This window comes from Megascapheus bottae, chromosome 14 (genome assembly GCF_031878675.1).
Source record: "Megascapheus bottae isolate mThoBot1 chromosome 14, mThoBot2.hap1, whole genome shotgun sequence".
Classification (NCBI taxonomy): Eukaryota; Metazoa; Chordata; class Mammalia; order Rodentia; family Geomyidae; genus Megascapheus; species Megascapheus bottae.
In genome coordinates this window covers 44,821,626-44,965,804 of record NC_143522.1, presented here as the reverse complement: position 1 = coordinate 44,965,804, position 144,179 = coordinate 44,821,626, and positions in this window count along the sequence as shown.

Genomic DNA, 144,179 nt, shown 5'->3' with positions numbered 1-144,179 from the left:
GCCTTCCATAGTGGTTGAACGAGTTTATGCTCCCACCAACAGTGCAGTAGCGATCCCTCCTGGGGGCCACCCACCCTTGCTTGGCTTTTTTTTGCGCAAGGGTGGCACTTTACCACTCAAACCACTGGAGATTAGAGTCTTACAGATTTTCCTTCCTAGAATGGCTTCAAACTACGATCCCCCAATCTCATCATTTTGAGTAGCTAGGATTACAGACATGAGCTATTGGTGCCTGGCTACATAAGTGTAATTCTATAATTCTATTTTTATTACCTACTCCATGGAGTAGGAGGGTGCTGTATTTGAACCTCTTCCCCCCCAAAAAAAAACTTACAGAAAGGCTTGACATGGCTATGAATACACTGGCCAATAAGTATTTGTTGACAAGGAACATGAGGAAGTAGGCAAAATCCACTACAAATCTTACTACCCAAATGTGTCCAGACCTTGCCATATATCCTACGTGCATGTAAGCGGGAGCTGGTAATGGTTACTATAGTGATGCTTTGGTTCTCAAAACAAAGAGGTATTTAAGGGTCTGATTGTGAAAGACTGATGAAAGTGACAAGGTCAGGTTCTAACTCTAATAATCATTACATTCTATGCATTTTGGCAAATCAAATGAGTCATCTAGGAAATGAAAACAATCTCCCCACCAAATGGGGGGGATGTCTATGATACTAATTAAAGGATGCACTATATAATTCCCAGTAAAAGAAGGTACTCAGAAATGGTAACTACTATCATTGTCTAGATGCTAAAGTTATTTAACATATACTATAAGGCAATTTGATATTTGGAAACTGGACTGTTCTTTCCCTCCCCCATCCTAAATCTGACAAATTATCACACCACCTGGACAGTAACACTGATCAGGATGTTTGAGTTCATTCATGCTCTGCAAACTCTCCAAAGGAGATTCTCTGGAGAAGCTGTATCTTCCTCCCTCCCACTGAGAGACACTGGACAATTAACTCATTGATTCATCTGTTTATTTAGCTTCTATTGTATGCCAGGAACTGTCTAGGGTTGAGAATTTGAGCATAAAAAAAAGATAAAAAAAGAAGTTCTTTTTTGTAGAACTTATATTACGAAGGGAGTGGGAGCTAAAGATAAATGAATTTTTCTTGATTATGGTAAGTAAAGAAAAAAATCTCAAGGTGAATGGTGAAGAATGGAGGGGTTGGTTAGTGGTTGAGAAGGGAAAGTTAGAAGCTTGTCTTTGAGATTCTTATCTCAGAGCCAAGAGACAAAATGTGAAAAGACAAGAGTGTTGCAGGCAGAGTATATAGCCAATGCAAACTCTTATTGCAGGAAGGAGGGCCATTGTATCTTGAGCAGGTGAAGAAAAAGGAGGGAGAGTTCCATGAAAGAATAGCAGGAAAGAGCTGCAGGATAGACTCTGCTTAAGTCCCCATGTGAGTCATCTTCCTGTCACCATAACAAAATACACAAAGGATTCAACTAAAAGGAAGGACATTTATCTTGCTCAGCACTTCAGAAGTCCATGCTCTCTTGGCTTCATTGTTTCTGAGCCTGTGGTGAGGCAGAGCATCATGGTGGAAGTATGCGAATAAATTCTGTCATCTGGTGGTGAGAGGGAGGGAGGAGGAGGAAAAGGAGGAGGAGGAGGAGAAGGAGGAGGAGAGGAAGATGAAGAGGAAAAGAAGAGGAACTGGAAGTGGAAGAGAAAGTGGAGGAGGTGGGGACAAAATATATCCTTGGTAGACACAGCCTACTTATTCTAACTCTGGAGTTTCCACAGCTTCCCGATAGCCCATTAAGTTATGAATCTATAAATGAATGAATCCGCTCATGAGATCAGAGCCCACATGATCCAATCATCTCTCAAGGGTCTACCCCTGAACCTTGCTGCACTGGGCACCAAGACTGTACCACCCGAGCATTCGGGAGACACTCACTGACATGTGTGTGAACAGCCTGCTATGGCTGGAATGTCTATTGTAGGCTGATTCTTTTTAGGCACCAAATCAGAACCTTTGTTCAGACAGTTCTGAAAAGGAACATGGAAATTCTGGTGGCAATTTTTCTTTAGAAAACAAAATTTTGCATTTCTCCAGTTTTCCTGGTGGATGTGGGTAAAATGGACCATTGGAAAACTTTTGAGACACCTTATTTTAGGTTGTCTTTAAGGAAATCCTACAGTAACACAAATATAGTATATGTGTTATAATTAATAGTCTTACATTTCTTGTGTCAGTCCTAGGAATTGAATTCAGGTCCTGGGCGCTTTCTCTGAGCTTCTTTTTGCTCAAGTCTAGCACTCTGCCACTTGAGTCACACCACTACTTCCAGCCTTTTCTAAATAGTTTGTTGGAGATAAGTTTCATGGCCTTTCCTGTCACAGCGGGCTTTGAACCGTGATCCTCAAATCTCGGTCTTCTTCTAAGTAGCTAGGATTACAGGCATGAGCTACCAGCATTAGGCTATAGTATTATATTTCTATTAAAGGCCCCAAGATCAACCATTTTGAATCAGTTTGGATATTTTTGAAATAAAAAGGAAGCTGTTATGAGAAGCATGATACTTCCTAGAAGTGGGTCATAAACAGTATGCCTTAGTTTCCTGAAACTTTTTTCAAGTCCCCATGTTGGGTGATTTCATGATACAGAATAGCTCCTTAATTCCATCAGTGATGTCACACACCCCCAGCGTGGGGTCTAACACCACTCATTTGTTTTCCTTTTATTACAAGACCAACAATTTGTTTAGCACAAGCCTTTGGTCATGAAGAACCCAAATGACAGTGTACCTGTAGCCAGCGTAGATAGATTGTGGTTTACAGTTTTCCTGTCCTTGTTTGCAAAGGCTGAATGGTGAGAGAAACATGATCATTTTTAATGTGCTTCCTGAATGATGAAGTTGATTATTAGGATGAGATTTACTTGCTCAGGTAGCTTTCTAGAATGGAAAGATATTGTGTTTGGAAAATATGCTGCAAACTGTTCACGTACAATTTAACACAAATCTCTGTTTCTCTCCTTCTGTCTCTCTGTCTCTCTCTCTCTCCATATATATATAAAACATATAAAGAGGGCCTGGAGTTTGGTAGAGTGCTTGCCTAGCATGCACAAAGACCCAAGTTCGATTCCTCGGTACCACAAACATAGAAAAAAAAGCTGGAAGTGGTGCTGAAGCTCAAGTGGTAGAGCTCTAGCCTTGAGAAAGTCCAAGGACAGTGCTCAGGCCCTGAGCTCAAGCCCAGGACTGGCAAAAAAACCCCCCAAACAAACATATAAAGATATATACATATATATTTCAGAGATTATACTATTTTTGAATTCCACACCATATCTTCTGAAAGGAAAGATGCAGCTATAGGCCAAATAAATCCTGATGGAAACTATTGGATCATTTTGTTTATTCCTGTGTCAAGGGTTTATTGATCCAAGGAGCTCTCCTGTAGTTTCAACAGCCTTTGATCTGCCAGAGAGAAATTGGGTTTGGGATTTTGGCGGAAGGGAGGGGAGGAGGTTGGGGAAGAATTTGGAATGTAATGGTCCTTGTTATCTGTAGTGCCCAGAGACACTCCTGGGGGGGGGGCAGGGCACAGCAGCTGCCAGGGAGGGGGGGCTGAGGGCTGGGCTGTGACATTTTCAGTAGGAGCAGCACTTAGTTAAAGCCGCTGGAGTGATTTCTTACTGCTAATAGATTTGTTTCTTTAGAGGCAGATAAGTAAAGGAAATGATGACTTTTAAGTGAATAGTTCCCCTGTGTGGGGACTGGTTAGTGTCAGCTAGTTCAGTGGCAGGAAATACCAATGGAGCTTTTTTTTTTTTTTGCCCAGTGACAAAAGACTTTGAGGGCTCCCCTGCCCCCCACACTAGCCTTTCCACTCTGGGTCCTTCTAGCCTACAAAACCCAGACACCGGCCCCTCTGCTTGCTGGTGGAGGGCCAAGGCTTGTCTGAAAGCCGTTTAAGTAATTGCTTGTAATTGCACAGGTTTCCCTGACTGGGCTTTTACCTCTCCACCCCCGAAATTAAAAGGGGCCAAAGATATGTGACCTTTTTCTAATGGGATGGGTACTGGAACAAAGGAATTCAAGGAGGAGGCCTCAGGCCTTTATCAGAACTCATCTATGACAGCTGGAGGCCCGGGGGAGAGTTGGGATTGTCCTTTTCCAAGTTGGAAAGGGCGGAGGTGGGGGGGAATTCCTACTGGACAGACCTCAGTGCTGTGTGCTGTGTTTTCAACTTCTCACTTCTTTACCACCTCCCCACCCCACGTTCTGAAAGAACATAAATCTTTTGTCTCTAATTCTGAAAAATGGAGTTCAGTGCTGACAGTTCCCCTGGGTAACTGAGAAAGGTCTCCCGTTCCCCTTCCTTAGCTAATTCACCTAAATCTCCGAGCCCTATGTTTGTCCTGATGCCACCTGTGAGGAGAACTGCAGATAATAGATGCCACACCCAGTGTTTGGCACCAAGAAATCCTGGAAATGGTCATTGTCGCCTGAACAAAATTTCCCAATGCTATTTCACTTATCTCCTTAGTACTTGATTGAGCTGGGGAGAGACACATTCTAGACTCTAAGTCTCATGACCCAAATGAGTTAAACACTATCAAATTTTTAACGTAGATCATTTCACTTGAGTTACTAATTCATCGCATTGTAGATCTGCCCCTATGATGGCACAGTCTGAGAAGCTTTGCTTACAATAAAAAATAATGAATTCCTAGGTTTCATATGACATAGTTGGCCCAGAAAAGAATCTGGGTAAAAATAGTTTTCAAAAGAAATTACAATGTTTGCTGGGCACAGTGGCTCACGCCTGTAAACCTAGCTACTCAGGTGACTGAAATCTGAGCATCGCAGTTCAAAGCCAGCCTGGGCACTAAAGACCATGAGGCTCTTATCTCTGATTAACCATTAAGAAACCCAGAAGTGGCACTGTGGCTCAAAGCATAGGGTGGTACCGTTGAACTGAACAGCTCAGGGACAGTGCCCACGCCCAGAGTTCAAGCCCCATGACCAACAACAACAAAAAAAAAAAAAAGAAAGAAAAGAAAAAGAAATTACAATGTAATCAGTGTTGAGAGCCGCTGATCTTGCTCGATATCTTCCTTCATGGTTAAGAAAACTGAGGCAGAGATTTGCTTACTAATTCCTGTTGTTTCTTAACTGGCAGATCCACTTATCTAGGCATGAGATGTCAAATATATTGAGCATTTATGGTGTTAGACAATGTTTAAGACACTGATGATAGAATTAGGAGAGCATAAAAACCATAATGAGAGCCCTGGCAAGGGTTCATTATACCATACCAACTGCTGGTCTTTTGAAACATGTGGCATGCAGGAATTGAGGCTCCTGGACCCCTGCTCCTCTCTCCCTGGGTTCCCCTCCCCCATGGTGTTGTCTATGATTGTTAATTGAACGTAAACGTCCCAGAATATCCTGCACCTTACGCTCTGCATATCCCCGCTCATTTTCCATGGGGGATCTTGTCTTCAAAATTGCCACACTTAGTGGGACACAGCTCAGGAGCTACAAGCAGATTCTGGAACTTCTGCTGCTGACACTAACAAAATGGAGACCATGTGAAAACTCCATGACCAGCCTGGGCTATTGTGGTTAATGATCTGTCAGTGTTTGCATTCCCTGTTTGGGGGATGTGTAATCCAGTCATAAACATCCTCTTCAGGCTGAGGCTTGGCACTTGTGATCTCAGCCTGAGAGCACACGTGTGTGTTGGTGGTATGCATGTGCTTTTACAAGGAGATGATGGTCGCCTACCCCCCTCCCCAAGAAATAAGTTAGCCATTTTTAAACAGAGTGGTGAGAAACAGGGAGAAAGGCGATGACTGATTGCAGAGGCTTTTTGATGCTGTCACATATTGGAAATTGCTGCGTTACTTTGTGCCCATTCGAAGGGGTTGTAGGTAATGGAGTACTATTCTGGGCCTTAATTCTACAAGGGTGAAATATGGCCTTGGGTAGCTTCTTCAACAGCACCTGATCTAAAACTAATAGTTATAAGGGCTAGAGCCAAAGGGTCAAAACAATAGTCTACAAAAGCAAGTTCCTTTCACCTGACCTCAACATTTTCCTTCATCCATTCTTGCTCTATTATGACCAATAGAGCAGAAGAAACTGGAATAGGGGTTTCTGAAGACTTGCTCCTTCTTTGGGAGGGGAGAGGCGGTGGGGTTCAAGCCCAGGGCCTCACACTTACTAGGCAAGTAGTTTACTTAAGTTGTTTTTTTTTCTTCTGTTATTTTTTTTTTTTTTGCCAGTCCTGGGCTTGAGCACAGGGCCTGAGCACTGTCCTTGGACTTTCTCAAGGCTAGAGCTCTACCACTTGAGCCTCAGCACCACTTCCGGCTTTTTCTATGTATGTGGTACCGAGGAATCGAACCCGGGTCTTCATGCATGCTAGGCAAGCACTTTAACCACTAGGCCAAACTCCCAGCCCCTCTTCTGTTATTTTTAAATCAGGATCTCACTTTTTTTTTGGTCCATAGCCAGCTTCAATCTTGATCCTTTGAGTTAAGCCTCCTGACTAGCTGGGGTTATAGTTTATAACTGGTGTTTGATGGTGGTTACAGTTGTCCTGGTATGTGGTTGGTTGAGGAAACTATTTCCTTTTGTTTAGAGAATACCAGAAAACTTTTGCTAATTTGGATTTCATGAGATTAGGTCATAACACTAATGTTCAAGCACCAGCTGATCAATATGTGTTAGAATCTAGACATTAAGAAACTCCAGAATACTTAAAAAGTTGTAAGGGCAGGTGTGGTGCTACATCCTTTTTAATCCCAATATTTGGGAGGTTGAGATCATACATTTCAGGCTAGCATTACCTACCTATTGAGACCTGTCTCAACTGACTAAAACAAAAATAAGGAAAAAGTTGTAAACCCTAAAGTGCATTAGAAATAAACTTCAACTCATATCATGAGCTGATTCAGCCAATTATTGCTTAAAAATGAAGCATGAGGGGCCAGGAATTTGGCCTAATAGTAAGATTGCTTGCCTAGCCTGCATAAAGACCTGGGTTCAATTCCTTGGTACCACATACCGGAGTTGGTGCTGTGGCTCAAGTGGTAGAGCTGTAGCCTTGAGGAAAAAAAAACCCAAGGACAGTGCTCAGGCCCTGAATTCTAGGCCCAGATTGGCAAAAACAAAAACAAAAACAAAACAAAACAAAACATGACTAACCTTAAGCACAAACACTATCTGCAGAAGAAAAACCAGGCCTACAAAATCAGACTCAGTTTTATCGAAAGATATTGCCCATAAATTAAAGTCACAGCAAGTACCTCTCACATAAGAAGTGTTGAACAAAGACACTGGGAGTTGTCTTCATATTTACATCTTCAAACCATGGTCAAGCCAGGACATAGAAGGTTCTAGATTCATTTTCCCTGTGACTATTCAACAATGGGCTACTGTGGATACCAGTGAGAAATATAGTTTATATAGAATATAAGAATCCATGCATGAATATACACAGTAATGCTAGATTTTGAGACCATCTAGCTCAGGATACAACACCCTCTTACTCTGTCTCAGCCACTGCTCATCTTTGTGCTCCTTAAACATCACCAGCTCATTCTTTCTTTAAGACTTTTATCTGAGTCTTCTCTGTACCTGCCATGTTCTATCCTTATTTCTTTGCATGGCTGGTTCTTTATCCTCATCCTAATCTCAACCCATACGTCATCTCCCTAGAAGAGCCTCCATTTATTTACTTATATATTTGTGCGGATACATAGGCTTGAATTCAAAACCTGGTGCTCTTGCTCAGCTTTTTCTGCTGTGCTGGTGTTCTACTACTTAAATCCTATCTACAGATCAGGTTGTTTTGCTGGTTCTTTACAGATAAGATTCTTACAGATATATCTGCTTATGATGCTTCCAACTGACCTTCTCAGATCTCAGTCTCCTGAGTAGCTAGGAGCCACTGGTGTAGAATAGAGACTCTTCTTGTCCTGTCACTCTATTCAAAGGTCAGCAAATTATGGCCTGTGACCATATCTGAAGGTCTACAGGAAGACAGCCTGGAATACATCATTCTATTACACACTGTCTACAGCTGGCTTCAGAGCTGAATAGAGGTAATAGAGTTTGGCCTACAATACCTAAACTGGTTTCCTTTTTCATCCCTACAGAAAATGTTTGCACAGCTCTGATCCAATCCACTCTACCACTACATTTTAGTTTTTCTAAAGCACTTGCTTTTGAATATAAATTTTCTCATCGACTGTATTTATTTGCTGCATGTCCCCCACTTAGAAAAGTCCAAAAGGCAAAACTTTCTTATTCACTGATGCATAGTACAAGACATAAGGTGGGCCTTCAACGTTTACAAACACCATCCATGAATGAATGAATGAATGAATACAGTTCTGGGCCCAAATGATTGACTCTGAAGCCTGGATGGGCACATCCCACTCATTCATTCGAGAGCTGTTTGCTGAGAGCCTCCTAATGGCAGGCAGTAGGTGTCCTTGCTCACCTGTCATTTACTCCCAGGATGGTTGACCCATGAAGTCTGCTTCAGTGGGCGGAATTAGCTGGGCTTAGCTGACTTCCCAAGCCTTGAGATAGTTGACATTCCCTGTCTGTTTAGTCTCCTGTCCTGTTCTATCCTCCCCCAAATGACAGCATTAGGGTTGTGCTGTGCAGGGCTCTAAATCTCTTGGCGGGATGAGATGACCTATGCGTCCTGCCTCAGGAAGAGGCATTTGTCCCATTTTTGTTCACTCGAGCACAACCTTTGCTCCTGTTTCTGTCCTAGAGATGCATAGCTTCCCTTGTTCCCGTTCATCCCACTCAGCAGCCTCCCACTCACACCTGCAAATCTCGTTCACACAACATTGGCCTGCAAGCTTGAGCGAAGAAGAAGACAGGAGTCTGGAGGCGCACAAACTTCCTCCTCCTCCTCCTTCCTGTCTTTTCTGCAGATGGGTTTGTGGACTGGAGTCTCTGTGCACTTCCCCGGGGCCGAAGCTCATGCTTCTGATAGTGCTGATAGAGTAGGAGGTGTGACAGTCTACTTCATACAGTAAGACAGCCCAGGTCCTGGTGAGGACTGGGTGCTAATTCCCTACCTTGAGTTTACTCAACAACAGCTCCACTGAAAGAGACTGTGAAAGATCTCAGGTTTGGATCCCAAAAGAACATAATGCATCTTTCAAATTCATCTCGTTTGCTTCCGTGCTAGGATGAAGGGCCCATTTTACACTTTAGTCTCCGGTTTGCAATTATTGGGTTCATTCATTCTGGATTCTCCAGTTCAGATCTTTCCTATTATAAAATTTATTATGAACCCTAGATATTGAGTTGGTGAGATTGGTCCTTTCATCTGTAACTTTGAATCAGGCACATTTCACCTCTTCTGCCTTCCGTTGATACTCTCAACCGGTTGTCGAAGTTTCCTTTGGATAGTAAAAAACAGACAGGGGGCCGGGAATTTGGCCTAGTGGTTAAAGTGCTTGCCTAGCATGCATGAAGACCCAAGTTCGATTCCTCGGTACCACGTACATACAAAAAAGCCGGAAGTGGTGCTGAGGCTCAAGTGGTAGAGCTCTAGCTTTGAGAAAGTCCAAGGACAGTGCTCAGGCCCTGAGCTCAAGCCCAGGACTGGCAAACAAACAAACAAACAAACAAACAAAACAGATAGGGTTCAGTCTGGATAAAACTGGCTTCATCTAGAGGCCAGAGACAGCTGTTGGACTGGACTGATGGGGGAAATAAGGTACGAAGAAATGGACTTGTGACCCACTTACTTGATGAAGAATCAGGACTTTTTCTGGTATCTGTCCTCTTTGTTGCTTCTTACTTTAAATAGGGGCCCATTTATGCTTGTTCAGAACCTCCAGAAACATCAGAGTAGAGTTCATATGAAGGGTAATGCCATTTGTGTTGGCCACCTGGCAACCCCAAACCAGAGAAAAGCTCCAGGCCCATGTGGGTATTCATAAACATCATTTAACATTTAATGGAGGAAAGAGACTAGTAAATGTGCTCTTGGTTGGCAAGAGGGTAGGGAATCTGATCCCTTCCTTCTGACATTTAAAACTCTGCTCCCCCCCCCCCCTTCTCTCTTACAAGAACATACACAGCCAGGGAGAATAGTTCAGACACAAACAGTGAAGCAATTCATGAGGACAAACACGATTCCTACTTTGTTCAATGGGCATTCAAAGGATCAACAGAGCACAGAGGGGAAGCCCTCCTGAAGGAAGTCAACAACCAGCACTTGAACAATAGACAGGCCCATAAAACAAGGAAGGTCTCACCCCTCTTTCCCACTCCTCCTCCTCTGGTCTAAAGACTCCCAGAACACTTCAGAGCATGTTAGACACGTGTTACCCGTGGGTCTTGTAAAATCCAGATGTGGATTCACTAAGGGTAGGATCCTTAATTTCTTTCAAGCATCCAGGTATTGGGGATGCCGCTGGTCCACACACCAAGTAGTGAGGCCTTAGAGAACCAGGTCTTGAATCTCCATTGCTGGCTTCCTCATGGCCCAAGGTCTAATTCAATCCATGTGTCAGAGCTCTGCGGCAGGTGGGGGAGGGTGGGAATTGTGCTGCAAGTTGCTTAACCTTCTTTTACCACTTTGTGAGTTCCAGCCACACATCCCCCACAGCTGCCTCGGTTGATACTTTTCCATGCTCTGTCTCCTTCAAGATAGAGTGTCTGAGTCTAGGCTGAGAGTGGGAACTTCTCATTGTCAGGCAAGGCTCTGCCACTCTCTTGGCTGTAAGCACCCTGGACCCACCTCTTCATTCTGCCACAGCATCCTACTACCTTCCTTCCCTCATGCCCTCTGTTTGTTCTCTGTTCATCTCCTGCTTCTACCGCCCTTTCAATTTATTGCCTGGTTTCTTTCCTACATCTTGAGCTCAAATACTTGGAGATGGAATGATTGGTTCAATGAATCCTTGAAGAGAGCACCTCAATTGAGTCTCTTGTGGGCTATTGACCAACCTGTGATCAAATCTGCTGTGTCCAGGACTCCATAAATACAAGGCGTAACCATAGCTCTCTACTCTGACTGGCAAAAGGCAGCTCTCCCTACATGCAGATCCTGTGTCATATACTTTTTGGCAGAAAATAGGATACAAGTAGTTTCCAAAATGAATGAATTATCTAACAGGAAGTCCACCTGGGTGGGTCGCTGTTAGTTGCTTGACAAAAGCTTTTTTTCTTCTCTTTCCTTGTTAAAGAGCCTGGACTTTGTCTCTTGATGAAGCTTATGGAAAGGGGAGAATGTTGTATTCCCTGGAGCCATGAAACTAGATTTTGATGAGTTTCTTCCTGTTCCTTCTACCACGGACTCATTTCTGAAAGGAAATGTGACTCAAGGCTCTCCAATAGGACACAGAAATTTCTAGAGAACGTTTTCTTGCTCTTAAAAAACAATGTATGTTAACAACTTAGCCATCCCACTCCTAGGACTTTACTCCAGGGAAATGAAAACATGTCTACACAAAGACCAGTTTGTGAATGTTTATAGCATCTTTATTCATAATGGTTCAAATTGGAAATGGCCCAAATGTCCATTAACAGGTGCATGAATAAACAAATTATGGTATATCTATACAACAAAATACCACTCAGCAATAAAACAGAATAAACTATTTATATATGCAACAATGTGTATGAATCTCAAATGAAGGGTGCTTAATGAAAGAAGCCAGACACAAACGGCTACCCTGATGTATAATTTCACCTAGAGGACATCCTTGCACAGGCAAAATTTTAGGGACCAAATTTTTCCAGATGCTGACTGACTACAAATGGATATGAGAAAATTTTTTGGCATGATGGGAATATTCTATACCTCTCTTGTTACATGACTGTGTACATTTGCCAAACTCATCAATCTACTGTCTGCAACTTGTCCATATATCTGACTAAAAAAAAAAAAAAAGCCACCTATGAGAGGAGTAGGCCCTTAAACAAATGCCTTCCATGTCTATTATCTGATGCTGCAGTAGCATTTTAGATCCAGGAGAGGGAGCCAACTTGGAAGGTCACACAACACATGGAGGATGGTGGAGTAGATTGAGCTGCTGGAAGACCTGTAATCCACCAATTTCTGACATGTGGGAGATAAGAGTTCTTAATTTGCCAGCCAAGTGAACTAAGCATTCTGGCCAAAGCATTCCATTCTCTGTGACACACGACCTATTTGTAAAGATCTGTCCATCAGAAATAAGACTGTAGACCACAGAGAGGCTTCCAGCATCATCACCCACCTTGTAGCAGTCATCCACACCACTGTAGCGAGTGTATGCTGCAAATGTTTTGGGTCTCTCTAGTGCTTTCAGCTTTTTAATCACTGACGTTCTCCCTTGCACTCTGAAGCATAGACAGAAGAACTGCATGAAGAACATCTTCTCACTCTAAGCCAGCAATGATTGGCTGCTAATGTTCTGGAAGCATGAAGCATTTGGAGTACAAATGGACAAAGCTTCTCAAAGTAGCCTGGAAGCTTGGAATTGCCATTTGGTATTCCCAGTTTGTCTTCTGATAGAGAGAGAGCAGAGGACTATGGAGCCAGAACAGGAACAGGCAGTATAACTGTAGACACACCTTTAGAATCTTGGTTTAAAAAGTAAGCTGTAGGGCAATAGGATGTGTAGTTCACTCGGTGGTACAGGGCTTCACTAGTCAACTAGCACCAGAAAAGCAATAAATGAGCAGTGGCATTCACACAACACTTACCCTATCCAGCACAACAATCTACTCTTCCTTCTCCTGCCTCCAGAGTGGAAGAAGTAAGCACGTGAAAGATTTGCACATGAAAGTGATTTAAGGCTACAGATACAAAGAATGACCAAGATAGGTAGGAAAAGTAGAAAAGGTTACTTACATGCATGTGGCTACAATCCCAGACCCAGCAGTAAATTCTTTTGGGTGGGAAATATTTTCTATCTCACCTCCTCTACCTTTCTCCACTTTAGTTCTTCCCTTTTCTTTTCTCTTTGAAGGTCCACATTGCCCCTGGCTTAGCTCTTGCAATGATGGGTTTGATATAGCTGATCAGAGGCTCTTCTTTTCCAGGCACATCCAGACAGTGCAAACCACCGATCCTGGCTGCGGTGTGGCCAGTTCACAAAGTCATCATGGAGTAGGTTTTGTGGTTTCCATTTTATACATTCCTACAAATGAGACAAGGAAATCCATGTTTACTTACAATGAGAAATCACAAGAGATCTCATATTGGTAATAGCTGACAAATGCCATGACTATTGGAATAATGCAAGAATAGAATCCTTTTATTGATTAGATTGTCACGCTTCTTTAATGCTCCCTTCCTACCGTTCCTCTTCTTTGAATTTTCTATTTCTGATGACTGGGGGAAGTTGTCCATATATGAGTTTCTTGCTCCTTATGTTTCCAACCTGTTGTTCCCTGTCACACACTTGAATCCCATTGTATGGGGCAGAAGGACACATTCAGATCATCATATGGCCTGTCTTGATTCTGGGTCAAACAGTGCTGAGGGTGGAGAAGCACTGTTGGAAGTAGTTCCTACACTGAGATGATAAGAAATAATGCAATACCCATGGAGAGTGTCTGTGGCTCACACACTTACATGCTGTGGAAGGCCTCTCCTAGGGTCTTGGAAGTTTCTGGAGAGGGATCCCCAAGGTTTTAGGAATTTGGGGAAAACCCAGCTCTGATTTAATTAGGTCAAAATTTGTCACACACCACCACCTGCCTGAGAGTGAATGTTTGTCTGAAACACAGGAACTACTGGGATTGCTGGGAGGATAAATAAGAGACTCAATCAGTCCATTCATAATTTAAGCTTGTTTTAAGAACCAAGAAGAACATAGTTTATAACTTCTTTTCCTTTTTTTTCCCTTAAGCCTTCCCACCTTCCCTCTAGCTATAGGTTAGGATAGAGGTTAGATCATATAGTTTCTCATGATCCTGCCAATAGATATATATATATATATATTTTAAAAAGGCCATGCTTACTCTGTTATCATAAATAGATAGCCTAAGCAACTTGGCTTGAAAGGTGCTAAGAACAGTATGAGTGGAGCCAAAGGTCCCTTTTGTGCAAGCAAAACTGAGATCTGAGTTTGCCCCAAACCCATTAGTAATGAGGATGGCAAGATGTTTAATACTGCCCAACAATGCCCAAGGTCATCCATCAGCGGCTGGAGGGGAGTGAGCTGAAACCCATTCCTTCGAATATACTTCGGTCAGTGGCAGAAGGAGGTGAGATGACCTGGGCTTTAGAAGCCTCCCCCCATTATTTCGCTGCACCTCCCTAGCTTCTCGTTCCCACAATCATGTCTGATATTCATCACTTTCTGCAAGTGGAGCTGTAATCTAAAGCCTGCATCACCACCAAGTTAGCAGAACTTCCCTTGGTGCTGCTGCCCAAGGAACCTGGATGAAGTCCAAACTCCAGTTTGAGTAGACTGTCTCCCCACCAGACCACCTTCGTCTTCCTCCTCATCTGCCACGGACCCATCCAGCATGTTTGCAAGTGATTGCACTGTTTTTTTTCCTGCAGGGGCCATGGTCTTTCACTCTTCAGTCCCTTTGCTCACATCATCCCTCTCTCCTAAACCCTTCCCTTGGTCAGCTATCAAGTCTTACCTCAGGTACCAGCTCTTCCAGGGGTCCTGTACCATGGGTGACTCCCTCCCCAAGCTTGTTTTCTTCTAATTGCAGAGCTTGGAACTTGGCTCTGAACTATACTTAAAATACCATGGAAGTGTATTTTGTGTATGTGTGAATTCATTTGTATAAATGTATTTCCTTTATTTTATAGCATGTGTAAACATACAAAACTTGTGTGCACGACTGTGTATGTATAGTGTAGAACATGTGGTTTGCCTATTCCAAAAAAAAAGTAGAGCTTGCTAAATAAATATTTGTTTCCTGAGTAGATTCAGAATATACATGAGTGTCTAACTGAAAATGAACTATTTCTAATGTGTATTCTGCTATGTTGCTTGGGGATAATTACTTCTGCAATAGAAGAAAACACAAAGATGAAATCTGAGATGTGTTCAGAGAGCAAGTAACCTGTTGGCTAAAGTAGAGTATGTATGAACATAGAAAGGGATGGAAGGACCAAGTAATAACTAAATAGTCTAAACACACTGAATAGAAAAGCGGTAATGAAGATTTATAAGGACTTCATTTGAATAGCCATTGGTACATCCATTTGTCTGCATGTGTCTGTTTTCTACCCGAGAAGTGAAGCGATCACCCATGGCTGCTCACCAAGTTAGTTGACAAGTTATAGCTGTGCTCAGGTGGACATACCCTAGTTCTGACTGTTAGAGGCAGTGCATATGGTCGGCCCTAGACATCTTTGTTGAGGTTTCTTGTTTGTCAGCTCTGGCCTTGATGGTCATCACATTAACAGAAGCAGGTTAGAGCCAGGTTTTAGGTTTTGTGGTTCCCCTACCTGACTGCTCCCCACCCTGGATGACAACTTCTCTGTGTTTTAAATTGACTTAATAATCCTTAGGATTCGAACATACTGATGTGTCGGAGAACCTGATGTGTCAGAGAACCTTTTTGCATTCAATCTCTAGGAGAGCGTATCACCATTGTGTCAGGGTAATTTCTCACCCAATACCATTCCATGAATGCAGATGTATGAGTGATTCCATGAAAGAATTCACTGTGGAATTCACAATGCTCTGTCAGGCTTCATTGAATCTTTCCTATTTGTATCTCTCACAGGCAAAGAGTCATGTACATCTGTCTTTACCTTTCCTAACCAGGTAGAGGAGCCTCTTGTAAGACTAAAAGAAGCCCTAAGCAAGTTAGTGAGGTTCAAGGGGACAGGCGAGGACAGAGCCAGCATGGGAGAAAGGCATGGAAGGTAGAAAGTCGCTTCCCAGAAATTGGTGGTGATGGGGAAGGTAAGAGCAGTGTCTAGTGGTGTCAATACAGGGAGGACACAGGGAAAGGTGAAATACAGGAATATGTGTGTAAGTAAGTGTGCTAGGAGGGAGGGGGTGACAGAAAGTGCAGTTAACAACATCTTGGGACATTGGCAATTCTCTGGGTTAGGAGGGAAGTGAGTTTTCACTTGGTACAAACTTAGGAGATCTTGAAAATTCCAAATTCTGTTTTCTATGTGAGTAGACAGTTTATCCTTCTTTGCTGTTCATGATGAGTTCTTTTTTTGTTTTAATGTACCACATTTTTATTTCCTTAATCTTTAAGCAAATAAAACCCACCACAACAAACCAATTCACATCTATCTGTATGGCTAAGTGAAAACATGAACATGTTTAAACAAAGACGGTCAAATTAGAACCCTCATATATTGCTGCAGGGAAAATCGATAGTTGTCATTGTAGAAAATAAGTTGAAAAGTCCATTGGGAGTAAAAAAGCAACTAAACATACAACTACCAGATAGCCCAGGTTCCTGCTCCTAGATACACCCAAGGATCTGAATAATAGGGCCTACACAGATACTTATGTATCAGTTCTGCATCACTATTTATAATAATTGCAAACTAGAAACACCCATGTCCCTATCAACAGAGAAATGTATAAATGAAAGGTAATATACCCAGTGAATTTTTATTCAGCCTCAAAACTTGATAAAATTCATGATGAGTTCTTTAGGCATGTTTTTCCCTCTTCTTCGAAAAATCATAGATACCCTATTCATTGATATGCATTTAAAATAAATACAAAGCTCCACAGTCTCTCTTAAATCAGATCCTTGAAGTCTATATAAATAAGAAAATAAATATCCAAACAATTAAATGAAATTTCCTTCTATTGATGGTCTGTGACCATTCTGAAAAATAACATCTGCCCTCTGCTTGGCTCTGGGGGATTTTATGAGCATTAATGACATGTCTGAAAAGCGTTTCATTTCCTTGGAAACGAGCTTAACAATGTGTTTTTCTCTCCACAACGCTATAACAAGCCAATCATGCTGTGCTACTGATTTATAATAATTGAAACTTCAGTTAGTTAGAAAAAGTTTTCAGCAGTTTGATGGCAGCTTGAAATAAAATCTTTAATATTTTTATCACGCTTACATGTTATAGGCGATAGATAGGTGAATGGCCCTTTCATGACTTTTTAAAAAAGCATTCCATGATATTTATTCTCCCATCATATTTTAACTAGTCTTTACATCAGTTCACAAGGTCATGGACTTGGCCTGTTTTTCATTTCACAAACATCTGGATTTATAGTAAATGATTCATGCAGCCGGTATAGTACTGCCCTCTTTTTGCTCTTTCTTATTATCACTTGTGGAATTCGATTTACCTCCTACTCTGTGAGCTGTTCTTTCACTTGGGACAATTTCCTTAGCTCAGCTATATAGGTCACTAGCTTATGGATTAATCATGATTAATTATTCCACTGTCATAGAAAATGCCATATAGGATGAATTTCTCATTTCTGGGTAGAAAACTTCATGTTATCCTTTCCAAAAGAATACAACAAAGGTCTGAGATGAAAACAACTGCAACTGTAATAACAATGTCCAAAAGCAGGTTTCATACAATGCGGAAACAAATTCAGAATAGGCTTGTTTTTCTTTTCTTCTTGTACCCATCATCATCTGAGAATTTACATGGTTATTCACTTATTTGTCTCTTTCCTTCCTTAACTCATAAACTTCTGCCTGGTACAGAGTGCAAATTAAATGACTAAGGAATTAATGAAGGGAAGCTAGTTAAAATGAAAAGTCTATAATAAGAATCCTCACTTACTGAATGCCCCTCTACTAGGTTGAATATGGTTTTCTTGAGATTCGTGGACTACCAGAACCTCAGGATGTGACCTTATTTAGAAATAGTGTCTTTGCACATCTAATTAGATTAAGATGAGGTCATTTAGGATTAGGGTGGTCTTGAAATCCAATATGGCTGCTGTCTTTGTAAGAGGAGGAGAGGACGTTGTGAGAGAGAGCATGTAATAGAAGGTCACGTGGCAATATAGGCTGCAAGGGATGGAATGCCAGTGTTGTCAGTTGCCACCAGGAGAGAGGAGAAGCATGGCATGGCTATCCTTCTGAACCTCTAGAAGGATGCCAACTCTGCATGCACCTTGACTTTGACATCTGGTCACCAGAAGTGCAAAAGAATCAAGTTGGGTTGCTTTTTTTTTTTTTGCCAGTCCTGGGCTTGAGCTCAGGGCCTGAGCACTGTCCCTGGATTTTCTCAAGGCTAGAGCTCTACCACTTGAGCCTCAGCACCACTTCTAGCTTTTTCTATATATGTGGTACCAAGGAATTGAACCCAGGTCTTCATGCATGCTAGGCAAGCACTTTAACCACTAGGCCAAACTCCCGGCTTAGCCATGTTTCTTGATGAGCACACATATGCATGTATTCATTCCATTGAATATACATGTCTGGGGGTGAAATTGCAAGATCATGGCATACACATATAGCTATTCAGCGAACATGACTACACAATTTGCAGAGCCTTCACAATTTTAGGGAATGGCACCGTTGATCTTGGAATCACAGGTTTTAGAAGGAAGTCTGAGAATCCCATGTGCACAGTCTCTGGATTCTGGCTGACTGGGGTGAAGGTTGCCTACATTCTTACTAAAGAAGCTACCCACTCCCTTTACTGGCCATAATTTGGTAAAAAGAGTCATGGGATAACACCAGTAGGGACACTGGCTTTACACGTAGAAGGTTTCTCTACTCCTGGCCCCAAGCCTGTGATGTAGTAAACAATGATGTGGAAACACTAGAAAGTGCAGGTACCAAATTGAATGAACTCCTAGCAAGATCTGTAGTTTCTGTTTGCCTCTGCTTCCTTCTCTGTAAATTGGTACTCACCCAAGACTTGGCACAAGGGGCATTATATTCATTTTCTAGGGCAGCTGTAGCAAAGTATGACAATCCATGCTCCTGGATTGGAAGAATTAACATCGTGAAAATGGCAATTTTGCCAAGGGCTATCTACAAATTCAGTGCAACACCCATCAATATCCCAATGTCATTCTTTAAAGAAATAGAAGAGGCAATCCAAAATTTCATATGGAATGATAAAAGACCCCATATAGCAAAAACAATTCTTAGCAGAAAGAACAGTGCAGGAAGAATTTCAATACAAAACTTTAGACTCTATTACAGAGCTATAGTGACCAAAACAGCTTGGTACTGGCTCAAGAACAGGCCTGAAGACCAATAGAATAGAACTAAGGACCAGATATGAACCGACAGATCTATGGACACCTAATCTTTGATAAGAGAGCAAAAAAAAAATAGCCTCTTCAATAAGTGGTGCTGGCAGAACTGGTTAAGCACCTGCAGAAAACTAAACTTGGATCCTTCTTTGTCACCCTGCACCAGGATTAACTCCAAGTGGATCAAAGACCTCAAGGTAAAAGCAGATACACTGAAAACTTTACAAGAAGGAATAGGAGATACACTAGGTCTCCTTGGCACAGGTCGAAACTTTCTTAATGAGGACCAAGAAACACAACAAATCAGAGAAAGTCTGGATAAGTGGGACTGCATTAAACTGTAGAGTTTCTGTATGGCAAAAGACATAGCTAGCAAATTAACTAGAAAGCCTACAGAGTGGGAGAAGCTCTTCACTAACCATACAACAGACAAAGGCCTCATATCTAAAATATATCAACAGCTCAAAAAATTGAATCACTCCAATACTAATCTCCAAAGAAACAACCATCCCATTAAAAGATGGACCAAAGACTTAGAGAGTCTTCTCTGAAGAAGAAATAAGAATGGCAAATAGACTCATGAAGAAATGCTCTGGCCATAAAAGAAATGCAAATCAAAACAACTCTAAGATTCCACCTCATCCCAGTTAGAATGGCCAGGATCAAGAAATCTAATAACAACAGATGCTGGAGGGGATGTGGCCAGGAGGGATCACTACTACACTGTTGGTGGAAGTGCAAACTCATTCAACCACTATGGAAACCAGTATAGCAGTTCCTCAAAAGACTAAACATAGAGCTCCCCTATGACCCAGCAATTCCACTACTTGACATTTACCCAGATGTTCAGAGACAAGGACATACTAAATCCACTAGCAAAATGATGTTCATTTCAGCACTATTTACCATAGCAAAGATATGGAACCAACCCAGATGCCCCTCACTAGATGACTGGATCAACAAGATGTGGTATTTGTACACAATGGAATTCTATGCTGCTGTCAGAAAGAATGACATTGCCCCATTTGTTAGGAAATGGAAAGACTTAGAAAAAATCATATTAAGTGAAGTAAGCCAGACTCAAAGGAACATAGGCTCAATGGTTTCCCTCATTTGTCATAATCAGTAGAAACCTTGGACTCTCCTAGCAGAGATTTGCAATAGAGCAAAACCTAGATACATAAGGTCATATAGAATGATGCTAAATGTAAGAACCTCCAGGATATAGAAAAAAAGCCATATAATGAGTGATTGTGGTCCTTAATATACTATGTTGTCATCATTTTTGCTGTCCCTTGGTTATCTCATATTTTTACAGTATTTCACCTTGTTATCTGATATATTTTATATATGCTTAATTGGTTATTTGAAATAGGAGAGGGAAGGGGAAAAACAAGATGAGCAGGGGTGGGGGGAAGGAAATGGGGACCAAGACATGACAAAGGATATCAATGTATGTGAAGTAATGCACCTTCTATCTGGTGAATTTAATGTAACCCTTCTATTAATTACAATAAAAATACATGAAAAATCATTTTTAAACTTGCAGTATGAAAAGGATCACTAAAAACAATTATATTACATTATTTGCTTCCACACTTTTTTATTTTGTTGGAAAAATGTTGATCAAAGATTTTTAAAGAAAATTCTGGATCTTCCCACTATTCCAGACTGAATAGAAATATGAAGACATGATTAATTGATTAAGCATTATTGCTTAAGTAATAACTTGGCTTTGAAATGTACCCTATGAATTCATAAATAGCAGCTGCTTGAGTTGATAAGCTGAAATGTACCATAGACATGGCTAGATGTGCAAGTAAACAATCTGTGTGGATTTCTCAACTTTTGTTTATTCTTTATGATTTCCCAGACAATTAAAAATGAGGGAAAGCATCACTGACAAAAAAGAATCCAGGTAGAAATGAATAAATATTTGATAGTTTCAAACAAGCTCTATTGAGCTAGGTATAACAGTCCACATCACTCAAGAGCTGAGGCAGGAAGACTGAGAGTTCAGGTCAGCCCTGAAGCCCAACCCTGTCTCAAGAAATAAAACTTCCAACCAGGTACTAGTGATTCACACCTGTAATCCTAGTTACTCAGGAGGCTGTGACTTAGAGGATCATAGTTCAAAGCCAGTAGTGCAGAAATATCTGTGAGACTCCATCTACAATGAACCTGAAACTGCCGGACTAAAGGCATGGTTCAAGCAGGAGAGCACCAGCTTTGAGCAAGAAAGCCAAGAGAGGTTATGAGACTCTGCATCAAGCTTCAATACCAGCACAAAACAACAATGAACACACAAGCAAAAAGTGACCACTGCCATCACCAACCAAGAACAAGCAAAAGCTGGCGGCATTACTACAGTTTTAGAAGTGAAGGTTACTTTGGACTTGTCTAGAATCAAGATCATCTTTGGTCATCTTTGTGAAGTTAGAGAAGTTTTACTTTTTGGGTGTTGGCCTAAGGGAAAGGAAAATCCCAACTCCACTAAGATTCCAGCTCATCCCAGTGAGAAAGGTAATCATCAAGAAAATAAACAGCAAGTGCATGTGGGGCAGGGGAGTGGAATGATGAGAATGTACAACCACCACATCAATCAGTATGAGGTTCTCAAAAACACTAGAAGCAGATCTATCTGCATATCTGTTCACTGCAGCTCTGTTCACAATAGCTGAATATACGTTGAATCAGCCATGCTACCCAACAACTAGTGAATGGAGGAAGAAAATATAATAAAGATATCAGGGAATATTAGCTATAAATCAAAATATAGACAACGGAGAGATTAAGATAGATAGGTATTCTGCCTACTGCTCATTTTTACTGTATCAATAGTTCCCTGTGAACTGAGATTCATATCGCATCTCATTCTCTTTGCCTTTTCACTTGTTTCATTACAAAAGAAATGGGATCTACAGGCCTTCAGATAGTCATATATTAAGTAGTCATAGACTAGGATCTAGAATGAACTACACTGGAAACAGTACAGATTAGAAAGTAGAGGGAATGTAGTGAATTTTTCATGCCGTTCCCCTCCCATATTAATTTGGACCATCTTTTCAATCTAAGTAAGAGATCAATACAAGATATCAGCCTATTTTATTGGTATTATTGACTAGTGTACAAAAGTGTAATAATTTCATAAGTAAGGTATGAGCACCATGCTTCTTGCTCCATGCTAGCCCTTTCTTCTTTTCCCTTCCTCCCACACCTACCTTGAACTTACACAGTTCAATTTTTGTATAATGTACATTGAATATAATGACTATATTTACTCAGCCTTCCTCCCTCCATTCCTGTGTGTATCAATTGCCTATTAGCATTTGTCCTCTCTCCAGAACTTTGTGTAGCTCATGGAAATCTATGGAAAATATAAGCATCTGAGAATGTAGTTTAAGCTGACTGCTGACCCTGAAACTATTGTGTGAGGTTTTGTTTTTTTTTTTCCTTTTGTTGGTCATGGAGCTTGAACTCAGATCTGAGTGCTGTCCTTAAGCGTTTGTGTTCAAAGCTAGTGCTTTACCACTTTGAGCCACAGGACTACTTCCAGTTGTCTAAGTGGTTAATTGGAGACAAGAGTCTCAGCCCTACCAGGGCTGGCTTTGAACTGAGATCCTCAGATTTCAGCCTCCCGAGTAGCTAGAATTATAGGAGTGTGAAGTTTTAATGATACTCTAGTCCTCTGCTCTCAAATAGATCACTCAGATGTGCCAAGCATTACATAAAGACAAAGGTGGCTCGTGCCTTTGAAGTACTGTAGCTTCATTGAAGAGGAAAGCAGAGTGCAGAAGTAGTTGGTTAAGCACTGAGTTGACAAGTGCGCTCTCCACATCATCTCCAGTGACCCCCAAGGCCTTCTGTAGAGCTCATGTTCCCCCTCTAGTAGACAAAAGAAGTCAAGTAGTTTATGACTTGAGGTTGGTCTCTGTCTCTGTCTCTGTCTGTCTATGTCTCTCTGTCTCTCTGTCTCTGTCTCTCTGTCTCTCTCTCTGTCTCTCTCTCTGTCTCTCTCTCTGTCTCTGTCTCTCTGTCTCTCTCTCTCTCTCTCTCTCTCTCTCTCTCTCTCTCTCTCTCTCTCTCTTTCTCTCTCTCTCTCTCTCACACACACACATACACACACACACATGCATCAAGTATAACAGAAAAAGAAACCCAGGGAAGGAGAGCAGAGCTAATTTAGGATGAAATGGCATACAAGGATGTCTCCCATATGAGGTGGACTGCAAAAACCATGAGTTTCCTAAAGACCAAAGTAAAACACAAAAGAAAAAAAATTAGTCAGGATGGTTTGTTTTGGTAGTGTTCTCAAGATAAAAATGAATCCATTTAGAAGCAGCACAGCTTTTCTGTAGAGACTTGAAAGTAACACCTCCTCTAAGTCTGAAGTGAGGGCACTGTAGTGTAGAGGATATTATCTTACACTGTGTTCTTTCTGCAGACTTGGGAAGCTGTGCTTGTCCAGCTGTTTCTTACAGTGTCCCTTGATGTATTTCTTTCTTTTTTTTTGCCAGTCCTGTGGCTTGAGCTCAGGGCCTGAGTGTTGTCCTTGGGCTTTCTCAAGGCTAGCACTCTACCACTTGAACCACAGAACCACTTCTGGCTTTTTCTATGTATGTGGAGTGCTGAGGAATCGAACCCTGGTCTTCGTGCATGCTAGGCAAGCACTCTTACCACTAGGCCAAACTCCCAGCCCCCCCTTGATGGATTTCTAAGGCAATCAAGATTGGTATCTTTCAAACCATCTGTTACCATGTTTCTTAACAACATCTAAAGTTTGGTTTATTTGAATCGAGATCTTTGCATTGCATTTGGCGAAGGCCTTTCCCATCTCTTTTAATCTATGCATTTCCACTCTGGCCAGTGAGTTGTTGGAGAAACAAATCATTTGCCTTGGAGAATTTCCCACCTTCAGGACTTTGCTGACTGGATGCTAGGTTTTTGCTGAGTTATAAATAATAATTACTTTATTTCTATGACAAGTTTTATTTAGTTCTTTTTCAAACTTGCATGGTCATTTTGGGGGGGGGGGTTGGATTCTTTCTTCTTCCTTATTCCCAGCTTTGATTTCTTCTTTTTAAAAAAAGTGTGTTGAACACACATATCTTTCATTTAGTACCTAGCGATCCATTGTTTAAAATGTTCATCTTTCTATTGTTTGTTGTTTCTTATGACTCTTGCTTATGGCCACTTGTCCCCTGCTAGGCTCTGTGGTTTTCAACTGTGAGTCCATGAGAATTCACACTTGTTGGACTTGTCTCTGGGCGAGATCTATAAAACTGGGGTTGTGGGCTTGTTTCTCTGGGTTGATTTCCAATTGTGTTTGCCAATTACCTGGGGTGCCATTGATGTGGGTCTAAGCTAAATGGCATTCTCTTTGAGGTTTTCTAGGCCACACAACTAGTATAATTTCCAGCCACAGAAGCCTTTGTGTAGCCAGTTTGGGTTTTTGAAATGTGAGAAAACATATATATGTATTTTTTTTGTGTGGCTGTGTTGTTCTTTAAATGGCCCAGAGCCAAGGTTTTCTTTGTGCTTGCCATTGCTGGAGAGACTCTCTTTTAGTTTCCCATTTTCCTAAGAGAAAAAGCCCTTGTGAATCATGTATGGATGGAATGCCAATGACTTTCTGTTCTGCACCATGACTGGATTAATGCTTCGATCAGACTGTGCCTAGGTTGTTTGTGGGCTATTTCACTATTTCCTATCACATATAAAATAATATTTTAGACATTGTATGTGTGATATGTGTGTGTGTGTGTGTGTGTGTGTGTGTGTGTACATACACACAAATACCTGAAGGATTTCAGGATCACTTGTTTATCATTTTGCCAAAAATGGAAGTCTTGATTCCCCAAGTCTTTAGTCAGATTTATACGTAGTAGGTCTATATAAGGCCTGAACCCAGTAAAACTTTTCTTTTCTTTTTCTTTCTTTCTTTTTTTTTTTTTTTGGTGCAAGTCCTGGGCCTTGAACTCAGGGCCTGGGCACTGTTTCTGAACTTTGTCTTCTTTTTTTCCTCAAGGCTAGCACACTGTCACTTGAACCACAACTCCATTTCTGGCTTTTTGTAGTTTATTGGAGATAAGAGTCTTATGAACTTTCCTTCCTGGGCAGGCTTTAAACCTCCGTCCTTAGATCTCAGTCTCCTGAGTAGTGAGGATTGATTACAAGCCACTGGCCTGAGACTTGGCCGCCTCCCATATAGAAATGCAGCATCTTGTTCTCTTTACCTCTCTCATCTTCTTGAGGAGATGCCTTGGTGTTTCTCAAAGTTGTTGCTATGCTCATCCTCATATTTCCTGCACCAAATATGCTTTCTAGCAATAGTAAATACTCATTAAAATTCTTTGCTAAATTCGGAGATTGTGTCTTTATTATGAGCAATGTAGGATTGTAGTTTAATTGAATGGCAGGTTTCTCAATAATGAAGAATAATGTGTGGCAGATACTGGTGGTTGTAATCTCAGTTACTCAGGAGGCTAAAATCTAGAGGATTGAGGTTTGAAAGTAACCCAGAATGAAAATCTGTGAGACTCCATCCTCATTAAATTAGCATTAGGTGTGCTGAAGGCATGGCTCAAATGTAGAGTACCAGCAAAACAGCTGAGTGAGAACACGAGACCGAGTTCAAGCACGTCTCACACATGCAAGGAAAGATGAATATATAGTTATCCTATAGCATTCTTGTGAGGTATAAACTAGAAATGACTAGTTCAGTGGCACATAGGAGGCATGATTTAAAAATTTTATTCCTGCTTGGTACTTGTGGCTTTCTCTTAACAATCCAGGCTACTAAGGATCAGAGGCTCTCAATTTGAAACCAGTCCAGGCAGACAAATCCAAGAGCCTCTTACGTCCGAGTAATCAGCAAACAGTCAAAAGTGGAGGCCTGGCTCAAATAGTAGAGTGCCAGTCTTTATTTTTTTATTGTCAAGGTAATGTATAGAGTGGCTACAGTTACATTCACCAGGTAGTAGTAGGTGCATTACTTCTCACATAGAGTGCCAGTCTTCTAAGAAAAAGCTAAACAAGAGTTTAAAGCCCTGAATTAAAGCCCTAGTACTGGAACAAAACAAAACAAAACAAAACCCAAATTTGTTCCCAATTTTCATTTTCTGTTGATTTTATTTTCTGTTGATAGCACTAACAAATGAATATATCAGTAATAACAAAATTCTAATTGTATGAATACAATAATATTGACAATTATAATTGCTTTTGTTTACCATTTGTCATACATTGTTCTAAGTGCTTTCATGAACACTTGAAATCATCATAGCCTTATTACAATGGGTCAGGGAATGCACTTATAAGTGGCAGAGCTAACATTTAAATCAAGAATATCTGGCTCTCATAACAACTAGCTCTTGAAATGCCTAACTTACAAAAACAACTTATGTTCTTTGCCCTTCTTTTAAAGAGGAAGAACTTGAGGTTCTGAGAGGTTAGTACATTCCCCCAAGAGCACAGAGCTAGAGAGTGGGTAGAATCAGGGTTTCATTGTATTCTCTTCAGCAGAAAAGCTTTTGTTGTAGGATGTGAACTGTCACAGAAACTTTGCTTGAATGAAAATGGGCTCTCTGTGGGGTACAGTGGGTCACATCTGTACTCCCAGCTACTCTTGGTTGGAGTAGGATGGTAGTTTGAAACCTTCTTTGGAAAAAAGATAACAATATTTCCATCTCAACAACAAAAAGTCTGGGCGTGGTGATGTGTACCTGTTACCCCAGCCATTCCAGAGACTTAGGTAGGATGACAAAGGTCCATACTTGCCTGGACAGGAGCAGTAGACCCTTTCTGGAAAACAGATAAAGCAAAAATGCCTGGAGGTAGAGTACCTTCCTACCATGAAGAAGACCCGAGTGTAAACTCCAGTGCTGTCAGGAAACCAAACCAAACCAACCAACCAACCATGAACCAAACCAAACCACCCCAAATTCCAAATTATTCCTGATATAAAAATAGTACAGAACAGAGAATCCAGAAACAAATCCACACATTTACAGTCCATTTTTTCTCATAAGCATTAAAAAAAAAACCCCAAAATGGTAGGAATGCTCAAGGAAGAAAAGACAATCTCTTTAAAATATTCTTGGGGAAAATTTTACATTCTGCATGCAGAAGAATAGAATTATATTTATATTCACACTATATACAAAGGGGATAATAGACTTAAGTGCAGTACCTGAAATCATACAATTGCTAGAAGAAAACTTAGGGGAAAAGCTCCAGACTATTCCTAGCCAATCAATGACCTTTCACATTTGAACCTAAAAACACAGACCAAAAAAAAAAAAAACCAACCAAACAAACAAACCAAAAAACAAAAAACAAATAAGGTTGCATCAGAAACCATCCACAGAGAGAAGAGACAATGTAACGAGTGGGAGAAACTGTATTGCAAACTGTATTTCAGGTATAGTTGTCTATATCTCAGATGTTTCAATAGTAGAAAACAAAGAACTTGATTTTTAAAATTGGTGAGGGACCTGAAAAGACATTTCTCAAAAGAGAATAGTACCGAAGTTGAGCAGGTGTGTGAAGAGCAGCTCGCCGCTAATTCTCAAGAGAACTGCAAATGGAGCCCACAATGAGAATATCACCTGTTAGAATGGCTGTTGTAGAAAAGATGAGCGGTCAGAAGTGTAGGTGAGAATGTGAGGAAAGGAGAACTCTTGCTCATTGTGGGTGGGAATGTAAACTAGTACAGCTGCCATGGAAACCAGCATGAAGGCTCCTCATATGGCCATACTATGTGGAAATCACTACGAGGAAGATTAAATATCTGCACTCAACTCACTGCAATATTAGGTGTTGGGGGCCGAGTAACGAGCCTTGTCTAATAACTTTCTGCTGAGGCTTGTAGTAGGGATAAAACACGTGGATCTCTTTGTCCTGTCCATCTTGTATATGATAGGCTCCCTCACCCAATATAAGGAGGAGGGATTTGGGGAATAAAGAGAGAGAGAGATCTTCCTGCCTTGATGAAGCTGCGTGGTGTCTCTGTTCCTGCTCCGGGGTAAGAAGGCTGGGTGCGGGAGGACATTGGGCCCCTTCCTCTCGCGGCCTGGCCTGGTCGGGGTGTGTTTTCCCCATCCCCCTACTAGTAGAGAGGGATGGGGGACGAAGGACCCCGACAATTAGGCATAGTAGGAACAATAAGGAAACAACCTAAGTGTCCTCCGATGGAGGAACAGATAAAGAAGATGTGGCACATACAAACAACAAAATACTATACAGCCTTTATCACATGAGACATTCCTGTCATTTACATTAATATGGACCTGAAAGACATGTTAACTGACAATAAGGCAGGTGCAGAGAGACCCCTACCACAACATCTCACTTGTATATGGAGACTAAAAGAAGTGGGGAGTAGAATGGTGATTATCAGGGAGTGTTACCGGGTGGGGGGGAGAGAAATGGGGAGGAATCAGCCAGTAGGACAGCTTTCAGTTCAACCAAAAGGGTAATTTCAAGAAGTTTATCTTACTATGGTTACTAACAATCCATGCCTAGTTAAAATGCTGCATTGGATCACACACACACCTCTTATATCATTAAAAATCTTTAAAACAACCAGATGTCTGTGGCTCAAGCCTGTAGTCCGAGATACTCAAGAGGCTGAGATCTGAAAAATCATGGTTCAAGCCAGTCTGGGCACATAAATTCTTGATTCTTTTTTCCAGTAAATCAGCACAAAGCTGAAAGTAGAGGTATGACTGAAGTGGTAGAGCATCAGCCTTGAGCAAGCAATCTAAGCAAGAAGAGCATAAGGCCCCGAGTTCAAGCCCCGCCCCCCAAGTTCAATACAAAAATAGTTCAGACTACAGGCACTGTATTAAAATGTGTCCCATTTTTTCCTTCTTTCCTTCCTTCCTTCCTTCCTTCCTTCCTTCCTTCCTTCCTTCCTTCCTTCTTTCCTTCCTTCCTTTTTTCCTTCCTCCCTCCCCCTTGTCTCCCTCCTTCTCTTATTAGGAAACAAGAAGTCTATCTTTCACAGAGCAGGAAAATGTGTGGAAAGTGTAAAGTGCAAGTTGACTATTTTGCATTGTCATTTTGGTTTTCAGCAACATCTCTAGCTTTGGATTAGCTTGAAAGTCAAGTCTGGAGGCCCCTGGCAGGAGAATCCTAGGACAGGGGGGTTTCCTGAAGGAGGGAGAGGACCAGGCAAGGAGCTCCACTGAGCCACAGATGGGTTTTCCAGCCACCGTCTGGGACACATTCTGGTGGTTAGTTTCTGACGTTTATGTGAAAAGAGGTACGGCTGGCTTGCTCCTTCTTCTCACTGAGTTTTGCCAGAGGTCGCCCTCACAAAAGTTGAACGAAATGGTGTGTGTAGGAATTTGGAAGCTGGTAAGTTCTTTACTTATTGGAGCTATCATAAAGGCTGGAAAGCCATTCATGAAGTCTGTGGAATTCATTGTCGAGGGAGGTCAGGCAGGCAGGCTCTGTGGCTGTGTTCTCAAAAGGGCTGGATAAACTGGTGAGTTTTGTGACCAATAATATTTGCAGTTCTTTTGTAGATATTTGGGCAGGCAGGAAAGAAGCCACTACTTCCTTGCCTTTTCAGTTCCAACCTCTAAAGCCAAGTTATACCACCATCCTCGTGTATACTTCATGGGTGGAGGTTGGTATAGGGCAGGAAGCCACCACAGAAGAGAAACATCTGGATGTTTTGAGATTGTTCTACTACTCAATAAGAGATCTAACAAGTAGTGAAAAGATGGACAGAAATGGACAGAGAGATGATAGTAAATAGTGTGTATATATATGTGTATATATCTATATCTAGATCTAGATCCATATCTAATATCTATAGTATGTGTATATGAGAGAGAACTGGACATGTTTCTCAAATTTATAAACACTTTCTCTTCCTCTAAGAATCACTTATGCACTATTTGGATATAGGTTACCTTTGAGTTTGCAACTAGTTAATGAGGACGGGCCTGCCATTATCTGTATTTTCTAGTCAGGGGTCGGAGGCTCTCGGGAATCTAAACATTCAAAGCAAGATAGTTCCAAACCTATTGCTTCTAATCAAATTATTTGGCTTCCAAGGGTGTTACTTAACACCCTGGCTTTGTTGTTCTGCATATCGTGTTTTATAGTTAAGTGTGTAAAGATTTACGTTGTTTAAAAAAAGTCAGATCCTGGTGGCTCACACCTGTAATCCTAGCTACTTCTGAGGTCAGAAGATCACAGTTCTAAGCCAACCTGGGGAAGGAAAGACTCTGACACTCTTCAATTAACCATCAAAAAGCCAGCTATGGCGCTGTGGCCTAAGTAGTAAAGTGCTGGTCTTGAATTAAAATGTTCAGGGACAGTACCCAGGTCCTGTGTTTAAACCCCAGGCCTGGCACCATAAAAAAGAAGGAGGAGAAGGGGAAGGGGGAGGGGAGGAGGAAGGGGAAGAGGAAAAGGAGGAGGAGAAAAGGTTATATTAATCTTCTCCAGGAGTAGTACTTGATGAGTCTACTTTTTCCCTCTGCCTCTTAGGCCTGGCACCTGGTGGAATTATACCAGCATTGGCTGAGCTACAAGTCCAACATTTTCCCTGCCCTTCTCTATGTCTGTGATGGGAATTGGTTTTCCTTTGATCAGTGGGAATAGAAAAGTGTCATAATCTTGTCCCCTCAGGGAGCTTGACCTTTAATGACACTCTCAAGGCTGTAATGCTGGGGTATCAGACCTGAGTGCTCTCCTTGTCTCTTCTTCTCTAGCCCTAGGAGGTAGGTTCTGACACCTGTCTGGAAGCTCTTAGAGCAACCGGAAGGGGGTGGAATTGGGGCACCTGCTGAAAAGGGGTTGCTGGCTGGTAAGAGCAGGCAGTGCACGTGCCAGTGTGGTGGCTATGGCCATGGACACCCTCCATTGCAAAGAGTCCTGGGTGCAATATGTCTCAGTGCAGTGAGCCTTGCACCATTACACTATCGCAGTAGCCTTCTCAAGGGAATGAACACCAACCCAAAACAAAACTCAGGGCGCCAAAATGTGGTTGTTTGGAATACCCTGGAAGGGAAGATTAGAAGTGATCCTCTGGTTTCTAGAGAAAACCGTTCCCTGGGGTGGTGTTTGATGGAGGAAGACCCATTTCCCAGAGTGAAGAGGATGGGAAAAAAATGCCCTCAAATAAATCCCCCTCCCCAGAGCTGGGAGTTCACATGCAAGCCCACTTCAAGGGAACGCAGCCCTGAGGATTTCAATGCAACTAATTACATAAATAGCCAGCAAGATCTGTTGTTCCCCCCCCTCAACCACACACCAGACTCAAAGGTCTCTGAGACAATGAAGAGACATGGCCCCTTGCCCTCTTGTCATGCACATTCACGTCACAGCTCTTGGCAGAGGACTTGGGCTACTTTGATGGCCAATGGGCTCCATTTGGTTTCAGAGATTTCCAATTCCTTGCACCTTAAGCAGTCTCTTCAACGAATAAATAGAACTGGGCACCATTCTCCAGCAGGCTGTGATCCTTAATTACCTTCCCTCAGTGGTCTTCCCACTGTGGGGAGCATGGCATTAACATTCCTGGAATTGTATCAGGTTAGCCTTTGTAAAGGAGCTGAATCAGGCTCATTAGGTCAGGCTCATGTGAGGCCCTGACATTAGTTTAATTATGGACATTGTTTACGAATCAGTGTTACAAGAACAGACTAGAGGGCTAATCGGGAGATTAGCACAAACAATACCTTGTTTTGGGTTTATTCTTTTAGCCAGAGAATGTCACAGTTAAACAAACCTGTTTGTATAGCTCTTGTTTTCCATAATAAAATTGGAGGCTACATTTGAGGATGGATACATTTCAACCTTTCTAAGAATCTCTCTCCCTGCAGGTTAACTTTGATTTAGCTTGGTAAAATCCAATGGGAGTAATGGCCAAGTTATTATTGTTTTTTTTGTTTGTTTGTTTGTTTTTTTGCCAGTCCTGGGGCTTGGATTCAGGGCCTGAGCATTGTCCTTGGGCTTTTCTCAAGGCTAGCACTCTAAAACTTGAGCCACAGCACCACTTTTGGCTTTTTCTGTGTACATGGTACTAAGGAATTAAACCCGCTGGTCTTGGTGCATGCTAGGCAAGCACTCTACCCCTAGGCCACACTCTCTGCCCCAGTGGCCAAGTTTTGAAACTACTGGGGTTAGACATTGAAAAGATCTGGGGTACTAGCTAGTTAAGGACATCAAACTTAGGAAACTTTGTCTTGAGCCTTTGTCAGTTCCAGTAAAAACCTCTGCGAAGTCAGTAGTTGTGATTCTTAGGAATGAATTTTCCTGAAATTCGCGGAACTTAAATAAAATTCCCAAGTACGCACACACATAGACAGCTCTTCCCCTCTACTCTTCCCTCCTCTCCTGTCTGTCTCCTTTTCTCTGTCTTTCTTTTTTCCTTGTGTGGTGATCAAAGCCAGGACCTCCTGCATGCCAGGCAAGGTGTCTATCCCTAGCTCCATCCTGTTCCAGCACTGCATTTCCTTTCCTCAATAATAGAAGATTCAGTTGGCTTCCACTTTAGCATTGTAAAGAGCTGTTTTGAGTCACTCCAGAAAAACTGGCTCATTTCAGATAGATTCTGGAACTTTAGGACTTGTTCAGGAATGTTTGCATAAGAATTCTTTCATGACTAGGAGTTTAAAAAATATGTTGTTTGAAAATCTTTTAAACCAGTTGTATTGGGGCTGGGAGTTTGGTCTAGTGGTAGAGTGCTTGCCTAGCATGCACGAAGACTAGGGTTTGATTCCTTGGTACATAGAAAAAAAAGCAGGAAGTGGTGCTAAAGTTCAAGTGGTAGAGCTCTAACCTTGAGAAAGTTCATGGACAGGCTCAAGTCCAGGACTGGTTAAAAAAATAGTTGTATTATTGTTGTTGTTGTTAGGTTCTGGAGATTGAACCCAGGGTTTCTCATAAGCCCTTGAGCTAGGCTCCCAGCCTTTCTGAGTGTTGTGTGTGTGTTTGATGCCCATACTGGGGCTTGAACTCAGGGTCGGGGTATGAGCTTTTTGTTTGTCAAGGCATTTTAAGAAGGGGGAGACTTACAGGATGGTTTTAATTCCTTTATTTTTTATTATCTTTATGTAACTGCACAAAGGGGCTTCAATTCAGTATGTCATTTTGTATGTACAATGCATCTTTCCATTATTCGCCCCAGCTCCCTGCCTCCCCCCATCCATCTATCCCCTCAGTTTTCCTGCTTCTATGTTCACATTTGCACATTGAATATTATGACTATTTTCTAGTCCTCAAACTATCCTCTTCCCAGTAGCCACTATCTCCTTTCATGACCTCACTCCCACATAAAGGAAGTAATTCTGCAGGTATCATGGAACCATCCCACTATCATGTCATCAGCTCTAGTTTTTTTTGTTGTTGTTGTTGTTTTGTTTTTCTGCTATCCCTGGGCACTGTCTTTGAGCTTTTGTGCTCAAGGTTAATACTCTATCACTTGAGCCACAGCTCCACTCCCAGCTTTTTTGGTGGCTAATTGAAGATAAGAGTCTCACAGACTTTTTTGCCCAGACTGGCTTTGAACTACTATCCTCACACCTCAGCCTTCTGAGTCACCAATATCCAACTGTTTAGATCTCCCTCTCCCTCTCCCTCTCCCTCTCCCTCTCTCTCTCTCTCTCTCTCTATCATGGGACTTGAACTCTGGACCTAGACATTGTCCCTGAGCTCTTCAGCTCAAGGCTACCATCATACCCCTTGAGCCACAGGGCCACTTTCAGTTTTCTGGTGATTAATTGGAGATAAGAGTCTCACAGACATTTTAGTGCCCAGCCTGTCGTTCAACCACGATCCTCAGATCTCAGCCTCCTGAGTAGCTAGGATTACAGGCATGAGCCAAAGAGGACTTGCTTTAACTTCACCTTGTCCTAGCTCTCCACCCAGGAGAGGTGTGAAAGGTATAGGTAGAGAGGCTAAAAGGCAGAGGAGTGGGAGTAAGGAGGGGAAGGAGCATTCCCCCTGCCTTTTAGTCCTGGAGGCCTAGCCTTCTATAGAGTCCTCCACAGGCCTTTGCCGAAGGGTCCCATCCCTTACACCTCTACAATGGTTTATCCCATTTATTTAGTTATTTAGTTATTTAGTTAGCCAGTCCTAGGCTTGAGCTCTGGGTCTGAGCACTTGAGCACTGTCCTTGGACTTTCTCAAGGCCAAGCTCTACCACTTGAGCCTCAGCACCACTTCTGGTTTTTTCCTACATATGTGGTACTGAGGAATCGAAGCCGGGTCTCTGTGTATGCTAGGCAAGCACTCCACCATTACGCCAAATTCCCGGCCCCAAGGTTTATCCCATTTTAAATGACAAGTCTCAGCACCTTATTGGAGTCAGCCATTCCTCACGGTGTGGTTGAACTTGCAGGGATAAGTCCCCATTTTAAGACCTACCTAGATTTATTGCAGTCTCTCCTAAGTCTGGCCTGCAGTATGATTTGGCTAGGTTGGTGGCTCCTGTTTGGAGACACATTTGCATTTAGTACCACAAGGAAAAGGCACGTCGTCATTGGCTGAGTGTGTGTTTTTTTAGGAACTTGAAAGGACTTCAGAGCCACTTTAATGGTTCCACAGAGTCATTTCTGGCATTGAGAAGGGTGGAACAAACGGAAAGGCCTGGGACCTACAGTCTTAGAATTCTGACCACCTCCCCTCCTGCTGCCACCCTTGACATTTTTCCTAAAGGAAAAGCTACAGCTTTAAAGAAACCCCAGAAAGGTAGCCTTTCCTTCTGCCAAGAGACTTTTCCAGCATTGGCAGGCCTAATGCTTTCTCACAGCTAGCCCCTGTGGGTGCGCCCTTTACCTGCACTATGGCATTCCTGGCTGCTGGTGCAGGGGACTGTCTGAATCCTTTCATCCATCTGTAAGGACTGTGTGGATTGTAGCCTCTTGGTCTTGGTGGATCTTGTACCCCATGCCTCTTTCCTCTGTCTGCTGTGATCCTATGGTGCTCACAGCTCTTGTTGGACTCTGTCTCAGTGGTCTCATTGCTGCTCAGACATACCTCAAAGTTTTATCTATTTTGTTAGGTTATTTTTTGTTGTTCTTGTTTGTTTGTTTTGCCAGTCTGGGGCTTGAACTTGGGCCTCATGCTATCCTTGAGCTTTTCTATTCAAGGCTAGTGCTTTAGCATGTGAACCACAGCACTTCAGCCTCTTTCGAGTCCTTTTATTTTTTGTCGGTCATAGGGCTTGAACTTTGGGCTTGGGCACTGTCCCTGCGCTCTTCAGCTCAAGGCTTCAGATCACTTGAGCCACAACACCACTTCCAGTTTTCTGGTGGTAAATTGAAGGTAAGAATCTCACAGACTTTCCTGCCCCGCCTGGCTTTGAATGACAATCCTTAGATCTCAGCCACCTGAGTACCTAGAATTACAGATATGAGCCATCAGTGCCCAGCTATTTATTTCACCTTTCTGGACCTAGTTTCTCCAGCCATACAGCGGAGGAGGCAACAATGATAACTTAACAGGGCTGTTGTAACATACTCTCTGTTGTGACACAATCTCCGTAAGCATGCGTGTGGGTAGTTAGTACCCATCAAGTCTATAGTAAATAGTTTCATTTTCATAATCAAGAGGCCAAGAAGGAGTCCTTTTCATGACTCACCGCAAACATTCAGAGCTGTCTCTAGTGGCTGGGTCTTCAGACCTGGCAGTGGGCTGGCAGCCTCTGCAGTCAGCGAGTGCCTTAGACCTAGGATCTGAAGTGCTCTGACCTCCTCAACTATTTGAATAGCTGCTTCCCTCGACATTTCTGGACAAATTAAAAGCAGTGTATACAGAGAACTTTTTGGCCCACATTCAGAAGCCGAGCCAAACTCCAGGTGAAAGGTTAGACATGAAATAGCAAACAGAAGCAAGGCTGACAGGCGCTCACACCTGGCTGCTAGGAATGACTAAACCAGATGCTGGGACTCCGGGAAGCATTTGTATTTGAACAAGGAGACTTATGGGTTTACCATTCCGACTCCGGCAGCCCCTAGAAGACTTTCAAAGTGAGGGAGTGCCCCCTTTGGATTGCTGAAGGCCGGGCACCTGTGCAGGGCGCCACACCCGCAGCTCCCCAGAGGACTTTAATTTATGGAGGGAGGAATTCAGAGCTCAGCTGCGTTCTTATGGCTGGGATCAAAAGGACTTTCCCTCTGACCAGAGATCGCGTCTCAGGAGTCCTCCCCAGACAGAACATTCCCGGGATTGAATTTGACCTTGGCCCACATGGTGGAATAAGACTGGAAGAATGCAGACCAAGCAGGATGCCTTCTCTTGAAAACAACAGTGTCTACATGGCCAAACATAGGATAGTGTTGATATGGGGGCAGGTTACAGTTTACCCATCCTGCCCCCGGGTGACTTGTGTAATGGAGAATGAGATCAATTAGACTTTCTTTGCTATTTGTTGTGGTTGTCGTCCACTGAGTTAAGGATGTGGGATTAGAATTACAGGGGCATTTACCAGTAGTTTGCCATAGTCCTCATCACTGCACATCACCTCCCACACAACATGGCTTGCTTCATTCTTTTATAGTGGCTCACTGAGACTTAGCAGTTGAATTAGTGACTCTGGGACTAGCCCAACCTAAGCCCTGGGATTGCATCCACACTCCAGCTGAAACATTCTTGACAAAAATCCCACGTAGTAGACTAGAATAAATACACAGGCAGGATGCCTCTGTCTCTAGCTCTGAGATGCCTGGAGCCGGAGCAGGAGGGGAGTAATGGGGGGGGGATAAGAGTGGGGTGCCTGCAGGTGGAGTGAAGCCTGACAATTCCAAAGCGGAGAAGTGGGAAAACCTGCCCACAAGGTTGACACAATCAACATACCCCACGGCTTGCTTTTCTGAATGCCCTCAGGGATTGGCTTGCTCACAGAGCAACTTGTCCCTGAAGGGCTCAGCACACTTGTGTTCCTTCCTCAACCCTGAGTGTGAGCCTACCAGACAGGGGTGTGTGTAGGAATGCTACCCTTCCTTCTGCTCCCCAAGGCTGTGCATCGATGTCTGTAATGAGAAAGAAATCCATGCTTAATAGAAGTGGAGAACTGGCTAGTATAGTATGGAAAGAGGGTGTGGGGTGTGTGCGTGCGTGTGTGTGTGTGTGTGTGTGTGTGTGTGTTGCTGAGGATGAAGCCCAGAACCTCCATCACACCACGCAAGCTGTCCTGCTGAGCTCCATCCTAGTCCTGGGTTTTTGCAGGACAGAATCTTGCCATAGAGCCTAGATTGCCTTGTCCTTGAGATCTTCCTGCTTTCTCTTTCTGACGATTGAGATTACAGGTGTGTACCACTATATGCGACTTTGTTATTATTCTTTTTCCTTTTTTATTTCTTATTTTTCATCTTATGTTCTTTCTTTGTTCCCTCTCTTTCTGTCCTCCTTCCCTCCCTCCCTCTCTCCCTCTCTCCCTCTCTCCCTCTCTCCCTCTCTCCCTCTCTCCCTCCCTCCCTCCCTCCCTCCCTCCCTCCCTCCCTCCCTTCCTTCCTTCCTTCCTTCCTTCCTTCCTTCCTTCCTTCCTTCCTTCCTTCCTTCCTTCCTTCCTCTTTCTTTTCTTTTCTTTTTTCCAGTTCTAGGGTCCTCACATTCATTTAGCTTCTTTACTCCCTCTGGTGTTTTACCACCTGAGCTATGCTTCCAACTTGATCCATTCTTGATGGGGCCACAGTTGAGAATTTTGTTAAGAAGTTGAAGAAACAAACTGTACTGTACTTGTATACCTCTGGAGACAATGTGGGTCATATTACAAAGATTATTATTTTCATGTGGTTTGGACATTCTTGTTCTGACACTTGATGCTGTAGTTGGATATGAACCCTGTAGATATTTGGCCAGTGAGAAAGGTCTTCCAGCTTCTTCGCAAGGGATTGAGCATTTGGCAGTTGTGTTGGTATCTTGTCTTTCCTGCTTTCCCCTGTGTGGGGCTAGGAGAGGAGGTCTGTGAGAGGAGAGGATGGGTGAGGAAGTGTATTATGCAGTAAATGGATCCCAGGTCACAGTATGGCATCAAATCCCCCAAGAAAACCAATATTCCAAACACAGAGCATCTCACTTGCAGCTGAGGTCGTTGGAAAATACAGTAATCTGTGTCTCTACATTCACCACTTTGGGGTTTTTTTTTGGATATTTTATATGGAAATATTTTGGTGACAGGACAGAATTAAGAGTTGCACACAGAGATAAAACAATGACAAGACAATCACAAGACCCGGAGTGTCAACAGCAGCAGCTAGTACTCCTCACCCTCGTCCTCCCCATCCGTGCTATCAGCCTACTCCTAATCCTTCTCTAGGACAGCCATGTCCTCACGGGCCTCAGAAAGCTCTCCTTCCTCCATGCTCTCATCCATGCACCAGTGCACTAAAGCATGCTTGCATGCATCAGGTCCCACTTGTGGTCCAGGTGAGCCTAGGCCTCGACCACGGCTGTGGTGTCGCTCAGCATGCACACATCCCTCTGCAACTTGGCCAGGTCTCCACCAGGAACCACACTGGGAAGCTGATAATTGACACCAACCTTGAAACCAGGGAGGCACCAGTCCGCAAACTGGATGGCATGCTTGGTCTTAATGGTGGTGCTTTTTTTCTGTCGGGATAATGTGTAGCAGGGTTACAGTTACAGTTGTCAGGCAGTAGGCGCATTACTTCTCACACATTGATACCCCTTTCCCATTTCCCTCCTCCCACCCCCTCCCAATCATCTAGTTTCCCCACCTTCCCTTTCCTATTTTAAATAAACAAATAAACATATGGACAGTATACCAGGTGACAAAGTCAAATACATTAACAACATGAGATTAACCATTAAGTCAAAAAAAGAGAAGAAAAGTAACATAATACATTAAGAACAACAATCACACAAGATACAGCTCTTGTTTCCATATCCTAGAGATCCTTTCCTTTAGTCTCATCCTATATGACCTTATGTACCTAGGTTTTGAGCTATTGTAATCCTCTGCTAGGAGAGTCCTAAATGTGTACTAATTATTATAAATGAGGGAAACCATGGAGCCTGTGTTCCTTTGGGTCTGGATTACTTCACTTACTATGATTTTTCCAAGTCTTTCTATTTCCTTATGAATGGGGCAATGCCATTCTTGCTGATGGCAGCATAGAATTCCATTGTATATAAGTACCACATCCTCTTGATCCAATCATCTACTGAGGGGCATCTGGGTTGGTTCCATATCTTTGCTATGGTAAATAGTGCTGCAGTAACCCCCTTTGTACAGAAAAAAACAAAACAAAATGATACATAATATATGCAAAAATCAGGTGGCAGTTTTCTGTATATATATGTATAGTAGGGCATTTAAACATATTGTGTATAATTTTTCTTTCTTTTTTTGATGGAACAACTATTTATTTCAGTGAAAGCCTTAGCTCATCTACACTTTATTTGTCAAAGGGTTGCATAACATTGTTTTTTTCCTTAATATATCTCTTATTATAATAAACAGAGGGTTACATTATATTCACCAGATAGAAGGTGAATTACTTCACAAACATTATTACCCCTTCTCATGTTTTTGTCCCCATTTCCCTCCCCCTTCTTCTTTTCTTTTAGACAATATTGGAGTTTGAACTCAGGGTCTCCTGCTTGCTAGGTAGACTTAAGCTACATCTCCAACAAGATAAAAACTTGTGTTTTTTGCTCAGGCCAGCCTCAGCTGTATCCTCCTACTTGTGCTTCTTGTAGAGTTGGGATGTCAGGTACAGGCAATTATACCCTTTCTGTTGCGATGAGGGTCTCACTAACTTTTTGCCTGGGCTGGCCTAGAACTTCTACCTTCCAAGTAGCTGGGATTATAGGTATAGGCGATTATGTCAGGAAAAAACAAATCTAATAAAACAGCTCTTAGTTACAGTTGAGGTAAAAATCACAGGATTAATTCTGTGCTAAGATCCAAATATAGAAAATTAGTCAGGTGCTGGTAACTCACACTTGTAATCCTAGCTACTCAGGAGCTTGAGATCTGAGGTTCGTTGTTTGAAGCCAGCTGGGGCAGAACAGTCGGTGAGACTCTTACCTGCTCAGAAATAGCTGGAACTGGTGCTACAGTTCAAGTGGTAGAGCACTATGTAGAGCAAAGGAATCCCAGGGATGGCATGCAAACCCCATGTTCAAGTCCCAGGACCAGCAAGAAAAGAGAGGAAGCTATATATAAATGTACATTGGGAAGAGTTTTAAGTTCTATATGGGTCAAAATAAGTGAGAATGACCTAGCTTTGAAAAGTCATGGTTTTGGTTAACAAGTGGCTGTTTTGACTTTAGACAACATTCATGTCTCTATTCAAAGTGATTTTTTTTTTTTTTTTTGCCAGTCCTGGGCTTGGGCTCAGGGCTTGAATACTGTCCTTGGACTTTCTCAAGGCTAGCACTCCACCACTTGAGCCTCAGCACCACTTTCGGCTTTTTTTTTTTTTTTTTTGCTATGTATGTGGGGTACCAAGGAATCAAACCCGGGTCTTCGTGCATGCTAGGCAAGCACTCTACCACTAGGCCAAACTCCCGGCCCTCAAAGTGAATTTTGTGGAACATTTTTCTCTCGAGGTGTTTTGCGGGGGGAAACAATTTTAACGGGTTTTATTGTTCTGTTTTCATACCTGTAAAGGAACAGTTTTGACCTGCTTCAGCCTCATTCTTACAGTCAAGATGCTGTGCCTCAGCTCATCTACTTCTAAACTGGAGGCAATCGTGGGAGGTTACAACATATAAACTGTTTTGCAGAGAAGTTTCTAGAGCAAGGATGGCTTGAGGAAACACATTCATCATTTAGAATGGAAGCTTGCAAAGAGTGATTAGGTAAGAACTGCATTTTTAATGGGGGGGTTGGTGATCACAGCTCATAAAATAGTCCAGCAGCTCTGGTCCATCTTCTATAGTTTGTACATGGAAGGATCGGATGCTCTCTGCAGTGCGAATTCTGCATCTGCTATTCCTTCCAACTGTGCTCCCAGGGGCGTGAGTGACTGAAGCAGTGGAGTTAGTAGAGAAAACAGGCATGTTTGCTCATGGGAAGAAAGTGAGTCTACTTAGGAAAGTCATCTCCCCAGTTACCCTGATCTTTCTGCAAGAGAGATTCGTCCTGTGGGCAGTGCCAACTGGCCAGGCAGGCCCTGATTACTTTTGTGGACTTGCTATCTTGTGGCCTGGCTAGTTCAGAATGGGAGATCTAGATTTGCCTGCAGGATGAGGAACTCAGGCCTCAGCCCCATGGTGGGCTTGACTTCCCTGAGTTTCTGCAGATTGAGTTGGACTGAGAGGACTGGGGCTAGCCTGTGCGAATACTTCACAAAGTTAACCCTTGTGGGGCTAGTTGCTGAGCCAGGTTTGTGAGGAAAACAGTTTCTATTGTATTTTGAGGCTTTTCTGTAAGCCTCTAGATGGCAAATCAGAACTAAAACACTAAAAGGCATGCTGCTTAGGCCGATCCCCAAGGTCACATGACCTTGAAAACACTATAGCCTCTGGTTCTATGTGATCTCTCTCTCTCTCTCTCTCTCTCTCTCTCTCTCTCTCTCTCTCTCTCTCTCTCTCTCTCTCTCTCTCTCTCTCTCTCTCTCTCTCTCTGTAGGCTTTCTAGTTAATTTGCTAGCTACATCCTTTGCCATACAGAAACTCTGCAGTTTAATGCAGTCCCACTCATCCAGCTATTCTCTGATTTGTTGTGATTCTTGGTCCTTATTAAGAAAGTTTTGACCTGTGCCAAGGAGGCCTAGTGTATCTCCTATTCCTTCTTGTAAAGTTTTCAGAGTGTTGGCTTTTACCTGAAGGTCTTTGATCCATTTGGAGTTAATTCTAGTACAAGGTCTAGTACAGGGTTAATTCTAGTACAAAGAAGGATCCAACTTTAGTTTTCTGCATTTGCTTAACCAGTTCTGCCAGCACCACTTGTTGAAGAGGCTGTCTTTCTTCCATTCTATTTTTTTTTGGCTCCCTTGTCAAAGATTAGGTGGCCATAGGTCTGTGGTTTCATGTCTGGGTCCTCAGTTCTATTCCATTGGTCTTCAGGCCTGTTCTTGTGCCAGTACCAAGCTGTTTTGATAATTATAGCTCTGTAATAGAGTCTAAAGTTTGGAATTGAAATTCCTCCTGCGTTGTTCTTTCTGCTAATAAATGTTTTTGCTATACGGGGTCTTTTATTATTCCATATGAAATTTTGGATTGCCTCTTCTATTTCTGTAAAGAATGACATTGGGATATTGATGGGTATTGCATTGAATTTGTAGATAGCCCTTGGCAAGATTGTCATTTTCACGAGGTTGATTCTTCCAATCCAGGAGCATGGGAGGTTTTTTTCCATTTCTTCAGTTCTGCTTTAATTTCCTTTTTCAAGGTTTTAAAGTTTTCATCAAAAAGGTCCTTTACATTCTTAGTTAAGCTAATTCCTAGGTACTTTATTTTCTTTGAGGCTATTGCGAAAGGAGTTGCTTTCCTGATTATTGCCTCGTTCCTCTCACTGTTGGTGTAGAGGAAGGCAGTTGATTTTTGAGGGTTAATTTCATACCCTGCTACCCTTCCAAAGTTTTGAATCAGCTCAAGGAGCTTGGGAGTATAGTCTATAGGATTCTTTAAATACAGGATCATGTCATCTGCAAAGAGGAAAAGTTTTACTTCCTCTTTCCCTATTTGGATCCCCTTTATGCTTGCTTCTTGCCTTATTGCACTGGCTAGGAATTCTAATACTAGGTTAAAGAGGAATGGAAAGAGTGGGCATCCTTGTCTCGTTCCTGATTTTAGGGGGAATGGCTTTAGCTTTTCGTCGTTAAGTATAATACTAGCTGTGGGTTTGTCATACACAGCCTTTATTATATTGAGGAATGTTCCATGGATTCCTAGTTTCTCCAGAGCTTTTAACATAAAGGGGTGTTGGATCTTGTCAAATGCCTTCTCTCCATCTATTGAGATAATCATGTGATTTTTGTCCTTGCTCCTGTTGATGTGTTGAATTATATTAATTGATTTGCATATGTTGAACCAGCTTTGCCTCCCTGTGATGAATCCAGTTGATCATAGTGTGTAATTTTTTTGATGAGTTGTTGTAGACGGTTGGCCAGTATTTTGTTGAGAAGTTTTGCATCGATGTTCATCAAAGAAATAGGTCTATAGTTCTCTTTCTTTGATGAATCTCGAGTCCAATGCATCTTCCATTTTACCGCTTCCATTTTTTCTTCCCCGTCTTCCCCCTCCCATCCCTACCCTCAAGTCATGTAGTTCAAATTTTACATAGTGTATATCATAGCTATATTTGCCCCGTCTTCCTCTCTCCATTTGTATCCCTCTTCTTTCCTCCTCTCTCCCAGCAGCATGTTTCACCTTCCTGGTGTTCATTTTTTAAATAGTCTGTCTGTTGGTTGTTCAGAGGAGTTATACCCCTGTACTCCTCCCTAGGTGTACTGTACAAGTACACTGTATTTCATACCTTATATAAAATACATTGTTGCATAATAGAGACAGGGTAGAGTTTCCAAAGAGCGTTGGTAGTCACGATGAGTTCCTGTTCATAGCACAGGCCTTTTGGAGTACACGATCCTAGAAGGCTGCCCTGGAGAAGCACACAGCATTCAGGATGAAGAGTGCAGTTCTCCAGTGTGGCTCAGATTACCTGAACTGTGCATACTGAACAGCCATAATTCGAAACTACATGGAGTCAGTTACACGATTGTCACAAAAATTACCGCTGTTCCTATTAATACAGCTCACCAGAGACTAGATCTTCTTCCATGCTCTTTATCTCAAATTCTTTGGAGGCTTGATTTGCCTCTCCCACAATGCTGCCCAACTCCTGCTAAGATATGCGGCCTCTCCACAAATCTTATACTTTCCCTTTATCACTTCAATATGGCACATGCACTATGACTTCCTTTTCAGGAGACATAGTTTCATAAAAAAATAGTAAGGATGGGGAATAGCTCTGCAGGTCCACAGCGATTTAAACACAAGTGACGCTAATGCGGGATGGTTGAGAGTGTCTCTCCATCATAAGGCACGCGCAGAACTTCAACTTTTGGTTTGTCCTATTGGTTTTTGAAAGTTCTTCTGAATATCTTCCCAGTTAGAGTCCTGATGGTTTAACTTTACTATTTTTGACTGCACTTTGTCAAAGTCACATATAACAACTCCACAAATAAGGTGGGCTTCCTGGAGTAGACAGAATGGGAACAGGCCAGACTTGATGTTACAAACCTGGTTTCAAATTCCAGCACTGCCCTAGTGTTGCCTAAGGCAGATGATTTCAGTTTCTGAATTTTAGCTCCTTCTCTACTGCTTCATGAAAGATGAAAAAAAAAAACCGATCTCATTAGCAACCAACCATGCTGAGCACTGTGATAAGTATTGTATGTGTCTGGTTCTTGCTATCCTTTCCAAACCAATCTATTAGTAGAAGCAGACACTAAGGCTTAGTGAACCACAGAGGTTGCCCATGTCACACAGTGAGTAAAGGAAAGGGTTGGCATTGGAATCTAGTTCTTTTGGACCCCAAAGTCCATTTTTGTTGCTATGATGCTATGTGTAAAAGTCTAGAGCTGAATTCAGAAATATGAATATATATATATATATATATTTGCCAGTACTGGGGCTTGAACTCAGAGCCTGAGCACTGTCCTTGGACTGTCTCAAGGTTAGAACTCTACCACTTGAGCCACAGCACCACTTCCAACTTTCTATGCATGTGGTACCGAGGTATCAATCACAGGTCTTCATGCATGCCAAGCAAGCACTCTACCACTAGGCCATACTCCAGGCCCCTCAATAATATATTTTTAAAATTATATTTCTATCGTCTTTACATAGTTATACAGAGGAGTTACCATCCAGCAATCAGTTAATTAGTACAATGTCTTGATTGATGTCACTTCTTTCATCATTCCCCCTCATCCCTTCTAACCCCTCCCCTCAAGTCTCTTAATTTCATTGAAAATCATGGCTGCATTCTCTCCTTTCTTCCTCTCTTTTCATCTACCCTCTTCTACTTGACTCTCTCCCCTCTTTCAAGTGCCAGATTCCTGGTCTTCATTTTGTTCGACTGTGAGTCATTTTTTTCTAAAGAATGACACCAGTTGAATTCTTCCCTGTAAATACCACACTTTATTTAATACATTTGTGTACACTTGCATATATCCCATAGATATTTACTTGTACACTCACACATCAGTTCTAGCTTTTACATATGAGAAAGAGCATGTATCTTTTGTTTCTCTGGGGCTGACTTAGTGAACTCGGGAATATTTAATACATGTTTTCAAATAGAATTGATTACATCTTGATTTTGTATCATTAGCCTACAGCCAAATGTTTGTGCTGACTCCTGTCAAGGTTTAACCTGTGGAACTGGGTAGAGAAGATGTCCGGCCCTCTTGGCGGGGGGTGGGGGATCTTAAACCAGATAAACCTTATATGTGGTTTAACATTTATATTAGATCACTATTTCAGAAGGTTCACATGACCACATGAAGTTGTTTGGGTTTTGTTTTTATGCAGGTACTATGAGATTGAACACATTTTGGCAGAATTTGTTATGTCTTAGAGCAGACATTTGTGGTGTCAATCTTTTAGTGATTTCCCACATTAGCCTTGTTGTTTGAGGTAGAAGCTGTAAAACCATGTATGTCAGAGTCCCTTGTGGCAGTGGCTGGCTATGCCTGTGACTCTGTGCCCATGTGACCAGGCAAAGAGGGTTCAGAAATGAGCCCATGAAGAGATGAGCAGAACAAGAGAGTCTGTGATCTGCTAAAAGTGGCACAGAGGCCAGGGCAAGTGACAGGATGGATCATGCTCTTGGCCTCGTTAGGCAGTGTCATCTTCTCGAGAAAAGTCTGGGTGCTGTAGTTTCAGCGTGGTTACTGGCTGTGTAGCTTCAGGGTTTGATTTGCTGCTTTTGCTGAAGAGTCTTGAGCACTGTAAATTCATAAATTCCTTCTTCCTCCTGCCAGAATAGATTATGTTGTTTGTCACCCCAAATCTTTACTCATATACTATTTAATTGTGATGCTTGGCACACACTCAAGAGATGCATAAATGAGACAGTTGTGGAAACTCACGTGTATGTGGTGTCTCACAAGGGGTGCTTTCCTTCTCATCTGCATGTAGGGGTTGCAATAGGAGGCATTTTTATTTCTGCTATGACTTTTTTTTTTCTATATTGGATTGAACTCAGGGCCTTGTGCATTCCAGGCAAGCACACTACCACTGGAGCGAGATTCCTGTTTTGCTTTGAATTTTTTTTTTCTAGAAGGTTCTGGTGCTAACTTGGTTGAGGCCAGGCCTCAGGCAGCAGTTCTGTACAGAAGCTTCTTAGGAGCTGGGATTACAGGTATGAGCCACCATACACAGTCCTTGCTATGTCCTGCTGCGAGTTTTGAATGATGATGGTATTGTAAACGTTAATCTTGCTCCTTGCCCTGTTGGAGGGCAACTTATGAGTGAAGATATACAGATAAATGTATGTAGGTTTTTACTCCTCTGTAATGAAGTGGACAGGTTTTTCTCACTTCTGCTTATCAGAAAGAAGTTTGAAATATATGAGACTCTAGGCAAACTTTTGGCAAAACCTAAAAGAGTGTACTTGAAAATTTTAGCATCCTTTGTGAGACGTGGAGCGGTCAAACACATCTTTCCTTGTTTTACTCAGAAATTAGTCCAATGTAAGCTGGGTACGAGTGGCTCACACCTGTACTCCTAGCTACTCAGGAGGCTGAGATCTGAGGATCACGGTTCAAAGCCAACCTGGGAAAGGAAAGTCTATGAGATGCTCTAGATGCTCTATCTATCTATCTATCTATCTATCTATCTATCTATCTATCTATCTATCATCTATCTTTGCCAGTCCTGGGCACTGTCCTTAGATTTTCTCAAAGCTATTGCTCTACCACCTGAGCCACAGCACCATTGTTTTCTGTGTTTGGGTATCAGGAACTAACCCAGGGCGTGCTAGGCAAGCACTCTACCAGTAGGCTATGCTTCCAGCCTGTGCGATTCAACTCCAACAAACTACTCAGAAAAAAACAGAAGTGGAGCTGTGGTGCAAGTGGTAAAATGTTAGCCTGGAGTAAAAATGAAGCTCGGGGACAGTGCCCAGGTTCTGAGTTCAATCCCAAAGACAGGCAAGAAAAAAGAAAGGGAGAAAGAAGAAAGAAAGAAAGAAAGAAAGAAGTCCAATTTAGTATTCTTTGTGGTAGATGATTTAGATTAATCGAGAGACACAAATTATTGTTTGCTGTGAATTCTGCAGGCCTTTAGAAAACTTTGAAACTATATAAGATGGGCGATTTCCATTTGGGGTCAAATTTCCCCTGGATTTCCTTTATGATTATGTACTTGTCTTTGAGTGAACATTAGTTTCCTGAAGAAGAGATTCAGAATAGAAATGCCATTCTCAATGCTGGGTTTAAAGCTCTACTTGTACAGATGCAGGCATTACTAGGCCACTAAGTGGCAAGAAAAGTAGCTCAAGGTCATATCCTCCCTTCTCCTCCTGCTCAAGCCCAATGGGAGATTGATTCTCTGGAGAATTCATCTTTTTGCCTGTCCTAAAGGAGAAACTTTGGTATCCTGGATTTTCAGATTCTGTTTTTTACTTGGGAGGGGGTTTCAATTAATGTTAACTACAACAATTTCACTAATAGAACTTACACACATGAGAGAGAGAGAGAGAGAGAGAGAGAGAGAGAGAGAGAGAGAGAGAGAGAGAGAGAGAGAGAGAGAGAGGGAATTATTTCCTCTATAATCACACATTAGGACACTGTTAAGGGTCTGGCTTATCTGGAAACAGGAAGTTCGAAAAATAACACAGACGCTCCATTTTAATCCTACCTCCAACAGAGTAGAGTCAAGGTTCTATTTATTTATTTATTTTTGGTGGCACTTTATCTTTGACAAGGAATTAAGGATGAAAACTGCAAGAAATAGGTTGTTTGTCAAACAACAGCTGCTAAGCAACTACTATTATGCACCTTTTGTTTCCAGGTCTGGTGCAGATTGTAGCTGAGTGAGTATTTGCAGGAGCGCTCCAGTTTCTTGGTGCTTTGATCACACAATAATTATTGGACATCTGTTTACATACCCATGGTGCTGTTTTCGCTCTCATGTTGAAATCTGGCTGTGTAATCAGTGTTTTGTACTCCTGCCAGGGAAGTGAATGGGAAATTGTGTATGACTGTGCTTAGAAAAGAAATGCAATGGAAACAAATACTAATGTATAATATTTCTTGGCGTATCTGAATTACACTCTTGCGAATCAGTCGTTTCTTTAGGATTCACCCTGGAAGAAGCCTTCACTGGTCATTAACTTAGAGGTAGACAGCTGATATTTGGAGATAGAATGGACAAAAGATGATGTATTTATCTACCCTATTCCAGAACTATAAAGGTAACATCAAACTTTGTGATTTATTTATTTTTTATTGTGATTAATAGAAGGGTTACATTATATTCACCAGATAGAAGGTGCATAACTTCACAAACACTGACACCTTTTCTCATGACATGATCCCCATTTCCCTTCCCCCTTCCCCCCTCATTTGATTTCCCCCTTCCCTATCCAATTTCAAATAACCAACTAAGCACATATAAAATATATCAGTAACAAGGTGAAATATTGTAACAATATGAGATAACCAAGGGATAGCAAAAGAGATGAGAGATAACATAGTACATTAAGGACAGCAGTCACTCATTATATGGCTTTTGTTTCCTTATCCTGGAGGTCCTTACATTTAGTGTCATACCTTTTGGCCTTATGTCTCTAGATTTTGTTCTATTGTAAATCTCTGCCAGGAGAGCCCAAGGTTTCTACTGATTATGACAAATGAGGAAGACTATTGGGCCTGTGTTCCTTTGAGTCTGGCTTACTTCACTTAATATGATTTTTTTCTAAGTCTTTCCATTTCCTTACAAATGGGATGATGTCGTTCTTTCTGACAGCAGCATAGAATTCCATTGTGTATGAATACCACATCTTGTTGATCCACTCATCAACTGAGGGGCATCTGGGTTGGTTCCATATCTTTGCTATGGTAAATAGTGCTGCAGTGAACATTGTTGTGCTAGTGGATTTAGTGTGTCCGTGTTTCTGGATGATTGGGTAAATGCCAAGTAGTGGAATTGCTGGGTCATAGGGGAGTTCTATGTTTAGTCTTTTAGGAACTGCCACACTGCTTTCCATCAAACTTTGTGTTTTACATAAAGTATTTTCTAGCTGGATGAGTACTTTGTCTTGTGGGGAGGTAAAAAGTAGAATTACATGTGTTTATTTTGAGGCATTGAGTGTTTTGACACTTTTATGCATTTTAATCCTATAAAATAAACTTGATTTAAGAAATAAAATTGCTGATAACTGAAAGTTCTTTACATGGTGTATCTGAATATGGCTTTTTTTTTTTTTTGCCAATCCTGGGCCTTGAACTGAAGGCCTTAGCACTGTCCTTGGTTTTTTTTTTCCCCCCTCAAGGCTAGCACTCTGCCACTTGAGCCACAGCACCATTTCTCACTTTTTCTATGTGTGTGGTAATGAGGAATCGAACCCTGGTCTTTGTGCTTGCTAGGCAATCACTCTACCACCAGGCTAAACTCCTGGTCCTGAGTATGGCATTTTTCAACTTTGCAATTTTCTTATTTTGGAGGTGCTAATTTCTTTTTAGCCAGAAACTGATTTTATATGCTGCTAATTGCTTTTTTAATTTTTAAAAGTGATATATGCTGACTATGCAAAAGGGGTGGGTTTATTTTGGGGTTTCCATATCTGCATACGATGTAACTTTAATCATGTCTTATTCTTCTTATTCCTCCTCCCTGAAATACATTCACCCCGCCTTTTTTTAAAACTTTTTAAAAACAAATTTTATATGGGCTTCATAATGAATTTTCCATAGGTATGTATAAATGCTTTAATTATATTCTTTTCTTCTTCCCTCCTACTTTCCTGTTGGTACCTTCTTTAATATTTTCTATGTCTTTTAAATTAAAAAAAATCTAGTTCCACATGTAAGAAATAGGTAGTATTTTTCTGAGCCTGACTGATCTAATTGAACAAGATGATCTTTAGCTCCATCCATTTTTCTGCAAATCTCAAAAATTTTTTTGTTATGGCTAGATAATCCTCCACTGTATATACACAGTATATTAGCATTTGAACTCAGAGCCTTGTATTTGCTGAGCCAGTATTCTACCACTTGAGTCATGCCCTTAGACTCTTTTGGCCTTGGTTATTTTTCAGATAGGGCTTCCCCACCTCTTTTTTTTTTCTTTTTTTTTTTTGTGCTAGACCCGTGGCTGTCCTTGGACTTTCTCAAGTCCAGAGCTCTACCACTTGAGCCACAACACCACTTCTGGCTTTTTCTATGTATGTGGTACTGAGGAATTGAACCCAAGGCCTTACACATGCTAGGCAAGCACTCTACCACTAGGCCAATCTCCCAGCCCTCCCCATCTTTTTAGTCAGTCATAGAGCTTTAACTCGGGGCCTGGGCACTGTCCCTGATTTCTTTTACTCAAGGATAGCACTCTTTCCCACTTTGAGCCACAGCTCCTCTTCTGGTTTTGGAGTGGTTAATTGGAGATAAGAGTCTCACAGGGACTTTTCTACCCAGGCTGGCTTCCAACCATGGACTTCAGATCTCAGATTCCTGATGGGTCCCTGAGCAGGTCTCCTTTTTGCTTGGAACCATCCTCTAACATGTTCCTCCTGCTTAAGCCTCATTATGTAGCTGCAGTTGTAGGTGTTTACCACCATTCTCAGCTTATTCAGATGGGGGTCTCTAACTTAGTGCCTAGGTTATCCCTATTATTAGTTTGCTTTCTTAAGGAACCTCTTTGCTAATTTGGTAGCATAGGTTTACATTCTTTCCCCGTAGTCCCACCAGCATTTGTTCAACTTTGCAGTTTTTTAAAATCAGGTTTGGCTCTGTATTCTCTCTTAAAACATAGCATTTGTTTTTAAAATGAATAGAATTAGTCAATATTTATATCTGTATATATGTTCTTTCTATGTTTTGTCTTTGGATAGATTTATGTTTATGTGTGTGCACTGGAAAAATGTAATTATTTTTGTTTTGTGATTTATGATTTTATATAATGACATATATCTTAGACATTTTATGCCTTATTAATTGCTCTTTTATTTATTTATTTATTGTCCATTGTGGGGCTTGAACTCTGGGTCTGGGCGCTGTCCCTGAGCTCTTCAGCTCAAGGCTACCACCCTATCCCTTGAGCCACAGCACCACTTCCTTAGCTGCTCTTTTAGAAAACAATTATACTCTAGAATTATCCATTCTTTTTTCTTTTCTATTTTTTTTTGCCAGTCCTGGGGCTTGAACTTGGGGCCTGAACATTGCCCTTGGGTTCTGCCACTTGAGCCAAGCACCACTTCCAGCTTTTTCTATATGGTACTGAGGAATCAAACCTGAGTAATTTGTGCATGCTAGGCAAACATTCTACCATTAGGCCAAACTCCTGGCCCTCCATTCTTTATTTAATCAGTCCCAAAATGTGGGACTAATTTGGTTGTTTGGAGCCCAATTAAGAGCACATATCTAATTTGGTTCTTGACATCTCTTTCTTTCTTTCTTTCTTTCTTTCTTTTCTTTTCTTTCTTTCTTTCTTTCTTTCTTTCTTTCTTTCTTTCTTTCTTTCTTTCTTTCTTTCTTTTTCTTTCTTTCCTTTCTTCCTTCCTTCCTTTCTTTTTATCTGTCGACATGTCTTTTTCTCTCTCTCAATCTCTCTTTCTCTCTCAGTCCCCTTCCTTCCTTCCTTCCTTCCTTCCTTCCTTCCTTCCTTCCTTCCTTCCTTCCTTCCTTCCTTCCTTCCTTCCTTCCTTCCTTCTTTCCTCCCTTCGCTGGTCGTGGGGCTTGAAATCTGGGTCTGGGCGCTGTCCCTGAGTTCTTCAGCTCAAGGCTAATGCTCTATCACTAGAGCTACAGCACCAATTCTGGTTTTCTGGTGGTTAATTGGAGATAAATCTCATGAACTTTTGTGCCCGGGCTGGCTTTGAACTGCTGTCTTCAGATCTCAGCCTCCTGAGTAGCTAGGATTGATTACAGGTATGAGCTACCAGTGCCCCACCTTGGCATCCATTTCTTTCTTTTTTATTTTTATTGTAATTAATAGAAGGGTTACATTATATTCGACAGAGAGATGGTACATTTCTTCACAAACATTGCTTGGCATCCATTTCTAAGAGTAGAATTAGAAAGTCGGCTACTGAATGTGTTTTTTTACACGCTGCCAAACTGCCTCTTAGATCAAAGGTTGATCCAAATTGCATGCACTCTCGCTCTGTATTTGTTAGTTTCTCTCCTTGCTCATTTCTGTTGGTTAGCATTACTTTTTAAATCTTTGTCATATAGAAGACAACAAAGAGTTTCATGTTTACTGGTTCTTTGGAATTTTTTTTCTTCTAGTACTGGGGTTTGAAGTCAGAGTCTCACAATTGCTAGTCAGGTGCTCTACCACTGAGTCACGCCCCCAGAACTTTTGCTTTGGTTATTTCTGAGATGGCATCTCACATTTATGCTTGGATGAGCATAGACTATGATCCTTCTATTAATGCTTGCCACGTACTGGGGATAATAGGCACATACCAGCATACTCATCTTTTTATCCATTGAAATACAGTGTAACTTTCCTTGGGCTTATGTTGAACTATGTCCCTCCTGATCTCTGCCTCTGCGTAGCTGGAATTATAGGCAATAGGGACCTCAAGTCTCCTCTGCTTTGATTTCTAGAAATGGTTAGTTCTTCCAATTTGATTTCTTCCCATTGAATAAGAACAAGCCCTGTGGTTGAAGTACACTAAAAGTTAATTGGAGATAGCTTTATACTTCATGTTGAAGTATAAAGCTGTGGTTGAGCAGAGATTGCAGTCCTGGGATGCCCAGCTGCTGAAATTTTCCTGTGATAAACGCAGGCTGCTTCTAAATAATACTAAAGTGGCCACTTTAGCATGATTTCTTAACACAGATCTTAGAAATGTGTAATATAAGCACATCAGCTCAGTGGGAAGTTGGACAGAGATTTATTGAGTTGACAGAGGAGGGTCAGATAGATAAATTTGAGGTTCTGTTGAGTTTGGCTGGATCCTAGAGAGAAGGTAACACTTACCTCAACTAATTTCCAGCTTTCTGCTTTTGTCTTAGGCTTTTAACACTTCATGAAGCTCACATGCTTTTCCAGGTTCAAGTGCACGGTCCAGGAAAGATACCCTGCTGTTTCCTGACAATATGGAAGCAAAGGCCTCTTGAGGTCATCTCCTCACCTCCTGATCATTGATGCTGAGACCTAAAGGACATACTGTTCACTTTTGTCAAGAATGAGATGGTTAAGTTGGTGCTCATGGCCCAGGCCTGTAATCCTAGCTACTCATGAGGCTGAGATGTAAGGATTGTGGTTAAACCAATCTGGGCAGGAAAGTCCATGCTAGTCTTATCTCCAATTAACCACACAAAAGCCAGAGCTAGAGTTGTGGCTCAAGTGGCAGAGCACCAGCCTTGAGCACAAAAGCTCCGACAGTATACAGAACTTGAGTTCAAGCCCCAGGAGTGGCACTTAAAATAAAGTGAGATCATTATAAGATCCCTGGACATTGCAAGCATTCTTTAGTAGCCAGGGGTTGTCTACCATTTTTTCAAGACTGCAATATCAACTTGCAGACCTCTGCCAGGAATTAAGCAGAAGGCCTGTGGACAGCCACCACACCTGGGTCCAGAAGAATGGTTGACACATAGGAAATAGCTCTTGTTACTGGTTTTATTTATTTATTTTGAGTGGAAAGTAGGGCTTGAACTCAGGGCCTCACTTGGCTTTTTGGCTCACTATTGGTTCTTACTGCTTGAATCACAGCTCCAATTCTGGCTTTTTCTAATGAATTAGAGATAAAGTCGTGAAGATTAGTCAGTTCAAGGTGGCTTTGAAGTGCAATTCTCAGATCTAAGCTTCCTAAGTAACTTGGATTACACACATGAGCCACCATTGCCTGGTAAGTTTGGTTTGTTTCTGAGAAAAATATGCACCCAATAAACATGATCCTCATAATAACAATATGAAAAACTTTCTTTTTATTTTAATAAAAAGTATTTTTTTTTAAAAAAAAGAGAAAAACATGGGGCCAGGAGTTTGGCTTAGTGGTAGACTGCTTGCCTAGCCTGAACGAAGACCAGAGTTTGATTCTTTGGTACCACAAACATAGAAAAAAGCCAGAAGTGGTGCTGAGGCTCAAGTGGTAGAGCTCTAGCCTTGAGAAAGTCCCAGGACAGTGCTCAGGCCCTGAGCTCAAGCCCAGGACTGGCAATTTTTTTTTTTTAAGAGAAAAACAATGGGAAGCTTGGGTCTTTTGTGATCATTTGAATAGAGACCAGTCAGGGGAGGTGGACATGTCTTACCTCAGACCTCACAGCATGTTCCACAGGCCACAGCTCTGCTCCACCAAGGCGGCACCCTATATGTGTTTCCTATTTGGACTGATGGACCATTTAAACAGCTCTAGCTTCTTTTCACTTTTGCCATGTGCTTTGATTTCTGGCTCAAGTTTACACAGTTACAGTACTCAATTGTGACTGTGATTTTGTAGCTTTCATAGTCTGGCAGTTTTGTTTCTGTAAACAGCATCACTTTGGAATAAGTTTCTCCCCATCCCTGCACCCTCTAATACTGGGACTTGAACTTACGGCCTCACTTGGACTGTTCCCAAGCTGTATTCCAAGCTGACCTACATAGGCTTTTGAAAGGTATTTCTGACATGGGAGTGTGTTAGAAGTACAGTTTTAATTACCTTATAATTTTAAAGACCTACAAGGCGTTGATTTATTTGTGTGTGTGTGTGTGTGCGTGTGTGTGTGTGCGTGTGTGCGCGCGCCAATACTGGCATTGCCCCTTGGTTTTTTCACTTATAGCTGGAGGCTAGTGATTTACCACTTGAGCCACACCTACACTTCTGGCTTTTTGGTGGTTAATTGAAGATAAGAGTCTTACAGACTTTCCTACTCAGGCTGGTCTTAAATCACGATCCTCAGATCTCAGTCTCCTAAGTAGTTAGGATTACAGGTGTCAGTCACCAATATTTGGCTCCATCTCTTTTAATGTCTAATTTTATTTCATACTGTTTTTGTTCCTCATGGATAACTCAGTAGTTCTTAGGTATGAACTGGGGTCATTCACCTTGATGATGATATGATGCTGTGGGCCTGATTTTTCCATCCTCTCCATGGCCAGACTATTTTTTGACCACAGCATTTTAACTGATGCATTTTGCTGCCCAAGTTTTGGGTGGCTTAACCATTGTAAATCTGTCACTATTATTAGAATGACAGCTCCAAGCAGATAACCTGCTCCATAATTGTTGATTTCTCCATAATTGTACCTAGAAATCCTGCACCAGGAAAATGTCTTTAGCTTAAAAGAGCTATTAGTTCCTAAAAAGAAAAAAGAAAACAGAAAAAAAAAGAAGAGAAATCAAGGGGAAAAAATATACAAGTGTCCTTATCATTCTAATGGGGGTGGGGAGAATTTAGGAGAACAAACCTTTTGTTTGCAAGAGGAGCTTTGGAAGATGGGAACAGCAAATGTGCTTCCTCACGTGTATGCATTTTGTGATTGTCCATGTGCTACAGGGCTCACAATGGAATGATTCATAGACAACATGGTGGGACGCCATGTAAGTTCACGGGCCCGTGAACCCTTGTAAATTGTGGTGCTGACAAGAGCTCCAAACCTTCACCATTCCAATCCATTGTTTGAAAACACATGTTCCCCTACTACTGCAGCTAGCCCAGCCCTCCCTAGACAAAGCTGCTCCCCCAAAGCTACACTAGCATTTGTGAGGTTTTTTTTTTTTAATAAAACTCCTCCCAATTAAATATGTGACACTCATTTCTCTTCTCTTTATGGGATTGTACTGCAGAATTCCATGCAGACCATTGCTCATCTAGAAATAACAATAAGAGTAAAACAAAATGCACGAAAAGTCTACCATTCCATAATATGACAAATGTGCTGGGGGAGAGATGGACGGTCGTGTCGTTGTCTAAAGGAGAATAAAAGAACATTGTTGTAGTGTTTCATGCTCCAGCCTAGAGCAGGGGTAGCTTTATCTTAAATGAACTACAGGGTGGTACAGTACTGGAGTGTTTTCCAAGCAAGCACAGTCACTCCATTCTTTTAGCAAAGATTACCTGCTTCAAGTGAAACCTATACAGAATCCATTGTGACCTGCTCAGCATTGTGATATTGATAACCAGCCACACTTCCAGCACCTTATCTTGCCTTCTCTGTGGTAATCTTCTCTTCTGGATCTTAATTCTGCTAATAGCACCCTTGAATGGCTGCCAGACAACAAACACAGGCAGGAGAAAAATGAATGGCTCCAACCGGACCACTGATAACTTCTAAAGGCTTTTGATTCTCAGAATTTCCTCCAAAAAACCCAAGATGACAGGATGCCTGTCAATCAAATGCCTCTTGCTGTATTCTGCAACCTGCTGGTCTTCCCCCGCTCCCCCCTCCCCCGGCCCCATCCCTCCTTCAGTTTAGCCCAGAATGTGAAAAACCCATTCATCTCTCTTCTCTTCTGTTGGCTTGTTTTGCTTCAATGCAATTTTACTTAAAACAATATCACCTGTGTTAAAAGCTAGAAAATGTACAAGAATTTACAAAGGAAAATGTCCTCTATAAGGTAAAATGTTCTTTTATTTCCTCAGTCCTAATGATTGATTACTGCAGTTTAGTGTGAATTCTTCCAGATTTCTGCATCCATGTAGAATCAATTTTTGGTTTTCTTTTTTCATTGTTATTGTTTTGAAGGATTGAAAAATACTAAGGTATTCATTTTCTGTTCCTAATATACCATGATGCTTTCTTTTCTCTCTTCTTGTTTTTATGTGGTTCTAGGGATCAAACCCAGGGACGTGTTCATGATAGGCTAGTGTTTTCTAGTCTCCTTCTTTTCTTTTTCTTTTCTTCTCTTTTTCCTCATTGTCCTTCCCTCCCCCCTCTCTCCCTGCCTCTCTTCCTCCTTCTCTCCCTTCCTTCCTTCCTTCTTTCATTCCTTTCTCCTTTTTTCTGGCAATGGGGTTTGAACTCAGGGCTTCCTGCTTTCTCAGTTGGTACTCTATCACCCGGTCCATTTGGCCAGTCTGGCTTTTCACTGTTTCTTTGGTACTGGTTATTTTGTCTTAAATGGCAGCCTCCTGAGTAATAAGGGTTACAAGTGTGACCCAGCATCTTCTCTTATCATAAATAAAAATACGGTGCGACCCTACATATTAGTCATGTCACAAAATTTACTCAGTACCTTATAATAAGCATCTTTAAAAGTTTTTTTTCTGTATTTTATGCGTAATTCATTCTAAGCTTATTTTCCACTGTATTTAACTTTCTGTATGATCACATTAGTCCAAAAATTACTTCTAATTGGTATTTAAATACTTTCATAATTCCTGCCTATGTCTGTGTTACTTTAAAAAACCCCAGAAAACATAGGACCAGGAATATGGCTTAGTAAGTGTTAGAGTGCTTGCCAATATACATGAGCCATATAAACAAAAAATACATAATAAAAATTAAATAAACAAAACCCAGAAACACATGATTTATCAAATGAAAGGCAGAGTTGCAGACAATAGTTTCCTATACCAACTGGTTAATGCATAGATTTAATTTCTGTGGTTCAAATTCATGTAATTTGAAATGAACAAAAAATATGTGAAATAGTTTCAGACAGATACTTTCCTGCTAGGTGCTGGTGGCTCATGCCTGTAATCCTAGCTACTCAGGAGGCTGACATCTGAGGATCATGGTTCAAAGCCAGCCCAAGCAGAAAAGTTCCCATGGGATTGTTATCTCTAATTAATCACTCAGAAACTGGAAGAGGAGCTGTAGCCCAAAGGAGTATAGCACTAAACTTGAGCAAAAAGCTCAGTGTGCAGGCCCTGAGATTAAGTCCCATGACTGTAAAAAAAAAAAAAAAGTAAAAATACTTTCCTAATTTATGATTTGTGATGTGGAAATAATCTGTTTTTGTTTTTTGTATGTGTGTATGTATGCCATTACTGAGGCTTGAACTCCAGGGCCTAGGCTCTTTAACCTTTTTGTTCAAGGCTGGCATTCTACCACTTGAGCCATAGTTGCATTTCTGGGTTTTTTGCTGGTTATTTGGAGTCTCAGACACTGTTCTTCCTAGGACATTTTTGAACTGTGATCTTCAGATCTCAAACCTCCTGAGTAGTTAGGATTACAGGCATGAGCCACTGGCACCTGTCTCATTCTTCTGTGAAATCAATACCATGCAGTGTTAAGGACTTGAACTCACAAAATACTGCAACTAGCTTTGTGCCTTCTTGCTGGAAAGCCTCCAGGACAAGCAGCAAGGGAGAAAGCAAGTTACTATTCTCAAGTAAAAATTTTGTCTTCCTAAAGAATTCTTGATGGTCTGTGCCTCTCAGACCTGGGGCACCACATCTCACTATTGAATGAACTCAACTCAGAGGTAGACTCTTTTGGTACCAAGCTAGTGGTTTAGGTCGAACATTTGAACAGATGGTTATAAGGTAAGTCTGACGAAGGGGGCCTGGCATGATTAGCCTTGCTGGAATCCATAAAAGTATCAACTGTTCCTTCAGGGAAATCACTTTAATAGATAACAGCATGTTGTACAATGTTTCATCAGTGATATTTAGATCTAAATTAAGAGCAGTTGTGAGATGGGTTGCCGATTTTTCTTGTGATAAAAGGGAAATAGTTCAAGAAATATAGACCAGATGTTATCTTAATCTAGACCTCATGTAAGAAAGAAAAAAAAAGCACACGATGGAATAGTAATAATAGCCCATTCTACCTGTTTTTAATTTTCCTACTCCCTGACACCCCCTGTGAAAAATAGATTAAACCAACACATCATTTATGCATCCATACTGGACTGGGCTTTCCTCCGTGTGGAATGCAATGAGTGAAGTGCACAGCCATTGGTTTATGATAAATGTTTCAAAGTGCTCGTCTGACAGTAGCATTTCAGAGCAAAAAAAAACCCTTGGCCAACTAATAATGGCTTAGAAGAAAGGTTCATAACTTGAGGCTAATCTAGATTTCAGTAAAGATTCTCACATTCATCACTCCTTTACAAGGAGCTGTATATACACAGCTAGCATCAGAAAAAAAATATGTAAAAAGAAACATCTCCCAATTCTGAAAAGCACATGTAGTAGCTTGGTGTCATCTGTCTCTAGAAGGCTTCTGCATATAGAGTAGAGGAATGTGGTCTCTCCCAGGTGGGCCAGTGGCAGTGCTTATTAGAGGGTTATTTTGCAGGAGAGGGATTTATTTCCCAGTCATGTGTCTAGCCAGGGGTGCCACAGCTTCAGGCACACCTCACCTGTGCTAGAGAAGGGCTGGGCTCATGGCATGGCGGTGCATCAGTGATAGCTGTACGTGGTGGAGTTATCATCGGGTCTTTTGACCAGAAATGGCTTCAGGGAATGGCAAGTCGTCCAAGTGAGTTCTAGATGGATGGGGGGGGGTGTGGCATGGAACACCAGAGGAGGATTTAGTTGTACTCTTTGGAGCTCAGCTGCAGGTGTGAGGGGAGGAAGAGTGGGTCAGAGCTGATCAGCTTCCGGTTTCCTTGGCTTTCTGTGTTGTCATCTAATGCTCACTTGGATTTCAGTGACCTTTGGTTCATAATAAAGATCTCTATTATTTTAACAAACATGTTTATTCCGTCATTTTATTGTTCTTATTAAGGCATTGGATAGAAAAGTTATTGCATGAGTCTGGTTGGGGGTATGTTTCTTTTTTTGGATGATGTCACCCCTTCCTTTGTTTTCTCCCACCTTTCCCATACTGTCCTTGTCCATAAGTTGTTTAGTTTAGTTTATTTTCCTCATAGCTTTTTTTTTTTTGCCAGTCATGGAGCTTGAACTCAGGCCCTGAGCACTGTCTTGGACTTTCTCAAGGCTAGAGCTCTACCACTCGAGCTACAGCACCACTTCCAGCTTTTTTCTATGCATGTGGTACTGAGGAATCTTACCTTCATGCATGCTAGGCAAGAACTCTACCACTAGACCAAACTCCCAGCCCCTTCCTCAGAGCTTTTGATTGTTTCCACTGTGGCAAAATATATATCCCCTAACATTTATCTTTTTAAACATGTCAAGGGTACAGTATGATTAAGTATCAGACTCATATCGTGACATTTTTTCTTTCAGTTTTGAAACAGAAATATGAACCATTTTGATATGAATTCTTCTCTCCTCCCCAAAGAACTTGACAAAATTCTTCTTACCATCTGGGTAAATTTGATGAAGCTCTATATCTCTTCTGTAGAATGGTACAAGAATGACTTTTTGTGAGTACATCATTTATTCCACTTAGCATATTGTCCTCAAGCTTCATCCCTATGTAGCATGTACAGGAGTTTTCTTGGAAATACTCTACATTGATTATCCTTTCAAACATCCGTGTTCACTTGGTTGCTTGTATCTTTTGGCTTTTGTAAATAATGCTGCTCTGAATCGCACATACTAGTTGTACAAAGTATGTCTTCAGACCGGAGTGAGGCCCTTCCATTGCCAGCTGGTGACTCTTGCCTTCAAACAAATATGTGGCAGACGAGTCATTATTCTCTGATGAAATGTACCCATGTATAAAAAGGGCTACTTACTCCACATGCTAGTGTCCCCTGCCTGTAATCTAAGCTACTTAAGAGGCTGAGACCTGAAGATCAAAGTTCAAAGCCAGCCTGGGAAGCAAAGTCCCTAAGACTCTATTTCTAGTTCACCACACACAAAAAAAGCCCTGAAAGTGGAGGTGTGGCCCAAGTGATAGAGCAGCAGCTTTGAACAAAAAAGCTAAGGGACAGTGCCCAGGCCCTGAGTTCAGGCCTCAATACTGGCACAAATGAAGAAATAGGAGGAGGAAGAGGAGGAGGAGGAGGAGGAGAAAGAGGAGGAGGAGGAGAAAGAGGAGGAGGAGGAGGAGGAGGAGGAGGAGGATAAAGGAATAATTTAGTGGAGCCCCCATCAATACAAAGAGAATTAAACCAGACTGCAATTTCTTCGTGGAATACTTTCCCAGAGGGATGTCTTGCCTATTGTGACCATTTCTACCTTCGTATCTGCCTTCTGCTCAGGGGCTAATGGCAGTGACCAGTCTAAAGAAATGATTAGGATGCCCCTGTTTCATGGAAGGACCCTTCAGCCAATGGCAAAATCCAGCATTATTTCCCCCAGCCCACAGAAGAAACAAAGATTTTTTTCAAAACGTGTTATTTCCATTTGTACTTCATGATAGGGAAGTGAGATTGTATAAGAAAAATGGCCTTAGGGGCTGCCCACACAATTTGCCCGCAGCAGAGGGAGTGTTCCAGGACAAGTTAAATAAGGATTACAAGTCAGGAGCTACCTTTTAAAATAACCTTCTGATGGCCAGTTACAGGCCAAGGGCAAGGTAATGTCCTTTGTTGTCTTAGTAGGAGTGATAGGCCAAGTTTTAGCAAATTGCTTTTTCTTATGAGAATCTAGGCAGAAAAAAATATTGTTCGTTTTGAAGTAAAGGAACATGATTTCTGTAAGTCTTTCTAGCTCCAAGTCATGCATAAAAGGACAGCTTGTTGTTAGTGGCACATGCCTGCAATCCTAGCTACTCAGGAGGATGAGATCTGAAGTCTGCAGTTCAAAACCAGGTGGGGCAGGAAAGTTTATAAGATATTATTTCCAATTAACCACCAAAAAGCCAGAAGTGGAGCTGCAGCTCAAGCAATATAGTACTGGCCATAATTTAAAAAAATTGTAAGGGAAATCACTCAGGTCCTGAGTTCAAGCTCAAGTCCCAGTACACACACACACACACACACACCACCACCACCACAATCTTACCTACACATTATATATGATTATATATTATATAGAATATATAGTTATGTATGTCAGTATTGCATCTCCAGTGCTGGCTACAAGGCCAACAGACTGTGGGTGTTTGATAGATATTTGTAATATAATTTGATAGATACTTGTAAAATACTGAATTTAACAACTGTAGGCAATTATTATGGGAACTTATGAGAAGAGCTTCAAAAATGTCAGTAATAAAATGCAGGCTGAAAAGTCCTGTTCAGTTTATATATTTGAACTATGTCTCTCTGAAATCCATACTTGCTTGGAAAAATGAAGACTTAACAAAAATTTGCTCTTAATGTAGAAAAGCCCTTGTCATAGTTCTAGCAGGACGTATAGGTTAATACTGAAAGAGTGTTATTACTAATGACCGAAGACCCCTGGCCTGCTGTCCAAAATACTGTTTTACTGTATAGAATGAGAATGTAAACTCTATCATGTTGGGCTATTTTAGTAACTTATTAGTGCATTCATCTTTTCATCATTTGACAGGTGGAAGTAGTAGTTCAGTTTTTAGTTTTAATTATAAGGAATTCCAGATGTAGAGTGCTACACAAATTAAAACCAGAGCTGTTCATCTGTCTTTTCAAAGCAGGCTGACTTCAAGGTATCTGCTTTTCATTTCAAAATGTTATTAAAGCTATTACCAAGAAATTCATAGTCTTCGCCTGTCCCAATAATTGACACCTTGAAAGTGACTAAACAGATTTAGAGTGTGCGGAAAAGTAAATTTGTCTTAGAGAATGACCCTAATCATCTCTTTCCATCTAATGGACAAATCGGTGTCCTTAGAATTAGCTGGAGAGTTGATGAATTAAGTGGGGGGACTGTCACCTCCGCTCCCTAACTCCTTCTCAGTCTTTCCTCTGCCTTCCTAATTAAACTTTACTTACAGACATTGGTCATTTAGGAATGAAGATTTGGTCATCTGGTCATCTGGATGAACAAATCTTGTATTGTTTTGTCCTTGAACAGGAAAAACCAGACACTTAAAAGAAAAAAAAATTCCTTTGAGAATAAGTAGTCTTGGGGACATTATGCCTCTAAAAACTTTCTATCACCCATTTCCTTATTGGCTGTTCATTGCAGCCAAAATGACTCTGGGATCAGAACAGTGGAGATTTTTCAGTACTTAGAACGATAGCTGGCTGCGCTGATAAATTAGAGAAATAACTTGTTTGGTGTAAACCGAGCCTGTTTCTGAGGCAGAAATGTTAGGCTTTTATCCTCTGGAGTGCGATTGAAAGGGTGAGAAGTTAATTTGGCAGCCTCTTGGCTTCATAATGCCTCGCCCCACCCCCTCCCTCCAGACCCAGCAAAAGCAGGGGATTGCTGCGCTTCGCGCCTGCCCTCTTGCAAGACGGGACCGTGACCCGAAACGGAACCCCTCTCCCCAGGGCACATTCTGAGCAGCAACAGCTTGGCTCAAGTGTTTCTTATGAACAGCCGTCCTGAGCACTTGATCTAAATCATGCCATTTCCTTCACAGCATGGCACAGTTAACAAGTCAGTGCACCAACACAATCTACAGATGGCAGTTCAAAAGGTGCGCGTCCCCCCAGCAAGATAAAGGGCAGCTAGTTCCAGGGGGATGCTCATTATGGAGGGGGGAGAAGCAACCGAGGGGAGCTTGGGGAGGGAGGCTTGTGTGCCCTGAGCCCAGGGGTGCAAGGCTGGGGTAGGCTGGGCTCTGGGAAGGGGGTGCAAAACCTACCTCCAAAAAGGCGTGCGTGTCTTTGCAAATCAAGCCGGTGTGGGGAGAGATGTGTTACTGAAATAAAATGCAAACAGCTCGCAGAGAAAGGATGCATTGAGGCCGGGCTGCCTGCTTCCAGAGCGAGGAGAGGAGCAGGAGCCAGGGCGGACAGGGCGCAGCGCTTACCTTGCTCCATTCATCTGCAGCTCTGGCAAGGATAAGGCAATTTCCTGAGCAAAGTCCCCCAACATCAAAAGCGGGTTTTTTTTGGGGGGGTGGGTGGGTGGGAGTGGAGGTTGGGGAGGAGACTCCCGGTGAATGATCGAGAGTCTCCTAGCTCTGGAAAAGCACCCCGATTTGCAGAGAAAACCCCCAGTCACCTTTCTCCATCCAGCCTGCGCTCCTCCACAAATTACATTAGCGCTAATGTCCAGCGACGAATCTATGAGACATATTGGGCCTTTAGACTTCAAAACAAGCCTAAATTGGAACCACATTGCGGGAATACTTCTTAGCTAACATTTATATTACTTCAGTTACCAAATCCAGACTAAGTCCCGGACTCGGCAGGGGAGGATAATATATTAGGAAGGAAAAGGAGGGTGTTCTCTTCTGGCCTCCTTTTATAAAATTGTACAAAACCTTTCCTTGCACTAGTGAGGAAATGACTACAAGGCCCTAAAATGTGGGCTTCCTGAGGAAATTGGGGGTGGTGGTGTCTCCTTGTAGTGTTCCCCTCCCAGGCCGACCTGGGCCCCCATGCTTTGGGGGTGGGGGAACCCAGTTAGGGAGACCCCCAGCAGGCTGCAGGAGAAAGGCTCGGGTATCAGGCAGGTAACTAGAGCCAGACCCCCTGCCCTGGACCGGTTGTCAGGACGAGATCTATCTCCCAGACCCAATCAGCGGCTCCTATACAGATCTTTGTAAGCAAATCTCTTTGGGAACGCACACAAGGGTGCTTTACCACGAATTTCAGCTCGGGGGAGAAAGGAACTCAAAGCTGAGCTGTTCATTTTTGAATTCCGTCAAAGCAGCTGGTGGATATTTTTCCTTTCTTCACTTATTTTAAGGTGCACGTATTGAAGCAGAGAACATTCTCGCAGCTCGGAAATTTCAACAGTACCACTTGCCTTAGAGCTGGGTAGATGGTTGGGGAAGGTACTGCATTTAAGGACTGTACAAGAAAAATTCAACTTTACTGAGAGGAATTCAGACGCGTCCCTAGGTCTTTGGTTCTAGATGTATTCTATTTTGTTAAGACTCACTTGAGTTGGAGGGTGGGGGGTTCCCTGGGGGAACGGACATTCATTGTTCTTACTGGGTTCCTGAAAGTCTTTCACCCAGGAGGGCTTGAAAATCTCAGAAGGGAAGAATGCAAGGAACCGACTTGAGCCTTAGGAATTCTTTTCCTGAAGTTGCTTTCTTCTTTGGTGTTTCCAAGGCTTGGGTATGACTTTGGAGAGAAAGAGTCCCGTGTTGTCATAGTTGAACAGTAATTGTCACTCTTGACTTTTGGTCTGCCTTAGTGTTACTGTGATTGGGGATATTAGGGGAAGATTTGTTTGCCATCTATCATCTTAATTTCCCCCCCTAATCTGGGGTTTGATTTCAGGGCCTAGACATTGTCCTAAACTCTTTTAGTTATTTTTTTTTTCCTTCAAGGCTAACAATTGAGCCATAGCTCCATTTCGGAATTTTTGGTGGTTAACAGAAGATAAGAGTTCCAAGGAATTTATTTCCTTGGCTACCTTGGAACAGAGCAGCTAGGATTACAGGTGTGAGCCACCAGTGCCTGGCACTCATCTTAATTTGATTTGTGATTTCTACTAAGATCTACATGGAATGACCACTTGCTTGTCACTTGGTGTTGAGGCAATTGGCTGGATGAACCAGTGTGCGTTCATGAAACAAGTGGAAGTGGCATTTTATGAAAGTGAGCCCAGGGCCAGCACTGACTTTGCATCCCCACAGAAAGAAACTCGTAAAATGCTGTGATCATAACAGGCTGTTAGAATCCTTGTTGTTAGTTTGAGTAACAGGTGCTGGATTGGGGCGAAGGAGACACAAACAAACACTGAATACATTGACTCCATCTCAGCACTATGTAGTAGATATGGGCAAGACTAGAGAGAATGGAATTTTAACAGACAAAACAATAACGACAAGAGTCAGAACTTAGGCTGAATTTTACTTTCTAAAGAATTACTTAGCCAAGTGCCGGAGGCTCACATCTGAAATGCTAACCACTTAGAGCCTGAGATCTGAGAATCACAGTTAGAAACAAGCCTGGGACGGAAAGTCCATAAGACTCTTATTTCCAATTAACCAATAAAAAGCTGAAAGTGAGGCCAAGCACTGTGGCTCACACCTTGTTAATCTTAGCTACTCATGATCTGAGGATCCTGGTTCAAAGTCAGCCCTGGCTCTAAAGTCTGTGAGACTCTTATCTCCAATTAACCACCAGAAAACTGTAAGTGGCTCTGTGGCTCAAGGGGTAGGACAGTAGCTGTGCGCTGAAGAGCTCAGAGACAGTGCCCAGGCTCAGAGCTTAAGCCTCACAACAGACAAAACAAAAACAAAAACAAAAAAAACCCTGAAAGTGGAGCTACATACAGCTCATATTGTAAAGCACCAGCCTTAATCAAAAAAAAGCTAAGGGATAGTGCCCAGGCCCTGAGTTCAAGTCTTAATACCACACACATACACACACACACACACACACACACACACACACACACACAAAACACACATGCACAAAATGACTTTCAAGCATTTAGATATCATATCTGATAAATTGGTGTTTAATTATAGGAGTATAAGTTACATGGCAGTTTCCAGAGGAGATGACCTGAGTTTATCATGCCATCCATGATAAGACTTAAGAAAGTGGACATCTATTCGTCTTTTCCTTTGTTAAGATGTGATTTTTTATTCTTTGGCCTCAGAGATTGAACTGCTACTGGAATCCCTACACCTTCATTTTTGGTTCTCTCATCCTTGCCCTTATCTGGTTCTACTTAAGAAAAGAGGGATACAAGTAAACTATAACTATTTTAGCTTTATGTCATTTGCAACTCCAATATCCCTGTGGATTGCCGCTTAAAGACGAAGGCTCAGACTGCACTAAACAGATCTAAAATAAATATGCCATTTCCTTTTCTTATCACCTATGGTGCCTTTGCTTTGGGGAACAGTGAAAACTGGTATTAGAACCAAAGAATAACACCAGCTCCAAGTTTTAGTAGATGACAAATGTTACATGAAATCTCTATACCCTGTTCTTCTCATTCATAGGTAAATAGCTTATTTACTTTATTTTATTTACTTTATTCTGTGGCTATAAACTGAGTGTCTAAGACCTGCTGTTGATATTCAAAAGCTTTAGAAAAGTGGTATCTCAAAATCTGGCTAACATGGAGTTAGATATATATGCCATATCAGTGGAAATGTTTCAGCTTGGGTATGATCAAGAATTATTTCAATTACAAAAAGGCTGTATATTTTATTCTTGACATTTTGATATCGTTTCTATGAGGGAATATCTCTGGCCAAATGTCAGATAAATGCGGTGTGACATTCCACCAATAATCCACAGGACTCTTATCTCCAATATACTATCCAGAAAAACCCAGAAGTAGCACTGTGGCTCAAGTGGAAGAGCACTAGACTTGAGCATAAAGAGGCGCAAGGACAGCACCCAGGCCCAGAGAGAGAGAGAGAGAGAGGGAGGGAGAGAGAGGGACAGAGAGGGACAGAGAGAGAGAGAGAGAGAGAGAGGCAAAACACACAAGAAAAAACTAAAAATAGAACTACCATATGAGCTGGACACCATGATTCATGAATGTAACCCTTGCTACTCAGTTCAAAGCCAGACTCATTTCCAATTAACCACCAGAAAACCAGAGTGGCACTGTGGCTCAAGTGCTAGTCTTGAGCTGAAGAGCTTAGGGACAATACCCAGGCCCAGAGTTCAAGACCCACGACTGACACCGCCATCCCCCAAAAAAGAACTGCCATATGATATTACTATACAATTCCTGTAAATCAATATAACAGCTGAGACATTTGCACACTCATGTTTATACAAGCACTATTTGCAATTGCCACAATATGGAAGCAGCCTCAGGGCTCATCAGCCAATGAAAGAATCAAGAAAATATAGTATTTATATACACAATTGAATGTTGCTAATAAAATGGAGCCCTTTTCAAGAACAAAAAATCCAATTAAAAATTATGTTAAGTGAAATAAGACAGACCGAGAAAGTAAAATATCACATGACCTCTCTCGTATGTGAAATCTAGTCCTTAAAAACAGATGATAGGGGGCCAGGAGTTTGGCCTAGTGGTAGAGTGCCTGCCTAGCATGAACAAAGACCCGGGTTCGAGTCCTTGGTACCACAGACATAGAAAAAAGCCGGAAGTGGTGCTGAGGCTCAAGTGGTAGAGCTCTAGCCTTGAGAAAGTCCAAGGACAGTGCTCGGGCCCTGAGCCAAAGCCCAGGACTGGCAACGCCCCCCCCCCCCAAACAAAAACAACAAGAAAAGCAGATGATAGGAATGTGTAAAAGGTTCTATTTGTGCATGGATGCCAGCAGGACAAGGGAATAAAAGGGGACAGTGTACGGATGAAGTACACTAAACATATGTATGAAAATAGAACACCAGAATTTGTTGAAATTGTTCTGAGGAAAGGGGAAATGGTGAGGGAAAATAATGGAGGCTTTGGGTTTGACTGGGGTATGAAAATCCCCTTAGTACAACTATCACATGCCAATGAAAACTGGCAAGGAAGGGTGGGTGGGTACTGGTCTGTGCCTCCTACCTTTGAATTCTAGATGAGTATTCAATCTACCTATCTAGACTTAATTTTATTATTAAGTAGTTGTCCAAAGGCGTTAAAATTCAATTAGTAGGCTATGAGGACAATGCTTTCTTGACCCTTCCACTGGTCTCCCGTTTTACCCCTCTCATCTGCACCCTCAAGTTATCTAGTTCAATTTGTTTTTTGGGGGGCTTGAACTGTAGGTCTGGGTGCTGTCCCCGAGCTCTTCAGCTCAAGGCTACCCCTTGAGCTGCAGTGCCACTTTCGGTTTTCTGGTGATTAATTGGTGATAAGAGTCTCACAGACTTTAGGGCCTGGGCTGGCTTTGAACTGTGATCCTCAGCTCTCAGCTCCCTGAGTAGCTGGGATTATAGGTGTGAGCCACCATGTCTGACTTCTAGTTAATTTTTCTATAATGTACATTAACTATGATGACGGTTATTGCTAATCCTTCCTCCATGTCTGTGCCCTCCCATCCCCTTCCCAAACATATTTCAGCTTCCTGGTATTTATGATTAAACTGTAAGTTGTTCAGAGGAGTTATACTATTCTGGACTCCTCCAGTTATACCATCCTTTAGTCAGTTTGTTTGTATCTCCATTAAACCCTATAACCCTACTGTGGTCATGTATGTTTATATTTTAGATCTAGATTCCACATATGAGAGAAAACGTGCTCTGTTTGGCTCTCCGAGCCTGACTTCACTTAATGTAAGTTTTTCTAGGTCTGGACGGACATCTTTAAACCGTTCTAGCCTCAAAAGTCATGTCCGTGTCAAGGAATGGTAGGAATAGACCTCTTAGGATATTTTTAGCAGCAATTTGAATGTCTGTACCAACATGCTTACTCATCATGGGGACTTATTGATCCACATTATGGGGAGCTCAAATACAAGCTGATGTCTTGGTATGCCATTTCAGGGGCTCATTGAAGTCATCAAGATACCAGTTCTTGTTGTGTCAGGACTGATTGCATCCTTGGGCTGGTCCCAAGAGGGCTGTATCAGTTTTAGGTGTCGCACGTACTCAGGCCAGTGTGTTTGGTAGGGGTGACTGTGTTGGTAGCAATGAGAAGATGCTTTTGGGAATTCTGCTGTAGAGTATCCCCCCACATTATATTGGCATGGTTTGGAAACATTCCTGAAGAGGCTCATGGGATTATCTTACACCAGTTAGGCTCAGTCTTAGAACATGTTTCTCCATGTGTGAGGGATTAATGGCCAATTGATCAAAGTCAGACTCTGTTAAGAAGAAAAGAAAGTGCAATGGCTGCTGTGTAGACAACCAGCCATGCTCACTCCTGTAGCCTGGAGTATGTTTGGAGATGATTAGTTCCACCAGAAACTTCACTAGGTCAGTCTCCAAGTACTCGGACTGTTGATACTTACACTAAGTAAAATCTGTGGGCTGCTAACGTTAGACCTGGCTACTTTTATGCATCAACTTGACTGTGTCATAGGGTGCCCAGATATTTGGTGAAGCTTTATTGTAGATGTTTCTGTGGAGATTTTTTAAAAAATGAAATTAACATTTAAATTGTATAGACGGAATAATGCAGATTGCTCTCTCTAATGTATTGGGTCTCCTCCAATCACCTGGAGACAAGAATAAACGAACAAGAATGATATCCTCTGAGCAACCGGGAATTGTTTCTGCACGATGGCCTTTGAGTTAGGAGTGTTGCCTCTGCGGATTTTGGGAGTATAAACTTCTATAATTGTGTGACCTACTTAAAAATAATAAATCTGTTATTTATTGTCTGTCTGCCTGTCTGTCTACCTGCTTGCCTATGTACTTATCATCCATCCAATTGGTTCTTTTTCTCTAGAGAATGAAATTAATAGTCTACAAATTACTGAAATTTCCCTAATATCCAATCTCCCACGAACTCCCTCTATATAGAAATTCCAGAACCACTACTGCCCCCTGCCTGGCAGTGATGTCTCAAGCAATAATTCAATTTAAAGAGCAAAATAAGTTGGGAGGGGATGGTGGGGGGGCAAATTTCTTTACAAAGATGTATCAGCAGCATATCTGTTTTCATAATTTTTAACACATTCTAAAATTTTCACCTTGTTTATATTTTTTGGAAATTCCAATGCTGTCCTCAGGGTCTATTCACTTGCTCCATTTGCAATTTTAGGAATATTTTCAAGAATTTTCCAGAGTGTGTTTTCATTTTGGCAGTGACTGGCCACCTTTCCCCCTTTTTTTTTCTTTCTATGAGTCAGATGATATACTTGTCACATTCCAAATTACTCATTTGCTTTGTGAATCTGCTTGTTGTAGGGACCAGAACATTTGCTGGCTGAGGGAAAGGACTTTTTTGGGGACAGGTGGGGGGAGAAGAATAGGGGAGAGGAATGATCAGAGGAAGGAGAAAGGGAAGAGATTTGAAGAAAAGGAATAGAATCCATTGCTGGGTTTTGCCTTTTTCAGAGGGCACAGAAGGGAATGATGCTTGATTTTGCTTCTCAGGAAGCCTTGCCCAGGAGTCATGTAATGAAATACAGAAAGGGTCACCAGGTGTCTTCTCTTTTGTCAGGCACATACCCTTCAATTTCCTTCTCTAAATAGACATCCCCATCAAAACACAAGACCTGAGGCCTTTCCCACCATCTCTGCTGTTGTCATCCTCTTCCCTGATGAGTCAAGACTTTTTATGATACTTGTTTGAATGGAAGAGAACAAATAAGATTCTTTTCTCCAGTTTCATCAGGATATATATGTATTGATGGGTCAAAGTAGATCAACAGATATTAGTAAACCAAGTGTGATGATGTTGTATTTTATTTTATATTTATTTTTTTGTGCTGGTACTGTGGCTTGAACCCAGGGCCTTTCACTCTCTCTTAGCTTTATCTGCTCAAGGCTAGTGTTCTCCTCCTTGAGTTACCCTATCACTTCTGGGTTTGGATGGTTATTTGGAGATAACTCTCACAGACTTTCTACTCAGGCTGGCTTCAAATATTAATCCTGAGATCTCAGTCTCCTGAGTAGCCATGATTACAGGCTTGTGACGTCAATCCCTGGCTATGATAGTATTAAGGGTAATGGTTGAGCTAACAGTTCTTTAGCCCTACTCGTGTGTGTGTGTGTGTGTGTGTGTGTGTGTGTGTGTGTGTGTGTGTGTATGTGTTCTGGTACTGGAGCTTGAACTCAGGTCCTCAAGCTCTTGCTCAAAGCTGAGCCATTCATTCACTTCCTTTTTATTCCCTCAATTATATTTATGTGGTTGTCAGGATAAGTTTTATTTCAAAAAGTCCGTTTATGAGTACAATGCATCTTATTTATTACTATTATTGTTATTGGGTGGTGGTAATGTTGGTGGTAGTGGTTGTGGGGTTTGAACTCAGAGCCTGGGTACTGTCCCTGAGCTCTTTCTCAAGGCTAATCCTCTACCACAGCTCCACTTCTGATTTTCTGGTGGTTCATTAGAGATAAGAATCTCATGGGGGCTGACTTTGAACTGCAATCCTCAGATCTTAGCCTCCTGAGTAGCAAGGATTACAGGCATGGGCTACTAGCATTTGGCTTATTTATTATTTTTTGCAGAAGTTTTTTATTGTTATTATAAAGGTGATATATAGAGGTGTTATAGTTACATAAGTCAGGTAATGAGTACATTTCTGTTTTAATTTATTTTTATTTTTGTTGTTATTTGCAGTTGATATACAGAGGAGTTATAGTTCCATGAATCAGGCACAATGAGTACAATTCTTTTTGAACCATGTCTCCTCTTCCTTCGCTTTCTCTCAGTTTTTGCCTCTCATTCTCACCCACAAGGTAAGTACCACTGCTGTATTTGTTTGCTCTTTGTTCCACCTTTATGAGTACATTTTTTTTGGACAGTGTTACCTCTTCCCTCCCTGTCTCCCAGCTTTTCCCCTCCCATGCTCACCCACACATTGCATAGTTCATTTTCAATATAGTGAGTACCACTGCTGCATTTGTTCACCTTTGCTCCCCCTGTTTCTGTGTCCCTCCTTATTTCTCAGGACAATGCATCTTGAAAAGTGTCACTCCTACCATTCTTTCCCCTTCTTTTCCACCCCTTCCCCATCCCATCAAGTTACTTCCTTCCATTTCACATGAAATATTATGACTATATTTGCCCATTTTTCTTCTTTCCATTCTACCCTGGTGAGATTCTATAGACCACAAAGACAGTAGAAGGAGCTTCGTCTGACACGGCCAGGCAAAAGTCAGAGAACTATGATGGCCAAATAAAGAGATTAGTGATTAGAAGAATTCAACTTCTCAGTGTGTATGTGCATTGTGTGAGGAAGGAAGGATGCATGTCTAAGAAAGACAATGTGTCATGGAAGTGGCTGAAAGTTATGACAGATGGCAAAAAAAAAACCAGAAGCTAGTTATCTACTTTAAAAAGGAAAGAGATCATGAAGGAAAATTAATTTGCACTATGTGTTAAACACATTAGCAGTGCTCTACAACCAGAGACTACACAATAAACAGCAAATGATAATTTTACTTTTCCCGTACTACTTGCGATCTCATATCAGCTCAGTAACTTCGCAGAGAGGGACATAAATTCCTATTGTAGATGCAGATGTATTTGGGATATAAAGATTTAGTAGCAATTGCTTATTTTCATCTACAAGAGGTTATTTTTATGTTATCCCTATGTGAAGAAGGTTTTATTTAGAAAAAGGTTGTTTTCTTTTTTCACTTAGGGGGTTAGTTTCCTGTTCGACATTGAACATACCATTTTGAATTCTGTATGCCAGAGATTCCCTAGAATAAAAACTTTGTCATTGCCATGGCATTGGTCTCAGCCAACTTTGATCACATTTAGATCATGGAGTTAATATTGATTACCAAAATAATGTCCTCTCTAAGGTAAAGTGAGGTTATAGGTATGCAGACAACTGTCTATGTTTCATCAGGCTGACCTTGGGGCTTGGGAAGGAAAACTTAGCTGAATTTTAAGGTAATTGTACAATTTCAAACTCATTAAACATGTTTTAGGTTCTGCAAAAGCCAAAATATATTTGGCTTCAAGTGCTGTTTCCCTTGGCCTTCAAACTCTGCTGCAGTTTAGGAGAAATTTAATCTGCATGCTTGTCATTCATTTATACTTAACTCATCCCTGTGTGGTTTCTTGAGAGGTAGTGTGTGCTCACTAATCTTCGAGGTCTACTTTTCTTTAGTACAGGAAAGGTGAATTGTATCCAGAATAAAAGAACTCAAATTCCAAAAGGTTCAAGGTCCGTGGGAAGCTCAGAGCCCACAGTGTTCAGGCTGATTCCATATGTACCAAAAATGTGTCTTCCTCTTGTTCCCGTAGCTTTCATAGAACTCTTTGCTTATGATTTTGTGAACATACTTGCATTCTGGTCCCAGCGATGATATTTGGCTTTGCATTCTTGCATATCTCCCCTTCACAGCTGCTTCACCTCCTTCTAAAAACACAGATCCTACTGCTCCATTCTTTTAGAAGTAAAATTTATTTCTTCCCTGACTCATGTGCCAGCAGCAGAAATCCTTGATCCCAAACATCCTTTCCTCCCATCTTTAAATATGTTTAATTTCCCTTTATAATATGGCCCAAACTCAGTTTCCCTTTTTAATTCATAAACCTGTATTGTATACCTAGAAATTTCCCTTTTCTATCTTATAGGGGTTTCTTCTTCCCTGTAGTCTTCTGGAATTCCAATTTAGTACTCTGAAAATTGTGTAGGTAATTACATATTGGTTATTTTCTAGCTCTCCACGTATTTTCCATAGTCCAAGTCCCTTCATAGCAGAAAGAGGGGCTGACATATCAGTTGTCATTGTTCCCTTCTTTTTTTGTCAGTCATGGGGCTTGAACTCTGGGCCTGGGCACTGTCCCTGAGCTCTTCAGCTCAAGGCTAGCGCTCTACCGCTTGAGCCACAGCTTCATTTCTGATTTTCTGGTGGTTAACAGGAGATAAGAGTCTCACAAACTTTCGTGCCCAGGCTGGCTTTGAACTGAGATCTCAGATCTCAGATCTCAGCCTCCCGAACAGCTAGGATTACAGGTGTGAGCCACTGGCGCCTGGCTTGTTCCCTTCTTCCTTGTAGCTAAAGCCTTATTTTAGAGTTCATCCTCCTGTGCAATTCACAACCAATCATGAGGCTCCTCTTCAAGTTAAGTGTTCTAGAAAAGAATAGATGCCTGCCCACATATCCTGCTAAGTCTCCTGGAAGCTTCTGGAAACATTTCCTTCCTCTTCATAGGGACTAGTGCCTATGGCTTAGGTGTTCTTGTATGTAGATGTGACTGGAGCCCAGCCACTCATCCTGTAATCCTGTGAGGAGCAAGTCCCAGGATAAATCAGACATATTGAGGGATTCTTAGCAGAGACATGATAGAAGTCTGGAACTTGTTGCACAGCTGTATTAATGCGGCCATTTGTGATTTACAATATGTTATGCGAGATGATACACGGTCCTTGTTGTTCACATGATCTGGAGCTGGGTTTCCTGTTCCTTCTCTTCCTTACCACAGTGAGGTCCAAACGTCCTCCTGGTTCTGAGAGGGTTGAGTCTCAGGGTGCTACTGGCTTGCTGCTTCTCCCCACTGTTCAGGCTCTTCCTCCCTAGATTGAGCCACTTCTCCCCACCCAGCGTTTATCACGGTGGGGGTTGTTCTTTCCCGTCTCCTAACCCACTATCTACAACTTCTTCTCGGCCCCTTGAGCTTCTAATTCAGTTCCTCCCTCTAAATCTTGCCCTGCCGCAGGCCCTTTCTCGTCAGCATTTGATTAGCTCCCTGTGATAGCTCACATGAAGGATGCTCTATAAAAGTGAATTATGCTGGACTATGTTATACTGCTCTGCCCCGGGGCCCAGTAGGAATCATGGGAAACAGATGAGTGAAGAGGTCAGAGGCACGGCCAGCAAAGGAAAGCCTGTGGAGGGACAGTAACACTGTGACCCTCTCAGGGACACATGGAAAAGCTCCAGTAGTCTCCAGACTCTCCAAGGTATAAACTCGAAGTAAAACATGAGTTTATGTGACAGCCTGGGAGCCCCTGGGATGAACGGAGGACTTTCATCACTACAGATCATAGGATTTTAAATAAGTGTGATCTTCCAGAAGCTGAAAACATTCTTTGAAAACAAAACATGCTATCAAAGCCCAAGAATGAAGTCTCGACTGGACATTTGCCAGGTTCAGCCTTTTGTTTCCAGTCTTGACGCTGGGAGTCCCTATAGGTGATTTAGACTAAGTTAAGGAGCCTTGATTTCTTTCCTAAAACTCCACTTACCTGTAACTTGGCTCTTCAGTGGTTTACTTGGATGGATACTTCACAGCAGTCATAGAATACATGGCTGCCACAAAGGGGACCATGGAAGAAACATTTCAGAACAGACCTTTCTCATCCTTCTCTTCCCTGGGGCTCTTCTCCTCTTTCTCTTCCTCTACTTTTTCCAGTGAACTTAGAACTTTCCAAGGTAAGCATTGCTTATGTTTTTCTACGTGTTTGCTTTATTCTCTTCTGGAATGCACGACTCTTGGAACTCCCTGCTTTAGTTTCTCCTAGCCATCTCGCAAACATCCAGCCAGGTGCCAGTGGCTCATGCCCATAATTCTAGCTACTCAGGAGGCTGAGATCTGAGGATCATGGTTTGAAGCTAGCTCCCCTGTAGGAAAGTGCATGAGACAAGCCATATTTCCAATTAACCACTGGAAAACTGGAAGTGGTGCTGTGGCTCAAAGTGGTAAAGTGCTAGCTTTGAGCAAAAACAGTTCAAGGACAGTGTCTAGCCCCTGAATTCAAGCCCCACAACTGACAACAAAACAAAACAAAAATCACATTTAGTTCCTCCATGAAAACTTCCTGAATTTTCTCATGAGGGAGCTGTGGAGTCATATCTGGGTTTGCATCCATCTCTTCTGAGTAAGAGTTTGGATGTTTTTGTCTTGACTTGTTTATATAAAGATTGGCTGGAGAGTCATGAGTATTCAGGACTGTGGTGAGAATCTATGAGGGACAAATGGTAACTGAAAAGATGATTCATGTGTTTTCTTCCTCTGCCTTCCTAACTAGAAGTGATTATTTTCCTTCTTTTGATTGAACATCCTTATAGTTTCTTTGAGCCTCTGATGGCAATTCTACTTTTGAAGTTATTTGCTTTTGAGATATCATCTCCATTTGGGGATCGTTGTGCTCCCCTTGCGTATGAGAAATAAAATTGGTAGTTAGGATAGTTAAGAGTGGAGATAGAGGTCAGGATTATTCTGGTATTTATTTTTCTCTGGATCACTCAGTTGACCACTATCCTTTAATTTGCCATCCTTTAACTAGCTTGATTGTTCAAGCCCAGCGCCCAACAGTAGAGCTCTTTGGTACCTAAATGCATAGACACTACACTTTCTGGATGCACTATCTTGAATGCAGGCTTTCTTTCCTTTCTACTCTTGCTCTCCTAGCTTGTTTTCTGTTCCTGGCCTGGAGCCAGCCCTTTGATCTTGGGTCATCTCCAGGTTACTTCTCACATGATCTTTTGAATGTGACTCCATATTTTTACTCCAACTCTGTCTCATGTTCGCCTGAACTCAAATTTTTCTGCTTACTTGGACCTCTAGAACCTAATGTCAAGGAAAGCCATCTCCACCGGCAATCCAACCCCAGGATGGGAGCATTCTTTTGTAGAAAACTAGATATTTAAAGGAGCCTCACAAGCCAGGTGCCAGTGGGTCACGCCTCTAATCCTAGTTACTCAAGAGGCTGAGATCTGAGGATGCAGTTCAAAGTCACCCCAGGCAAGTTTCCAGTTAACCACCAGAAAACTGGAAATGGCACTGTGGCTCAAGTGGTAGAATGATAGTCTTAGCTGAAGAGCTCAGGGACAGCACCCAGGCCCAGAGTTCACCCCATGACTGACCAACAAAAAATAAAAATAAAAGCCGGTCGCGGTGGCTCACACCTGTAATCCTAGCTGCTCAGGAGGCTGAGATCTGAGGATCAAGGTTCAAAGCCAGCCTGGGCAATTAACCTCTAGAAAAACGGGAAATGGGGCTTGGCTCAAGGGTATGGTGGTAGCCTTGAGCTGAAGAGCTCAGGGACAGGGCCCAGGCTGCGTTCAAGCCCCATGACCCACAAAATAAATAAATAAATAAAAGTAAATAAAGGAACCTCCCCTTAAAGTCCATTTATAAGTAAAATAGAAACTTGTTCTGGATTAGGACATGATTTGTACCTTCCTATTCCATTTTTCAAAAGTCGACATTTCATGATAAGTTCCCATTTACCTGGACCTTTTGCTGAGTTCCTTTAATATGCGAGATTTACTTGTTCATTCAAAGAGATTTGTGAAGATACATGCTTTCCTAATTCTGCCACTAATTTTTGAAGTCTCATCTTGATGGCTTCATGTTTCTCTCTTGATCTGATCGTTAGATTCCTGTCTGAAAATAGCCCTCTCTGTTCCATGTTTTGACCTTCCTGGTTCTCTCTCTCTCTTTTTTAAAAAGATCCATTAGGGCCAATCAAGAAAGATGATGTTAGCCTAGTAGCTTGTTTATGATTTTGGGTTGTTGAACCCACACACAAGGTCTGATTTAGAATAAAAAAGTAACGGCAGATTGGGAACAGTTCTCAGAATAATATTTTGATACAGATTCCAGATGTGTTTGGGAAGTGCCATTCTCCCAGCTTTTATAATTCCTTCTCAATTGCCACAAATCTATACAAATTGAAAGTTCTCTCTGGTGGACTGTCTATAACTCCTTGGTTTAGTTACCCGGTTAAACCTGTGAAATTTCAGGTGATGATCTTTGTCGTCAATGATCTGGCTAGCACGCCCTCACCTTCTCCCAGTCATACCCTCACCTTCATGTTTCCTTTTCATTATGATCCTGCTTAAGTAGATTCAAAGCAAAATTACTCAAAAACATAGAAAAAAAACCCCAAAGACGCTTTGCTACTCTAAGTTGTTGACCTATTATTTTATGAGAACTTCCATCAATATATCACACCAAGTGTCTCCTTAATGTGTTACCAGGCCTGCTGTCTTCTCAGTTCTTTTCTTCTTTGGCTCTCAGGGACGGACTTCACTTAGAGTTTCCTTGCTTTTTTTTCCCACTTGTTAGTGTGAGCCTCTTGATCCTAGCTCCCTTAAGTATCTTCGGAAGTCCTTAGGGAAGGTCTCACAATTAGGCCTTGTGAATCTTACCATGAGCCATTTTGCACTGTGGTCTCCTGACAGGTACTGAGGCTGCACAGCTGGGCACCAAACTGCCATGACCAAGGGAAACCCCAGCATTGATCCTGCCACAGTAGAAGTGAAGCCCTAGGATTTCCCAGGCTCTAAGATATTTTATTTATTTATTTTTTAACTTTTTTCATAGTTTTTATTGTAATTAATAGAAGGGTTACATTATATTCACCAGATAGAAGGTGCATTACTTGGCAAATATTGATAACCTTTCTCATGTTATGGTCCCCATTTCCCTCCCCCACTCCCCCCTGCTCATCTTGATTTCCCCCCTTCCCTATCCTATTTCAAATAACCAATTAAGCATATACAAAATATATCAGATAACAAGGTAAAATATTGTAACAATATGAGATAACCAAGGGCCAGCACAAGAGATGAGAGATAACATAGTACATTAAGGACAACAATCACTCATTATATGGCTTTTGTTTCTATATCCTGGAGGTCCTTACATTTAGTGTCATACTAAATGGCCTTATGTATCTAGATTTTGTTCTATTGTGAATCTCTGCTAGGAGAGCCCAAGGTTTCTACTGATTATGACAAATGAGGGAAACCATTGAGCCTATGTTCCTTTGAGTCTGGCTCACTTAATATGATTTTTTTCTATGTCTTTCCATTTCCTTACAAATGGGATGATGTTGTTCTGATACTGCTGAAATAAACATCATTGTGCTAGTGGATTTGGTATGTCCTTGTTTCTGGACGATTGGGTAAATGCCAAGTAGTGGAATTGCTGGGTCATAGGGGAGCTCTATATTTAGTCTTTTGAGGAACTGCCATACTGCTTTCTATAGTGGTTGAATTAGTTTGCACTCTCACCAACAGTGCAGTAGTGATCCCTCCTGGCCATATCCCCTCCAGCATCTGTTGTTATTAGATTTCTTGATCCTGGCCATTCTAACTGGAGTGAGGTGGAATCTTAAGAGTTGTTTTGATTTGCATTTCTTTTATGACCAGAGATGTCGAGCATTTCTTCATGTGTCTATAGGCCATTTTTATTTCTTTTTCAGAGAAGATTCACTTTAAGTCTTTGGCCCATCTTTTAATGGGATAGTTGTTTCTTGGGAGATTAGTTTGGAGATTAGTTTTTGAGCTGTTGATATATTTTAGATATGAGGCCTTTGTCTGTTGTATGGTTAGTGAAGATCTTCTCCCACTCTGTAGGCTTTCTAGTTAATTTGCTAGCTACGTCCTTTGCCATACAGAAACTCTGCAGTTTAATGCAGTCCCACTTATCCAGACTTTCGCTGATTTGTTGTGTTTCTTGGTCTTTATTAAGAAAGTTTCTACCTGTGCCAAGGAGACCTAGTATATCTCCTAGTCCTTCTTGTAAAGTTTTCAGTGTATCAGCTTTTACCTGAAGGTCTTTGATCCATTTGGAGTTAATCCTAGTGCAAGGTGACAAAGAAGGATCCAACTTTAGTTTTCTGCACGTGCTTAACCAGTTCTGCCAGCACTACTTGTTGAAGAGGCTGTCTTTCTTCCATTCTATTTTTTTGGCTCCCTTGTCAAAGATTAGGTGGCCATAGGTCTGTGGTTTAATATCTGGGATCTCAGTTCTATTCCATTGGTCTTCAGGCCTGTTCTTGTGCCAGTACCAAGCTGTTTTGATAATTATATCTATGTAATAGAGTATAAAGTTTGGTATCAAAATTCTTCCTCCGCTGCTCTTTCTGCTAAGAAGTGTTTTTGCTATACGAGGTCTTTTATTATTCCATATAAAATTTTGGATTGCCTCTTCTATTTCTTTAAAGAATGACATTGGGATATTGATGGGTATTGCATTGAATTTGTAGATAGCCCTTGGCAAGATGTTTGATTTTAAACCAAGAAAGAGTCTTCCTCTAGAATTCACTGTGCCAGAGGGAATACTGTGTGTGTGTGTGTGTGTGTGTGTGTGTGTGTGTGTGTACACTGCTTATGAAAAAAATTCAAAGTAGGTTTTTTTTCTAGTCTTAGTGCTTGAACTCAGGGTCTGAGCACTCGTCTTGAGCTTTCTCAAGACTAGTGTTCTAACATGGGAGCCACATTGCCATTTCCAGCTTTTTCTGTGTATGTGGTACCAAGGAATCCAACTCAGGACTTTTGTGCATGCTTTGCAGTACTCTACCACCAGGCAAACACTGCAAGCCCTACAGTATTTTTTGAAATTTATTTATGATTCCCTAATGCAATGGGTTGTGGACCAATAGACAACTTCAAATGGCAGACCCTCATAATTGCTTCTGCCAAAGCAACTACTGCTATCTTGTTAAGTCTTTCTGTGTCTATCACTTTAATCTCTCACATTAGTAAGAGGTGTACCTGTTGGCCCACTTGCCTAGTAGAATAGGAAATCTTCAAAGACAAGGAAGCCACTGCTCAAATGCCTTAAACAAACAACAAACAAACAAAATTCCCTTTTCTCACAAGAAGAGCCCTATGGTCAGGCAGTCTCAGGGTTAGTAAGTCCATAGACTCAGATTCTTTCCTAATTTTCTTTTGTCACCTTCCACATGTCAGTTTAGACTTAGACTAATTCCCTTCACGAATGCAAGATGGCTGGGATGCTCAGTTTTCCGAACAGAGGCAGAGGCTGATTCCTTCGAGGGTATGTCATCATGAGAGAGGAAACTGCTCACATTCTTCCCAGAAGACTTCCCCTCATCCTGCACAGCAGTTCCTAGCAAGAAGAATGGGATTAGCATGAGTAGCTTCATAATGTACAGGTTTGATATCACGTGTGACTTGCTTAAAGAAAGTCTATGGTTAGAAATTCTGGGTAGATTATTTATCGCCTGCTATCACTGGGAATGTCCAGAGAGGGCTAAATCTGCTTTAAATGAAAGAAAACCAATGAGCAAAGGAAAGTATTCAGTCTTATACTCAACATGGATGCAGGTGTCTTGATTTGCAAAGAAACAAAAGAAGAACTGACGACTTTTCATTGCCCTTAATAGGTGGGTCCAGCTTCTGTCTTCCTGTCACCTCTCCTGTCCTCTCCATTTCTTCAGCTGAGATGTAACAAAGTGCTCACGACAGGTTCCTTCAGGCCATTTTGTGGGCCTGGAGATGCTGGGTTTCTTCCTCTTCCTCTCCTCTATGAGTGCGCACGTGGCTCACTGGCAACTTCTTGTCCTTCATGGCTCTGCTTTAGATGTCTCTCTGGATTCTGTGCCCCTCAAAATGAATCATAAGACCCTCCCACTTTCTTCCATCGTACCCTCCATTTATCTTTAGAGAACACTGATTTTACCCATTGTCTCTCTTTCCATAGGACTGTTCACATCCTATCAGCCAGGTTTGTGTACTGAAATCTAATAATAAGAAAATAAGTGAGTAAATAAGTGAGCCTCTAATTGAACCTCTTTATTGTTTTGTTTTTGTTTTTGTTATTTGGTCATGGGGCTTCAACTCAGTGCCCGGGCACTGTCCCTGAGCTATTTTGCTCAAGGTTAGTGCTCTACCACTTGAGCCATAACTCCATTTCTGGTCTGGTAGTGGTTAATTCAAGGTAAGAGTCTCACAGATTTCCCTGCCCGGGCTGGCTTTGAGCTGCAACCTTCAAATCTCAGTCTGCTGAGTAGCTAGGATTATAGACTTGAGCCACCAGCTTTTGGTCCCTGTATTTTATTTATTTATTTGTTTATTTTTTCTGAACCTGGGGCTTGTTATCTGGGCCTGGGCACTGTTCCTGAGCTTCTTTTGCTCAAGGCAAGCACTTTACCACTTGAGCCATAGCACCACTTTCAGCTTTTTTTTTTTTTTTGAGTGGTTTGTTGGGAGATAATAGTCTCACAGAGTTTCTTGCCTGGGCCAACTTTGAACCACGATCCTCAGATCTCAGCCTCCTGAGTAGCTAGGATTCCAGGCATGAGACAACAGTGCTCAGCTTTATTGTATTCTTAAGGAAACTGAGGACTAGGCAAGTTACTGAGCTGTATGGAGCTCCAATGTGTTTGACATCATAGAAGCTGAGCCTTAAATTAAATTTCTCAGCTACCCAGTGTTTTCTTGGCTTGTTTATTTGAATATTCAGTTGACATTGTTCTAGACACTGCTGGAAAATTGTATTTCCACATTTGCAAAATGTGATTTGAAACACAAATAATCATATTATTAATTCAAATGAGAAATACAAAGGACTGGTTAAAAAAGTCTCTTATTATTTTAAATGACCCATGTCATTGTTTTGCTCCATTATCCTGAAGCTGTTGAAAGAATGTGACTTAATAGTGTGCTTTCTGTTGGAGACTAGGGGTACTGTATAACAGCCAGGATGGAGCTCCATTCTGGCAAAAATTCTGATGTTATCACTTGGGGGTTTTGTTTCATTGGAGTTAGGACAACTTCGGCTGCAAGGATTGGCAGTGGAAAAACAGCCAGATATCGGATCTCTCCCTCTTTAGCAATGCCAGCTAATAGCACATTCAATTAAAATGAGGACAAAGGAAATGTGGGGGCATAAAAACAGCAGAGGCTTTGAAACCCTAAAACCTGGGGTTGAATCTTTCACTGTGGGATGATACTTTCTCATCTGTAAGATAGGGCCAGCTGGGAAGATCATCTAAGGATTAGCACATGTAAAGTGTTAACTCCAGGGTCTGGCTACTGCAGGACTTTAACAAATGTTATCTCCTCTTCTCTCAAATAGATTGGCCTATTGCAGTCACCTTCCCAAGTGAGACATGGCTGTAAAGATCTTCAGCATAGTTCCTGTTCAGGAACTTATAAGTGCTGGGAAAAGAGTAGATGTCAAGGAATATTAAAAACAAAAAAAGATAGGTTATCACTGAACATGTAAATTTATGCTTCAAAGAAACAGGTTACTTTGTCTTTTCTTATCTGTTTTCTACTGGGATAAGAGTTCGATTATGTTTATTTTTGCCTTATACACACACACACACACACACACAAATACATCACACATCTATACACATCTACATTGCAGAAAGAGTTATAGCCTGATTTTGTTAACAATGGTAGAGGAAAACAGATTTCTGTAAAAAATGATAAAAAAATAATCTCTCTCCACAGAAAATGAACTTAAAAGCTCCATGCTGGTGGCCCAGGCTTATAATCCAGGCTATTCAGGAGACTGAGACCTCAAGCTCAAAGTTTAAAGCCAGTCTGGGCAAAGATGTTCATGAAACTCTTACCCTCAAATTGACAACCAAAAGGTGAAGTGAAGCTTTGGCTCATGTGATAGAGCACCAGGCTTGAACACAAAAGCTCTGGGACAATGCCCATGCCCTGAGTTCAAGCCTACTGTTAGAACAAACAACAAAACACAACAACAACAAACAAACATAAGCTCTACCATTCTTCTTTGTTCATAAGATTGACTGGATTGATTTTTTTTTTCAAATGTGGGTTCTTTCTGAAGCTCCTTGTGGAGTTACTTAGGGCTACAGGAAAATCTAGAAAAAAAAAAATCAGTTGAACACAAATTAAGGATCAGTGGGTCTTAGAAAAGTGACCGTATACCTGTCAAATACATTTCTTAAGGTGCCAGAGGTTCCTCTGAGGAAAATGTGCTGTATTTTGATGATTCCTTGAACCCCTAGTCCGCCCTTCTTATGCCAACTCACACCTAACTGCGATTCAAATGTATCTTCCTGGTATTTCCTTATTCACGGTCTCATCATAGCAAATCTGTAGTAAGGTTTCTGGTCACCAGGACCCAGCTTTCCTGTGGAACAGCAGGGAGACTTCTCAGGCAATACAAAGCATAGGTGCTCATCAATTCTCCATCACAAGCAACCCCTCCAGCATTCACCAGCCCCACAGCAGGGATTCTCCCCAGATTTCAAACAGGGCGCTTTCCGAAGCTTGCAGTGGTGCTCGCAATTGACAGCTTGGAACTACCATGAAAATCTTGCCTCTCCCCACTTGGTAAATGGCCTTGGCAGGATTCTTCTGGGAAATGTAGGAGGTACTATAATATCAAGTCCAAACAATGTGCGTTCCAATTTGTTTCTTCTCATTTTTAAAGATGGATGTGGAAAGGAACACTTTTGATAAGCCACAGGACAAAGATATAATATCAGGTGAGGGATGAAGTGCAGAAAACCCCAAATCATGCAGCAAGTGGATTGAAGCTAGCCAGAATTTCACTACAGTTTAAAAACTGAGCTCCACAGAGCACAAAGGGGTATGTGTCTTCCTGTCTGTAGCAAAGGCCATTTAACACTGGGAATTCTTCCAGCAGTGTATTTCAATAACAGTAACCCTTCTTACAACATCTGGGGCTTGCCACTTTGAAAATGAATGCTACTCAGTGTCCACCGAAATTGTTCATTGGTTTCCGATAGGGTGTGTATAGGATGGCCATATAAATTATCCACCACACCAGGACATTTTTGAAAGCAAAGGGGAGAGATGTTAAAAGCTATATCTGGACAACAGGCATAAATTAGGGATATCCTTTAAAAATCTGGGAGAAAGTCACCATGTTAGGAAGCGTGGGAGTCCTAGCATGTGCTATTGTATGTATATGTTTATATAGCCTGGGAGGAATAGGCAACTGAATTATGAAACTTAGTATGGTGTCAGAATTTAGTTGAATCACTTATGTACTCTGCATGAGTCCCTTTGTAACTAAGACCTTGCGTTTGCAGGCCTTGAATTTGTATGCTTCAGGCTCTCTTCTGCGTAATGTTCCAGGGGCCTACGCAGAAATCAAACCCACGATCTTGCTTTCATCAGTTTAGTTTGTGTGCACTTTTAGATTTGCAGAGCTCTATCAGTGGGTCATATGCTAGGCTTTAAGATCAAAGCAAAAATGCAGAAGGTTTGGGGCTTTTCTGTAAAGCCCTAGATTCTAGTCCTGTCTTTATCAGTAACTAACTGTGATTTTTGGCAAGTCACAGTAACCTCTCTTGTTTTCTTTCACTTATCTCTTACTATCTGATGTGCAGACCTCAAAGCTTTGTTGGGAGGGTACAGTGAGTGTTGTAAGGGGGAGCCTTCTAGAAAGTGCTCTCCATATGTGGAGTGTTATCATTACAGAAGAGAAGGGGCACAGGAGATGTGAGAGGGTAAACAGGACTTTCAACTCTGGCTTGACTGTTAGATTAGCCTTGTGCAATTAGATGATGAAAACTGACCCCCAAGAGAGGCTTCCTGTACTCTTCTGTGAATATGAGTGGGCAGACAGAGAAGAAGAGGACAGGAAGTGAAGCAAACAAGACTTGAGGAAGGGAGAATGGGATGCATATTCCAATTCTACCAATAGCACTGTTTTCTAAGACTGGCAAGATCTCATCAAATGTGACTGGCTTAGAGATGTGCCAATGTGTGACCCTTGAACCCCACCACTGTGGGTCTGGTTACAGGAACTCCCTCATTGACAGGGTTGGCTTTATTTTACAATCCATTAGGAATTAGAATATCATGTGTCCTGTTCTTGTTGACATTTTGTTAGGATTGACCAGAATCATTTATGTCAAAGTGCTTTTGTTGAACTACCTAATGACCTCTAAGTTGCAGGATGAAATAATAATTGTATGGGGAGAGTCTACTGATACTACTTTTTATTCTAGTGAGCCACATTTATTCTTTTTCTTCAAAATGCTTATAATTTAAAGAAAAAATGAGAAAGTCACAATATCTTATACAACGTTAGATCTATCAAAAGATCTAATGAGGGAAATAAAAATCAAGCCATCCAGCCAGCAAGAGATAACAACGAATCATGTTTTACAGAATAGTCTTCCAGAATTTTTTGATGTTTCTGTATTATTTTCTATTATACAAAATTAAGTATTCATTTTTTCAATTGTTCTGTAACTGATGTGTGATTATTTACGCATTGGCTCACAGGATGCTAGTCTTTTTCATCTAGCTTATATTTGGGAGAATTCAAACATAGTAAAGAGGTAATCCAAATTAAAGTGATTCACACGATCATGTATGCTTTGGAGTACTTAGGATGAGCATTTTTCCTAGGCCTAGGATTAGAATTGAAGCCTGAAAGATGAGCAGAGGTAGCCAGATTAGAGTGGATGTTATAATGTGTTGGCCAGCTACTGCCTTTGAGATCCTATTCCTGAGAAGTATTGCCTTCTGAAGGCACTTAGCTAAAGTCCTGACTCCCCTGTAGGAAGTGGTCTTGCTCAAAGTTCCTCATTATTTCTATCTCTGGGGCAGTCAGAGTGAAAGGTCCACATCCTCCAGTTAGGTCAACTCTGGAAGGCCATTGGATTTCCACAGCTGACAGCGCGTTCACATCTGCACGATTGCTGGGCCCTCTGTTGAGACCTGTTTCTTTCCCTTCCTCTTCACTGGCTGTGTTGGCCCAAAGCATCGCTCCGCAGCAACCCTGCACACAAATCAACCCTCCCTTCAGCAACAGAGTGGAGTGGTGATTATGATGAGGGGGGAAGGGGGAGCTGGATTAGAAAGTATGGAATGCCTCATTCAAACCCAGAGAAGCTGGAGAGGTAGAAGAACATTCAGAAACTCTAGAATGTGTTAGTGAAGTCAGAAGAAAAACAGACGTGATTCCAGAAAGACCTGCTCTTGTAATCCATGTCACAGAGATAACCGAGACTGAGATCTGTCCTAAAGCCGATGAATGGGAAGCTCTAAAAGTGAGACATTACAGAAGAGACTTGATCTCATTTGCATTTTATTTATTTGGGGTTTTAAAATTTAAATTTTTTATTATTATAAAGGTGATGTACAGAGGCGTTACAGTTACATATATAAGATACAGAGTGCATTTCTTTTTGGACAATGTCACACCTCCCTTCACTCTCACTTTTGCCTTCCCATCTCTTTTATTTATTTTTTGGTTCTGGTCCTGGGACTTGAACTCAGGGCTTGGGCACTGTCCCTGAGCTTCTTTGCTCAACGTTAGCACCTACCACATGAGCCACAATTCCAATTCCAGCTTAAAAGCTTTTTTTAAAAATTCATTTTTTGTTGTTTCCTGTATGTGATTTTAAAAATATTTTTATTTATTGTTCTTGTAAAGGTAATGTACAGAGTGCTTACATTACACAAGTCAAGTAATGAGTACATTTCTTTTTGAAGAGTGTCATCCCTTCCTCGTTTTCTCCTAGGTGTTTCCTCCTGTCACCCTGCCCCAGCCGGGTCAGCATAGGGTCTAGTGAGTATCACTGCTGCATCTGTTCACCTTTTGTCCCACCATTTCTGCGATCCCAATTCCAGCTTTCTGCTGATTAACTGGAGATAAAAGTTTCACAGACCTTCCTGCCAAGGCTGGCTTTGAACCATGATTCTCAGATCCCAGCTTTCTGAGTACCTAGGATTATAGTGTTAGCCAGAGATACCTGTCTCTCATTTGTATTTTGACAAGCTCATTTGGGTTGCTATCTGTCACCAGAAGAGGACTCATTATCATTAGCAGTTATGTTTTCCTTAGAACATTGGCCTTTCAAGATTTTCTACCCTCTGCTCCTTGACAGAATGAATAACCAACCACTTATACAGAGGAACATCATATAATAGATGCCAGTGTTGGAACCATATTGTAGACATATTGAAACTTGGAAGCATTTTAATAATAATCTTGTTTTTAAAACGACCCTGTAAAAGTACTTATTCTCTAATAACTGCATGCCAGAATAGACGATAGCATTGCAGTCGAGGACCCAGGGACATTGCTCCAAGAAAGAAACCTTGCCTTTCTTGCTTCTAGCTCTACATTGCAGACAAATATCCTAAAATAAAATAGCCAGCATTCCAAGTGAGTAAAAAAGGGGGGTGAAATAGCCTTTACTGTACCAGGCTGTTGTGAGAGCATATGTAGGCAAAACACACAATTCCAAGCTTTAATATGAAGTAAAAATCATGTTTTCTCAGATTTTCCTATTTTTAAGGAAAAATCTCTCTTAGTATTGGTAGATATAAACTAAGGTTTGAAGGGTTTATAATCAAAGTTTCTGATACCCATTAATTTATTTCTTTCCTCCATCATCCTGGAATTATCACTTCAAAAGAAATTTTGTTTTTCAAAAGAAAAATCAAAAGATTTATTCATTCATAAGAACAAGGAGTGTGTGTGTGTGTGTGTGTGTGTGTGTGTGTGTGTGTGTATCATGCCACTGTATCACCAGTGTCTGACACTCTGGATGTTCTCAAAAAAAATTTGTCAAATAAATTAATGAGTGAATAAATCAATCAATCCTTCCTTCCTTCCTTCCTTCCTTTCTTCCTTCCTTCATTCTTTGTCTTTTGTCAGTCATGAGGCTGGAACTCAGGGCTTATGCACTGCCCCTGAGTTCTTTTCCTCAAGGCTGGAGTTTTATCACTTTGAGCCACAGCTCCACTTCTGTTTTCTGATAGTTCATTGGAGATAAGAGTCTTACGAACTTTCCTGCCTGAGCTGATTTTTGAACCGTGATCCTCAGATTTCAGCCACTTGAGTAGCTAGGATTACAGATGTGAGTCATCAGTGCCCAGCAAAAGTTCGTTATTCTACTTATATTTCTATCCTAACAAAGGAGAACTATTAGAATCTATTCCCACCCCTCTTCACCCATTTTCTCTTTTCTTGGAGACATACTTCTTTCAGCACAAGCCATCCTCCACACTGGGGACAATTTAGAAGAGAGTGGCTATGGTGGTGTCCTAGGAGACTCAGGAGAATTCCAGCAGTCCTAATGTGTCTGGGCGGTGCCTTCCTTGCTGGATTGGTTCAGGGAGGCCTCTGGGTCCCTCCAATGATTAGAACAACTTGTGTTCTGGAATATGGTATTTAAACAGAAGATTCCCATTGCTATCTTCCAGGATGGAGAAGGCTTAATTAACATTTGAAAATGCTTTGAGATCTTTGGATAAAAGTGAAGTGTTATTATCTTTGCAGTGATATAGGTCATGTGACACAGGAAGTGGCTTTGAAGGAAAGGAAAACCTTTCATCAGACAAACTCCTTGGGGTAGTTTGAGCCTGTTTTGAGTGACTCAACATGCCCGTGTCATCTCTCCTTAGACCGTGAATGAAAGGAATACCTGGCCTACAGCTTAGCAACCACCACCATCATTAACTGAAAGAATTTAAGGAAGCTTGTATATTGAACTCGACAGAGGATGCAGAGTCCTAAGCATTTGGCAAAGCTTTCCTTCCATAGGCAGCATAAAAAAAATTAGCCGTTTCTATTATTGCTTGTGTTCTCACAAATAGAAAGATAGCTGGCTTATTGTCTCAGTACTTAATGCCTTTTTAACAGAAGAACTCAATATTTTTTTAGTGATATGCTAACTTTGTTTTCATTTGAAAAACTTTAAATAAAAAGAAAAGTACACTCTTACTGTTGAGACCAGAATCTGAGGGCCTCAGATAAATCATGTGCAGTGGCAAAAACTCTTTTTGAGCCCAGGCACCAGTGGCTCTTTCCTCTAACCCTAGGTACTCAGGAGGCTGAGATCTAAAGATCACAGTACTAGATCAGAGGGTGGGGGTGACAGAAAAGTCCCTGAAAGACTTAGAGCCCCAGTCTTAAGCAAAATGTCAAGCAAGAGTTCAGGGCTCTGAGTTCAAATCTCATGTATGCTCCCCCAAACAAAAACATCCTACCCCTCCTCCCCTCTGAAAAAAAAAAAACACCTTTTTTGGGTGACAGGATTCAAGCAAAGTGGGTACCTAGTCCTTCCTTTTCCCAAGAGGAAGGACCAAAAGTAGAAATTGTGTTTCCTAATTTTACTTCCCACTGGGGCTTTGAGTGGACAGGATGTCAAAGAGAATGCTTTAAAACCATTCCAGTGTATTAAAGGCTGACGCAGAAAAGAATTTTGTCCTGTTCCTTCCATTAACTTGTATGTCTTTACAGTGCTTCTGGGAATGTCAGGGATTGGACAGGGAGGGGAGGGGAATATTATATGCTTCTGCAGAAAAAAAATATATCAAATCCAACCAACCCAAGTGTATCTGAGAAATTACTTTTGCTAGCTAGATGGCTGTAAGGTATTTTTGTTTTTATTTGTTTAGTACAAGGTTGCCTCAACTATGTTTTTCCCCTCTAGTCCTGGGGCATAAACTCTGGGATTGGGCTCTGTCCCAGAGATTTTCTTTTTTCAGGACTTATGATTTATCACTTGAGCCACAGCTCCATTTATGGCTTTTTGTAACTAACTGTAAATAAGGCAGATAGACTTTTCCTTGCCAGGCTTGTTTTGAACCAGGATCCTCAGATCTCAACATCCCGCTAAGATTACAGGTGTGAGCCACCCAAAGCCACCTTCAGTTATGTTTTCCACAATGACAATGTTTTTTGGAACATGGCACAGGAAGGAAAGGAAAAGTAGAAAAGGGTAGAGGTAAGGGCATATACCTCGGTGAAAGGGACACAGATGCAAGAAAAGCCAGGCCCGGCAGGCTCTGGGGCATGCTTGGAAGGGAAAGGAATGAAGGTGAGGCTGGCTCTGGAGCAAGCCAGGAAGGCTTCAAGAACTGTTTATCCGGTGCCTGTGGGTAGGGAGGTCCCCAGGCGCAGGCACACAGTACAGTGGGGTCAAGCACCGAGCTGACCTAATTAAAAGCTCATTACACGGGCCCATCTCCATTAACAGGCTGGTCCATTAGCGCAGGCATCCTCTCTGCTTCCCAACCAGGGAATGTCCAGTTACAGTCCAGGCCTGGAAACTCCCGACCACCTCCCCCCCCACCCCCTGCTCCCTGACAATTTATTAAAGTCCCTTCCTTGTCTGTGACCTTGTCTGCACCTTTTCTTTTTAGATTATTTCATATTCCAGTAAATTAGTCTTATCTACCCTGAAACATTTTCACAAAGAGAACTGGTCATTCCAGGGCTAAACCAACCAATAAGGAATAAAAGAACACGTGTATTTCACCTACACAGAAGCGAGTAACTCTAAATCTTCCTTTAAGACACAGCTATCCCTGCCCCACCTCCTCCCTCCTCCCCCCGCCTTTCTTTTTTCTTTTCTTTTTTCTCTTACGCAGTTGGGATTCTGAAATTTTTGACTTATAATCAGGCTGTGTTTCTTCTATAATTGGGGCTGACCTTGACAGGAGATCTCAAAACTTGTTAAGTATAAAGTTGGAAAATGATACTATTGTTGGATAGGTGGGAGGGGGTAGCTGCTGGGGGTGGGGTGGGAGCAGGGCAGTTATCTAGCAAAAAAAAAAAAAAAAAAAAAAAGAGGAAAATTCCCCTCACCAGGCTCAAATGAACTGAAATGGATCAAAGTAAACAGAGACATCTAAAAGCTTTTGTGAGTTGAAAGTGGCTATCTGTTGCAGGTCTTGCCTCATTAAGTGCTGATTGAAGCTTTGCTTGGCCCTCTGGGTTACCTAACACCCGAGGCCTATCACCACATGAGCCCAGGTTAGGGGCTCTTCTTGCCTTTCCCTGTGTTGCTTTGCACGGCTCCTTGACCTCAACCTTCTTACAAATGTTTATCCTTCCTACCAGGCAGAGGGAGTAAAGGTTTGTCTTTGAGAATGTTACTGGACTCTCACTTCTACCCCTGAGAGGAATTTGAGATGGAAAGCCTGCTATGGGTTATCTCTGCACATCTGTATTTTGAAAGCTAGACAAGCAGCTCTGGAGTTTCCAGTGAGTCTTCTCTCTAAGATTATGTAGGTGAAGGGTTGGAGGCATGACTCAGTTAGTAGAGTGCCAGCCAGTGAGCAAAGTGTCAGGTACCAAGTTTGAGTCTGGTCTCGTGACAAAAATTAAACAAATAAAAAAGAAGACAAAGACAAAAAGAATATGTGGATGATGAGCCAAGGCAATGGTGGTGCTTGTCTGTCATGCTCCCTACCTAAGAGGCTGAGCTCTGAGATTCAGGATCTGAGACATTCCAATTAACAAGCAAAACACCAGACATGGAGGCATGGCTCAAGTGGCAGGTTGCTAGCCTTCAAGAGAAAAGCTAAAGGAGAGTGTTCAGGGTTCAGGCCCTGAAGTTTAAGCCCCAGTCTCAGCAGAGTGAGAGAGAGAGGGGGGGAGAGAGAGAGAGAGAGAGAAGAGAGAGAGAGAGAGAGAGAGAAAAGAGAGAGAGAGAGAGAGAAGAGAGAGAGAGAGAGAGAGAGAGAGAGGACACACACAGCTCTTCTCTTGGGTGTCACCCTCATGTCCACATGTGAACCAGGGAAAGGTGACAAGGAAGTCATAAGCTTTAAGATACAGGTACCTCTGGGTTCCCCATGGTTTTAGCCCTTCTCCAATTCTTGTAGTTGGGACCTGAGCTGAAAGGGAAGGCAGAAAGAACCGGGGTTGGGGGGGGGGGCTGAAATAGGGAGGGAGGAGCCCGAGTCTTTGAGGAGGACCAGATAGGTCTCTGTGTAGAGTAATATTACAGCTCTTTCTCTCATAAACAAGCGGCATGCCTGCTTCTAAAGACCCATCTGGCATAGCTTTGAGAATGGCAATAATTACAAGCTGCTGATGGACACGGAAAAAAAAGCCCCGCTGAGCTAACTCATAAGGAAGTACAGGCCAGGACTGCAGGGAAATTACAGGCTGAAAACCTTTCTAGTTTAGGCCTTTTGGTGTTCTTAATCACAGACTTTAAATGTTGTAATAAACACTGTTGCATTTTATTGACCAACTCCCATGACAGGCAAATCTTTTTCATTTTATTTTAGTTTTACCATTTGCTCATTGCAAAATGGCTTGGCAGTGTCTGCCTGGGTCATGCCAATGGCTCTTTAAGATTTTTCTTCTCATGGGATAATTAGGAAAACAGGAGTTACTTTTTCCTCAGTTCCTAGAAATTTGCGAAGTTGTTTTTTTTTTTTTCTTAAAATTTATTCTCTGCATCCTATTGTTTTGACAAACTTTGGGTTTTCTGCTTAACCTGTAGCAGCTACTTGTTTGAATCAAGGAGATGAAAGAGAATTGAACAAAATAGAGTAATCTATGATTCTGTACCATCAAATAGCATTTATGATATAGAAACATGTAAAAATCCAAGCTAAACACTATTATCATTTGGCTAGTGAAATGTTATATTCTGGCCTTGTTTTTAGAGATGGCTATTATTTGGAGGTAGATTTGACTTTGAAGAATGATCTTTCTGGAAGTTTTGGAGCCTAATTTTTTATGAATGGGCATAAGACATGTAGTTCTCGCAAATCTCTTAGGCTACCTCGCACATTTAGAAAGATATCTAAAAACCTTTAGAAAGGCTTTCTAGATAGAAGAAAATGGAAACGTGGGAAGGAAAATTTTCCTTTCCTCTAAAATATTAACTTCAAAATACACACCTTAAATATCATGAAAAATTTAGTCTTGATGGTAAAGCATTATCAGAGTTTTTATATCACAATAGAGTTGATTCTAACTTAGGTAGCTTCTCACTTTCCATGAAAAGAATTTAACAGCTATACATTTTAAACAGTCTGGGGATAGAAGTGCTGAACAATCATGTGATTTGAGCTTTTTCTTGATCTCATGAATATCCACAAGTTGGTTTTTGATCAAAATGTATCCTTTTGGATACCTCCTTTTAAAATGTAAAGTGAAAAAAAATCAGTATTTAGGCTTCTTTTCAAGTCTTTCTTTTATTGCCACAATTCCTCATTCATATTCCTTATAGACTTACATGTTATATTTCGGTTTTGGTATACAGTCTTAGGGATCCCAGATGGATTATTTAGTTCTGTTCTTTTGCATTTGATTACTTGTTCAAGCACATAAAGTTTTGGGGTTCTACAAAATTAAAGCAATGAACTGGTGGGGCAGTGGAAACTTACCAATATCAACTCAGTCACTTGTCATTGTGATAAGCATTGCTTGACTTGAAACTCCTTTGTCAATGAGAAATTATTCCTTTATATCGCACTGTCTCTTTTGCTATACAGGCTAGAATTGTTCCTAACAAAAGAAGCATGAATTGGTGGAAACTATATATTAAATGCAAGACTATTTGTCTAGTTTTCATTAGGTTGTTGAGTGAAATGCCTCAATTCCTCACTTTTCCCAAGGTACTCAGATATCCATGCAGACCAATCTCACACTATCATTTCTCTCACCAGAGCAGAATCCAGCTTGAAAGAATTCAACACTTACTGATCTTCACAGAACTGTCAGCCATGACAGCAACCAGGGATGCTGACGGCACATCTTGTTGTTTACAAAGGATGAGCACAACAAGGCCTCTGGGATGCCTTGATAAGCTAGCATTAATTCCTCTCTCTCTCTCTATCTCCCTCCTATCCCCACCCCCCTCGCCATTCTAGACCAGCTGGTCTTTGCATGCCCAGTGAAAGATGCAAGTATCAAAATTTGATCTAAACACTAAGTGAGCAAACCCAGCAGGAAGATAAAACAGAGCTGCTGAAGATTGCTTTCTAAACAGTGAAGACAGAAAGCGGAACAAGAATATGTCAGTTCCCCAATTCTTATAGGTACATAGCTTTTTGTTTTCTTTTCATGTACTTAAAACTGGATGAAAAAATTCCAACACTAGCATTAAAATAAATTCACTTACTTGTTACTATGGTTTTGACTATTTTATCTTGTTTTCTTCCTCCAGTAGCTCTCCATTTCTCTAGAGAGTCCAGCCAATGTGGAAGTTAAATTGAGATCAAAGTTTGTTTTTTTTGTTTTTTGTGTTTTGTGTTTGTGAATGAGGAGAAGGACTGGAGATAGCACAGTGGTAGAGCACGCATCAAGCCTTGTGTTTATTCCTAGTCCCCTTATCCACAAAAAGATGGATTTTTTTTAAAAGAAGTATTTTTAAGTCTTTTATTCTGAACATACTTAGTGAATCAAGGAGTGTCTTGGAAATTGTGCAAACACATATTCATAGTCTCTTTATACATTATTAAGAGAAAATTTATTTTTGGGAAGGTGACCTGGGGGGTTGAACCTTTTCTTACCTTGGGTTGCCTTTTAATCTTAAACACATGGAAGAAAAAGTTTCATGTGTTTGTGTTGCACTTGCTTCAATTTGCTTTTGTTAAATAACTAAAACATGATCTATATCTGTATCAATGCCTGTGTCACTATTTGGACATGCATATCTTCTAAAAGGGTCAGATTGTTTCTGGAAGTGAACTCCTTTAAGATACTTGAACAATTTTTTTTTTTTTGCAGTTCTGGGGCTTGAACTCAGAGCCTGGGCACTGTACTTGGGCTTTGTCAAGGCTGGTGTTCTACCACTTGAGCCACAGCACCACTTCTGGCATTTTCCCGTGTATGTGGTACTGAGGAATTGAATTCAGGGCTTTGTGTATGCTAGGCACACACTCTACCACTAGGCCATGCCCCTGGCCCTTGAACAAAATTTTCACAACCGATTTTCCCCAACCCAAGCTCATACCTCTTTTCTTTCAGAAATGAAGTATCTTTCTTAATTTAAGCACCTTAAAGTCCATATTAACTATAAGATTGTAGCTTGTTGTGAACATGTACACAGAGAAATCTCATCTTGATTATTAAAGTAGCATCTTCCTGAGAACAGCTTTCTGCTGACAATATTTCCAAACAATTCTGATGAGATGTATGCCTAATCTCTCTAGAAGTTACTAAAATAGCACTAAGATACTCAGGAGGCTGAGATCTGAGGGTCAGGGTTTAAAACCAATCTGGGCAGAAAAGACTGTGAGACATATTTCCAATAAACTAACAAAAAGCTGACAGTGGAGTTATTTCTGAAGTGTTAGAGCACAAAATCAGAGTGTGAGGCCTCAAGTTTAAGCCCCAATCCTGGCATGGCAGAACCAAAGAGAAAGCACTAAGAAATCACTCCATAACTATTGTGTATCAAATTTTGGGTAAAAGTAGCTATTCCCACTGGGGGCTCCCAGAGAGGCTTGAGCCTCTTGACTGTACATTGGGATCCCCTCATCCTTCCCCCCCCTCAAAAAAAAAGCTGCAATGTTGAAAACTAATCTGAAAACAAATGGCTGGGATTGTAATGTCATCCATAATGTGTTCTGTAGAATCGGACAGTCCCCAAAGCTTCAGTTGTACCATCTGAACAAAGGGAATAGACAAGAGTTATGGGGTTGCTTGGTGGAGGGCCTAGGCCTTGTGTTCAAGACCCAGGACTGTCCTGTCCACCCCGCCCCCCACTTAGCAACCCCATAACCCTGTGCAGAGAGAAGGGTTCACTGATTGAGTTTGGGTAGTGATAAGAGGCGGAATGCAAAAACAGTGTGCTTAGTTTAGAGCTGTGCCAACCCACACACCACCTAAAAGCATTTGAAATGAAAAGAGATATTAGGGCTCAGAAGCACTGCCAGTGAAGAAGAATCTCTGCAGGCCAGTGTTTGTACCCTGGGATACTGCGAGTTTTGTGGATGACAGTCTCTCTGTACCTCTTTCATGTGTTAGAAGTGCTTGTATCTCCTGAACAAATTAAATACATTTTTGTGGGTTTGACAGGTTATTAACTCTTACAAAAATACTTACCTTTGAAATTGCTTATAGCTATAACAAATACATGCTCTTCGATATGCAGAGGTGAACTTTCTTAGAAAATTATCCCCTCTCCACCCCCCAAATTTACTAGATTATTAATTTAGAGACAATTCTTTATGAGAATAGATGTTTGTACTTCTGTGGGTGAACTCTGCACATGGGGACGTGTAGATAAGAACTGACTTGTGTCGCTGCTACCGATGGAAGAATGGTACTACTCTGACTCATCTTTTGGAGGCGCTCTTTTCGGAGAGTCTTTGACTATGTTGTTTTTTTTTTCTTGCTTTTAAATAAATTTGCTCTGTCTGTTTAAAAAAATGGCAGTCATAGTCATCAGTCGGCGCTTTGATGGTATGCCGCACCAGAGTTCTCTCCTGTTTCCCCTTAAGCTCAGTATACCAACAACTTACTGTTTTCCTCTAGCCTGGCTATGCCATTTCCACATTGGGTGAGCCCCAGGTTTTGTGTGTATGTGTGTATTGTTTGATTTTTTTTTCTTTTTTGCCTCAATTTGTGAAGTACTTTGAGGTCCTTTGGCTTGTGGCTCATCTTGAACCCATGTGTCCTTTTCCTGACAGGGTTTCTTTCCTCTCAAGTCAATGCATTGGCCCACTGCTTAGCTCCTGAATTGCTCAGCTTTCCATCTGCACACAAATGAGACCATGGGATCTGCTAACATGCGAAAGGGAGATAAAAGCATTTTTAAAAAAATGTCTTCCTGCACATCGGGCTGCTTTACACTAAACCAGAACAGTGCAGGAATTAAGATGTTGTTGAAACACTTGAGTGTCTCTGCCCTTTTATTACGTCCAGGGTGATGAGGTCATGGCTTAACTGTTTAGCTTATATGGTGCAATTAAGAGATTCATTTTTTTAATGTGACTCATCTCAGGAAGTGTTGACTCAGAAGAGTTTTCAGGGACAGGTAATACTTGGTGAGATGCTAGAAAAGGATGGCTTTTTTTCTTAAAGTTTGAATTCATTTTCTTTGTCTCCTCCCCACCTTTTTTAAAAAAAATTCCTGGCAAGAATGAGAAGTACAATGAATCTGACTTAGGTTTCTAAGTAGCAGGAAATTTGATTACTTAATGTCAATAAGGCTAAGAAGATGGTTTTGACTTTTTTCCTCTTTTGGAATAATGGCAAAACTGAGAAATGATTTTTTTTATTAAGACATCATTAGGTCTATATGTACACATGTTTGAATGAAGTACTATCTTAATTACAATTTATATGATTACTAGTGATCTAATGATTATATTATATGTAGTGATGTATTTATATTGTATGTCTATTCTTATTGTGACATTACCTGATGATTTCTGATTGAGTCCTTTCAAATACAGTATTTTAGCCTCTACTGTTGGTAATTTCTCTATTAGGTTAGGATTGAAGTTCAAATCTCAGTCAATTCTAGTGTATGTGTGAACAAAGTGATATTGAGATAATGGGATATGCTGTCTGTTCACAAAAGGTTTATTTCTGCTTCTCAGTTTGGGTAGCATTTATTTAGGTTCTTTCCTCTCTTTCAAGTCTACCTTGATTGTGATTTGCAGCTTAGCTTTTCACCCATGGTCAAAATTTCTAGTTTCTCTCTTGATCAATTAAATATAATAAAGCTTTAGGGAAGGCCTTTCTTATGGCACTGTGCTAGGCACTGAGAATCATTTTTGGAGATTTAATAGTAGTTTGACCTATAGAAAGAGAAGGAAATGTGTTCATGATACATACAAATCAGATTGGCGCAGGCATGAGAATAAATGGATACATAAAATGTTTTGTGTACTTGAAGGGGGGCATTTTTGATGCCATGCTAATGTTGCTAATATTTGGATTTAGGCTTGAAAAGTAAAGCAGCTAGAAGCTGGTAGCTCACATGTGTAAGCCTAGCTAGTCAGAAAGTTGAGATCTGGGGATTGAAGTTTGAAGCCAACTTGGGCAGGAGACTCTTATCTTTCATTAACCACCAGAAAACTGGAATAGGAGTGTGTTCAGGCTCAATAGAACATTAGCCACAGATGGGGAGAGAATTGTGGATGAGCATTGAAGGGTAATGTTAGCTCATAAGAGAGATCTTACATATTATGTTTAATTACCTGGATCTTTTTTCCTAAAACAGAATGGAAAGCTAGCAAAGGAATTTGAGTGTGAGAGTGAGTTAGGACATAACTGTACTTCATTTTACTTTTGTGCCAGTGCTGGGGCTTGAACTCAGAGCCAGTTGTTATCCTTTAGCTTTTTTGCTTAAGGATGGTAATCTACCACCACTTGAGCCACATTCCTACTTTGGGTTTTTTGCTGATGAATTGGCAATAAGAGTCTCACAGATTTTCCTGTCTGGAATGGCTTTGAACTGTGATCCTCCAATTTCAGCTTCCCAAGTAGATAGAATTACTAGCATAAGCCAGCAATAATGGGACACAGGGGTAAGAAAAGCTGAAAATGAGAGATTACTCTGAAGCCACGGAGTCTAGAATCGGACATAGTGAGAGTCGCAAATACCTCTGCTGTTTCTGCAAGGGTTGGTAAATGGAGAAACCTGAACTGAAATAAGGCACTTGAAGAGAAGAAGATTTGAAGAAGACAACTGTGCAAATGGAAATTTTAAATATGCACTCAATTTCAATATGCATTCAATCGCATACACCATTCTTTTTTCCTCCTAAGTTTAATGTTGTTTGCTGTTCTTTGTGGGTTCTGTTATTAGAGTCAAACCTTATTTCATTTGCACTTAGGATCTTGACACTTTCTAACATTTCAAGAGAAGGGGAAAAACAGGTGACTCTCTTCTCAATCAGGTCTGTGCGTATTTCGGTTCTGTGAGCCTTACCTAAGACTGATTCTTTGACCTAACTTCCTTGTCTGGAACCATGTTCTGGAGGTATTTGAAAACCTTATGAATGCCTAGGATTTTTTTTTTTTTCGCCAGTCCTGGGCTTGAGCTCAGGGCCTGAGCACTGTCCTAGGACTTTCTCAAGGCTAGAGCTCTACCACTTGAGCCTCAGCACCACTTCCGGCTTTTTTCTATGTATGTGGTACCGAGGAATTGAACCCGGGCCTTCGTGCATGCTAGGCAAGCACTTTAACCACTAGGCCAAACTCCTGGCTCATGCCTAGGATTCTTAAGAGTTGGACCCAGCTGGCCTTTTATAAAGGTAGAAGTAGAACCAATGAGATCATGTGTCTCCTGCCCGTTAAGAAGCTGCCAAATCCCAGTGGGTGGAAATGAACCCCTGGGGAAGAGATGACTGTGCATGGGCGTCTGCTACCCCTTATGCTCCCTCTCCTCCACGAGGAAGGAAATCGTGGGCTTTCCTGGGCATTTTTCTTTCTCTCTTAACACTGGGCATCTGATGAGTTGGCTTTTGGAGTCTGGATAATAACCTCAGGCTGGAGGGGTTTTCAAGGGAGCAGAGGGTTCCCATCTCCGAGCTGTTCTTTTCTTCCTCCACCTCCTTTCCTGTGCATGTGATCCATTTCAATTCCAGAATGGGACAACCTGCTCGAGTTCCAGGCCCATGCCAGGCTTCAAGTGGGGAGATCTAACTGGAAGAAAGGTTCTGTGTCCTGTGATGAAGAAATCACAAGAAAACGCCAATAAACGGTCCTTCCAAAATCCACAGTCATGCTTGTCTTCTCTGTTAGGTTTGCACAGCACCTATCTCAGGACACGTCTTCTTGACTCATGGTGAGAAGCCATTCCAGTGTCCACAATATAATTTTGGTTTGCAATTAAAATTCCCTAAATCAAATAGTAAATATCATGGCTAGTGTCTTCAGTCCTGAATCATTGGTTAATAGTAATTGATAGGTGGGTAGATCTAACTATATTATGAACTTAAGGCACTGACGTGCATACACACACACACACACACACACACACACACACACACACAATTCATCCACATCATTTGGGATCTCATTTCCCATCCAAGAACAATGAAAATACTGTACTTTTCTTTTCAACTCCTCCTTGCCACTGGTTGTGGCACAAAATCATTTCCTACCCCCTTCCCCCAATTTCAACTCCTTTAATTGTTGCAGGAGTGATAGCCAAGAGAAATACAACTTTAATCCAATCATAAGTATGGTGGGTCTTTCTTCCCACCCGTTATGGCCTAAAGCACATCTCAGACATCTCCAGACTACCCAGCACACTGATGGATGTCAAATGGGACAAAAGGAGGAAGACATTCCATAAGGATTCACCATAGATAGCTGAGTGGAGGGGGAAAGAAGTGGGTAGAAGGAAAAAGAAAAAACAAACAAATGATCACAAATCTCATTATAGAGCTTTTCTTTCTGGATCCATTTTAGAGACTTATTTGAAGACTGAGATGACAGAGGGATAGATAGAGATGGGATTGCAGACTGGTTTATTTGCAATGAATTGCCTTAAGCACTTTTCACAAAAGTGGTTGGAAGGTAACAGTATAAGCATTTATTTATTTATTCATGTGTTAATGGTAGGTTATCAGCAAATTTGGAGGCAAATCTCTCTCTGTGTCTCTCTCTGTCTCTCTGTCTCTCTCTCTCTCTCTCCTTCCCTCCCTCCCTCCCTCTTTCTCTCCTCTCTCCTCTCTCTTTCTGTCTCTCTCTGTGTGTCTCTTCCTCTCTCCTCTCTCTTTCTGTCTCTCTCTGTGTGTCTCTCCCTCTCCTTCCCTCCCTCTTTCTCTCCTCTCTCTTTCTGTCTCTCTCTGTGTCTCTCCTCTCTCTGTTTCTCTCTCCTTTCCTCTCTCCCTCTCTCCCTCTCTCTTTCTCTGCAACATCCCTTCCAAAGGCAGCAGGTTAGTGCTGGCTTCAAAGAGGCCTCTATTCTCCAGACACTTCCATAGACACTTGTAAGCTGAGAGCTGAGTCCTCTGTCAGACACATTTTCCTTGTCACACCGTGGCGGGACCACCTCACAGACACTGATAGTCCTGGGAGCTGACTCCGATGCCAACCTGTACTGAACTTTAGATGTGTGTACACTTTCTTGAAGGGCAACTTGGACTAAAACTTGACCTTTCAAGGTTTGGGAGGTGGGAGAGGAAGCAGAGGACTGCTGGAAGGGGGAGGGAGGGAGAGAGGGAGGGAGGGAGGGAGGGGGGGAGCATGCAATCCTGGTTATGTCTCGGGAGAGTCTGTACTGGCCTTCAAGGGTCACAGCCATGTGAATGGGCTTCTCCTGCTGTACTCTTGGGTCTGGTTTCAGAGGACCGAGGCCTCTGGAGTTCCGCTTCCCAAGGGGTCCTTCCCTGCCTGTCAGGTCTGGAACTTTTATTCCGCAATGTGGTTCAAGCCTTCTTGAGGCACGCTGCAGCTCTGCTTGCAGAAATAGCAAGTGGAGTTTACTGTTGTTGCATAAACCTTCATTTAAAATTGACTATAAAATGTTTCGGAACCTGCCAAACAACGCATTAAAATATTTTGCTCTATTTATGCCTATGTGTAACATTTGGTTTCTGAAGAGCTTTAATCAGTAATCTTCAAGTAGGAAGTTATTCATCTTTATTGCCAGTTGGTTCTCAGTGGTGGTCGTGGCAACAATCTTTTTATTGCTTCTGTGTTTAGTTGTTCTTTGACATGAGAGAAGTCAGCTGTGGTTCAATGAGCTCACGATTTGTGCAACTTAATTGCTTGCTTCCTTCAATACATACCCAATTTTTCCTTTTATGAGCAGCACTGTTGGAAAAATTAAGCTTAAGGATATAGCCATCCATTGTTAATTAACCTCTTTCCCAAACACATTAGTAAAATAGGTCAAATAACTGCTTAGTGCTAAGTGTACTGTTACTAAGGTCTCTCTGGGCCGAGAAAAGGAACAAATGTTGGAGCTTTGAGCATTTTCTGGATACCAAGATGACCTAGAAAAATGCTTTGTCATCAGTCCCTGCTCACTGCTGCAGCATCTCCTTTGAGTAAGATGTCTTATTTGGCCTTTTCTGACTTGGCTTCCTCCTGTCAGTATGAAAAAAAATAAAAGATGCCCCCCTTCCTCCTTGGGTTTTGCTTATTTTAAAGACCATCCTAAAATCAGCTGTTTCTTTAAATAACAATTTCTGTTCCTAGGACAATCTGAGGATCTAGAAATGCTTTTGATGAATACAGTATTTTCAGTGAGGAAAATGCTCCATCAATATAAATTTACATAGATATTTTTTGTTTTACAAAAAAAGTGACAATTCCTGAATTTGGTAGAAGGCTGCAAAATGGTAGGGGCTACTTTGTCCCTTTTAGAAAGAGACAACAATTGCAAACAAAATTAAAATGGGAGAATGTTCCAGATGGAGCTGAAGATCACAGTTGTGGTCTCTACCCTCTAGTTCTAGTTGCTTGGCCTTTAATTGAGAGTCTATAAAGAGAAAAAGGAAATCCAACAAATCTCAAATAAATAGTACACTGATAAATATAGAATCTAAAGAGAAGTATGACTTTAGCCGGGAGTGGTGCCTCACACCTGTAATCTTAGCTACTCAGGAGGCTGAGATCTGAGGATTGCAGTTCAAAGCCAGCCTGGGCACTAAAGACTGTGAGACTCTTATCTCTGATTAACCACTAGAAAAGGGGAAGTGGCACTGTAGCACAAGGGTAGGGTGGTAGCCTTGAGCTGAAGAGCTCAGGGACAGCATCCAGGCCCAGAGTCCAGGTCCCACAATAAAACAAACAAACAAACAAAAAAACCGACTTCGGCATAACAAATCTTGCAAAAATTGTGGTAGATAATCTACTTTTCTAAAATGGTCTTCCCTGAATCTTTATCAAGTAATGGCTGGGTAAGTATTCTGTTCAGATTTAAAAGCCTTTTGGCTTGGCCTATTTTTTGCTTTGCTTTGACAGTCAATGGCAAGCTTCCTGTGTGATGCTTTTTTTTTCCCCAAAGTTATTTTTGGAATTTTAGAGACACAGAACTCCCATAAAATTGGCCACTTTTGAGAATCTTACTCTACCTGTTGGCCAGGAACAATGACTCTTTGCCATTCAACTCCAGTGGATTGTCAGGAAACTTGATTAGCTAATTCCTGCCAGGAGTCATAAGGCAAAAAAAAAGGGGGGGGGGGTTGCCTCATGAATTACTTTGTCTCAGGATGAAGCTTGTAGAAATGACTTGATTCATATTCATGACTTGTGAGTTTTGAAGGTTCTGTCCACTTATCACTTGCCTGGCTAAGGTCTGAGATGTAAATGGTGGGTTGTTGACATGGAAAATAGTTAAACTCTCATCGAGGAGGGGTGCTGGTGGACACAGTGCTGCTAGATGACTAGTGGCTGGCACACAGATGCCAAGTTGATAGGTGGAAGGTACAATGGTGGGGGCGGGGTCTGGAACTACTATGAAGTTGTCAAGGGACTGAGTTAAAATGTTGTCCCCATCTAACAGATTGTGATGGTGAATTCCTTATCTTTTCAAAGATTCTTGCCTAAGAAAGGAAGAATAAAGTTTAATTCCAGGATTTGACTGGTATGGACTTCTTGAGATGTTTAGCTTGTTAAAAATCATCTTTTCAGGCCATGAATTTGGCCTTGTGGTAGAGTGCTTGCCTAGCATGCACAAAGGCCCGGGTTCCATTCCTTGGTACCACGTACATAGAAAAAAAGCTGGAAGTGGTGCTGCGGTTCAAGTGGTAGAGCATTAGCCTTGAGAAAAGTCCAAGGACAGTGCTCAGGCCCTGAGTTCAAGCCCCACCACTGGCAAAAAAAAAAAATCATCTTTTCAAATTCTCACCAGTGTTCTGTCGCCATTTTGCATGAAGGGAGTTTGCAAAGGAATTTAGATTTAAGTTTGTTTCACAGTCCCTTTAAAGTAGACAGCAAGAGTCTCAGGTGAATATGCTGGCTTGTGTTAAAATTCCAGAAATGAGTGTCTTGCTCAGCTTATGGATTCTTCAGCTAATTAGAAAAACGATGTTCCTTTCCCTCCGCTTTCCTGGCAGTCAAGAAAATGCTTCCTTCCACCAGTAGGTGGCATTGTGGATACTACAGTGGTGAGGAAATGAGGATGATCTAGCAAAGGTGAAAAAGAGGGGTGTGTGGAACTCCAGTAATGAGACCCTAGAAACTGGCCTACAGATCTGTGGGGTTAACAGGGCATCTCAGAGAGCTATAAAACAATCCTTGGGTGTGGAAGGCAGCCATGGCTCTGCCTTGTGAGAATATTTCTCTGATTTCGAAATTTTCCTTCTCGCCACCTCAAGTGAGAGCTGTCTAAACTATATATACTGTACAGTGCCCTGAGTTCAAAAACAAATGAGAAGATGGGTAGGGAATTCTAGACATCAACATTTACTTGTATTCAAAGACCACAATACGTAAAATAGAAACTCAAGCCTGCTGTGTGTATAATAGAAAATTTCATGCTCATAGACTCATATCCCCAGTAGGGAAATAGGTTAATTTGATTTATTTAGTTATGTTAAAGAGATAGCAAGAGCCTTTTCCTGACCTCCATTAACCTTCTCAGTCAGATGACTGACCTTCTTACTCAAAAATGAATTTGAAAGGGACTTCAGTTTTAGAAGGCACATTTTGTATGGGTAAATGTTTGCTCCTTTGAAAGCCCAGATAGGTAATTTAACTGAATTTAGAGATGGCAATCACTATTTTCAAGGGAAGTCTTCTTAAGATAGGAGGACTGCCCTATACTTCCAGAGTCCTCTTGTAAGTTTGGTTCTTATTTCTACCCACTCCCACTCCCAGGCATCAGAAGCAAACTAGGGTAGAGGCAGAGGGAAGTCTTTCGGAAGAAATGGTGCCAGTGGCTCATGCTTGCAATCCAAGCTCCTCAAGACGCTGACATCTGAGGATCATGATTTGAAGTCAGCTTAGGCAGGTGAGACTCTTATCTTTAGTTAACTATCAAAAAGCTGGAAGTAGCGGTGTTGCTCAAGTGGTGCTTTGAGCAAAACAACCCAGAGACAATGTGAAGGTCCCCGGTTCAAGTCCAGGACCAGCATACACACCCCCCCACACACAATATGCAACAGCTGAGTCCTCAGTGTATACTGGCCTTTCTACCAGAAATGCGGACTTTTCTCTGGATGAATTTATTTTCATTTTCTGGGACAGGTATTTAGGTCTTTTCTTCTCCGCCTCCAGTGGTCGAAAGCAGTGTGTACCAATGGGGACAAAAGCCCATTGTTGCATGGAGAGAACTGAAGGGGCTGAGAGGAGTAACATTTGCCACCTATAATGAATCAAATGAGGGTGAGAGATTGGGATGGGAGTAAGAAAGAGGTCTGCAAATGGAAGCTAAGGTCTCCGCTTCTCACTCCAAGTCTAGAATTTTGTACTGCCATCTGCCCCAGCCTGTGGTGGGAGCTGGGGCAAGCGGATGGCTGTTTTGCTGAAGGTGGATGCCTTGAGTGGTCTTTCCATGTGACTGGAAAGTTTGAGTAACTAAGGAGACCTGGGCATGGAAACCACTTTACTATATATTCCAAAACAGAGATATTTCTGATTCACCGAGGCAGGCTTCGCTCTTATTTCTTGGAACAGATTCCTCTCCTCTGAGCCTGGAGCCTGGGCAGCGCTTGCGAGGCAGACGAGCACACGTTTCCTGTCGCTTCTTCTTTGGCAGGTTGTGTCTGCAGACACTGGCTCTCATACCCCATAATTACTTTTTCACATTTTTTAATATAGTAACACATGGTTGGGCTTGTGGTGAGGAACCGAATGATGCCTCCAGGCCATGAGCACTATAAATAACTTTAGGGTTTTTTTTTTTATATAGTTAGGGAAGGAAGCAGCTTCTTTCTTAAGACATAGCTCCAAAAATGATTTAGGAACAAATAACTTCTATTTTCAAGAATCTCTTGGCCTTTTCTATGTCTCTAAAGCTCAATGATCTTATTGGTAGTATTTTCTCATCAACCTGTCATATATAAATATATATAATATTAGAGTTGTTTTTGAAGAATTTTTAATATATATATATATATATATATATATAATACACAAGTTTTCCCAACACCCCAGGTACTGGGGTTTGAACTCAGAATCTCAAAGTCTTGCTGAACTTGCTAGCTGGTCTGCCTCATAAGCTATGCTACCCACCCTACTGTTCTGTGGGTTATTTTGGAGACAGTCTTGAGGGCTCTTCTGTTGGGCTGGTTTTTAATTTCAATCTTCTGACTCTCAGCCTTCTGAGTAGGTAGGATTATAGGCGTGAGCCACCAATACCCATCTATGTTTCGGTTTTGAATGTGCAATTGTACGTTATTAATTCTATACTTTAAGAGTGACTTCTGACTGAGGGACCCCTACATGACATCCACATGCGGGTGCATCTGTTGATAGAAGACTGTGCAAGATACTTCCATAAACAACTTAAAGAAGAAGTCCTGGTGTCTCTGACAACCATGTTAAACCACCCAGAGGAATCTAATCTTAGAACTTCTGGCCATAGAAACTTAGGGCAACCTTCCTTTTCAAGAGGTTCTTATTTTTATCTAACCTTTGAATGTATTTTAAATTAAGTGCGTATTTAGTCAGTGAACATTGCCAGTAACTGTCAACAATTACCTTTCATTTGTAGTCCTTTATATATTTCAATGGCCTTGTCTCCAAACTTGCCTACAAATTAATAATCATTATTGAACTAGGGTGTTAGGAAAGTACCTACAACAAAAGTATTCCAAGAGCATTTTCGAGGTTTGAGTGGCCTCTACTTGCTTTCGCTTAACTCATATTTGTACAAATGAGATTTTCCCCATTCATTTTTGAAACGGAAAACGTCATTTGGTTATCTTCACACTATATACAATATACATTGGAGGACCACAAAAACTGGAGAATGACTACAGGTGTTCTAAGCATTGGTGACAGTGGCTCTTCCCTGTATTTCTAGCTACTCAAGAGGCTGAGATTGGAGGATTGTGGTTTGAAGCCAATTCTGGTGGAAAAGTCTGTGAAACTATAATAGTAATAATAATCCAGGAAAAAGCCAGAAGTAGATGTGTGACTCAAGTGGTAGATCACCAGCCTAAAATAACAAAAGCTGGGCCGGGAGTTTGGCCTAGTGGTAGAGTGCTTGCCTAGCATGCATGAAGACCTGGGTTCGATTCCTTGGCACCACATACATAGAAAAAGCAAAAAGTGGTGCTGAGGCTCAAGTGGTAGAGCTCTAGCCTTGAGAAAGTCCAAGGACAGTGCTCAGGCCCTAAATTAAAGCCCTGGGACTGGCAAACAACAACAACAAAAACAAACAAACAAACACCCCAAAGTCAAGCAAGAATGTAAAGCCCTGATTTTAATCCACAGTACTCGCACTAAATAAATAAATCAATAAATGCTTTCTCTCTTAGCACCATAAATGTTTCTCCTATGATGTCACTGAAGTAAAACCATGTCTGTAGGCAAATAGGGCCTGTTCTACTCTTGGCCTCTCCTGCTGGGCAATTTGTATCCAGGGAAAAACCTTAGAAATCAAAATCCAAGTCTTCATGGTTCTGGGCTAATATTTGGCAAACTCTTAGGCACCTGTTAGGTTGGCTCCAGGTTTGCGATCAGATAAGCAAAGATTCTCTCTCTCTCTCTCTCTCTCTCTCTCTCTCTCTCTCTCTCTCTCTCTCTCTCTCGCTCCCTCTCTCTTGCTCGCTCTCTACAAAAGGAAACATTTATTTCATTCTTTTCTGAAAAGAAAAATATGCTCTTTAGATGGTGATCAGGTAATTCACTCCTTGGAAGACTTGATGATACAGTCCTAACTGACATATATGTACCCCTAATAATATGAGGTCACGTGACTTCAAGGAAATTGGTTGAATTGTTATTCTGAATAAATAATCCTTAGAATCTCTTAGAGCACAGTGCGTGCGTGTGTGTGTGTGTTTCTGTGCTGGTCCTAGGGCTTGAACTCAGACACTGCCTCAGCATTTTGTGCTCAAGACTAGCCTCTGACTCTTATTTATTTATTTATTTCAATGTATAGAGAGGTTATAGTTATATTTGCCAGATAGAGGGTGCACTATTTCTTACACATTGATATCCCTTCTTACGTTTTCCTCTCTTCTCTTGTGTTGCCTTTTGATTAATCTCATATTGTTACAGTATCCCATTTTGTTACCTGGGATATTATATAGATGTTTACTTGTTCATTTGAATTAGGAGGGGGAAAATGAAGGGAGGGATTGGGGGGAGGGAAATGGGGACAAAAGTACTCTGCCTCTTGAGCCACAACTCCAATTGCAGTTTTTGTTGTTGTTGTTGCTGTTAATTGGAGATAAGAGCTCCATAAGCTTTCCTGTCCATGGTGTCTTCAAATCATGCTTCTTAGATCTCAGCCTCCTTAGTAGCTAGGATTCCAGATGTGAGCCACTGGTGCCCAGCTTGGAACACAGCTGATGTGTTATGCTGACAGAAAAATAATATTTGTCAGACTAAAGAGCAGAATGTTTTTCTGAGAGTGAAACAGCTTTTCTAAGGGAAAAGTCTTAGACCGCTTCTTGATCCATGTCTCCTGAGCTTGTACCCAAGACTTGGCTAGGTTAAGTGAGCGGCCATCAGAACCTCAAGTTCTTTTGAGGTATGCATATTCCGAAGTCCTAACGAAAGCAACCTTATTATTAAACTGGCCCTTTACAAATAATATTTGCAGAAAATACTTGTCCTTGTTTTCTACCAGGCCACATTTTTTGTAATTTTTTTGAGGTGATTCCATGCTTATGCTAGCGAATGGCATGTGGCCAAATCTAGACTTCTGCTTGCTGGCGTTTCAATAGTGCTCATTATAAAGGAGAAGTTTCTATTCCTACCTCTGGAAGGAAAAAGCCACTCACAGATAAAGTGTATGATATGATTCCCATTGCTGCAGATAACCACAAGTATTACTTCCGACATGATAAGGGATTGCTTTCTGTCTCCATCGCTCCGAGCTTGGCTCAGCCTTTTGAAGAAGAAGTGGAGGCATTTTTGAAGGCCACTCGATCAGTTTGGAACCTGTGAGAGCACTAGGTTGCTGTGCAGATAAAAATCAGCACTGCTTTCAGCTGCCAGAGCAAATGCAGTGAGACTGGGAGGGGTAGGGGTGCGAAGGCGAAGGCTTGGACACCCCAGGTAGGGTTCAGAGGCCTTGTGAGGAACCACAAAGCAGGTCAGGACCTGTTAGCTGACTCCTTTCCTGCACTCCCCTCATGTGGGGGAAGCTCATGAGCAGAGTTAGAATGCTCTCAGCTTCCTAGGAGGTGGGATGAATGAGGCATGTTGACTTTGAAGTAATCAGATGGGAGTATTACCATCAGCACATGACTTTCTGGAAAAGATATGAGCAGGACAATGATAAGACTGATGAGAACCTCATAAGTTAAAGAAAGACAGGTCCACTCCTGACACCTGGTGACCGTAAATGCTGTTGTTTTGATTTACTACAAAATCATCTGTAGTGGAAAAATTGAGGATTACAGTGTATGAGGGTGTGTGTGTGTGTGTGTGTGTGTGTGTGCTGGTACTGGGATGTGAACTTGGCCTCACACTCTCATTTGGCTGGCTAGAACTCTACTGAGCCACACTTAGCTTCTGACATTTTTGCTGCTTTCAGTGGAGATAAGACTCTCATGGACTGTGAGGGGGACGTGGGAAGAAGGGAAAGAGGAGAAAAACGAGGAGGGGCGGTTAAAAATGTTCAATAAGCAATGTCCTCTTTCTCTTGTGTGTGTAACTGTAACCCCTCCATACATCACCTTGACAATAAAATGAATTTACATAAAAAATCCAATAGAATAGCATGGATTTTTCTGCCTAGGCTGTGATCCTCGGTGTTTCAACTTCCTGAGTATCTAGAATTACAAGTATGAGCCAGTGGTACCTGGAAAGGGTTATACTCTTGAGATGGGGGCTGTTGTAATGATCCGGAGTATGAAATGGTAATGATTCTCTCCTAATACTTAGAGGAGGAGTTAATGGGCGATGGCTACCACACAGGAAAAGCAGCAGGAGAATATCAAGGGTAGAATCTGAGGATTTCAAAATAAGTTAAAGGCTAGGATAGTGTTTGTAAGTATGCTAGTATATGTAGCAGGAAGGAAAATTCTTCAGTTCATGAGTCTAAATTGACTAGTCATTCCTAAGAAACATCTGAGAGCTCCACAGCCAGAAGTGTAGAGCAGACTCCTCAAATATAACTTGCGTTGACGACATCTGTACCAATTCCATTTTAGTATTCAGAGTGTCACTCAAAGGTGTAGGTTCTCCAAAAAGAGCAAACTTCTGTGTTTTGAGTGATTATGGAGGAAAGGCTATCCATCTTTCTTCATTTGCCAGCAGCAATGGTCTTTCCTCCGGGAGAGATGGGAGAAGTTGGGGAATGTGGCTCTTTGCCCAGTGGCATGGATGAACCTCAGCTGGCAGCTTCTTTTTGCCCCAGCTACTAGCCGGGAATCATCCCCCTGGAAATGGGAAATGCTGCACAGGAATTAGGGCTTTGCCTTTCAAATGATTTCATGCTGTGCTTACTGACCTTGGTGTAAGAAGTAATAGAGCTTCGAGGTTTCTGGGTTGTGATCACAGGTAGAGTATACAGCCAGAGCCACAGCCATTATAGCTTCTGTCTCCCTTTGTCCACTGGTGTCCTTTTTTTGGCCCTGAGTTTAAGTTATACCCATAGGTAGGTTTGTATTGAAGACAGGGCTTCCCCAGTGTTCTGTGTCACATGCTGAGTTTCCTTCTACCCCTTCTTCTGGTTGTTTATTTTGCTTTGTTGTTGTTGTTTTTTCCTGAGAGTCCTGGGACTTAAACTCAGGGCTTGGGCACAGTTCCTGAGCTTTTTGTTTTGCTCAGGGTTAGCACTCTACCACTTGACCCATAAATCCACTTTATTTTGTTTTTGTTTTTGCTAATTAGGAGGGAAGAGCTTCATGGACTTTTTTACCTGGGCTGGCTTTGACATGATCTTCAGATCATAGCTTCCTGAGTAGCTAGGATATTTCTGGGTTTTTTTTGTTTGTTTGTTTTTTTGTCAGTGTGTCACACTTTGCTGAGTGGGGGCTTTCCCACTTGAGCTATACCCCCAGTTCTTTTAGCCTTAGTCATTTTTCAGATTTCTTACATAGTTTATTGGGGAGCAGCCTCTGGCTGCAGTCCTCCTATCTACATCTTCTACATACTCGAGGTTATAGACCTAGGCCACATATCCAGCTTGTTTGTTGTAAGCCTTACAACTTTTTTTTTGCCTAGGCTAGTCTCAAGCTGAAATCTTCCTATCTCTGCCAGGTGAGTAGCTGGATTATGGGCTTGTGTCACCATTCCTCATCTAAAGGCAGAGTTTCTAGAGGATTTTATCAGAGACTCTTTGACCTTAGGAAATTGAGATACTCTCCTGGAATTTGTGTCAGTAGATAGTTTTGGAGTTTTTCCTCTCCCTCCTCCTCCCCCTCCCCTTCTCCTTCCCCTCCACTTCTTCCTTTTCCTCCTCTTTTTCCCTTTCCTCCTCCTTTTCCTCTCCTTCCTCCCATTCCTCCTCTTCCTCCACCTCTTCTTCCTTCTTTTCCTCCTCCTCCTCTTCCTCCTCCTCCTCTTTCCCTTCCTCCTCTTCTTCCTCCTCCTCTTCCTCTTCCTCCTCCTCCTCCTCTTTCTCTTCCTCCTCTTCTTCCTCCTCCTCCTCTTCCTCCTCCTCTTCCTCTTTCTCCTCCTCCTCCTCTTTCTCCTCCTGCTCATCTTTCTTCTTCTTTTTTTGCCAATCCAGGGGCTTGAAGTCAGAACCTGGGTTCTGTCCCTGAGCTTTTTCACTCAGGCTAACACTCTGCTACTTGAGTCACAGCTCCACTTCTGGTGGTTAGGTGGAGATAAGAGTCTCAAAGACTTCCCTGCCCAGGCTGGCTTTGAACCATGATCCTCAGATCTCAGCCTTCTAAGCAGCTAGGATTACAGGTGCAGCTCCCAGCTCATCTGTGTGTTTTAAAAAAGGGTTCATGCAACATCATTCTTGTTGCTTCTCAGTCTTTCTTTAAAGTATATCTCCAGAAGTGTTTCCAGCTAGGGACAGAAACTCCTCTCTTTCTCGGGAGGGGTTTTTGAGCTTGCCCTGAGGTGGGTTGCAGGAGATCAACAATTGTTCCTGTGGCTGCTTTCTTCTCAAAGACCCATCGGTCCCATTAATACTTTCAGTTGGGAAGATGATTGTGGACAGAAATATTTAGCAAGAGATCAAAAACCTGGGGTGGGCTTCTAAATGGTTTGACTGCTAGCAAGTTTGCATTAGTAGCTTCTTGTCCAGATGTGGCTGGGGGAAGCTGTCAGTGCAGCACACAGGTGCGCAGTTTATCTGGCCATTTATTGCCTAATGGCCTGGGTGATGGCTGCTAGCTCTTCAGAAATAGGAAATGACTAATGGTGTGGTGGAAATTATGAAGCAGAGTTAATAAAACTTGAAAAGGAACTGTCTTCAGCGTTTGATCCTTCTTACAGGAAGCTAAGACACGGTCCTACGGTCTTTTCCCTGCAGTGTTCATCTGCTTTCATGTGGTGACTCAGCCACAGTGAGGGTCTAGGTAAGATCCAGAAACCTGGGACCAGATGGTGCTGGAGAGACAGGACTGGAGCATCCAAAAACCTCGAAGGGCTATAGGCATGCCTTCTTCTGCCGTCCATCTGTGACAAGTCTATGTTGGAAACCAGGGTACCTCTGTAGAGGTTGAAATTTTAAGGAAAAGGAATAAAGCCAAGCCAGGTACCCATGGCTCCTGCCTGTAATCCTAGATACTTGCAAGACTGATATCTGGGGAGTGTGTTTTGAAGCCAGCCCAGGCAGGAAAATCCCTGAGACTCTTATCTCCAATTAGCCACCAAAAATGCAGAAGTGGAGCTGTGGCTCAAGTAGTAGAGCTCAGGCAGGGATAGTGCCCAGGTCCTGAATTCAAACCCCAGGATTGGCACAAAAACAAAAACAAAGCAAAGAAACAAAAAAAAGAAACCCGCAACAAGACTAAATAACATGATAACTCTATCCCTTCAGCAAGCCCTTTGACCTGCTTAAGGCCTAACGAAATTATTAATGCTAATAACAATAGCTCACATTCACTGAGAACAGCCTGTATGCCAGTTAATCTTATGGGGAGTTACTTAAACCTTTTTGTGCCTGTTTTTCACCTCCTAAGTAGAGATAAGCATAGAACCTTCCCCCTGGAGCTATACGGAGCCAGTGAGTTAGTTACAACTACGGAGCTTAGCATCAGAAGGAAATTGCTGAGCTGAAATGGAGAAGTTTTGAGATCCAGCTGAACACTGAGCGGATGCTAGGTAAGTGCTAGCTGTTGCTGCTGTCCTTTCTCTTGCTCAGGAAGATGGAAGCTTAGAGGGGAGAAGGCTCCCAGCCTGGCACAGACTTGGCACCCTGGTTTGGGGGTCTACGGCTTTTCCTCTCCACTCTGGCCTGGAAGGGAGTGCTGCTTAGGACTAGACTTTGCCATGTGAATGCCAGACAGCTCTCCCAGTATGTGGGGTAAAGAAGCCCCTCAGGACCTAGTCTTCCAGAGCTGAGTTAAAAATATTTACATGACTTGTGTTACTGTAAGCCCTCGGTACATCACCTTTATAATACTTTAAAACAATCTTAGGGACTGGAAGTTTGGCCTAGTGGTAGAGTGCTTGCCTAGCATGCACGAAGATCCAGGTTCGATTCCTTGGTATTACATACAGAGAAAAAAGCCAGAAGCGGTGCTGAGGCTCAAGTGGTAGAGCTCTAGCCTCGAGAAAGCCCAAAGACAGAGCTCAGGCCCTGAGTTCAAGCCCCAGGACTGGCAAGAAAGAAAAAAAAACCCAAAACAAAAAACAACCTTAAAAAAATTTCCTGAATTCCATACTTGTCTCTAGGCATTTATCAGATACCGTTGTAGAGTCATAAGGGCCTATAGTGCTTCTCACTCCAAAGCCTTGGGCCAGGTCAGGGGATACAGTGGCTTATTCAAAACCAGATCTTTAAACTTCTCTGGGCTTACTTCCAATGTTCCATATCTATCGGTCAGCTTTGTATTCTAATGAAAACAAATACTTCAACAATATACAGTACTCAAGAGTGTACAGTATTTTCTTCTTGCCTTGTTATGTAAGCTATTCCATTACAAAAGACACACAAAAAATGAAAACCTAGAAAAATAGAAATTGAAAGCCAAATGTGTGCAAGATGTCCTTGAACAAATACTTTGTTTTGTTCTTCTATGGCTGAATTCTTCCATGAAGAGGCAAATGATAGACCTGTAGGAATGTCCTCTGTCTGCAGATCCATGCTACCCTCCAACACCCCCCCTACCTCCCCCCTGTCCTTTCGGGGTTATCAAGGCCATGGGTGATACAGAGAACAAGCTGAGCACCCCTCTGTGTGAGAGCAGGTGACTGGGAAGAGGCCTGCCCTTCCCCCCTCCCCGCCCCCCTTTTGTGATAAAGGGAGTCGGGATCATCCACGCTAAGGGTGGAGGATGACGGGAAGTGCACTGTGCGTTCAGTTTCTTCCTTTCTGTTCAGGAAGTCCTGAAGCACACATCCTGAGGTAAAATGGCAAAATGAGCTTCTGGGGCTTTTCCTCGGAAGGAAAAGCTGATGCAGCGTGGAAGAGGCAGCTCTGAGGGTGTGGGGCTAGTGCCAGACAATTTCAAGAATCACACACCAACCTCAGGTCCCTCTGGCAGTTTTCTGCCTCCAGTTTTCTGGTGCCAACAGTGCCAGTTACCTCAGCTGTCTCCAATCTAGTTCTGGCCCCAACTGCAGAGCCTTCTGCCTCTGCTCTCAGGTGTCTGTCTACCCTGCCCTGGATGCTGGCACCTTGCTCCAGCTCTTGGCTAGAAGGCTAGTTACCAGATCTGAGGTGCAACAGCACATCTGTGCTCTCCTGAGAGTGTCTCTTCTTTCCTTGCCTGCCCTCCCCCCTCCTTTCCTTCCTCCTATCCTCCTGCCTCCCTTTCCTTACACTCCCTCCCTCCCTTCTTTCCTTCCTTTCTTCCTCTTTTTCTCTAACCCTCACCTCTTGTTGACTTCAAGCTGGCATTTGAAGGAGTTCAACAATCTCAGGGTGCAACAAAGATCTTTTAAGAGAACAGTCATCATTTGTTTCCCAGTTGGCATTTTTAGAGGTTTAGCAGGATAATCTTGGATGTACGTCAGCAAGCATGAGCAAGAATCATCTTAATCCTTAACAAGGCCTACATGTGAAAAGTGCACAAAGAATTCCTCTTTCTTCCTTTTCTTCCTCAAGTTCCGCTGTAGGAGCTGGTGTCATTTCTTGTTGGGGAGGGGGAGTTTTCTTCTTATCTTGCTACCTACTGTAGGGATGGGACTCTGGCTAAATGTATAATTGTTACTCTTTAAGAGTTTCTGCCTCAGTACTCTGCCACATGTAAATCCCCCCAAATTCTCGACTGGGGAACAGCTTAGACTACTATAGCCCTTTCTTCTTAATATTTTGTTTAGTTTGTTTATTTATTGGAAATAAAGTTTACATTCAGAGTTTGGATGCATGGCCTTGGATTTGCTAGGCAAACGCTCCATGAACTTTCAAGTAGGATTTTGTGCTTTTTTTGCCCCCGTTGTCTTAGACCATGATCCTCCTCTCTATGTCTCCTGTGTGGTTAGGATTGCCAGTGTGTCATACTACATCCAACTTGTAGATGGAGTCTTGGTAAACTGTGATTCTCCCAGCCTCTATACACAAGGAGCTGAATTCTAGGCATGAGCATATAATCAGCTCTTCAGGTCACCTTTTAAAGTCCTGACTTGAGTTGGTCTCCAAGAGACAGCTACTAGATTTGATTCTATTTCATCTTATGGCAAACAATGTTCATAAATTAAAGGTATCTCTAGGCCTTTCTTCTAAAGACAGAGAAAGTTTTCAAGAGTCTCCTATCTATAGTTCTTTCCTCCTCCAGCTCACCAGTTGTGTCAGACCTGTTACAGATCTGACAAGAAATAGGGGAGGGTATCTATTATTTCTTCAGCTTCCAATGTGAGGCACTGTGGTGGAGGGAGAATGTGGGGCCTCTACTTATTTGTTTTAGCCGTGTCAGAATCATTTTTTCCTTCTCTTAATGTTACACCATTCTCTGGACCTCTTAATAAGGTTTCCTTCAGTGTCCCTAGTTTTCTCTATAAGGGAATTGTTTTTAATTTACACTCTCCAGGATTTTTCTCCACATCATTTTATCAAATAAAAATAAAACTTCAAAGTAATTCCTCCAATTAATAGCCTTTGAAGAGTTGTTTTTTTTTTCTTTTCACCAGGAACTAAGTGAATATTAAATGAATATATCTGAGCATTTACAGAATTGGAAAAAATCTGTGATGCGAATGTTTTTTAATCCTTAGGTTTGGACTCACTGTAGGTTTCATTATAGGTTTGTAGAACCTGTGTACTCCTTCAAGTGATAAAGCTGCAGTTTCCGATGGATGAAGTTGAGACCTGAGAGATAGATTCCTGATGCTGTAATTCTCTCTCTCCATGATATTGCAGTGGGAATTGAAAACTCTGTACAGTCTATTTCATTTCTTTTCTATTTTCTTCTAACTCCACTTTCAGTAGATTCTTCTCATGCTCCTAATCATACTTGAACAAAATGAAAGGCTTCAGAGAGGTTTTTTTTTTTTTCCAAAACTGAATTTAATCACTAGCTATAATGTTGACACTTAGCAAATGTCTACTGTAACTGTGTCCAGTGACGTGATTTTTTACTCATCTTTAGACCATGGTCTAACCAGAATGCTGTACAATTCTAGACATGGCTGGTATGTGTTATGCAGTATGAGATCCTCGGACATCCAGCATGTTCCAGCTCGTTTGCTGACTCTTCTCTACTGACCAAGACTTCTGTCTAGAGGGCTGTCCTTTGCAGGAAAGACCTTATGGACAATCAGTGATGTCTGCAAGATGTCTACAAAGAAAGGGTCATAGAACTGGTATTTATCTGCTATTTTCAGGTCTAGCTAAGCAGTTTCCTTTTGTAGGCAAGAAAACTAGGGTCAGAAGCAGTAACCTGACTTCTGAAAACCAGACAATAACACAATAAAAGCTGAAGGCCTGATCAGGCCTGCTGTGCTGAGAACTTTCAGTGCTGGCCTTTTATGTCGCTGTAACAACCAAGAGGAGGAAAAACATACTTTGCTCCGTTTCAGAAGTTTCAGTCCAGGGTTGGCATGATCCATCACTTAGCACCTGGGTAGAGGTGAGCATCATGGTGTGCAGCCTATGGAGGAAGAGGCTGATCATCTCATGCAGGTCAGGAAGCAGATATAGAGAGGGAGAGACTGGGAGCTAGACAGACAAGCGGACAGACAGACAGAGGATGCCTGTGCTAGTAGACTTTTCCTTTCCTTTTGTTCCATACAGGACCCCAACCTATGAGAAGGTCCTGCACATTCTCAGGACAGTTCTTCTGCAGTTAGTTACTACTGTATGCACACCCTCACACAGCCCGGGGTGTGCTCTACTAATCTAGGCATCTTCCAAGCCCATCAGGTTGGTAAGACAATCTTCTCAAAAGAGATCTTCGTCTGGTGTGGTGGCTCATGGCTATAAACCTAGTCACTCTGGAGGCTGAGATCTGAGGATTGCGACTCAAAGCAACCCAAATACAATACAAATACAACCCAAAGCAATACAAATCCAAGAGACTCTTATCTCCAATTAACCTCTAGAAAACAGGAAGTGGGGCTATGGCTCTAGGCTATGGCAGTAGCCTTGAACTGAAGAGCTCAGTGACAGCACCCAGGCCAGAGTTCCAGCCCCAGAACCCCTCCCCCTGCAAAAAAAAAATAAAAGGAAAAGAAAAGATGCCTTCTACTTCTTTTATTCTAATTTCCTACTCTTGCTACAAGGAAAGGAAAAAAAATAAACAGATATTTAGCCATCATGACAACAGTGAATAAAACATTAGTAGACAGAGACTTTTCTAGAAACAGGTAGAGAAGATATGGTATAATAATAATAAAAAAATCCAGTCTTTGTCCCTAATTTCTAAAAGAAAACATCAGAAGCCTTTGGAGTTGCTTTCTTATGTTCATAAAGTGGATCAGTGCTAGCCCTTAGTTTTTCAATGGAATTAGAAAACTGGCACATGCAGCCCAAACTTCAGAGAGGGGAGAGAGGTTGGAAATTGAGTTCAACCACATGACCTGTGATCTGAGTTAACTCATAATAGTTAATAATAAAAAACTGTGGTTAAAAAAACAACAACACTCTTGCATACTGATATTTGGGAAGGTTTTCTGGTTTCTATGGAGAGAGAGATATAGAGAAAAGGAAACACGGGCCTGAGAGGAAGCTGTTTCAGTGGGGCTTTAATCTACCAGGGCAAGTGTCTTGCAAGAAGTGGAAGACAGGCATCAGAGGTGTGTGTGCACACAGTGGAAAGATCATACAAGGATCCAGTGAGAAGATGGACAATCTGTCAGTCAAGGAGAGAGGACCCAGGAGAAACTAAGTCTGCTAACACATTGATCTTGGACTGGTATAGCCCACAGAATTGTGAGAAATGTATTTCTGCTGATTAATCTATCCATGTTGTGGCATTTTCTTACAGAAATTCTAGCATTTTGGAATTCTAGTCTAAAATGCCTTGAGATATATTGATGGAGATATATTGACTTGGAAATAGGGAGTTGGGATTAGGAAGAAAAGTCTACGTCAGAGACTGAGATGCGAAAGTTATCAACAGAGGCTGAAAGAGAACGGCTTAGGATTTTGAGATTTGACCATGAAAGGAGTTCTCCCATTTAAAGAGATATTGAGGAGTAGAGATGGAAGGCTGTAGCTGAGGGAAGAGACTGAAGATAAGGAAGATAATAGATTAAATAATAACTGCTGCTGAAGGCAGGAGGACTGCTGTAGAGCAGAGGTGAAAGGTTAGCTTTGGTAAAGAGATGGAGAAGAAATAAGTCAAGGGATAAGGAGAGCATGGGTAACTGCAGATGTAAAAGTTGAAGAGGTTAAAAATGGTGTCTGATCTGGGGGAGTTCAAATCAATGCTTCTGTGAAACATACATGTGCAGAGAGCTTGATTTTATCTGTCTTTCCTAGCCACTAAAAGCTAAATCCTCATAGAGCTAGCATTTTTATGGCATTTGTTAAATTTATGTTGGAAATTACATCCATATGCATAAATATAATTTAAAATATGTGTATAAATATGAACGTATCATTTATGAATTTATTGGTATGTTCCTTTTCATTACTGTTTTTTCTTTTTGATTCTACCCCTTCCTCATCCTCAGTTATCATGCCCACACTGGGACTCACAATGACAATCTCATCTATTATTCTGTATATTTTCCTCCATGCTTTTCCAATAAAATGAAAGTGGACATATACAGAAACATATGTTTTTATTCCTATGTAGTTTTCAATCATTTAAAAATAAGAGGATATTAATTGCCTGTGTCTTGTTTCTGTCATTCCAAATATCTTATAGAAATCTCTCTAAGTCATTGATACATGTTGAATTCATAATGGTCATTCACACTATCAATTTTATGTAATCCCTATTGATGGGATCTCATTTGGTTTGCTTACTAGTTTTGCCTACTACTAAAAATAAATACTGCTACATGAGTACCAGTGGTTCAGTCTGTTTCCCTAATGATTTGGAATAATAATTCTGCCAGCATGGTAAAAAAAAAATGTTCATGAGATTCCTAGCAAAATTCCAGGCTTGAGGCAAAGCTCAACTGGTAGAGTATCAGATGTAAGCAAGAAAGATGAATAAGAGTGCAAGGCCCTGAGGTAAGCCTCCACCCCAATAATGGTATATGTGTACATTCTTATAACTACTACTCTAGTAGTATGTTGATGGCTTTGACAGATTCTAAAGAATAGAGCTACTAGCCAGATGGCTATATCTTTTTGTTTGAATAGATTTTTGCCAAACTTCTTTGTTAGAAGGGTTGTTAACATTTCTACCAGCAAATTAACTTCAGGAATGATATGTTAGCCTTCCTTTAAAGGTTTCTAAGGTATGTGAGATGCACCATTGCTGCTTTAATCACAGTTCCCAAACTATGGTGAATGGGAGGATTTTCTTATTACATTTTGTGTATGTAAGTTTGCATTTCTGTGGTAATTTTTCACCAATCTGTAGCTTGTTTTTTGGCCATGCAGAATATAGGTCCATCAGTTTTGTCTACATTCTCTTTCTTCAATAAGTTTTTGGAAAAATGACTTCCTTGCATCAGTTCGAATAAAAACTATGAAGCTGAAATTTCAGTGGTTTCATAGACTATTCTTACCCTGAAAATGATCATGATGCATTAGACAAACAGATCATTCTCCTAGAGGAAGGGGTGAAGGTTGCCCTATTATTTCTTCATCCTGTTTGCTTTTTTCTTTTGTGGTCATGGGGCTTGACCTCTCTCTGGGCACTGTCTTTGAGCTCTTCAGCTCAAGGCTACCATCCTACTCTTGAGCCAAGCTCCACTTCCCGTTTTCTAGAGATTAATTGGAGATAAAAGTCTCAGGTCCTTTTGTGCCCAGGCTGGCTTTGAACCTTGATCCTTAGATGACTCAGCCTCCTGAGTAGCTAGGATTGCAGGCCTGAGCCACCACGCTGGGCTCTGTTTTCTTTTTATCACACTTTTTCCCCTTCTTTTGTATCTATGCCACTCATTCCCACATGGGACTTATCCAAAAAGCTACCGTTGAAGTAGACTCTCACCCAAGGGACAAAATATATTTTTCACTGTGTGCCAGCTGTGGCAATGTTGAATGGATTCTCAGGAAGCCCCTCAATTCTCTTCAGGATAAGCATGAGGAGAATCAACCTTGCAGGAAAGGATGCTAGAATTACCTGACCATGAGCTATGAACTAACTCCCCACCAACTGACTCCTCTCTCTTCCTCCCTCCTTTGCAGTCTATAGACCAGGAAGAGAGTAGGTGGGTTTGGGTTTCTTTCCCAACCCTCCACATCACCTGGAAAATTTAAACTGTAGTGGGAAGCTTTTTTTTTTCACCTTGTGGATTTTTTTAGTTGAAGGGTACATTGAAGGCGTTAAGGACAATTCTATTTCAAAGGAAATGTTCCATGCAACATGTTTAAATATCAGCTGGTGGCCCTCCAAACATTTGTGGGAGAGATGCATTTTTACCTGGAAGTTTATTGATCTTTCTGGCTCCTATCTGGTGCAAAAGTTGCTGGGAACAAAGCAGTTTAATCAGAATTACTCATTTTCTTATGAAGTAGGACCATAATCTCAGTAACAACAGGAGCCCAAAGCCAACAATATTGTTGGTGATCTGTGTTTTTAATCTACAAAACACTCTCAAATGTGTGCTTGCTTTGGATCCCACTACATCCAATCTATGAGTAAATGGAGCTAGATATGATTTCTCTAGATACAACATCATAGTTCAGCCAAGTTGAATGACTTCTAAGATCTTGGAGCTAGTTTGATGTAGAGTCAGGACCAGAAGCCATTTCTGTCATGCCAAATGTTCTTTTTGTCCTCAAGCCCAACTCAGATGCAACACCCATGAAGATCTTTCTTTGGACAGCACCTTCACTCATTAGATGATTTCCTAGCTGTTTATGGGAATGAGTTATCTCCACTCACAGGATTAGCTGGCATGAGGCCCATGATTCCATGAATATTCATATTGTGCTGGGCATCTTCCAGTAGCTTCTTTAAATCCACTGACTTCCATCCTTCATCTTAGCCTGTGTCAGGAGTAGGTGACTTATGTGAATTGACTCATGGATTCTTTTTCCGTGTGATTTATGCTTAGGAGAGCTTATATGAGGATAGGGGAATGTGATTGAATATTTATTTTGGCTCAGTTTGAATCTGGAAAGGTTCAATTGTTTGAGTTCTGGCTAGTAGAATGAAGGTTAAAGTTAGATTCTCTGTTCCTAGGATCTTTCTCTGATTCTTGGGTACACATTGACTGTTGATATTCCCAGCAAGCTTGGAAGCCATGACTCAAAAGTACTGATCTGGAAAAGAAAAAGTACCTAACTACATCCTCAAAGGGCTGTGTAAGGTATAACCCTAATTCAGCACTTAAATTTCAGAGTTAGCTGAGTAGAAAATAATACTATCTTAGTGTTAACTTCTATACTTTATCTGTATCTATTTTGGAGTGAATTGAGTCTGTCATTCTTTATTTTATTTTATTTTATTTTTTGGCCAGTCCTGGGCCTTGAACTCAGGGCCTGAGCACTGTCTTTGGGCTTTCTCAAGGCTAGAGCTCTACCACTTGAGCCACAGCACCACTTCCAGCTTTTTCTCTGTTTGTGGTATCGAGGAATCCAACCCGGGTCTCCGTGCATGTTAGGCAATCACTCTACTGCTAGGCCAAACTTCAGGCCTCTAATGTGTCATTCTTAAAGCGAACAACTATCTTCTGAAGAAAATTCATACTTTATGTAGTAATTGTCGGTGGTAATCATCAGTGGTAGCATTCATACTTTTTTTTGATTGTTGTTTCTGTACTGTGTTAGTCAGCCTTCTGTTACTATAACAAATACCTTCAAGAAGAAAGACTTGTTTGAGATCTCAAGTAGGTTTTTTTAAGGTTTCATCCTATTATACTGTGTTGCTGTGTCGCTTTGGGCTCCTGGCAAGATAGCAGATCCTGTTAGGAACATGTAGTAAAGAAACTGTTCACCTAATGACAGCCAGGAAACAAAGAGCAAAAGAAGGAGGGGCTAGGCTTCCAATATCCCACGGAAGGTCATGCTTGGCATGACCTAACTCCTTCCCACCGAGTCTCACCTCATAATGGTTCTGCATCCTCTCCATAGTGCTATGGGCTCAGGGCCTTTGGGATACAACCCAGATACAAACCATAGAAATGACCTATTAATTGCTTGTGATTGATCATGTGAAACATTCCTTTTCATGCATTTCATCCCCGCCTGTGGAGATGCAGACTTGCTCTGTCTACTTTGTTGGTATTATATCATGAGGTGAGAAACTTTTGATTCAAACTGTCATCAGACTCATCTGGGTAGATTGATCATGCCATTTGGCCTGTCCGCTCTGCTTTTTCAACATTTATATTCTTCTCAGGGACCCATAGGAACTGGGATCTACACATGAACCTGAGAACTAGTGAGAAGTGGATCCATGTGTGCTTTGCCTTGCTTTTTCCCCCTTTTAGCTCACTAAGTTGAACATATTTCTGATATATTTTACCATGCGTCCAAACCAAAGAAATCACTTAAAGTCTGCAGTAGTGATCCCAGGGCACACAATAAATTCTTGTCATATGTATATATGTTTCTCCATCTATGTAGAGGATGTGTTTTTCTATTATCCATTCATCGATCCATCCATGTTTTGACACAGTATCATATTCTCTTCTATCCCACGAGACTGCTGGTTCTCACTGAAGAGTTGTGTTCAAGCTTCATGAGGTGCACAGTCGCTAGAGGACTGAAGTGTGGGTTCCTTGACTCACTTCCAAGTCATACCCAACCCTTTCATACTCATCTCCTATGCTGCATGACAGATTGCCACAAGCTAACAGCATTAAATAGCCATTTGTTATCCCATAGCACTTGCAGATCAGAAGTTTGGTCATGGCTTAGGTGAGTTCTCTGCTGAAGGTCTCAGAAAGCTGAAATGAACATGTCAGACAAGGTGGGCTCTCATCTTTAGACACAAGAGAGAATAGTCCTTCAACTCATGCAATTGGCTGAATTTTCCTTTCGTTCTTTATTTATTTTAAAAATGTTTTTATTGTTGTAAAGCTGATGTACAGTTATATAAGTCAGGTAATGAGTATAGTTCTTTTTGAACTCATACCTCATGAGTTGCATACTTTTAGTAGTGTCTAGTGAGTCTCACTGCTGTATTTGTTGCAGCTTTAGGGTTGAGGACCTTGTTTTCCTGCTAGCTGTTGGCAGGGATCATTATCAACAACCAGAGACTTCATTCATGTCCCTACCATGTGACTTTATTATGCATTCTCTCATCTTAGCATCTTGCTTAGCATCTGTTTTTAACCTAGGAAGAAGATCTTTCTTGCCTGGGTTCTCTGATTCTAGACTCACTTTTAAAGGGCTCTCCTGATTAACTTAGGCCCATCTTGACAATATTTTATTGACTGAAAGTCAAGACATTTGGAGCTTAATTGAAAAAAAAATCCCTTCGTCTTTGCTATATAATATGTATGGTTACATAGTTATACAAAAGATCTTTCCTATCTGATTATTAGTCAGAATCAATGTATGTAAGGGTCTGTTTACCCCTTTTTATTTTTTGTTTGCCTGGTTTCAAACTCTTGATCTGATACTTCGTGATTGAATGAAACTCTAACACACCAGCCATGCCTCCTACCTATGTTTATCTTTTTTTTAAAGTAGCTTGTGCATTGCTCATCTTTTTTGAAGATTTGGGTAACAGAACTTCCATGAAGTTGAGTGGATGAGAGGATGATAACTTTTAAATGCTTTCAAAGGAGAAGCACTGTGGTGAGTATCCTAAAGCAGCTCATGACTACTGCCTGCAGTAGATTCCTGGGGAAAGTAAACTTCCAATCATCTCTACAGGTGCTTGGGTAGTGATTGCTCATAGGAGATCTTGAGACCTAGTGTTGGATATGAAAAAAATATTTATCCAGTTGAAATAGGAAGTTCTCATTCAGTAGCTCCCTTCCTTTGAAAGCTTCTCAGTTCTCCTGAGAAACATTCTTATTTTCTAAGACACATTGTCCAAATGTAGATGTTGAAACTTATGCCCCAATTCACAATAGTTTCTTGACAATTTCTTTAGGCCCACATTGAACAGAGATTCTTACTATAAAGCACAATGTATATGGACATAGAGAGAACTTTCTTTTCTCAGCATTAGATTCTACTCTTTGTTCCTTTAAAGTTTCAGGAAAGGATACCCTGAGCAGAGAGAGAAAAAAATATATGTAAAGTATAGATTTGTCAGGTTTGAACCAGTACACGATTTAAAGTATGACTTAAAGAAAATACCAAAGATTTAATTTTTTTCCCTCCCTACTCCCTGTCTCTAGGTATTTCTTTATACAAGAACTTCTGGGGTTTTATATTCTAAGATTGCCTCCAGATGCTCTGAAGTGTTCTCTCAGCCATTTCCTAGTACATTTCTTTTCTTACCTGGGGAGAGGTACCACAGAGATCAAGGCCAGAAGGCCGTCTTGAAAACATTGACCCAGAAGGAACACACCAGGCTAGTAGGAGCATCTGCTTCACAAATGTCAGACTGAGGGACATCACCAGATGTGAATGTTGAAATACCATTTAGAAGACAAACATTGACTCCAGGGGCCAAGGGTCACCTAAACAAAGAGCCAGACAGGCAAAGAGGCTCAAAGTGAGGGTGCAACACCTACATTCATGTGGCCAGGGCTTTTTCTGTGGGCTAACCTAGGGCTCCTCAGATTTGCCAAGAATGAAGAAACCTCTTACATTGTCTTCTGTGACTTTGATTCTAGGTTGTATCTGGCATCTTGTTGGCTAAGGAATGAGGACAAGAGAGGCAGTAACTAGCGGAGGAGGCAGAAATTTACCATGCATATAATAAAATAACATCTTTATGGGCTGGGAGTGTGGCCTAGTGGTAGAGTGCTTGCCTAACATGCATGAAGCCCTGGGTTTGATTCCTTGGTACCACATACACAGAAAAAGCCAGAAGTGGTGCTGTGGCTCAAGTGGTAGAGCACTAGCCTTGAGAAAGCTCAAGGACAGTGCTCAGGCCTTGAGTTCAAGCCCCAGGACTGGAAAAGAAAAAATTCTTCATATATGGCTTTTGGGGGCTCCATGAGACACAATTTACAATTCATCACACTAGATGATTTTTGGGGTGTCTCAGGATGAATAGAGAGATGTTTTTTGTGCTGAGGAGAATGTCCCCCTCCCTTCTAAAAATGAAAGTGTGAGCTTTCTTTAGTCTTTGGCTTCTTTGTTTGGCTAGATCATTAATTCTGTCCAGCGTGAAAGTTAGATTGTGAGTGAGTAGACAGGTAATATGTTTCTCATGTTTACTTCCTTGTATTCTACCCTAACACATGACCTTTCATGCTTATGCACTTTAGATAATGTTCATAAATCAGAACACCTTCTAATATTTATTTGGTTAAGACTGGGGGTGGGAGTTGGGTCAAGATGGAGGCTGAGGGAAGAAAGAGTGAAGAAGGAACTGATTTCTTGAGTCTTCAACTACATGCATTAAGATGTGATAATTGCTAGATGCCAGTAGCTCATACCTGTAATCCCAGCCACTTGAGAGGCTGCAGATAGGATTGTGGTTTGAGGGAAGCTTGGTTAGAAAGCTCACAAGATGCCTTCTCAACTGTTCCTGGATGCAATGATGTGTGCTTGTCATTCTAAGCAACATGGCAGTTTGAGATTGGAAGGACTCAGGTTCTAGGTCAGGCCAGAGAAAAAAATCTGCAAGACTCCATCTTAGTGAAGAGAAATTGCATATGGGGAGATCAGCCATCCCTTCAACTATGTGAAGCCTAAAACAGGTGGGTTGGAATCCAGGTACTCACCCAGAAAGGGAGTGAGACCCTAGTATGGGGAAAAAGGAAGAGAAAGGATGTGATGAAGGTAAGAAGGAGGGAAGGAAGGGAGGAAGGACAGAAGGAAGGGAGGAAAAACAAAAAGAAGGAAGGAAGGACAGAAAGAAAAATAAAGGAAAGAAGGAAGATGTGATAAGAGAGCAAAAAGATTCTAGTTTGATTATAAGATTCTAGTTTGACCACTAAGTTGGAGATTTTTATTTTTATTTGCTAGCCCTGGGGCTTGAACTCAGGGCTTGGGCACTGTTCTTGGGCTTTCTCAATGCTAGCACTCTACCACTTTAGCCATAATGCCACTTCCAGCTTTTTCTGTGTTTGTGGTACTGAGGAGTCAAACTCAGGGCTTCATGCATGCTAGGTGAGCTCTCTACCACTAGGCCACACCCCTAGCTCTGAGATTTGTATTCCTTATATCACTAAATGTTATATTATAAACACACTATCCTAGCTGAAATATTCTGTTCTGTTATCTGAGAAATGTCCTCCACGGAAAATCTTTGCTGTAGAGCAGATTTGTGGAGCATTATACTAAAAAAATCACTCACCTGTTAAATATTTCTCACAGGCTTGTAAAAGAGTATGAGGTGGTAAGATCAATAAAGTCTGCTCAGGTGAGAAGACTGGTAAGAGTGGTGATAGTATATTGACACACACACACATATTTAAAATTAATTCAGTAGTATGTCTTTTTGAAGGATCTTGGACTTTTAGACTTCATTTTTTTTCTTTACAAACTTGAGAGAAAACTGACAGACTTGACAGTTGTTTAATCTTCCACTCACATAGCCACAGGTAGTAATGGTCTAAGGCCCAAATCTTCCAGTTTGACTGCCTTCACCAGAAGAAAAAAATTGGGTTGCTCTGGGCCATTGAGGATAAGGTTGTTTGAATACCAGGATTCAGGCAGCCTAGGTTAACCAGTTGATTGTAAGGAAACATCTAGAAGTGGGTACCATGGAAAGCACAGAGCTGGCACTTGTGATCTTCATCAGGGCCCTCAGAGTACTTCTTCAAAGCACAGAACTGCCTGCTCCAAGACAAGCAAGTTTTTCCTCTCTGAAGCCCAGTTTTCTGCTCTAAGACAGAAGGTTTATATGTATAGTATCCATTTACCATGTCTAGTAATCCTCTAGTTTTTCATGGGAAATTTCCTTCACTCTTCCACATCAGACATAGAACTCAGAGGCTCTGACTCAGCTTCTTGCTCCAGGATTGGCTACCCGCAATACCCACATTCTCCCAGACACTGATTGGCTCAGAACTGGACATGTGGCTCAACCAGAATAAAGGGGACTCTTGTTCTTGGAAGTAGATTAAGGATGAGTTACCTTCTGTGGAAAGCTGTTGAGAAGATGAGAAAATTCACCCGGAGCTATTGGCTTCCATCTTGTCCTATACTCTGAGAATGGAGTCAACAAAGAGGAAATTGGAGTCAAAACCCCAAGAGACAGCTTGGTGAGAAATTGTTTAAGCCATACCCCAGGCTGGAAAAACCCTAGATTTTTGTTTTCCTTTAATGAACCAAGAAGCTCCCCATTTATGCTTCACACTGTGAGTTCTTTTCACCTACTTGCAACAGAGGTCCTTGGGTAACACATGTCTGAACAAGGAGGAAACACAAAGCATCTTTAAAAGAGTATTTTTCCCATGTTTTATGACAGTCATCAATTTGGTGTTTGTTTGTTTGTTTTCAGGAAGCTATTCATCTTAATAAAGCCCAATCTACATTCTCTAGATGTGTCACTGTTCAAAGGTCTTCACACTGGAAGGAGACTTGACCACTCACTGCCTGTGTCTTCTCCTTGTAGATTCCTGGCTTCTCCCAGTGCAGCCATCACAGAGAACATGTGTCTCCGTTCTGCAAGGCTGGCGATGGGGGGAGGGCCGTGGAGAAGCTCCTTGTTGGAGGAAACAGCTGGACCACATAGTCTCAATGCCTGCTTCCCTGATGTTTTGTCTTTCATTGATATCATTAAAGGAGTGAGCATGTTTCCTCACAGGCTTATGCTGAGCAGATGAGGGGAAGGGGCCACCCCACCTCCTATTCCCTCCTCCTGTTCCTCCCCCTTTTCCTCCTCCCCCTCCTCCTCTTCTTCACCCAGCACTATGCATACAACTGGGAAGTCACTCTCTCTCCATTGACCAGAGTGAAGCTGGGGTGGACACAGAGAGCAACATGGCAGTAACACACTCTCATGCTGCCCTGTTGCCTTTTCTCTTCTGCTCCCACCAGTTAGGTAAGCTTTCCCTTCAACACTTGGAGATACATGTGCTCAGCTTGACCTGGGGAACATTTTAATGACTTTCCCTGCCCTCAGTTCCCTCCACTAAAGGTTTATTCCAATACTATCCCATTTTTCTTAGAGTCCTTGAACTCAGTGTTGCTCCCTGAAAGAAGCTTGGTGGAAGGTGGGTATAAGGTCATTCATGACACTCCCTATTTAAAACAAACTGGTCCTGTAGTGTAGATTCTTGTAGCAGTTCTTGTGTTGGTGACATGCTAATGGAGCTTTGTACAAAGAAGTGGTTGGATTCTACTGAGTATGTTAGAGGCCAGTGTTTCTGAGGTGAGCCTAGTTTATGTGCATTTTGAAATGGTTCTGATGGTACCATGCTGTACTGCCAGCCAGAAATCAATTGGAAGGCCAGCTGTGGTAGTATATGCCTACAATACCAGCTACATTGGAGGAGGTAGAAGGATTAGCAAAACATATTAAGAATGTGGCTCAAATGATAGAGTACTTACCTTGCAAATGTGAGGCCCTGAGTTCAAATCCTACTACTCCCCTAGCCTTCCTCAAAAAAAGTAACATTAGACCAAGACCTCTGGTTGTTAGGACCCAGTGAATGAAAACTGCCAGCTGGTTTACAACATGTTTAAAAGTATTGAGATCTTTTGGGGGGTGGGGAGCTTAAACTTGGCCTGGGCGCTGTCTGTCCCTGAGCACTTTAGCTCAAGGCTACCACCTTACTCTTGAGCCAAGCCCCACTTCCCATTGTCTAGAGGTTAATTGGAGATAAGAGTTTCAGGTCCTTTAGTGCCCAGGCTGGCTTTGAACCTTGATCTTCAGATCTCAGCCTCCTGAGTAGGTAGGATTACAGGCATGAACCACCACGCCCAACTGAGATCTTTTCTTTTCTTTTTTTTTAAAGCACTAAATGTTATATCTGAAAACATATGGAAACCATGCTATAATACATGAACATGAACCATGCTATAATACATGCATTTTAGATACAAGGAATTCCAATTAAATTGGCATAGTCAAGACTCAAATTGTAAAGTAGACATTGTTTCCCTATCTTCAACGATTGTCTTTAATAAGCTAATGAAACAGGAGAGTCGTGCTGGGTTTTTGCTAGTATTTCAACACATTCAAAACAAGTAAAAATAAGTATAAAACCCATCTTCAGTAGATTTGGAGATGGCATTCCTCATCTTTGTGAAAAATGAAACATTACTAATGAAATCTGATCAGACTTTTTGGAAGAGAAAATGGTAATCCAGAAGTAGTTTTTTTTAAACCACTTTGGTTCACACTTGTAATCCTAGCCATTCAGGAGGCCTTGACATGAGGATGGCAGTTCAAAGCCAGTCCAGCAGATAAGTCCATGAGTTTCTGCAATAACTACTCAATAAAAGCCAGAAATGGCACTGTGGCTCAGATAAGAGAGTGGTAGCCTTGAGCAAAAGAAGCTCAGGGATAGCATCCAGGCCCTAGAACAGACACCAAAGAAGAAAAAATTGGGGGGTAGGGGAGACCATATTCACTTAATTACAAGTCAATTTTATGTAAATTAAGACTGTCCATCCAACACAAATAGTCTGCCAGCCGTTCATGATCTGAATTCTGGTGCATGGGGTCAATTACATTGTATCACACATTTAAAAAAAAAAAGCTATGACATCTTTTTAAGAAAATCAGGCATCAATCTTCTGAGGCATCAAATCTGTCCTTTTCCCTTCTTCTTAATGCCAGTTATCATCAACTTTGTTCCATGGAAGTAATTTTGGAGAGGATTTAAAAATCCTCCATAATGTCTCTTCTCCTCAGGTGATTTCTTTGTATCTGCAAAGTGCACCCAATGGTCTCACCTGTTTTCCTTCTAAACAGACTATGGAGATTAGGCCCAGTTCTCGGCTAGCCTCAGCTTTTCACGGTGTGGCATAGGGGCACACTTCTGGAGCATAAACAAAATCATGCCTATCTTAACACACCTGTCTGTCTGTCTGTCTGTCTGTCTGTCTGCCTATCTCTCTCTTTCTTGTGCCAATCCTAGGGTTTGAACTTAGGGCTTGAGTATTGTCCCTGAACTTTTAAGCTATAGTTCCACTCCAACTTTTTTTTTTTGCCAGTCCTGGGCCTTGAACTCAGGGACTGAGCACTCACCTTGGGCTTTCTCAAGGCTAGAGCTCTACCACTTGAGTCACAACACCACTTCCGGCTTTTTCTGTGTATGTGGTACTGAGCAATTCAACCTGGATCTTTGTGCATGCTAGGCAAACACCCTACCACTAGGCCAAACTGCCAGCCGTCCACTGCAAATTTTTGATAGTTGAATGAACGTAAGGGCCTTATAGACTTTTCCTCCCAGGCTTGAAACTGAAATCCTCAGATCTCAGCTGCCTGAGTAGCTAGGATTACAGGTGTGAGCAACCAGTACCTGCTAACACCATACATTAAAAAATTACTATTATTACTTTTAGATAGTTATACAAAGGAATTTCTATTTAACATAGCAGTTTATGAATACAATAAATCTTGATCAATGTCACCCCTTTCAACAATCTCACCATCCCTCCCCTTACCACCCCCTCCCTCACCCTTCTTAATTTTATACAATACACATAGAATTCTTGTCTGCATTTCCTGTCACCCCTTTGGTGCTGATTTATTCATTCACTTAAAAAAAAACGTTGTTGTCAGGATAATGTATAGAGGGGTTGCAGTTACATTTGTCAGGTAGTAGGTGCATTACTTCTCACACGTTGATAATCCTGGTCATTTTTTGTCCCCATTTCCTTCCCCCCACTGTCTCCCAATCATCTTGTTTTCCCCCATTCCCTTTCCTATTTCAAATAAACAAATAAGCATATATACAATATACCAGGTAACAAGGTCAGATACAGTAAAAATACGAGATTAACCAAAGGGCAAAAAAAGAGAAGAGAAATAAAATAGTACATTGAGAACAACAATCACACAATATAAAGCTCTTGTTTTCATATCCAAGAGTTCATTTCATTTTGTGTTATCCTGTGTGACCTTATGTACACAGCTTTTCTTTTTTCTTTTTTTTTTTTTCCAGTCCTGGAGTTGAGATCAGGGCCTGAGCACTGTCCTTGGACTTTCTCAAGGCTAGAGCTCTATCACTTGAGCCTCAGCACCACTTCCAGCTTTTTTCTATGTATATGGTACCAAGGAATCGAACCCAGGTCTTCATGCATGCGAGGCAAGCACTCTACCACTAGGCCAAACTCCCGGTCCTATGTACATAGCTTTTGAGCTACTATAATCCTCTGCTGGAAGAGTCCTAGATGTGTACTAATTATTATAAATGAGGGAAAACATTGAGTCTGTGTTCCTTTGCATCTGGCTTACTTCACTTAATATGATTTTTTTCCAAGTCTTTCCATTTCCTTACAAATGGGACGTCAGTCTTTCTTTTGGCAGCATAGAATCCCATTGTGTATAAGTACCACATCTTCATGATCCAATCATCTACTGAGAGGCATCGGGTTGGTTCCATATAAAGAATATTGTTGTGCTAGTGGCTTTAGTATATCCATGCTTCTGGATAGTTGGGTAGATGCCAAGGAGTGGGATTGCTGGATCATAGAGGAGCTCTATGTTTATTCTTTTGAGGAATCACCATACTGCTTTCCATAGTGGCTGAACGAGTTTACACTTCCACCAACAGTGTAGTAGTGATCCCTCCTGGCCACATCCCTGCCAGCATCTGTTATTAGATTTCTTGATAATGGCCAATCTAACTGGAGTGAGGTGTAATCTTAAAGTTGTTTTGATTTGCATTTCTTGTATGGTCGGAGATGTTGAGCATTCTTCATGTGTCTATAGGATATTTTTATTTCTTCTTCAGAGAAGTCTTTCTTTAAGTCTCTAGCCCACCTTTTAATGGGATGGCTGTTTCTTTGGATTTGTCTTTGAGAGATTCAAGTTTTTGAACTGTAGGTATATTTTAGGTATGAGGCCCTTGTCTGTTGTATGGTGAGTGAAGATCTTTTCCCACTCTGTGGGCTTTCTGTTTAGCTTGCTAGCTATGTCCTTTGCCATACAGAAGCTCTGCAGTTTAATGCAGTCCCATTTGTCCAAACGTTCTATAACTGGTTGCGTTTCTGGGTCTTTATTAAGAAAGTTTCCACCTGTGCCAAGGAGACCTAGTGTATCTCCTGTTCTTTCTTGTAAAGTTTTCAGGATATCTGCTTTTATCTCAAGGTCTTTGATCCATTTGGAATTAATTCTGGGGCAGGATGACAGAGAAGGATCCAACTTTAGTTTTCTATAGGTGCTTAACCAATTTTGCCAGCACCATTTGTTGAAGAGGCTGTCTTTCTTCCATCCTATTTTTGGCACCCTTATAGAAGATTAGGTGTCCATAGGTCTGTGGGTTGACTTCTGGGTCTTTAGTTCTATTCCATTGGTCTTCAGGCCTGCTCTTGTGCCAGTACCAAGCTGTTTTGGTTACTATAGCTCTGTAATAGAGTCTAAAGTTTGGTATAGATATTCCTCCAACACTGTTTTTTCTGCTAAGGATTGTTTTTACTGTACAGGGTCTTTTATTATTCCATATGAACTTTTGAATTGCTTCCTCTGTTTTATTAAAGAATGACATTGGGATATTGATGGGTATTGCATTGAATTTTTGATATCCTTTGGCAGGATTGCCATTTTCATGATGTTAATTCTTCCAATCCAGTAGCATGGGAGGTTTTTCCACTTCCTCAGTTCTGCTTTAATTTCCTTTTTTAGGTTTTTAAAGCTTTCATCATAAAGGTCCTTTTCATTCTTAGGTAAGTTAATTCGTAAGTATTTCATTTTCTTTGAGACTATTGCAAAAGGAGTTGCTTTCCTGATTTTTGCCTCACTCTTCTCATTGTTGGCATACAGGAAAGCAGTTGATTTTTGAGGGTTAATTTTATATCCTGCTATTTTGCCAAATTTTCAGATCATCTTTCCAAAAAACAAAAGGAGCACATCCAAATAAACAATATCATGGACAAGAAGGGAAATATCATGACAGAAATTATCAAGATCCAAAACATCCTAAGGGAATACTTTTCAAAACTTCATGCTATCAAATTTGAGAATCTAGAAGAAATGGCTGAATTTCTAGCCAATCCCATATATTAACATACCCAAACGGATCCAAGAAGACCTAAACCAACTAAACAGACCTATTTCAAGTAATGAAATAGAAATAGCAATGAGAGCGCCCATCCAAGAAAAGCCCAGGGCCTGGTGGATTCACAGCTGAATTCTATAAGGCCTTCAAAGCAGAGCTCACACCAATATTCCTCAAGGTCTTCAACGAAATTGGAAGTGAAGGCTCTTTGCCAAACTCAGTCTATGAAACCAGCATAACCCTTGTCCCAAAACCAGACAGGGACTCATCAAAGAAAGATGATGAACATTGATGCAAAACTTCTCAACAAAATACTGACCAATCTTCTTCAGCAACTCATCAAAATAATTATACTCTGTGATCAAACAGGATTCACCACAGGGATGCAAAGCTAGTTCAATATACTCAAGTCAATTAATATAATTCATCACATCAACAGGAGCAAGGACAAGAATAACATGATTATCTCAATAGATGAAGGAAAAGCAGTTGACAAGATCCAACACCCCTTTATGCTAAAAGCTCTAGAGAAACTAGGAATCCACAGAACATTCCTCAGTATAATAAAGTCTGTGGCTGGGAGTTTGGCATAGTGGTAGAGTGCTTGCCTAGCATGCACAAAGACCCATGTTCAATTCCTCGGTACCACATACATAGAAAAAAGCCAGAAGTGGTGCTAAGGCTCAAGTGGTAGAGCTCTAGCCTTGAGAAAGCCCAAGATAGTCCTCAGGCCCTGAGTTCAAGTCCCATGACTGACAAAAAAAATAAAAATATAAAGGCTGTGTATGACAAACCTACAGCTAGCATTATACTTAATGGTGAAAAGCTAAACGAGATAAGGATGCCCAGTCTCTCCACACTTATTTAATGTACTATTAGAAGTTCATGCACACCTCTGGCTGGAAGCCCATGTGGAGCTGTAAGCCAGGGTTTTCATGTCTCTTCCACACAGGCCTCTCCTTTTGGTTATGTAAGTTTCTTTATAGCATGGCAGATTAGTTCCAAATGAAAGATTCTTGAAATACTCATTTTTATGAAAATCAGCACCATTATATGAATGGTCCAAACCTGGAGCTAGTCTAAGAGGAGGTGACACAAAGATGCGTATCCTTGAAGCTGTGTGCAACAGGACATCAAGTTTCAGGGTGCCATTCTACCTTCCTGTGTTCTTCTGTAAATATTTTGATAGGTATGATTGTCCAAAGACAAAGAATATGGGAGGGGGAATGGTTTCTGTTCCCTTCCCCCGCTCCATGTTTCCTTCCTTTACTTTTTCTCTGCACCTCTTTATCTCCAGGTTTGTTCACTTGTTATCTTTTCTCCAGTAGGTCATTTTGTTCATTTTCCATTCCTAAGCTGGAAGTCATCTCTCTTCTTAAGAATTCTAATTGTATTTTATTTGTACTTTCATTTTGGCATTTGGTATAGTTACTTTAGTTTTATAAAATCACTTGTCCATCTCACTATATTTAATGGGAAAATTTTGTCCAAATCATGAGTTTTTTCTTCAATATCCTTTTCTTTTCTTTCTCCTCATTCTGTTTATCCCTTTTCTCTTCTTTTTCCCTCTTCATTTTTTTGTGGTGTTAGGACCAAATCTAAAATTTCATGGATTCTTGGCAGACACTCCACTACTGAGCTACATCCTCAGGCTCTTTTTCTTTTCTTAATATTATATGTTACATCTTGGAGGATCTCAGTTAACACTGTGTGAATTGGTACTTTGATAATTGTAACACTGGCTGACTATGTCCCAACCTTCTCAATTCCTACCTGTTGTAGGATCTAAACTTTCTAAAATATACAAGACAAGCCAGCACAGGAAAATGGATATTTGCTAGTTGAAGCTTTTACCTAAATCTTTCTCAGCTTTTCAATGCTGCTGATCTAAGATAAAGTTGAAGTTCACTCTTTCTCCTTCCCCTTTCTCTTCCCTACCCTCTTTTCCTCCTTCTTTCCTCCCTCCTTCAATCTCTCTATTCCTTCCTCTTCTTTCTCCTTCTGGTGGTTCAGAGATTTAAGCTCAGAGGCTTATGTATCATATCACCAGTTCTTTTTTAATCAGGTTAAAGATTTTAAAGATATGGTGCCTTCCTTCTGGAACTGGTCTCATTCCTCCATTCCCCATCCACAGACTTCCATATATCTGGAACTGTAGGTGTATATTACCTTGCCCAACTTGTTTTTTTGAAATAGAGACTTGCTGAATTTTTGTTTGAATTGGCCTGGAACCATAACATCCTTTGTATCTCTGGCTCTGGACTAGCTAGAATTATGGATGTGAGCCACGGCATTCAGTTCAGGAGGTTTGTTTGTTTGTTTGTTTCTTCCCTCCTTTCTCCTGTCATCACAGACAGACTGAAAAACAGTCTTCTACCTTCTCTTCCCTATTCTGGCCCCTCAGAGCCCTTTCCCTGGCCTTAAGTATCAGGCAACTTTAATCTTTACTTCAGTAAGTCTCAGTCAGAAGAGAGGAAAGAGCAGTAATCTCCATAAAGAAAAAAAAAAATCACTTTGTTGTATGTAACAAAGATTCCAAAGGATTTCTTTCTCTCTGGCCATGTGTGTGTATTTGTATGTATAGGGCTACTTTTCTGCATCTGGCATGGAGAGTGATACACTATATATGTGTAAATACACTTACGTGTATTTCCTTGCCTTCGAAGAATGCTAATATACATCTTCTCTATCAATCTACACATCTGCCCAATGCTCAACCTCATCTTTAGTATAAAACAGCCTTCAGGGTAAAAGCTGTTATCTGTTTCATTATACACTGGACATATGGGGATATTGCAATTCCTGGAGCTTTTGAACTGAAAGACACTGAGCCAAATCCATTCCTTGAGCATTCATGTGTAGATCCTATATATGTGGCCTGCACTGACTAACCTGTTTACAATTTCTTTGTAAAAAGCATATGGTGGCCAGTTGTCTTCCGCCTTTTTCAGTTGAAGAGGCACATGGCAGCTAGCTCTCTGCCCTCACAGATGTGGACAAGCTGAAGCTGAGTTAGCAAAGGGAGCAAGCAGTGTTTTCCCAAACATACGCCTCCGTGACAACACTGCTTGTGGCCAGAATTCTGTTTTGTATTTTGTTCTTCTCCAGATTGAAGTGCTATTACTTGTATGTGATGTATTTAGAATGAAGGTCTTAAAGAAGCTCCTATTTTTTGTTTGTAAAATAATTTGGGTAAACAGCTATTAAAAATATTGAGGGGGGCTGGGAGTTTGGCCTAGTGGTAGAGTGCTTGCCTAGCATGCACGAAGACCCAGGTTCGATTCCTCGGTACCACATACATAGAAAAAAGCCAGAAGTGGTGCTGAGGCTCAAGTGGTAGAGCTCTAGCCTTGAGAAAGTCCAAGGACAGTGTTCAGGCCCTGAGATCAAGCCCAGGACTGGGAACATTGTTGTGGGCCACTAAAAAAACACTTATCCTGTGAGAAAGTCTGGTAACTCAGAAATCTACCTATTTGTTTAAATAGTCATGAAAGGATTGGGAATGTGGCTCAGTGGTAGAATGCTTGCCTGGCATGCATGAAGCCATGGGTTTGATTCCTTGGTACCACATACACAGAAAAAGACAGAAGTAGTGCTATAGCTGAAGTGAGAAAGCTCAAGGACAGTGCCTAGGCCCTCAATTCAAGCTCCAGGACTGACAAAAAATAGGAATCTCCCAATTCCCTAGCTAGCATGTGAAAGGCTCTGGGTTCCAAATACAGCTCTGAAAATGACAAAACAAAAACAAGGCAAAATAAAACAAAACAAATGAATGCAAAGAAATATGGCATAGACCTGGAATAACATATAAAAATAGGGAATGGAAGAAACAATGAATGACCCATATTATGGGGACAATTATATACATTTATATGATATGTTATCCTCAGATCTCAGCCTCTAGGATTTTAAGTGTGTGACTAGTAACACCTTTCTTTGTAATGTTCTTTTTAACTATGTTGTTGAGCTAGGTCTAGGCTACTGAACTTTTCTATTTTGCCCAGGTCCCCTTCTTTTACCTGAATTTATACACAAACATATTGATTCTACTGAAAAACATAGAAATCACCTTGGTAACAATCTGTATTTCCCTCCCAGAAGCTACTAATAAGTTAGTAAGAGATAGTCACCTGAAACAGGGTGTCAGAATTCATTAATTCATCTAAAATGAACTGGCTCTCTGATAATAACCCATGTCAGTTGTACCTCACAACAATGGCATCATTTTGCCGAACCCTAGGAAATAATCCAGTGATCTGGCTGACTTCCAGAACAATTCTGCAAGGCCTGAGCATACTTCTCCTTATCACTCTGGTGATATGTGACACCCAGGTTCCAGGGTGCAGAGGAGGTGATGGATGAATGGATATTTGCTGTCCAACAAAAGGAATGTAGGAAACTCTTTTCTGGACAACACTTACCCCTAGAGGAAAACAGAATCTGCTTCAGACCTATAGAGATAGGACCTACAAGAAGCTCACTGAAGATTTGCATTCCTTCTAGGTGATAAAAATAAAACAGTCACAGGCATATGATTTGAATGTATTTAGGGCCACAGTAGTCTTTTTCTCTTGGAACTACTGAGCTACAGTGGGGACCTTTCCTCACATCTTTCCCACTTTCCCTTCTCCCCTCCCTGTCCCCATCGCCCTCAACTTTGCTCTGCTCTGGTTATGGGTTTGCATTGAGTTGTTTGAACAAATCAAACTTGCCCCAAGCTCAGGATATTTCTGGAACTCAGTACTTGAAGGTGGGCTGTTCCTTGGCATCTTACTCTGTACCCATATCACCTCCATATACTACCTACTCTAGCCTGCTCTTTGTCCTCTACCTGCCACTCTTTATCATCTCATGCCATTTTCTTTTAGCACTTTCTTTAAGTAACTTGCCTCTCCTTAACAGCATATTTATCAGCCATCTTTCCAGATTACACCTTTGAATCCAGAGTGCACAGTGGGTGGCATACATCCATCTTCAATGAATGGCAGTGACTAACGTAGACCCATATTAGTTTCCAGCTTTACTCGGTTCATCCCTTTCTGAGCTGACCTATTTCCATAGAGTTAGATGTTGGCTGTGAAGCATTCTCAATTAGAATACTGGTGGTAGAACAAATAAAACAGTATGATGGCTGATTTTCAAAGACGTTGAGGATGATCGCTGAGAGGGTAGTAAGGGGGGAAAAGAAAAGAAAAAAAAAGCAATTAATTACAAAGTACTAGAGATTTCTTTGGTTTCCACCATTCTGGCTGGCGTTGGCCAGATGTTTGTTGGACTAGAAATTGCCTTATTTATCCCCAAGCTGTTTGGTGTTTTCTTTTGTCATGAGAAGGCCTTTGTGTAGAGAAGGGACTGGCAGACTTCCTGCCTACTCCAGCATAGACATCTGTTAGTCAAACAGACATCTTTCTCTAGACTTCAAATGACTACTTTCTTCTTATACAAACGGAAATGTGCTGACTCGAAAGCAACCAAAGAGAAAAAGAATTTTTCCATCGGATGTCCTTATATGGAAAGCATGAGACATGTGCTTATAATGTGCAAACAACCATTACTCTGGAAAAGAATTATTAGCATGTACTAACTTTGATAAAAAAAATAAAACTGAAATCATTTCCACTGATATAAACTGTTTGTTTTTTAACCAAGATATTCATAAACTTCAATTACAAAATCAATGACAGATGGGTAAGAGGTGACATGTCTGTTTTCCACATGCCCGCCCTGGGACAGCCCTTCTAAATGCCTATTTGAAGACTTCCCTTTTTTATAGGCTTGAAGTAATTTAGAAATGATCAGCTTGCTCTTTTTATATGTACTATTTTATTACATTTTGTGAATTAGGCAACTCATCTAAACTGGACTTTTCACCTTTTGCCCTGTTCATCTTATATGTACCCCCAAATATTTCTTGGTGACATGATCATTAGGATCCATAAGATACCCTTTTTTGAGGGGGGGGGGAAGATCAAATGAGAAGGAACTTCTCTTCTTCCAAGGTCATGATTTTTTTTAATAATCAGCAATATTTCCTAGACTTTTGTATAGTGGAATGCCACTTATATTTAGTTAACTTATATTCAGCTCTTTAGCATTTTTTGTGTGTTAGAAAGAAAAAAATTAACTTTTCTTAAAAGTAATGTGAGACATCTTCTAGAGATCCCTTCATGCCCGAGCTAAGTAAACTTCTAGTTTAGATAGCGCTTCAACTCCATCTGAGAAAAGATCAGCTGGGAGAGTTCCCAGAGTTGTTGTCTTCTTTTAGAGGGTTCACACTGAAAGACAGCTTTAAAGCATACCTGGAAAATACTGTAGGTACCTCACAAAGAGAATGGCGTGAGGAAGACCTGTGTCTCCATGTCATAACCCTGTGGGGATATGTGAACGAAGAGGCAACTATTTAGAAAGGTAGATTGTCTCAGCTAGGAATTTATTACCAGGAATTCAGGAGCACCCAACACTCAGTGGATGAGTCCTGATAGTCCGTGAATCATCCCTCAACTTAGGTGCAACATTTTGGGCATTTACGTATATTCAAATACTTTCCATTGTGGATCCAAGAGCGTTGGATCAACTTTCATCCTGTTTTTCAAAAGGGTGTGTGATCCCAAGAAAGCAGAGAATTAAGGCAACAGAGCCTGACCAGCTTATCTCAAAAACTCTTGTTTTGTAGGACTTCATGAGCTGTGATATCCTTAACTCATTGTGGTTAGATAAGTTTTGGAGATGTTATTTAGTACAGGTCACCTGTTGAAGATTCTAAGTAAACATTAACTTATTAAAGCTGTTTGGTTTTGGTTTGTGAAAGCTATCCTCCCAGTGAAAACTCTTTTTTTTTTTTCAGCTAGTGTTTCATTGGATAATGAAGTTCTGGGTTTGTATAATAGTTGTAAACATCCCATGAGAACGATTATTTCATGATACTTTGAGAAATCTTGGACAGAACTGTGTAGCCGCATTCTCTACCTGTCACAAATAATAGCTCTTCTTAGTACCTGTTGTTCAAAGATTCTCATACATGTTAGATGGGACTTAACTAGCATTATGCTTTGGATCTTATATGGTCCCTAAAGTCCATATACTAAAGTCTTAGTTATTAGCCCCTGGGGCTATTGGTGGGGGAGGAAACTTAGGAGGTCTCTAGAGCCTAGTTAGAGGAAGTTAAGTAATAGAAAGAGATCTGAGTTTCCTTATTTCCTTCAAGTTCTTTGCCCCTCCCTTGTCCTCCCTTCTGATTCCTAATTATCATGAAGAAAGCAGCTTTGTTTCACCAAACTTTCTCCACTTTGATGGATGACTGCCTCACAGGCTCAGGACAATGAAGCCAAGCTACTGTAATTGGAAACTACAGAAACCTCAAGGCAAAACAAACCTTTCCTCTAGGTAAATTGATTTACTCAGATATCTTATCACAATGAAGAAAAGCTGACTAACACACCTGTTTAGAAAAATTATCAAACACCAGGATTAGAAGTCTGATTGCAGTCCACATCTCAATATAATCCATTTTATTGACTCCCCCACTGGATACTTGTGTTACCTTTATGAACATAACATAAAATAGTTGTTTCTGCAAATGGAAGCTTTTGCTTTTCTTAACTTAAGACATAGTGTTTTCTAGATGGACACCCTACTTGAATAATATCTGCAGTCCTTTCTACGTTAGTCATTTTTCTAGGTAGGATCTTGAGGTTTTTACCAGCTTCAGAACACGATCCTCTTTCCTCTACCACCCATGTATAATAGGTGGGATTGCAGGCATGAGACATTGTGCCCAGCCATATGCTCTTTTCCATGACAGAAAATTTACTACTGCCAAGGCTGTTGCATTTCTAGGATGTTCTATCTCTGATCAGGTTCTTTGTGCCTTGAAACTCGTCCGTATTTCCAATGATAGCCAGCAGGCCACAGAGGGATGCAGGAACGGATCCCCATGAAGTGTTTGTGACTCAGGCAGTGCAGCCTCAGCTCCTTCCACTCTCCTTGGTGGTTTGGAGGCCCCTATCCTCTTGGCTCTGATGCTTAGTTTGTCCTTCCTTGAGTCTTGTACAAGGCATTCTGCCCAGTCAAACTGCTTTGCCAAGGCAAATGGAACACTTAACTGAAAGGGTGCATCTTCTTCAGTCTTCTTTTGGACAAAATTCATCCATGAATGTTTCCATCTGGTGACTGTAGTCCCAGCCACATGTTCTCTGAGAATGAACCCACCCATCTGCAATTGGGTGTGGAGAGCTGCTGTGCCAGTATTGAACCCTGCTGGAGCCGCCACTGGTGAAGTGGGGTGGAGATCTGACTCCTGTGAGGCCAGCTAGATTTTTTTTTCCATGATGACTAGAATTGAGTTGTGTTGATCCTATGGACTGTCCTGAAACGAGAGGTTGGTATGTTCTAGAGGCAACCAAGTACAAGGAGAAGCTGGGAAGTGACTAGAGACAGATAAAGGGATGAGTCAATGTTCAGGGAGAAACAAATTGTGTGTGTGTGTGTGTGTGTGTGTGTGTGTGTGTGTGTGTGTGTGTATGTATCTGTGTGTGGGGTATGGAAAGAGAGGAGAGAGATATTTCCTTCTCCCAAGGGGGGCCATTGAACCTTCTGCTTTTAGGTTCTCTCTGTTTCTGTCTCTGTCTCTCTCTGTCTTGGGGTGTTATGCCAGAGATTGAACTCATGCCTTTGTATGTGCTAAACATTCTCCCATTGAACGACATCCCTATTCTTTAGAATAAATTCTCTTTGTCTGCTTAAACTAATTTGTACGGAACTGTATTCTTCCTGTCAAAATAGCCTTGATAAGAAAAAGACCTAAGATTTCAAAAGTCCTTAAGAGAAAGCCATAGAGAAGATTGTTCTTATCCCATCTGCCTGGAAGAAAGGGACTCCCATCCAGGGAAGAACTGGATTATTATAGCATTTTCCTAATCCATGTCTTTTCTTTCATTTGGCACCTTACTCTACAATTACTGTTAACTTGCCCTACTTCTAAGCCTGTTCCCAAGTGCCAGGCCTTGTCCACTCCATTGCGGTCTTCCTTCTCCTTTAAGCTTTCAGTTTAACTATTCATCTTCTCTGAAGCTTTCTCTGACCATTCAGTAGATATTTGTTGAATAAGAATACCCAAGAATGACTAACACTGAAAGGGAAGATAAAGATACCGACGCTATTTTGTTTTTGCCAGTCCTGGACACTGTCCTCGAGCTTTCTCAAGGCTAGTACTCTACCACTCAGGCCACAGAGCCACTTCCTGCCTTTTCTGCTTAAGTGGTACTGAGGAATCGAACCCAGA